The 102,911-nt window shown below is 27.2% G+C and overlaps 4 protein-coding genes across 4 annotated transcripts in view; 1 reads left to right on the forward strand and 3 right to left on the reverse strand.

The window, feature by feature from the left end:
- LOC113388983 overlaps nt 1–2,330 on the forward strand; it is an 8,029-nt gene extending 5,699 nt beyond the window's left edge. The window contains exons 7-9 of the mRNA XM_026626016.1: nt 1–29; nt 1,751–1,900; nt 2,213–2,330. The exon at nt 1–29 is cut by the window's left edge and continues 1 nt beyond it. Of these exons, the coding sequence (XP_026481801.1) occupies nt 1–29; nt 1,751–1,900; nt 2,213–2,330 (297 nt within the window). The remainder of the gene's footprint in view (nt 30–1,750; nt 1,901–2,212) is intronic.
- Nucleotides 2,331–4,191: 1,861 nt separating this feature from the next.
- LOC113389233 (iron-sulfur cluster co-chaperone protein HscB, mitochondrial-like) lies at nt 4,192–5,033 on the reverse strand. Its single transcript, XM_026626291.1, has one exon. The coding sequence runs from the start codon at nt 4,819–4,821 to the stop codon at nt 4,264–4,266; it is 558 nt and encodes a 185-aa protein (XP_026482076.1). The 5' UTR covers nt 4,822–5,033; the 3' UTR covers nt 4,192–4,263.
- Nucleotides 5,034–6,094: 1,061 nt separating this feature from the next.
- LOC113389177 (acyl-CoA:lysophosphatidylglycerol acyltransferase 1-like) lies at nt 6,095–14,227 on the reverse strand. The gene is made up of 7 exons (XM_026626233.1): nt 13,846–14,227; nt 10,036–10,244; nt 9,551–9,765; nt 9,350–9,486; nt 9,147–9,280; nt 7,318–7,466; nt 6,095–6,625 (listed from the first exon to the last, which is right to left on the reverse strand). Exons 1-7 carry the CDS (start codon nt 13,872–13,874, stop codon nt 6,380–6,382), a joined length of 1,119 nt encoding a protein of 372 aa, XP_026482018.1. The 5' UTR covers nt 13,875–14,227; the 3' UTR covers nt 6,095–6,379.
- A 15,564-nt stretch (nt 14,228–29,791) lies between these two features.
- On the reverse strand, nt 29,792–90,765 carry LOC113389423 (putative inorganic phosphate cotransporter). Its single transcript, XM_026626455.1, has 12 exons — nt 90,593–90,765; nt 87,609–87,875; nt 38,197–38,333; nt 36,605–36,838; nt 36,393–36,480; nt 34,255–34,481; nt 34,035–34,187; nt 33,195–33,327; nt 32,428–32,552; nt 31,392–31,511; nt 30,310–30,442; nt 29,792–29,841 (listed from the first exon to the last, which is right to left on the reverse strand). Exons 2-12 carry the CDS (start codon nt 87,664–87,666, stop codon nt 29,792–29,794), a joined length of 1,458 nt encoding a protein of 485 aa, XP_026482240.1. The 5' UTR covers nt 87,667–87,875; nt 90,593–90,765.
- Between the last annotated feature and the right edge of the window lie 12,146 nt (nt 90,766–102,911).

A 102,911-nucleotide genomic window follows, 5' to 3' on the forward strand; every position in this document is an offset into this window, starting at 1 on the left:
CCTTATTTGTTGTACTACCAGGATGTCAGGTAATGGGAAAATGAAGTAGATGGGTAAAGGAAAATGAACTTCAGGCAATAGGCATGAACTTACGTATACATTCTCTTCAAAATTACTATTTGCTCGCCAAAGCATAGGGAAAAGTCCTCTAGTGGCGGACACGTAAGGTTAAATTATGATTTATGTTAGATAACAAAGTTAGAAATCAAACTAAATTAACAAAACCGCAATCTTTGCTAAAAATAATCTATACTATCAATCAAACTTTGCTATCAAAAAATATGATTTTGAACAGTGGCACCTAGTACCGAACATTTCAAAATAACCAGTATTGGACACATAGGTAGCCATATCCACACTCTGCAATGTCTTTGACGAATATTCTTATTGTTAGATATTGCAAGAAAAGTCACTATTTATCCACCCTTTTGGCTGGGTCACACCGATGCTCTCAGCTCGTGCATTCATAAGCTTTTCATTCTATGACTAAAAAATACGAAAAATGGGGGTATGTAGTGACCGTTAGCACTCATACAGAACAAAATTAAATAATTAGAATAAATAAATTACGTAAATTCTCACAAGGAATATTAATATGTTTACTGTCCGGCACTAAGGGACGACTTAGTATATGGTTCTAAGGGACAAACATTATCGTTCATTTGGTGGCACCTACTAAAATTGGTTAAGGGGCACAACTAGTGTAACCGCCTAAAAAAAGGTAATTTTTGGAAATTTATATTGAAAAAAACTACTTTATCAATTATTTCAAAATTTTAGAAATATATTTATACATGTTTTAAGAATAGATAGTAAAATTTTTGAAGAAAAAAATTAACTATTTTTTAAGTTATCGTCGATCTCCAACGGCGCGAGAGGCCCTTAACTGCTGCAGTGGTTCCGGCCTTCTACGTGAATGAAATAAAAAAAAAAAATCTCGTTAAACTAGATAATATTGTCTGTAAAATGAACTACGATAAAGAAAAAATTCAAAAAATGACAAAATAACGGCGTTTTTATAAAAAAAAAGTCAAATTCTACCCAAAAGTTTGGTCGTTTTTGGACTGTCAAAATTCGATTTTTGATCCGATCAAAAAACCGATAGTTCATTTTACGGAGAACTATATACAGAACATGTAAAAAAAATGATAGTGATCGGATCATTTGTTTTTGAGCAATCGATGCTGCAAATTCGGAAAATGCTGTTTCGAGAAAAACGCGTTTAAAGATAAAATGATTGTTATACTATATACTATATATATATATATATATATATATATATATATACTCTTTAAATGGCTGTGACTCAAAAACTATTTAGAATATCGATTTAAAATTTTGGTATGTTATTTTTAAAGGTTTAACCTCCTATCGAAATGTGGAAAAATTGAAAATTCGATTTTTTTGAAAATTTCACACTGGATGTGCCCCTTTATTAATCTGAATTCTTTGAATCAATTGTTTACCCGATTCAAAAAGTTGATAAAAATATAAGGAAATAATAATAATGAATAGTTTAAGATACTTTCACTAAATGGAGGTTTTAAAACCACGCTGTTGCAAAAACAATATTAATAGTATGATAAATATTGATAGTATACATGCAATTACATTAAAATAGTATTAAAATTTGTAACACTATTGATAATACTATCAATATAAATTGCATTATCTATTACCATAAGTTTATAAATACTATTGAATTTGTGCTTAAAACTCTTAAAAATTATCTTTTTCATTTTGATTTCAGGGAGCCTGAAAATGTTTATCCAGTCGTAGTAAGAGATCAAGTATGTCTAGCCAAAGGTCTGTTCAAAAAATCACCTTACATGGATCAATGGTGCCAAACAAACTGCCTTAGTTATCCACCGAATTGTCCACAAGTCATATGTCATTGTCCGTAAGTAGAAAAAATCAGCCAAAATAAGTATAAATAGAATTTAGTTGTTCGAATAGCATCATGATAACTCACAGAATATAACATTTTGATTGTTCTTCTAAAACAAAGAAAAATAATCTATAAAAAATGATACAGAATGCAACCTACATGAAATCATAGAACTTAGAACATTGCTGTTGCAGTGCCAAGTGCTTATCACAAGGCCAAGAGTAAGCCCCCAAAAAAAGAACAATAATTATTATTCCATCAAGCTTACTAAAGCCATTTACATTTCATTATTAATTATTAATGTATTTTTCGATTATTTCCCAGGCAAACTTGTGATGCAATAGGAGATCTAAAAGACCGTGAAGGGGCAGATGTGTATTGCCAAGACCTCTGTATCAAATATCCATCGAAATGTCCAGAACACAGATGTTCTTGTTATTAAACCTAGACTTTTATAAATCTCATAATTTAATTTTTAATACCTAACATATTTAAATCATGTAATTATTAGATAACAGATATTTGTTTATGTGTAATGTAACATAGAGAAATAAATTAATTTATGATCATAAGTGAAATTTTCATTTGTTAGAAGTTATCTCGAGGGTAAATTAATCATAATAAAGAATTTAATAAGGAACAAACATTTTATACAATCTCGATTATTATATATTGACAATAATATACATATATATATATATATATATATATATATATAATCATTTGTAAAAATAACTGATGTCATTTGTCTGTTAATTTCTGTTACATGTGTTATTTATATATTGGCATTAAGTAAAATATCTAACATCTTAAGTTAAGAATAATTTACTTAAATAATGTGTTATTATTCATTATCTGATATTATCCAAAATATAAATAACCATGGCATGAAATATTCTTCCTAAATATAAACAACGAAAACAGTACATACCATAATCATCAACAGCATTTTTCACAATATCACTCACAATTAAGAAACTAGTAATTATAACTAATAATTAATAAACATCTTCAAATAAAATATTTGAAAGTTATTTCAGACAAAATAACTGTTGAACAACTTTATTTAAAATGACAGCTATTGCGGCCATTTTAAAAAAACTTAAAAACTGATCTGAAGTTAGAACTACTGCTTACTTCATTCGATCAAACCGGTTACGAAATTCAAATTCAAATTTGAAGTTGTGTTTTATATTTCATTTAATCATTAAAGAGTTACAAACACTTTTGTAACACCAAAATAAATAATAACAATAATTTGAACTTTAAAGCATTAATTAAAACAGTTGTGCAAAATCATTCGTACTTACACTAGTAGCATTTATGGTGTTTTTGACAAATAAATATTTTAATAGTAATAACAAACCCTTATATACAGATTTTAGAAATGCTCTTAAATATATCTAAAACTAATTCGTTTTGAACATGTTATGTGCTATAAATTAATTTTTAGGTGTGTGCTTTAATAGTTATGTGAAAATATATGTGAACAAAGTTGAGCAAGAGATTTGGCGGCTAATAGAAAGGACTGTAGAATATTCTGTCTAAAGAAATCATTATGAACACACTAAGCATTAAATAAAAACTAAATTGTGTTGAATTCTTGTCACTAGAGCTAATTGTATTTGAACTACTGTTTCAAACTTTGTAAATATTTCATCAACTACAAAAATCTATATCTATGTTAATAGCCGCCAATTCTTTAGCTATGATAATTATTATCACACAACACAAATGCAAGTATTTCAAAATACATTTATCCATTTCAACTATTTTATATTTGCACACATCTATGTCTGCATATTATTTTCATAATAGCAAATTAAATCCAAAAATGAGACTTGAAAAGCCTGAATACTTTTCAAAAGTTCTGTGCACTTGTATTAATTAAAATTAAATCAAAATCTACTTATATGGTGGACTTCTACAATATTATAAACCTGAGAGCAATTTTGTATTTTAAAATATTATAATATTACTTTCATTTTTGTATTTTAAAATATTTTAATATTACTTTCATAATTTAAACAGGTATTAGATAAATAAATCGATGTCCTACAAGAATACTTGGCAAAGCACTTACTGTAAAATTGGTAGATGTAAATTGCACAGAAAAATGCTGTTTTCTTTCTTTTATTAAGTTTCTTTCTTTCATTTAAGTAGTATTTAACAAAGAATGATATCTGATAGTCATTTTCTACTGCAATAAACAAATACCAAAAAAATACAGACAAGATTATTTATTTAAACCTTGATTCAGTTGCATTATATTAATACTAAATCATTATAACCAAGTCAATAAAGACATGAACTTAAAAAGCCCTCAGAAATAGCTCCAATTTATTCCTTTTATTTCTAATTATCTTATTTTTTTATTATGATTCAATTGTCCCTGTTAAACTAGCAGCTTTAGTTCTTAAATTATTTTCCACACTATAAAAATATTTCATGCGAGCAAATATTTTTATAGCATTTTCATAATCTTTACTCTCAATGTATTTCCCTAATTCAAGCCCCAATTCTTGAACAGTTGCTTGAATCTTTTTTAAAGATTCTGCAGCCTGTTTAGCCGTAGATATTTCTGCTATCTCTTCATTGCGTTCCATCATTTCCATTAAGAACTCTGTGTCTTTAGATTCACTCTCTTCCGAAAGACTTACACCGACATCTTGAAGTAAATACTCTGCTCGATCTATAGGGTGATTCATTGTAGAATAAGCTTTGTTGACTCGAGAACTCCATTCCAGAGACAGTTCTTGTTCTTTTTCTGATCTATTTGTAAACTTATCGGGGTGTAATAATTTTTGTAAACTTTTAAACTTTTGGGACAGACTTTCTTTATCTATTGTGTACTTCTTTTCTAAATCTAAGATATTAAAATAATTATCACTTTTGTCAGGTTCTCTTAATGTTTTACAATGTTCACAAAACATTTGATTTGTGTAAGAACAACTTTTCTGACATTTCCAACAAATTTTGTTTGTGGAGGCCAAGGAACGTATAAAATTATTGGATATTGGATTTTTAATATATTACTTATTAGAGACGATTCTCTATTCTTAATTAATCCTAATAATTTCCACATTACAAAAATTATTCAATTACATAAAATATTTGACATCTATGAAACATAACCTCAAAGGATCCATTGACACAAGGGTGCTTCAAATATTGGAACTATTTTTTTTATTATTTAAACAATATGTATGTTATTTATGTAAGGAAATATGTTTTTAAGTAATTTGCCTTCAAAAAAAAAAAATTATTTGTGTTAAAAATATTAATTATAAATGTCATTTCAATTAATAATTAAATATTTACATCATAACAATTTTCTGTGCGGATGAACAAATGTATATATGCGCCATGTAACGTTTCTTTTTTAAATTAATCAAATGATTTTTATAAGTGCCAAAATTAAAATTAATCGTATTCCGTCTAGAATTAACTTTAATACAAAAAGTTTGTCTTATTCAAGCAGTTTGACTGTTTTAATTAGTCTAGAATATAAAAAGTTTGATATATTTTAGAGAATTAACTGCTTTAGGACACATATTTTGTTTAAAAAAATCAGAATTTCAAGAAAAGCAAGATATTCATAAAATTGTCGAAATTTTACAAAAACCACCTTGTTTTTATAATATCCCAAAAATTATATATAAAGATACATATAAAAGTATAATATTAAAAACAAATCCAAAAAAGACCTACATTTTTATTATACTTTTATATGCATTTTCATGATTTTATACTCATGCAACATATATATATATATATATATATATATATATATACATATATATATATATAGATATATATATATATATATATATATGTATATATACATATATATATATATATATATATATATAATACATTCATATATATATATATACATATATATTTATATATATATATATATATATATATATATGTATATATAGACAGGATCATTCTATGATGTATATAATTATTAATAACAACTGCACTTATAATAGCTATTCTTAACACAAAAATTAATACACAATTTTTTTTTTTCAAAGAAAACCACCCAAAAACTTATTTCCTTACATAAATAACGCACATATAGTTTAAACAAAAAAAAATTTCTTTGTTCTAAAATTTTTCTGATTTTGAATAATATTTTTGTAAAAAAAAGTACAAAATCGGAGCTGTTTCTAAGGACTTTCTACGAAAAAACCTTTATCGACTTGACACTTAAAATTATCACTAAATAAAATAATTATTAACAAATAAGTTGTGCATCCTTACATGTCTATATTAACAATTCCGATCAGCATAATATATATCACATACAAAAACATTTAATTGAATTAAATATGCGTTTTGTGGGTTTTAATCTATATACAATTTCCATAATCTAATTCTTATATTATTTATATTATTAAAAATACTCTCAAACAAAATATTTTCCAAAAAGAAATCGTTTACCAATAAATAAATTATTTCAAGCTACAAGATTCTAATTATTCAATATATATAATAACTGCAATACTCACATAAAGCGTATAACATCCTCATATGAAAATATGTGGATGTGATGAAAAATATGTGAATGATGATGAATCTTAGCATATCTTGTGTCACAACCTCTTTCCGATGTTTTGTGCTGCCGGCAGTAAAAGAACCTGTTTTGTAAAAGTTTTCAAGTAACTTTTCCTTTTCACAAAATCTGTCGTAAAGCCACTGGGTTTGTTGCTCGGGGTTATCAGGAACCTAGTAATAAGATAATTAGATTAGGTGAAATATATTAGGCATGATAGAATTAAATGCATTATATGATATAAACTAATGGCATATGGCATCACGCCTTAAGGCAAATTGCTGGAACTTTCCGTACCATAACAAGATGTTTGAGGACTATTAAATGTTTTCAAATAGATTATATACTGTAACATTGTCTAATATTTATAAGAATTATATAAACTGAATGGCAAAGTTGAAATTATATATTTTAAAGTATATACAGCACTCTTATTGTTCAATAAATTTACATTTTTTATTACTCTGCCTTCAGGTGGTAAACCATTAATTGAACTGATTAATTTATCATTAGAATTGATCTAATATTGCTCATATATTATTGTATTAGATGCGGTATTTTATTAAAACTACTATTATTTTAATTCTATCTATTTATTTTCTTTATCTCCTTTTATTCTATTTTTTTTCTTCTTGATTTTGATTTTCAATACCATAACTTTTAACTTATAGATTGTATTGTAATCTGATTGTTAAAATTAGCAGAAATAAATAAAAAAGATGCAGTAATTCCACAAAATGGATATTTTCACTTGAAACATGTTTTAGATCTATATTTCCTAATAAAAGTTGATATTTAAAATGTATTTAACCAAATTTTGGTGTAGTTACTAAATTACTTAAGATTTTAATAAAAATTCAATTACCTCATGACTAGGATAAAGTCTGTAATATAATACTGTTTTACATGGCTTTCGGAGCCCATGCAATATAGTAGTTAAATCTAAGGGATCACCTCCAGGGTAGGCAATGGTTATATCTAGTATCCATCGTAATTCCGGTACAGATTTTTTTTCTGAAAAAAAGTAAGTTATAACGATTAGAAAAAAGTAATTTTTCTCTATAGTAATCTAAGAACTAAAGTGAGAAATGTTTTTTAATGGCCTCGCTTACTTAGAGCATTTATTTACCTCCAACATTTTCATTTTTATACTCTACACACTAGCCCTGTATATATTCTATACTATTCCCACTCTAATCTTGTTTTTCTTCTCTCTTCTAATTTTATTTCATTTCAAATAAACCATTTTTAAATTCTACTTCTTACTTCTATTTCTATTCAATCTCAAATCAACAATTTAAATTCTATTTAATTTCAAATTAACTATTGAAAATCGATGAGCCAAAAATCGATCAGAGGATCGCTGTCGTGTAAGTCGGACACGTTACTGACTGAGCTATTCCCATCACAATATTCCTACTATATTGCTATCGGTACTTGCATTTCTGCATATATATTTATTTTCTATTTTATCAATTACAATGATTTATAAAATGCCTAAAGAAATTTCATATAAAAGTATTTATTATAATCTATTTTGAGATTTTTTTTTAAATATTAATTAAATTTAGTTATAATCATGAAGGTTGCCAAACATTTTTTAGACTCTTAAACAAATCTATTGATCTAGCTTTATTTTTATTATTAAGTATAAGTTTATAATATCGCCAGAAAACACGATTTATTTCGCATATAAATTGTTTTTTGTTTATTAAATTTTATTCTGCAATCTGTATATATTATTGCACCCAGTGGAATATCTAATAGAACAAATTAAAATATGATAAAACAAAAACTAAAAAAAAAATTATGATTTGCTCTTATCTGTAATTCTAAAAATCCAAATCAGTTTAAGACAATGTTTTCTGAACATGTCATTAATTTAAATCACACTTTCAATACCAAAAATCTTATCATTTTACATAAGGAAAAGAATGGTGACCTCAAAAAATTTGCTGAATCTGTATTTATCTTTTTGAATCCCCTTTGCGTTAATAAACAAAATTCTCCTCTTTTAGTGCATGACTCTTATCACATTATTATCAATTTATTTAAAAATATTGCTTCAAATCCTTGACCCTATTTTACTTGCTTAATTTATTTTAATCTATTGTGGGAGTAGTAATGTATATTAAAGTATAAACTCCCATCATATAAAAAAAAAATATAAATTTTATTCATTATAAAATATTACTAATATGAAAAATATAAAATGACAAGTCCAATTGTTTTTTCACAATCATGACCAGCCTGTTTGATCCCCACACTATAATATATTTTTGATTTAATCTTTATAAACTTTGTAAAAATTCTTTTAGATACTGTTATAAATATTAAAAAAAAATGCTGAGTGATAACACACATACTATGTCTATATATATTTTTTTTTTAGTTTTTTATTTTGTATTATTTTTGGATTCTTGTTCGAAACTCTACAAAATATACACAAATCCAAGACTCTACCATTCAATATATATATATATATATATATGGACGATTGGGCTGTAAAATACTTCAAATGTATGTTCAATGTATATCGATGACTGGCTGAAAATCATTATTCAAGATATGTCTCAACATCAAACAAAAAAATCTAATTATATATATATATATATATATATACACACACACACACATATATATATATATATATATATATATATATATATAATAAAAATAATAAAATCTTATTACCTGGCTCTATATTATTCGATTTATTATTATTCGACTGTTTCTTTGGTCCAATTTCATCCATAATTGCTTTCAGAGCTCCCACTCTTGGTAATGAAACATTATTTAACACCGGCAGATTGTTTTTTAAAGCAAATCTAAAACAAATCATACATTAATATCATTACTTTATCATTTTATAATTAACAAATACAAAAATTAATTACTTTTGACTCGTTTCTTTTCGTTTTCTCAAAAAGCCACCTTCCGGAAACAAAACCATCCACAATCTTTTCCTTGGAATGTAACTTTCATGAAGATGTTTTCGAAGAGCAATAATAGATTCATCACGGTTGTTCTTGCCCTTGGTAAAGGAAATATTTAAAATGTAAATAGGATTTTTATTAATTATTACAATTTCTACTTACAGAAACAATAAAGAAATCCTCGTGCAATACACTAACAATACCGAAATTAGTGTATTTAAATAACCTATCCATAATCCACATTAAATTAGGTAATATATTTGGTTTAGCATTGAAAGTTGCCATTAATAATGGTACATCCGCAGTACTTTGGTGATTCGCTATAACTAATGTTCTTTCGTTTAAACATGGTGTTATATCATCCCCATCTTCTACAACTAAAATAATGGAAAAGGAATTGTCTAAGTAGTAATAATACATACTTTCAAAATATATTTACTTATGAATAAACAAATAGAAGCTCTATTTCAAATTTACACTAGAAGTGAGGTTAGAATATTCAAATATTAAAATACAGCATTTATAATTAAAAGTGCATATAAGTGGCTTAAAAATTTCAAAGCTAATATTCAAAGCAACTATTAATATAATTTACATACTAATATAAGTATATCAAGAAGTTCTAGAGTATCAATTACTATATTTACTTTCATAACCAGCCGTGTAAGACCACATAGCTACCATCGAGAGCAGCCAATGAAAAAATAATCCTTCTATCCTCCAATAAATGTCTGGATATAATATTTTTATTGGCCATAATGTAAACATCCATATTGCATATGTGGGTATGCAATATATATTATTTACTATAATGAAAATGACTCGGATCAATGCTCGTGGAATTAAGTAAAGGTCCCTGCAAAAAAAAAAAAAAATCTTATTAATAGATAGAATAGAAATAGACAAATGGGTAAAATACATTGCAATTGTAGTCTTATAACAATCATAAAAATACTAATCGTTTTATTAACATATAAAAGAATAACTTAATATTGTAATTTGAAATAAAAAGAATAACTTGATAATATTGTAAATCATTAATAGATAGATCTATTAATGATTTCTTGGTAAATTGAAATATCACTAAAGAATATTTTTAGACTAAAGAATAAAATATAGATTGATATATACTATTTTTTCCTCGATTAATAAAATATTTCTTTATTTGTAAATCAAAAGATTTACAATAAATAAGAAATTATTTCTATTAGTTTCAATTACAAAATATTTCTCTAACAAAAAGAGTTTTAGACTTCAAATTATCAATGTATTATATTTTCTCTTATTAATTGTATCTAAGTACTAATTGTATCTAAATATGTATCTATCAATAAGTATATCAAAGTACTAATTACTTTCATTGACAAATTATTTCTTCGAATTACTTGAATATATTAATTAATTACCAGAATAATTTTGACTTGAATGAATAAAATAAATCTATACTCCTCGTAATTGAATTTTCATTACATGTTGACATTTTGATCTATGAATAATGATGTGTATGTTTAATCGAACAAGTAAAAATATATGTATAATAGAATTAAAAAATACATCAATAAACTTGATTGAATAAGAATCAGATTTCTCAATTAACTTGATTTTATAAATGAAGATATATGTTATGAATCAAAGTAGTATAAGAGATCTAGATTATAAATTAATAATTTAAAAATCTTTCAATTTATTTCAATTAATACATTTTAAGTATTTTGTTAATTGAATGAAACAAATTGTGCCAAATTTCTTAAGAATACAAGGAGAGCAGAATTCTCAAAAATTATTATTATTCTACTTTTTTGATCAACAAATAAAAAAATTTATTATTGTTAAACAAAGCTGAAATTGTATATAATATTAATCAATTAATAATAATAATTGTATATATACAAATCTATATATGAATTCATAATACTCAAATTTTCTCATATTATTTTTAGTTTATAATTTGTACACTTTAAAATGTAATTATATTGTATTATTGCCTTGGGCATTAAATGAATAAATAAATAAATAAGAGAATAACATAGATATTGATAATTTTAGGTCAAAACATATTTTTTACAAAAAAGAAATACGTTAAATAATAAATTGTAAATTTAAAATCTTTTGTTTATCAAACCAATCTAGTAAAATTAAATTCTGGATCAAAAATATTTACAAATTTATTGCAAGTGTGTAAGGACACAATTTCTCGATTATTGTAACATTTATCTACAAAAAATAGAAAATATCTTGTTAATCAAATAATGGTAAAAAAATTAAATAACTTAGAAATCGATAAATCTAAGTAAAAAATTGCCTTTGATATTTATATAAATAATTATTTTTAAATCGAATGCCAAATTTTTGGAAAGCATGTAGAGACCAAATTTCTCAATTATAAATCTTTTGATCTACAAAACTTAGGATCGTTACAACCAAAATTATTAATTATCATATCTTTTTTGATCTACAAATAAAGAAATATGAAGTTAATCAAAGCAGTAACAATATATAATAGAAATAGACAATTTTGAGTAAAACATCTCTCTTGATCTAAATGTAAAGAAAAACTTTGTTAATCAAAGAAATCTTTATAATAAAATTTTCATTCTGAAACCTTCTGGAAAGGGATCAGATTTTTCAATTATTATATCTACAAATAAAGAAATATGTTGTCAATCAATGTAGGAATAGTATATACAAGCTTGATCAAATAAATGATCATTTAGCACCAATAAAATAGAGTATTTATCAATGCTTAAAACATTGATCCATATATTATAAGAGCGTTAAAATCAGATTTTCGAATTATTATAACTCCTTTTATCTACAAAAAACAAATATTTTGTTAATCAAAGTAGTAACTATAAGTAATATAAATTAATTAGACAAATCTTTAACATAGGGTTATGAATTTTTATAAATTGACAATTTCAAGTCAAACAACTCTTATTCCATTTATAAAGAAAACATTTTGTTAATCGAACAAATCTTAAAAATTCAATTATGTCATATTCAATACAAATAAAGAAATATTGTATTAATCAAAGAAATCTTTACAAATAAATTACATTAAGTTATTTAGACCAGTTTTATTAATTTTTATAATAACAATGATTAGAAACTGATAATTTTAAGTCAACAATCTCTTTTGATATAGAAAAAAAGATGTATAAACAAGATTTTAAAATAGAATTGTGCCAAATTTTTTTAGTGTCCATCAAAAGGTATTATTGTCATTGATAAAAACTTGATTGATCATATAACATAAAAGCGTTGCAATCTGATTATTATCTTAATTATTATTATATCGCTTTTGATCTACAAATAAACAAAATTGTTATTAATTATAGTTGTAATAGTATATTGAAGAATAACTTAGAAATTGATAATTTTGAATCAAACATATCTTGTAATTCATTTATAAAGAAAAACTTTGTCAATCAAACCAATCTTTATAAAGGAATCATGCTAAACTTTCTGAAAGGATGTCAGATTTTTCAATTATTATTTGTACAATTAGAGAAAAATTATAAGTAATGATTTTTAAATCAAATCTCAAAATACACTTGTACTCCTTTTATAAGAACTTCTTTGTTGATTGTATGAATCTTTTAAAAACAAGTTACGCTAACTTTTAATTTTCAATTGTTATAATTTTTTGGATCTACAAATAAAGAAATACATATATTATTAAATGTAGTAACAGATTGAGCATAAATTTATGCCAAAAATCCATTTATGATGTATAGAAAAAAATATCTTGTTAATCGAACAAATAAAATAAAATTGTATCATGATTCTTTAAAGTGTCCATGAAATAGGATTATTGCCATTGATAAAAAAAATGATCTACATGATCCTCATATGTTCAATCAGATTGCGAAGACTCTTTTCTCAATTATTTATAATTCTCTTGATCTAAAATTTTTACAAATAATTTGGGCCAAAATTTCTTGAAAATATAGTGACCAGGTTTCATAGTGTTATTTGAAGAAATCTTCAACAATAAATTATGCAAAAAATCTCTGTGTCACTTATTATACTCTTTCGATCTACAAATAAAGAATTATATTATTAATCAAAACTGTAACAGGATATAATAGATATCGTATTGATAATTTAGAGTCAAAAATTTCTTTCAGATTAGATATGGGAAATACATTGTTAATCGAACAAATCTGTAAAAATAAATTATGGCAAAGGGAACCCTTATATACAGATTTTTCAGTTATTGTAGTAGAAAGAAATTAGTCTGATAAATTAATAATTAGAGTAACTTTGAAATAGATAATTTTGAGCCTAAATCTCTTCAGATATAAAATCTATACAAATAAATTAAGCTAAATTTCTGAAAGTATACAAAGACAACATTTCTCAACTATTATAACTGAAGAAGGCTTCAATATATTTTTTATATAAATAAGTTGTACAAATATCTTAACCTTAATATATGTTATTTTACTACTTACTGATATAAAACCATGTTCTCGGCAATCATTACTAAAAAAAAAATACTCTCACTTAAAAAATATCCTCAATCACAGGTTTCATCCTAATTAATAGTTCCATTATAATCCTGCATCTTGCATTTTTGCAAAGAAATCTCTGTGCATCCGACATTAAAATCCAACTTGTCATAATTCACAAGAATCACCTCATTTTTCGAAATTCGGAGTTAACTTTTAATACGCATATTTATGATAATTTCATTTATGAATCGATATAGAATGGACTATCACTTTCGTTGACTATTGCATCATAACACTTGACACTTTAATGAATGAACTGGAATTAATGAATGAATTATAATAAATTAATTAATTGTATAATAGTTTTGTTTTATTATCATTTATAAACAGTCATTATCACGAATTTTATTTATATTTCCATTATTTCTTTTATCACTTCGTCGTGTGACATGCACTCGGAGTAAAGCATAGATACTGAATGTTTCTATGACATAGATATGAAGGTTGTTGCAATTGAGTTTTGTAGAAAGTGGGGCTCCAAAAGGCTTAAAGGGCACATGTTGAGCAATTTTGAATGAGATTGTTAATTCTGATTTCTGAATGAATGAATTAATCATTAGTGCTAATTCGGAAATTTGTTAATGTAATCGTTTTTTTTCTTGTAGCTTGCATGAACAGTGCTTGTCAACGTCGGCGGAAATTTTGCGGGAAAACTAACGCGAAGATAGCTACGAATAATAACATTCTATTTTTTTTTAATTTTAATTTATTTTTAATAAGATATTAGTATCTTATTATTCTAATCGAAAAATTTATTAATATTATCCGTTTTGTAGTTTACCTTCTTGGACAGTGGCTCTCAACATTGTCAAAATTTTCCTAACAGAACTAACATGAACATAGTTACGAACTAACATGAAGATAGTTACGAACTAACATACCAAAAACGCTTTTTAAATATATATTGGTTTATTATATGTTATTTTAATTATTAATAATTAGACAAACCATATTTTATGTTTTATTACTACAAACTTTCATCTATTGTATTTAAAATTTTCTACTTGCTATTTAGCCCATTAAAACCTTAATTTTTTATAAGGTTATTAAATAAATAAGTTTAAAAAAATGTATTTTGTTGTACAATAATATTTATTGTATTCGATATTCTAATATTCTGGTAATTTAATATTTTAATAATAAAATTCTAGTTTTTTTTAATTTATTTTTAATGTTTATCAAAAAATATTTTTTGTGTCTAATATCTTATCTAATCAAAAATTTCATTAATATTATCTTTTCTGCAGTTTACATTGTTAAACAATGGTTCTCTACTTAGTCAAAAATTTCCTAACAAAACTAACATGAATATAGTTACGAACTAACATGAAGATAGTTACGAACTAACATAAAGATAGTTACAAAAAACAGTTTTAACTAGTAGCGTGAATGGCACCGTGCCTTAAGGCAAATTGCTGAAACTTCCCATACCGTAATTAAAAATCTTGGTACGTAACCCAAAAAAAATCACACACAATGTTTACACATTATTAAAATCTCTATAAAATATCTGATAAAATTTGAGATTCCATAACCGCTGGACCTGCTTTCCCAAAAATTCAATCAGTTCTTCCTCTTATCAATACAAGTGAAATGATATTTGAATTATTAAAATCGGACGTTCCGTTCTCTTAAAAACTGAGTTACCGTTTTTGGTACTTTTTGCCCCGTATCTTTGGAACGGCTAGACCTGCCTTCGCCAAAAACTAATCAGCACGTCTCCTTATCAATATGAATCGTAGGTTTTTTGAATTATTCAAATCGGTTGATCGGTGTTCCCGAAATCGTCGTCGAAAATTTGTATCCGCACACACACACACATATTTTTAATGTTTGTTCAAAAAAATTGTGTTTAATATACTAATATCTTATTATGCTAATTGAAAAAATTATTCATATTATCCTTTTAGTAGTTTGCATTCTTGAACAGTGGTTCTCAACATTTTAAAAAATTTCTTAACAAGACTAACATAAAATTGGTTACAGTTTCAAATATATATTGGTTTATTATATGATACTGTTATTATTATGATAATGAGATAAACCATATTTTTGATTATATCACTTAAAAATTTTCTCCCATTGTATTTAAAATTTTCTTTTTATTAGTCAAAGAAAACCATATTTTTTGAGAATTCAAAAATGTAATTTTTTTTTATAATAATTAAGATTATAAATTTAGTTAGATGTTAATATTATAACTCAAAAAAAAAAATTCTAACTAAAAAGCTAACACAAAGCTAATTATGAATCAGTTTAAGACCATTTATATTTATTAATTGTTAAATTATTATTAATAATTATTGAAATTAACTTTCAATGTTTTTATTTTCAATTTATTCTGTTGTATAATAATATTTATTGTATTCAATATTCTAATATTCTGCTAATTTAATATTTCTAAGTTTATTGTAATTTGTATTCTAGGCAGTGGTTCTCAACATAGGCCTCATTCTATATCTATGATTCCATATTATTCTAAAAAATGAGTCATGAAGATAGATACAAATAACCCCAAGATTTTTTTTATTCTAAATAATAATATTATTCTGAAAAATTAAACATGAAGATAGATACAAATAACTCCAAGATTTAAAAAAAAAAATTAATTTATTTTCAATGCCTTTTTTGGTTCATTTTGTTGTATTCTAATTTAAATAAATATTGTTAAGCAAATTTGAAAACTTATTAATATAATACTTTTTTTAATAATATAATTTCATGATCAGTGGTTCTCAACATTGGTCTAATTATTCTGACAAACTAACATGAAGATAGTCACAAATAAAACTAAGAATTTATAAGTTTTTAAAACTTATCTTTCAATTCTTTTCATTCGGTTCTACTATATATTAATGAAACATCTTAGGTATTTTCAAAATTCAACAGATTTTATATTTTTTATTAATAAAATAAAGTTTTATTATTAGAATAAAGTTTTAAAAAATAATGCTTGTGAAAATTTATTTTTAATTTAAATAGTGCGGAAAATATTAAGTGTATAAATTATTCTAAAACCATGAATACAAATTCAAATAAACAAACATAACAAAAATTTTAATTATCTACTATTTGTTTTCCATTATTATCGCTAATTTCTGACCATGGCACTTTTGCTAATAATAAATTAAAAGACGCATTTAGATAACACTTTTAATTTTACATATTATTTACTTTTCGCTATATTATTGTTTTTGATAAATAATATGACGAAAATTATAGAAAATAACAACAATAATAATAACAAAAAAAATATGTGAAGAATATAAGAGATTTTATTTACCTTGAATTATTAAATCTATATAGAAATCCAAAAAATTGGACCTAAGTGATAAAAAACAAATAAAAAATCCATATAATTTTGTTTGCAAAATAATATTTATTTATTTATTTATTTATTCTGTCGTAAAATTTGGTAAAATTGTGGATTTAAGTGTTTTATTAATGTTGTCTACGCCTTGGACATTTGCTTTAAAATTTCTAGAAATCTTAATTAAAATATTTCCATAAACTAATTCAAAATTTTCCAACTCCAAATTGGTGGTAATATCACATATTTCATATAAAAATAAAAATAATACTATTTATATAATTAAATCTAATTTTTCTATATCAAATTTCTAATCCTTAAGTAGAAATTTTTACTTAAGCTTTGGCAACTCCATCATTGACCTTGGACAGCCTTATATCAAGCAGTAGTGATACCCTTTCTTATTTAAATCTAAATATGATTCCAAGCAAAAATAGCATTTCTCCTAGTAATATCATATATTTTATAAAAATATAAAAAATACTATTTATATAAATAAATCTAATTTTTCTATATTACATTTTCAATTCTTAAGTAATTTTTTTTTTGCTTTGGCAACTTCAACACTGACCTCGGACAGCCTGATATCAAGCAGTAGTAATACCCTTTCTTACTTAAATCTAAATATGTTTCCAAGTAAAAATACCATCCCCGACATTGCTGCATCAAATTAAAAATATACCATCTGTATCAGGCCAACCTTTTGGGTTGCCTTCTCAAAAAGATAGTTATGTATATTATAAATTTTTTAAATTTAAACACCTTCAGTACGATATATGAATCTCCATCAACAATTTTCTTTATATATCATTTTTTATTTTCTGAATAACTATGTATATTATTCATTCAATTTCTATTAAAATTGTTCATACTTTGGCACATCACATGATGGCAAAAAAAATTACTATTGCCTTGTATAATAAATATCTAATGACGCAATTCTTACCATTGACTCATACATACTTCCATAAAAAATACGATAAGAATTTTTATTTTTAAATCGTTTGTTTGCGGTCAATCAGATCAGATCTAAAATTGTAGAAAATACCACGAATTAATCTGTAAAATTAATAAAATACATATTATAATAATAGATATAATACGTATTATATATAAATATTTACAAAAAGTTTTATGTGTTTTTCTAATTAAATGGAAATTAATTCTGCACTAATTTTTAATTAATTTTTAAGAAGCGTTTAGAATAGAGCTCTACAAATTGGAATAAATCAAAGTTTGAGGCAATGGTGGCCAATCTCTTTTAAAGAGAATTAATACAATATATATATATATATATATATATATATATATATGTATATATATATATATATAAATTTTTTTGAATTAATATATAATGTACTTTCAGAAAATATCCAAATAGTTGATGGATTCTCTTCCTTATGCTAGTATAAGTTTTTTATAATTAGGTATTATCTATTCAACTCCACATTTGGAAGTTTGGAGTTGCCCAACTAATTTCAATAAAAATAAGAGACTTCTCATAGGCCTATAATATTTTAAACGACTATCAACCCTATCGCCATGCAAAGTTTCATCAAAATTCGAGATGAATAAACCTGAGGTTCTTCTTGTAAGTTATTTTTAGGCTAAGTCGAGATCCTGATGATAAATTGGGAGTTTAGACCTAAAACTAATGGATTTTAGTAAAAAATTTACTGCAAAAAAGAAGACACATACATTGGTATATTTTCTAAGTTTGGAACAAGAAAAAAATCCAGGTCGCTGTATCCTGATAAGAGAACGATATTCAAGGTATCCCAGAACTCAACGTCAAGCCAAGCCAAGCAACGTTTTGATCAAACTGAAACCATTTTGGGTTGTGGTTAATTTTCATTATATTTGGTCATTTGATCTTTAAAACTGTGGCTCTAAATAATACTTATGGAAACACAGTGAAAGTTAATATCTAAATTGCCCCTAGTTTTCTAGAATTAAAACTATTTGCTAAATCATGAACTTGTCGTCTTAAAAAAAATTCTCATGCTCCATGACTAGTGAATGTCTATAATAAAATACCACAAAAATCAAATATAAGCGCAAAGAGAAAAATATGTTTTATTATTCAGAAATAAAACAGAATACTTGTATTTTAAAAAGTTTGAAGATATCCGAATCGATTATTAAAAAATTTTTTAAAGATTATATTTGATTAATGTTATGGAAAGGCCATATTAGGTGCCAACTTTCATACATTATGCTACTGAATCATATTGAATACTGCCAAAATGTCATGTATTTGTCGTGCATTCAGGCGTTTTGCACTTAAACTGCAACGTCACTCGTATGATATAAAGCTGGGTCAGAAAGACCCTGTTTGTTTGTTTTATCCTAATTATTACTTTACTAAGGCAATTAACAAAAATTATGAAAACAAACGAAGAAGTACTAATTTTTTCAAATTAATTATGAAGAAAATCGAATAAAATTTTATTCAAGGCTCGAAAACGAAAACAACACATAGATTGAAAAATATAAGATAGAGTATAAAATCATAGATAACTAGTGGGGTGTATGGCATCGTGCCTTAAGACAAATTGCTGGACTTTAGACAGAATTAAAATTAAAAAAAAAAATTTGGAAAAAAAAATATTTCAAAATTTTTCAATTTTTTTTTCAATTTTGTCCTAACAAGCAGAAAGTTTTTTGAATCATTCAAATCGGATGCTTAATTCTCTCAAAAACACCCATTTTTTGCACATTTAGCTTGGTATCTCCTAAACGGCTGGACCTGCCTTTGCCAAAAACTAATCACTAGTTTTCCCTATCAATAGAAATCAAATGGTTTTTGAATCATTCAAATCGGATGCTCCGTTCTCTCAAAAACTCGATTTCTATTTTCTGCACTTTTTGCTCCGTATCTCCAAAACGTCTGGACCTGCCTTCGCTAAAAACTAATCGGCACATCTCTCTATCAATAGAAATCGAATGTTTTTTAAACCGTTCAAATCGGTTGATCCGTGCGCCGAAAACGTGACTGGAAAATTGTATCCATACATACACACACATACACATTTTTCCTGAGGTATGCCAACATGTTCAGAAACATTCAAAACGTCGAGAAATGCAAAATTTTTCAATTTCGATTTTTGGACGATTACTATTACTTACCTTACGGTAAGTTAACAAATCTTCTACAATTTTGGCCCTTTACCTTGACCACACTTGGTTCTCGTCAAAATTAGCCAGAGACTCGAATAAGTTATGCAAATGCGAACGACGACGACAACATAAATTATTTATTATGCACGAAGTGAAGCCGGTAACAGCTCGTTTCTGTTTCGAAGAAAACAGAAGGTCACCTACGTATACTAGACCCACAATCCCACAAACAACAAATTTAAAAAAAAAGTAAGACGTAAGACGTAAGACGTTAGATATACATAGTCATAAAAGAGAAGAGACATCTAATATAAACAAACATTCTGATTTGAAGACGATGATGGTGATTCATTGCGCAAATATCGAAATTATTTTGATAATAAAATCATCCGACATACATTTATAATTATTTATTCTTAAAAATTATCAGTTGGCCTCAATATCATAATAATACCGCCGAGCATTTTCAAGATTTATATAAATTGAGTTGGGATGTAGTGGTAAAAAACGTAGGCTAGCACAAACTAATTACGATTTCTATCTCAACCTCGGACAGCTCGATATCAAGCAGCATGATATGAAATTTTCACGTGAGGTTAGAGATCTGAAATAAAATTCTAAGTAAAAAATCGTCCAATCGTGAGCATTGCTGCAACACATATCATAAGTCAACACTTATATCTTATATACATATACAGAAAGGGCGGGTCGATTTAAGGGTCACTTAGGTACATATGATTTTTGGATTCTAGAATCAAAATAGGATAGGTACTTTTCTCAACAAAACCATACCTCTAAAATGAATTTTGATGCCCCGTGCATTGACCCAAAAATAGGGCTAATTTTGAAAAACTTCTCAGGTGGGGTTCAAAAAGTTGAACCACGGGCATGGATGGATTTGCCTTCCAAAGTTAGTGGGGGGTCGGTTATAAATTTGGACCTGATTGGGGCACTCTAAACGTGTCAAAATATGATTTTTCAAACTTCAATCCTTATTTTTAGGTCAATGCACACCAGAATTCATTTTAGAGGTGTGGTTTCTTCAACAAAGTATCTTATTTTGATCTTTAGTATCCGAAAATTATATGTGCCTAAGCAAATTTTTTTGACCCATAAAAATCGACCCGCTATAATATATAGGCTTCACATAAAAAATAACAGTGACCGACCATTGGGTTACCATATTTTTTATTTGCATTCGTTTACTTAAATTTTATTATTTATAATTAGTATTTAGACGTTTACGACATTTTTTTTACTTTATATCTTATTCTTATATTGTATTCTATCTATTTTTACTATTTCCAAGTATATTAATTTGTATCTTTCTACTCCATATTACAAATTCACATCTATTCAGTATCACTATTCAAGCAAGTATACTAATTTTTTATACATTACCACGACTCGATCTGAGTACCTCTGGCATGCGAATAAAATTTAACATAATTATCACAGTAAAACAAGTTAACGATAATTCTGAAGCACTTCACGTTTCAGAGGTTTCTGAACATTTTGGCATACCTCAGAAAAGATGGATGTGTGTGTGTGTGTTTTGTATGTCTGTATTTTTCGTCCACGTTTTCGGGCGCACGGATCAACCAATTTGAATGGTCGATCGATTCCTATTGATAGGAAGATGTGCTGATTAGTTTTTGGCAAAGGCAGGTCCAGTCGTTTCGGAGATACGGAGCAAATAATGCAGAAAATAGAAACCGATTAGAATAATTCAAAAAAACATTCGATTCGTATTGATAAGGAAATGTGCTGATTAGTTTTGGGCAAAGGCAGGTCCAGCCGTTTCAGAGATGCGGAGCAAAGAGTGCAGAAAATAGAAATCATGTTTTTGAGACAACAGAGCATCCGATTTGAATGATCCAAAAAACGTTCAATTTGTAATGATTGGGAGAATATGGGATTAGTTTTTGGCAAAGGCAGGTCCAGCCATTTCTAAGATACAGAGCTGAATGTACAAAAAAATGGTAGTTTTTGAGAGAACTAACGATCCGATTCAAAAGATTCTGCTTGTTTTGACAAAATAATTGCTTTTGAAAAAAAAGTTTTATTTCAAAATTTTGCCTCTGGGCACGATGCCATACACCACTAGTTTATTTTATTTTTATATATATTCAATAGCAATCAGAACTTAACGTTTATAGTAAAATTCATTAATTTAGTTTTTGAAATACACTGATGAATTTTTATTCTGTGCCTAGTAAGGGATATATTTATATAGAAATATATTGCTATTTTTATTTCCAAGTGAAAACAGGCGTTACCGCTGCTTGATACCAGGCTGGCCGAGTCGGGTGTCGAACCTGAAACCTTTGATTCAAAGTCTTTAACCACAATGCTACATGTGTTTCTTTTGATAATGACATAATTTTATGTTGAAACGTATGAGACTAGGTGCAAATGGCATTTTGTATTGAGTTAAATAATTGATTTAATGAATAAGACATCATTATATTCATTGTGTAGATTAATATAAAGTTAGAAACAATTGCTGTTTATACAAATTTGTACAAATTTTCTAAATATGTAGATCGGTTTAGGAGCTTTTCAGAAAACGTCGACGGAAGATCAATAATCGGCTTACATACACACATTCACAAACTTTCTCCAAATTTGGTCTCAACCGATTCAGAATGACATCAAATATCGAGAAAACATAAAATTAGAAGGCAGATTTTTTAAAGGCAAGTTAATAAAAAACTAGTGGTGTATGGCATCGTTGGTATTGAGTATGGTATTGAGGCAAATTGCTGGAACTTTCCGTACCGCAACGAAATGTTCGAGGAATAATAAATATTTTCAAATATATTATTATAAGTATTGAAACATCGTCAAATAAGAATTATATTAACTGAATAGAGAGGAAAAAATTATTTATTTCGCCAGAATTAAAATTAGAATCCAAATAGTTTTCGAAAATTAAAAAAAAATGGAAAAAAATAATTTTGTGAAAAAAGATGTTTGAATCATTCAAATCGGAAGCTTAGTTCTCTCAAAAACTGCCATTTTTGCACATTTAGCTCTGTATCTCCAAAACTGCTTGACCTGCTTTTGCCAAAAACTAATCACCACTTCTCCCCGTCATTACAAATTGGATGTTTTTAGATCATTCAAATCGCATGCTCCGGTCTCTCAAAAACACTGCACAATTTCAACACAAGAATAATGTTTTTTGAATCATTCAAATCGGATACTCCATTCTCTCAAAAACTTGATTTCTATTTTCTACACTCTTTGCTCTTTATATCCGTAACTGCTGGACCTGCCTTTGCGAAAAACTAATCAGTACATCTCCCTATCAATAGGAATCGAATGCTTTTGAACCATTCAAATCGGTTGATCCGTGCGCCCGAAAACGTGGTCCGAAATATTGTATCTATACATACATACACACACACACATCCAGTTTTTCTGAGGTATGCCAAAATGTTCAGAAACCTCTGAAACGTGAAGATATGCAAAAATTTTCATTTCCGATTTTTGGCTCATTATTTGCAAATGACCAAAAATGCAATGGGTGATTCTCAATATTTCTAATGTGATATACCTGGACCATATAAATATTTATACTTTACAAGTCCGACATATTTATTGTACAATATCTTATCGTGTGACGTGTGGTTTTATTTCACAACAAGTTATTTTTTATAATTTTCGCAATATTTGTATAATACATCTCCATACAAGAAATTGTGCAACAAGGTATATCTATGAGGCCATTCTCGTAGTACTTGTGCAAGTCAGCCGAATCATTCCATCAAAACACCATGACAAAGGTGAATGTTGTCGAAAATTCCTTAATAGTTTTTTTTTATTATTATTTCAGTAGAAAGCTACAAGGCGAAATTATTCAATATGTTTGATCGATGGAATTGGAAATACTTAAGACGAACCGTCGTGTCATCTTGGGTAATTGTGTCTTGTAATTATATTTATTGATTTAATAGTTAATTATATATATATTATATATATATATATATATATATATATATGATGAACTGTAAACAGATTTCTGTTTATTGTAGATCAGAGTTTCCTAAGCTTTAGACGATGTTTTACTCCAATATTTATAAAAATTTGATGAGCTTGTATTATTAACAAATAGCAATGACTTTTGTCATAGTTAGGGTTCTATTTAAGAAAATTGATTGATTTAAACAATTGTTTTTTAAATATTATTAATTCTGAACAACTATTAGTTCTTTTTTTTACTATATACATTTTGTTGGACAATCAATAAGATTGAATAGCCAAAAACGTCTTTTAATCACTCTAAATTATCTGTTAAAATTTTTTGTTTACCAAATACCAAACCTTAATTCTTATCAAGTAGGTATATTATTTCTACATTTCAGAGAGTTTATGCAACTTGCCCTAAGGTAAAATACCACTTACAACTACCTATTTTAGACAGTCGTAGCCTTAAAATATTCTAAAAAACTTGAAATTTCTGATTTTTTTTGACAAATATACTCGAGACGAGTGTGTTCGTCCAACTAACAATTAGCTGGATTTTTTATAGAGTAAACTAATTTCTACACATTATTTAATAAAGTAATCTAGTTTGTTATCAATGCACTAAATAAACTAAAGTTTACTACTAAATTTTTTAATCGATAAGAAGACAGATAATACTTTATAATAGGTACTTTACCATAATGAAATATGTTCAATCAGGTAATTTTGACGAATAAACTCGTCATGGCAAAAATGCAGAATGTTGTGCATTGACTATTATATTCGTTATACTAGCAACTTTCGTAAAAAAATCAAGTATATTCTGAAATATTAAATTACGTATGGCTCTATAAAATAAGTATTTGTAAGAGTGGCATTTTACCTTGAGGCAAGTTGCATGAACTTAAGTCAAAATGCCACCTACACCTAGTTTAATAAAACAAGTTTGTGATCAAACACTGAATGAATTAAAGTTTGGTACTAAATTTAAGATAAGAAAGCAGATAATAAATTATCATTTTTTATCATAAGGTGTGCTAATAGTTATATAAGCATTCGAAAAAAATATATTTGTCATAAAAATGTGCCAAAGTGTATTTTTTTAATAATGAGTGTTCCGGAGAGCTGTATGTTTGGACCCATTTTACAAGATTCTTTGAATTCTAAAAAGAAATTTGCTTAGTTTCTATTAGCATTGATTTGTTTGCTTATAAATAAATTTATAGTAAAATATTTCAATTTAGCAAATACTATTTTTAAAAATAATGGAATGAAAAATAATGTAATAGGTGCATATCTAAATCAATTTTTCATGTATTTGCATAGATAAATTTCATATATAACAAAATTTTAAAAGTTTAAATAATTAATTTTTTATAAAAGTCTCTTTGGCCATTTTATAAGTGATTTTTGATTTACTCTTTCTAGTTTTTGGTCTATTTTGATATTTGTCCTCTATATTTTTATAGTCTATTATTTTTATATATTAATATAACTTATATTACAGTTAATATATTAGTGATTTTATAATTCCAATCCTTAAGGCAAGTAGCATAAACTTATGGCAAAATGCCATCAACACCTAGTTAATAAAGCAAGTTTGTGTCTACTGTTTTTTTTAAGATAAGAAAGCAGATAATGATAAATTATCATATTTTATCATAAGGTGTGGTAACTGTTATATAAGCACTTGAAAAAATTGAATTAGTCATAAAAACATGCGAAAGTTTTTTTTTAGTCTTTTTTTAATAATAGGTGTTCCGCAGAGCTGTATGCTTGGACCCACTTTTATAAGATTAAATATTTGGTTCTATAATTTATTAAATTTTGCTTAGTTTCTAAATTTTTGAAAATACTAAAATAAAAAAAATATAATAAGTGTATAACTAAATCTATTTTTTGTGGCTTTGCATAGATAAATTTCCTAAGCAATGTAGGGCAAAATAACAAATTTTATTTTTAAATTTAAAAGTTTTTCCTTAAATTTTTACCCTTAGTAGTTTATGGTCTATATATTGATATTCGTCCTCTATATTTTTATGGTCTATTATTTTTAATTATTGATATAACTTATATTACAATTAATATTTAAGTATTTTTATAATTTCAAAACTAGTTAGTGGTATTTGTAGAGCTATTTAAATAATGTTCTTTACAAAAAAATTATAATAAATAAATTTATTTTTTATTAATAAATAGTTTATAAACCGCGTAGGTGTTAAAAAAAATAAACTATATGGATTTAACATTTTAAATAAATATTTATAGTTTAAAATTAGAACATTTCTGATGACCTACACAATTTAGTTTTGTAGTGACGTAGTTAAAAATACCACAACGTAAAATGTTCTTGATCTATTGACACTTAGTGCAGTAAACGGAGAGGAAAAAAGGGTATAACCTCTGAATTTTTTTACGGTGCTCCGAATTGAATGAAACTTTGGAATTAGGTTCATCTTACCCCCAAATTCAAAAGTGAAAACAATTCGGGCTGCGCCATTACCCCCCGGGGGGATGACACCCCCTCTCAATTGTGTAATTACATTTTCTCAAAATAACGTCGGAAATCGATAGAAGAACTAATTATAAGAAAAAAATGCCTTCTATAATTTTTCAAAAAAACTAATACTTTTCAAGTTACTGGCCACTAAAGATTCATATATTTTTGGCGTTTACCTTCGTTTTTTTGCAAATATCTCCTAAAATATACATTTTAACGAAAATCATGTAATGAACAAAATAATGTCAATAAAAATCTTAATGAATCGGTATTACATAAAGTGTTCTAGGAAAAATATTAAGAAGGATTTGATAGAGCAAAGTTGTTTTTTATTTCGTTCAAGATTTAATTGTTGTATTTAAAGCCTTCTAGTGTCGAGGTTTTACATTTTATGCATTTCGGTGAAATTGGGTTTTATAGTGCTCAGCATAAGCTTTAAAATGAGTGCTGTTACAAGTTTTTTGCGTGTAAAATGAGTGAGCTATCAAGCAAATAAGAAGCATGTACGAAGTTTTTTTCTTTTAAATCACATAGTTTAATGAGCGCCATTTCCACCAGAATCAAAGTAATTCATATTCCATATAGAATTCACTTCATTATAGACATCTTGATGAATTATAGCAGATTCACTACTTTAGTACAAACTATTTTCAGAAAACTCACGATTTTATAAAAACTTGTTTTTACAATTTGCGCGGCTGTGCAGTCCTTAAACATTCATATCTCTGTCAATTTTTGTGTGAAAGAAATATAATAAATAACAATAATAAGCCAGAAAGATCCCTTTGATTTTTATCTATATGCTTTTATACGTATCTTTTATTCTTTTGAGATATATTGGAAATAATTTCGATTTTTTGAAAAATTGGCAAAAAAAATTTTTATAAAATCGTGAGTTTTCTGAAAATAGTTTGTACTAAAGTAGTGAATCTGCTATAATTCATCAAGATGTCTATAATGAAGTGAATTCTATATGGAATATGAATTACTTTGATTCTGGTGGAAATGGCGCTCATTAAACTATGTGATTTAAAAGAAAAAAACTTCGTACATGCTTCTTATTTGCTTGATAGCTCACTCATTTTACACGCAAAAAACTTGTAACAGCACTCATTTTAAAGCTTATGTTGAGCACTATAAAACCCAATTTCACCGAAATGCATAAAATGTAAAACCTTGACACTAGATGGCTTTAAATACAACAATTAAATCTTGAACGAAATAAAAAACAACTTTGCTCTATCAAATCATTCTTAATATTTTTCCTAGAACTTTTTATGTAATACCGATTTATTAAGATTTTTATTGACATTATTTTGTTCATTACATGATTTTCGTTAAAATGTATATTTTAGGAGATATTTGCAAAAAAACGAAGGTAAACGCCAAAAATATATGAATCTTTAGTGGCCAGTAACTTGAAAAGTATTAGTTTTTTTGAAAAATTATAGAAGGCATTTTTTTCTTATAATTAGTTCTTCTATCGATTTCCGACGTTATTTTGAGAAAATGTAATTACACAATTGAGAGGGGGTGTCATCCCCCCGGGGGGTGATGGCGCAGCCCGAATTGTTTTCACTTTTGAACTTGGGGGTAAGATGAACCTAATTCCAAAATTTCATTCAATTCGGAGCACCGTAAAAAAATTCAGACCTAAAACGCTCCGTTTACTGCACTAACTGTCGTAAAATAAATATAAAAATAGTACAAAAAACTTTGAAAAATACATATTTATGTTAATACTTTTCTTATTTTAATTTTCGATTTAAATAATAGTAAGACGAATATTTATGATTCTGTCGCGAATTAATTTCAGGTAACCTGGAGCAAGGCCAAGACTTTGGATTAAATTGAATATAAACATGAAATCTATTTCTGGAATTGAGAGACATAATATTTATATTTAGGAATATATATATATATATATATATATATATATATATATATATATATCAATTTAGGAATTTTTCCTTACTAGCTGGCCCGGCAAACATTTTTTGTTTAGCCATAAGAGACATTTTTAGAAAATATTTAGTATAAACAATAAGTAACTGATTATGAATGTGGAAGTGTGTGGTGAAAGAGGCAACCAACACAAATCAAATGGATGGTTTATCCACTGCAACCCATGCCACATTCAAATAAATTTAATTACACAGAATTTGCCAAAAACGTTTGACATTTGACGTATTAGCCACTGTCCATTGTTTTATTTAAATTACGCTTCTACAAAAATGTTCAAATTAAAAATGTAAAGTTCCGACGCGATTTTGAAATAATATCTCACCTTTTTTGACAACCTACTGATTAGCACGATTTTTTCAAGACTAACACTGGCCAAATCGGTTTAGCCGTTTTCGAGTTTTAGAGGATCATTTTATCTAGAGCTCCATTTTTATATATAAGAAGATATATATAAAACATATAAATTAAAAAAAAATTCTTACAATTATATTAAATTAAATGCTTGGTCAAAACTTTTAGTGCAAAGACGTAATTTTTCTGGTTTTTCATATCTTTTAAAAATATCTTTTTTAGTTCAAACCGGTAAAAATTTCGATTGATTATATCACCAACAAAATATTAAAAAAAGTCTTATCACTACTGTAGACACAACTATAAACGTAATGAATTTATTTGTTAATTCCGTTATCTAGAAAATTGTATGATAAAACACATCACATATGCTTATCAATAATTTTTTCGAGTTTGACCCAAATACATAGGATTTAGTAAAAAGGTAAAAAAATATAAAATTTTTATATAGGAAAATATCAATACTATTTGAATTATATCATAATACATAAGTCATTTCTGAATTTTTATTTAAAAATATATATAATAATATTATAAAATTATATTAAAAAATATATCATCTTACCTTAAAGCTTACATACTATTAAAATAAATAATATTGTTTTTTTTTTCAATTATTTAACTATTTACATAAAACCTAAAACCTAGATTTAATTTAATTGACTAGCTCAATACCTCAGAGAAGGCGCGGTGTGATTTTCACTTGTCTTTGAGATTTCTGAGAAAAATAATAACTAAATTTAGTTTTGGGTGAAAATCTCATGATAATGAATATGAAAAATGAATGAAAACTTTAGACTAGAAAAATATGAAATCAATTAATAGACAATTTAGCTCCAAACATATGATGACTTTGTGACCGACTTATACACAAAACCGGTAGATGAAATTAATGATTAATAGATTAATTATTTAAAATGATCAAAGAATTAAGAAGTCAAATAAATACATGAACAAAATAAATTAAATATATTTGGGTATTTACTTACAAACACGTTTATGGAATTATGTATTCGAATTTAGTTCTTCAGGATTGTATGAAAGGTTTTCTGATGTTTTAACTATCTTTTATGTAACTAAACTTTTTGATTATTTTTGATGAGGATTGTTAGTTATTATGACGAGAGATTATGTAAATGTTTTATATATATAAATATATATATATATATATATATATATAATTCACCTGAGTCTCTTTTTTGTTCCGGTTCATTCCACGGTTGCAATTCTGCAGAACCGAAAAGTAAAAAGAACAAATTTCCAACAAAATAAATGCCGGAAGATATGAAAAACACCGTACGCCACTGCTCAATGGAATGCTAAAAAGATAAAAAAATATATTAATATTTTATGAATAATGAACTAACTAAAAAAATTAAATATTAACCCTTTCCACTTATTATTTTTGCAGTTTGCAAGTAGAAATGGTTAATAATTTATATATCAGAAGCAAATGTGCTTAGGATTTATTAACATTTGTATTTATTATTTAATTAATAAAATGTAAAAAAATTCTCAGATTATTAGTAATTTATATTGTTAGTTTCCGGAATATATGAAAATATACACGAATTAATTACTAAATCTAAAATCTAAATAAATTACTAAATCTATTACTAAATTTTTATAATAATTACTCCTGGATAACATGCTGCACATTTTACATCAATGGTTTAGTTTATAAAACAAGTTATTCTGTATGATAAAATTTTCTGTATTTTAAGAACTGATAGAAATTTGATATTCATGCTATTCATATTTTTTAATTTATATTTTTATTTTTTACCTCATTTTATTATTTTCCTTTAGTTTTTTAATTTTTGTTACTTATTATGTATATTGTATACTTTATTTAATTGTTCTTTTTATTACCTATGCTAACAGTTTTGTATTATTTGACAAAATAATAAATAAAAATATAAAAAAAATCATTCCCAAAACCCCCGAAAATAGTTAATACTTTCATATTTTTTTTAAATTACTATTATTATTCATCTTATATATAAAATTCTTCTGTAATGATGTATCAAGTACAGATACTCCTCCTAAACGATTATTCGGATTTTGATAAATCTTTCTGAACTTTGTTAAGGGATTTTTTTTAGCATTTTTTGAATTATAGAAATATAGTTAGATTGTAGAAATAAATGGGAAAAATTACAAAAAATCGCTAGATGTTATATTATTTAGCAGTTTCAACAAATATTGTAGTTAAAAAAATAATAAAAATGTTTAAACTATAATAATTATAATTAAATTACTACTCACTCCGTCTGTGGCAATTTGGCCAACAATTAAGGGGGCAATAATGGAAATAATATTTGCAGCCCCATTTGTGATGCCCATCATCGTACCAGCGTGATTGGGCGACAAATCAATATGATTCACCTAAGAAAAAATAGAAATTTTACTGTTAATTTAAATATAAAATTATTTAATATCATACCATTATTTCATATAATAATAAGCTACACTTATATGATATTCAGAGCCAAAAATTTGAGAATAGCTAAATTTTGATGATATTTTTATAAGGATCAAACTTAATATTGTATATTTAATGTAAACACGGTTTATGTAGTTTCCAGAGTCAAATATACGTGAATTGTCAGAATATATTATAAAGTAGAAAAATAAATAATTTTTGAAGAATATTAAATGACCACTATTTGCTTAAACATATAGGTTTTGCACTTCAATTCAGAAACAAAATATTTTTTCACCTAACTGGATAAATAATAATTTTCACAATATTAAAGAATAATACTTAATTTAAATGTAGTAAAATATAATAATAATGAAATTAAAAAAAAACTGTCAATAAGCCAAAATGTTTCATCTTTTGGTCATTTTAAATAGTAATTGTAAGGAAATATTTCTTATTATCATCACATTTTAAGTTATCCATGAATTTATCTATTTCTTATTCTACTTCCTCATAAATTTTATTATTTTTGTTTCAATAAAGTTGCACAATAATATATAGAAATATGCAGTTTTTGAATTAGGACAATTCCGAATAAGTATCGCGGAACTTTTCTTAACCTTTTCAGATTATTTTGTTAGAATGCAAATATTTTATACATACACTGAGCTACAATCGACTTATAATCATAAAAATTCATCAAACATGGCGAAATGTTCTGGTGTTTATATCTTAAAAACAAACTATGTATTCGAAACTGTTAACTTTAGTTCGGAACATAACAAAAAAATCATATATCAAATGTTCGTTGTAACGACGTTTGCTCCTTAAATTTAGGTACAAATCTGGTTTATATGTGAAAGTAATTATAGATTTTACCTGGAATCCGGAATAAATTCCGGAGTTGATTCCGACTGCTGCAGTAAGAAGAGCAACAGCGACTCCGGACTGATCTTGAGGGACATAACCCACTCCAATTAACAATACAGCTGGTGTCCATAAACCTTAAAAAATTAAATAAAAATATAATATAAATTTAAAAATTATAACATATAACATTATATGAAGATAAAATATATAAATAAATTAAAAAGTAGTAGTTAGTAAAAAATGAATTAGGAAGTAGAACAAAAATTATGCATTTGATACTAGATTTCATTTCAACTCAACTCTAATAGATATACTAATTATGTTTATATTGATTTTATCAACAAATCTCATTCAGAATTGAAGTCAGTGACAATTCTGGTCTCTATATATTTAAACCTACTCACTAAGTGTCAAAATTAATGTTTGTTGTTACAGTCTTTGATGAATGTAATGTTTCAATTTTAAAGTAACATATTTAAAATTGTTTTAGTGGATGAATTTTTCACATGATTTTAAAAACATGTAAATTATACTATAAATATAAATTTTCTCAACAGTATTATAAGATATTATTCATACATGAAAATAAATTTCTCAATAAACTATATACAAATCTTATGGAATTTTCATAATTGTAATAAAATTGAATTCATGTTGTATTAATTTATATTAAAAACTGTGTCTTATTTTCTTTGTTGTTATTAATATATTACTGTTACTGCTGTAAATAAATAATCCATTATGTTAATTATTATAATAAACTATTATTTTCTTACCAATTGTATTAAATAATTTTCTGGCTGTTCCAATTTTTAATATTTGTCTCTTGATTACCAGATCAGAAATAGAACTGAAGACTAATCCTAAAATGAACATCATCAGATATGGAAGAGCTGACAGCAAGGAATTCTGTTGAAAAATACAATGTTTTTTTAATAAAATCGATAACGGAATAATTTAGTTTTATCACATGGTATAAAGTGTTTGACAAAACCAGAAACAGTCATCTGAATCAAAAGGAAAAAAAACTATGTCAATTAATGCATTACCTACATATATTTATAATATTAGAGTGAAATTAAAATTGATAACTTGTAAGAAAAAATCTTTTTTCAAACTGCATTATCTACAATAATTGCACAAATAATGTTTTTTTGCAACATGCTTTTTAACATAGTGCCCCAGAACTCAACGTAAATCCGAAACGGGTTAATAGTAACTATTTTGAAAAAATATCTGAAGTACTTTGAATATTATGGACTTTTTAAAATGCAATTGCAAAATTTAGTTTCGGCTTGACGTTGAGTACTGGGACACCCTGTATTCACAAAATAAACTTAGATTATCATTGACATTTTTCTTTCAGATTTAAATTTCTCTAAAAAAAATATTCAGAAATTCAAGACCAATTTAATATTAACTTGTTACTGTAATTTAATTTTTTTGGACTGTGTATATAATTATTATTGAAAGTTATTTTTGCTTGTAGAAGACTTTTAAATATATATTTATTTATACTTAACTTGTTAATTGCCACGATATAAGAAAAATTTGCATATGGACCATTAGATAATTTAGTTAAAAAATCGTGTTAAAATTAATATCATAAAAATTACCGATTTTAAGTCGAATAGTAAAATATCATTCATGTACGTGGGCATTTCTGTGAGCAAAGTCCAGAATCCCCAATTGTGTCCACAATGGGCAACCAGCAAAGACCACATGGGCAAACTTCCCCAGATCTTACCCCATGGAGTGGGCATCTTTTCCTAAAAAAATATAATATAGTACTACAAAACTAGTAAAAAATAACTGCTCAATATTAAAATTTATTACCTTATCATTGTCTCCCAGAGTTTGTCCAAGAGAACTTTGGATATAAGCCTTTTCTTCTTCGGAAATCTTCTTGCAGACTGCTGGAGCGTTGGCACCTAGGAAGAACCAGAGCACCGACCAAAGAATGCCCAATCCTCCAATTACGTAAAAGATTGAGGGCCATCCTAAAGAACTATTTGCCAAGAGACCTGAGAGAGGCATTGCTAATACCGTTCCAAACTGAGAACCTGGGGATAACAGAAAAATTGATATGTGTTCTAAGATCAAAAATATTGCTTAAGCAATAAAAAAATTAGTTGGTATTGGTATTTTGCCTTGAGGCAAGTTACATGAACTTCTCGATATGTGTAATTAATCGACTTAATCAACAAAAAATAAATTAATTTATGAGTTATTAACAGTTCTCCGAGTGGATTTATTACACATAATTGAAAATGAACGAACACGTTAATTAAAAATTTTTTAATTGAACCAGTTTTCGTAAGACTTCAATGATTTAGTATGTTTATTAAGACCAAGTACTCTAACTTTATACCAAGTGAAACGTCTAATTTTAATTTTAACAAACGTCAAAAAAACTACTAATTTTTAAAAACTTTGATGAAGTTTCAAAATTACTACTTGTCGTAAAGCCATAATATTAAGTAAGTTCTATAAGACCATGATATATATCGCCAAAACAAGTTCCATAAAAATCGGCTTAAATTTGTTTTTCAACAGTTAATTACAAGAAAACGGCTGGGTAGGTTTTCACCTAGAACTAATCACTATCATTTCCTACTAATATCTTTCGAACAGTTTTTGATTTTTTAAAATCGATTCGGTAGTATCAACTTAAATGTAGACGAAAAGTAGAACACTTTTTTCCAAACGACAAAGAAACGGCTCGGCCGATCGCTGAACAAAACTAAGAAAAGATAATCCACAACAAAATACAGCGATTGTCTTTTAAATTTTTGAAATCGGTTCAGGCTTTTCTGAACAAACATCGATGAAAGTTCTAATTTTGCCAAACGCCAAAAAAATTTAAAGCCGTAATATTTTAGTATGATCTAGAAAACTATGGTATCTAACATCACAAAAAAATCATGAAAATCGTCGAAAAAAAATTATTTAACACTTTATTACAAGAAAACAGCCTAGCCGAGCCCAGCCCAGATTTTTAGCAAATACTAATCAGATCGATTCCCATCCAATATCTTTCGAACAATTTTTGAATTTTCAAAATCGGTTCAGACTTGCGGGCTAGAACGTGGACGAATTTTTTTTCCTTCTCTGCGATTTTCAAAGAAACAGTTCGGCCGATCGTCGGACAAAACAGAGAAACGATAGTCCTCATCGAGATGCATCGAATGGCTTTCAAATTTTTGAAATCGGTCCAGCCATTTTTGAGAAAATGTTGATTTACGTCGATTTTGAAACGTCGAGAAAACATAAAATTAGCGAATCGGATTTTTTGATAAAAATATAAACTTCGTGAAGTTAACAAGTACATAATCAATTGTATTTGTACGATGCTATTTTAAAGTAGAAGGCAAATAATGAGTAACCAGACCAGACACGCTTTAAATTTGTTATCACGAGATAAAAATCATTGATGAAGACTTTAATTTTAAACATTTTGCCTAGGATTCCAGATGGACTACAGCCAAAGGTAAGATACTTCATGCAGGCATAGGGCAAAATAACCTCTACTTTATTCCAACTTGTAGTCCAACATATTGGCCTTCTGACCCTACTAAAGATCCAGACCTTTTAGATATTTTTATAGTGAGAGGCATTGATCATTAAAATCTTAATATTGAATCTAGTTACGATTATTCTTCTGATCATTATCCAATACTTATGACGTTTAGCACATTTTCTAAAGTGAATCCTATCTTATTTTAACACTCACTTTAGCTTATAGAAATATTGTAATTTTTCTGATTACTAAATAAATCTATTACAAAAAAAAAGTTTTGATTATAGGGTGAAAAGGACTAGTTGACAACCTATAGAAAATTAGCAAAAACAATAATATATTTCTTTCATAATAAATTAATTGGAAACTTTAAATATATATTCTATCCTATATTCTAAAGGCAAAATCGTTCAATAATTAATAAAAGAAATTTTTTATTTTTTTACCAACTTACCACCATAAGCATAGGTTGCCAATCGTCCACGTTCTGCAGGTGGTGCCCATTGAGCCAAAAGTGCATGACAAGACGGGAAGAAGAAACCCTGAAAACCAATACTCCTATTTACAAGTAGTCAACAAATAAATCATTTTGTCTTAAATTACAGTTTTAAGACAAATTATAACAACCTAATAAGTACATAAGTATGTAATCTATTTTTTTATTACCTGCGCCAGTCCTTGAATCACCCTCAGTGCACACACTGTTTCCCATCCTCCCAATCTGGCCCCAATAGGTGTCAATATGGTAAATAAACTACAAACGACCATTGATATTAGAATGAGAACACGTGGACCATATTTTCTACCGAGTTGACCAGCTGGTATTTGTGTGACCACGTAGCCCCAGAAGAAGGAAGACAGGATTAAGGAACGAGGGGTTTCTGTCCAATCTGGGAAATCCTAAAATAATGAAAAACTAAGTTGTTTCAGTTCTTTGTATAATGTACCTACTAGTAATAAAATTAGTAATGTTCGGTACTGTATGTTTAGAAATAAATTGAAGTAGATTATACGAAGATGGGTTGGTCAGTTTCCGACCTAATAGTGATACAAAATATTTTGTTCGTAATTTTTTTATATGCTCTTTGTAACTATACACAAGAGCGGGTCGATTTAAAAGTTGCTTAGGCACATATAATTTTTGGATACTAGGGATCAAAGTAAGATACTTTGCTGAAGAAACCGTACCTCTAAAATGAATTCTGATGTCTTGTGCATTGACCCCAAGATAGGGATTGAATTATGAAAAATTCCATTTTAATCCATTCAGAGTGCTCAAATCGCGTCCAAATGTATAACAAACCCCAACTAACTTTGGAAGGCCGATTCACCCATGCCTATGATTTACGCCCTGAGACTTCCGCTTAGAAGTCTCGCATACAAATATTGCAAAAAATAATCGTTTTTGGTATTTTACTCAGCAAAAAATATTTTTTTCAGGTATTAATTCATACACACACAAAAAACTTTTTTACAAAAAAAATTTATTAAAATTCTTCTTTGTTTCAATTTTACCAATGCATTTTGTCTCTGCGCTTCTATGCCAGCTAGAGGCTGTTACGGCGACGATACTATAAAGCCGTGCAAAATTTTCCAGAATTGAAACTAAAAAAGACTTCAAACAGTTTATGAGTTTCACATAGTTTTATTTACATATTTTATGATTAAATAAATTTTATAATAAAAATAAATCGCAGGTTTTGGTCATGTTGAAGTACCCAAAATGATGCAACTTTTGTATGGAGGGCCTCTAAAGGAAGGTCCCAAAAGGTGAACCATGGGCATGGGTAGATCGGCCTTCCAAAGTTACTGGGGGTCATACATTTGGACATTATTGAGGCGCTCTAAATGAGCCAAAACAGGATTTTTCTAAATTTGACCCAATCTTTGGGTGATTGCACGGGATCAGAATTCATTTTAGAAATATGGTTTCTTTGGCAAAGTATCTTATTTTGATCCCAAGTATACAAAAATCAAATGTGCCTATGTAACTTTTTCTTACCCACACAAATCGATCCGCCTTACTATACACACTTTCTTGACAGAAAATATGTTACAAGAGCTTGACAGACAATATGTTACAAGAAATACTGGCGTCATGTGCAAGGGTTTTATGGAAACTCACTCTGTTACAATATTGGAACCAATTGGTTCTTTACTAAATCATCAAGCCAATAACTCTAATAAATCTATTACCAATTACTAGTGATTTTTGCAAAATCGAACTTTACTGATAATGTATTGTTTTTTTCACTTACATCAAAATCGGGGTTGACCGCCGTCGCATTTTGCATGGCGACGACCGCCACGGACATATTGACCCTCATCATGTAGGCAACGGTCAGGAACAAAAAGAGCAGGAAGGCCTGCAGGTGCCGATAGCCGAAAATTGCACCTGAAAATAAAAAAAATATTTTAATAATCATCATAAAACAAATCAGATAATCATATTTTAAGTTGATTGGCAAGAAACTAATGAAATGAGAAATACTACCACTCTATAATTAGGAATCATATTGAAGAGTAAAGTAAGTGTAGATTCGCCCTAAACGAGTATCAATTTGCAACATTAAGAAGGTGATACATCTGTTTGAAAAAAATTAGTGTCTCGACGTGGGTAAAAAACTTGTACATATTGTATATTTACAATAAAGCTCGGTGCACATGGCGCCAGTATTTAATGTAACATATATGTATTATGATTAATCCATGTGATGATCTTATCTCAAATTTATAAGAATTTGTCGTATTTTACTCATATTACGATAAAAACTCGACAAAGTAAACGTTAATTTCTATAAAACTATTTAACTCCCGGAGCACACGACGCCAATATTTCTTGTAACATATTTTCTGTCAAGTTTTTATCGTTAGGTGAGCGTGTACAGAGAAACTATTTTATTGGAATCCAAGCATAAAACATATATGAATTAAGATATATCCATGTTATTATGTTATCTCATATTTATAATAATTAAATAAAATAATAATAATATAATGCTAGAGTCATATTTTAGTTTAAATACGCTCACCATACTATAAAAGCTTGACAGAAAATATGTTACAAAAAATACTGACGTCGTGTGTATAGGGGTTAAGTGTATATTTTTGTATAAATAATTGTTATAATAATCTTCATTAATTTATATTCTTGGCAAAGTAATAAATAGCTATCCCATGCAGTAAACACTTTTAGACTTCTTTAGTCATTTTTTTTAATAATGTAGCCTTAGTCATACTCTATTAACTTCTATATTTTGATCATTACTAAATTTTGAATTATTTATTTTATCGAAGAAAATAACTATATATAAATATGTTTAAGTATAACATTTTCCATAAATAAAAATAATAATTATCAGCAAAAATGTGTGCAATATAAATTGTGTCTAATGATTGACTAAACTTTACTATTCTTACAAAATTATTATTGCAACATTAATAATATTAATAGAGTTAAATGTAATTAGCATAAAAATAATATTGATTGTAATTAAATAATTGTTAAGTATGATAGTTTAACAATTATTACGTACGTTGTTTTTCGAAATCCTGCAAAGAATTTTCACTTTCAATCGAATTTTCACTTTCGATCGAATTTTCTTCATCTAATGTACTATAGCCTCGAGCTCGAGGGCTTCCATTTGACACCAAATACTGTTTTTCCATTTTTGTTCACAATTAATTTGTTCTTCTTGTATTTAAAATATTTATTTATGTTTTTATAATATTATCCGCATTTTATTATATTTTTATTTATTAAAAAACGACACCTATTGGGTATAAAAAACATATTATTCATTATTTTATTTGAAGGGAAATTATTTACATCGGAGCACATCTTTTTAAATTTTTTAATATAAATATTTTGGCTCTAATTGAAAATTATATAAATTTTTGATAATATAAATAATTAAATTTCTAGTTATAACAAAATCAAATCATAATTTTGACACTTCAAAAATCGATAAAAAATGTTCATTTAAATTAAAAAAGCTCAACAGGTATAAAAATTGTTTATATCATATCAATTTATATTAAAAATATATGGTAGTTTTAGTGGTATGTTAAAATGCAGACTTATTTAAAAGAATAAGTTTTTTTTTCTATGATTCAAGGATCATAAATATATATGTAAGTACTCACTTAAAACAAAAATTATTAACCAAATTTTCTCTTAAAAATTATCCTAAAATTTTTTTCTCAAAAGGATTATTTTAATTTTATTAACATATAATCAGAGTCAATTCTCGGATAAAATAGAAATGCTATGGTAAAGATATGTTACGGGTCTATATTCGTATGAGTGTCAAAAATCTATGTACTTTGCTGTTTTAATTTAATTCAAGTTTAATTTGCTGCAGGGGTTTCACTCATAAAACCTAACTTCACGTACGTGTTATCAATGAGACATCACAAAGTTGCACTTATGATTAAATTGTTAACGTTTGTGCGTTTTGTAGGTTAGGATTTATGTGTAAAACGCCGGATAGGCGGCAAATACATAGCTTTTTGACAGTGTTTGGTACTAATTTATACCAAAATAGACCTTAAAACAGCATTTTTGTAAAATTCTCCCAAAAAGTTTATTTTAACTATATATTACTATTTTGTAACAAATTCTCAAAAGTGAAGAAAAACGAGAAAAACATTTTATAACGCTTTTTTCAATTATTTGAGTTTAAAAAGCATTTAAATTCAAAAGTACTCTTTTTCTTTGAAAGGAAACGGTTCGTTTATAAATAATTGTTTTAAACTATTATAATTAAAAATTGTAACGGATAACACATAATGCTCATTTAGATTTCCATATTTTAGATTTTAAATTATAACACACTGATGATGAGACAAACCTAGTCTCGAAACGTTTGTGAAAATTATTATTTAATAAAATAGTGCAAAAATGAGTGTTGTTTGTTCATATTTCTAAATTAATATCTATTCACTCAGAATTCTTTTGTTATATATATATATATATATATATATATATATATATATATATATTGATTACTAGCTCTCTGTCTAACAATGACGCCATATACTACAAAAAATAAATAATTATCATCAATGTTTGGAAACGAGTAACCTTTATAAACCATGTTTTAAAATTTTCATATACAAAATTTAAATATATAAAAATAAAACATACGTTAATTCACTAACAAAATTTATAATTAATTTTATAGACTTCAATAATAATTTTATATTATAGTTTCTGAAATTCACTTCAAATTGTCTCTGAAAGAATTAATTAATTATTATTTTAAACTATTTTTTTAAATACCCTTTAGTATATTTAAAAACAAATAAAATCACAATGAAACTGTTTAAAAATTTCACTTATTTATGTCACAATAATAAAAAAATAAAATAAATTTTTATTTTAAAATACTTTTAATCACTACAACTATCTATAAGCCACTGCCCCACTTTAACCGTGTATTATGATATCTATTTTAATTGTTATGAATAATTTAAATAAATAAATACTTTTTAAAACATTATTACTAATTATTCTAATATTGGCATTTTATCACGTCACTAAAACATTCTATTCTATTTCAAATAAAAGACAAATTTGGTTTTGCAAATGACTAATACTGAATAGTCGACCTTGTATTCTATTGCCGAATGTTTTAAACTTTATAAAAAAAAATATATCTGCAAACATGATTGGATACATGGATAGATTTACAGTTTGGTGTAATAGACAGAGAGCTGGTAGGTAGATAATTAGAATTAGTTAATTAGTTAATGTGAATTTTAAATGGTGACTGCAAAACTGAATAACAGTATATATGATGTTAATAATATTTGTATAAATTGATTTGTATCCTTTCAGATTCTTAAATTGTTAATTTCAGATTAATTTTGTTCAAAATTCCAAGCATAACTGCATATGGCTTCATTTTCTATTTTACTACTTAATAATTTTTCTCCCAACATTGAATTTTTAACTTCCCGTAGGGTAGTTATATAGTAATGGACCGAAAATCAAAAATGAAATTTTTTACATTTCTCGACGTTTTGAAGGTTTCTGAACATTTTGGCATACTTCAGAAAAATGGATGTGTGTGTGTATGTATGTATGGATACAATTTTTTGTCCACGTTTGCGAATCAACCGATTTGAATGATTCAAAAAGCATTCAATTCTTATTGATAGAGAGATGTGCTGATTAGTTTTTGGCAAATGCAGGTCCAGCCATTTTGGAGATACGGAGCAAAGAGGGCAGAAAATACAAACCAAGTTTTTGAGAGAACGGAGTATCGGATTTGAATGATCTAAAAGACATTCAATTTGTAATGATTGCGAGAGGAGGTGATTAGTTTTTAGCAAAGACAGGTCCCGCCATTTCAAAGATACAGAGCTAACTGTGCAAAAAATTGCAGTTTTTGAAAGAACTAAGCATGCAATTTGAATAATTCAAACAACTTTCAGCTTGTGTTGAATCTTTTTTTTTAATTTCCAAGAAATATTTTTCCTTCTACCAAATACGCAGTTTTTGAAATCCTAAGCATCCGATTTGAATAATTCAAGAAACTTTCAGCATGTGTTGAATCATTTTGTTTAATTTCTAAAAAATATTTTAGCCATCAGAACTTTATATATTTTATCAGCTCTGCAACCCAGTGGTTGACCATTGTGTATTTTATGAAATTTTTGTATTATACTGATAAAATAAATTGCAGCAATGTTCCCCAAAAGATAATTCCACTTATTGTTCTATTTTAGAAATGTATTCGCAAGTACAAAACGGTAAAACTGCTGCTCGATATCAAGCTGGCCGAGAAGGGTATCAAACCCTGAACCATTGGTTGGTAATCCAAGTTTGTTTATTGTTTATTTTAATATTTTTAATTTATTTGAACAGACGTCAAAACTTATATATTTTATGATCTCTGCAACCCAGTGGTTGATCATTATCTATATCTGATGAAATTTTTGCATTATAGTGATGAGATATATTAATAAAGTACGCCAAAAGATATTTTCACTAATTGTTCTATTTTAGAAATATATTCGCAAATACAAAACTGTGAAACTGGTGCTTGATATCAAGCTGACCGAGAAGGGTATCGAACCTTGAACCAGTGGTTGGTTTTGTATTCTTTTCTGTTTTCTTTATTTTACGACTGAGCCATAGAATTGAATTGAATAAAAATAATCTTTACTAAATTTATCTGACTTTGATTTCAATTTTATTTTATTTTTTTTTTAATACTTTTTTTCAAGTTTTTATTTATTTATTTACTAAAATAGCAATCAAGATACAATTTAACACAAACGAAAGAAATCGAAAGGAAAATAATAATAATAATAATAATAATAATGATAATAATATAAATAACAATTAATAGAAGAAAGAGAGAAAAAAAAGAAATAATTATCTAAAGTTTACTCCAATAAGTGAAGCCTGGTGTTTCATTTAAGGAATTTTTATTTTATAATTATGGGAATATATTTTCTAAAGAAATAGGTATAAATATAAAAATAAGATAGAGCAACATGTCTTTAATATATGTTAACAGAATTTAAATCGGCTGTTTAAATAACTCATAATTTAATTAAAACTCGTTCAAACAAAAGCTTATAATGCAATTTATAAATACTAAAAAACATTACATATATAATTGTATAATGGTGTATACAATTATGTATATAGAACTTTCTCTAGTGAATCATTAGTTGGATAATCAAATTGTTATTACAGTAAATATTTATTTTTTAAGTTTAACGATTTTTATATTATTAACTTCCCGAAGGAGAAGTTTGTTTACATAAAAAAATCCGATTCGCTAATTTTATGTTTTCTCGACGTTTTAAGCCATTCTGAATCGAATGAGACCAAATTTGGAAAAAGTATGTGTGTGTGTGTGAACAGATTTTTTGTCATGAATCGATGTTTTCTCCGGCTGGACCGATTTCAAAAATTTAAGAGCCATTCGATGTATCGCGATGAGGACTAGCGTTTATCAATTTTGCACGACGATCAGCCAAGCCATTTTTTTGTAGATAGCAGAAAAGTGAAAAAATTTTAGTCCACGTTTCAGCCCACAGTTCTGAATCGATTTTTAAAATTCAAAAACTGTTCGATAGATATTGTTTGGGAATTTTGATGATATATATCATGGTCTTATAGAACTTACTGAAATATTACGGCTTTACGACATGTAGTTTAATTTTAAAAAATTATTAAAGTTTGAGAAAATGAGTAGTTTTTTTGACGTTTGCTAAAATTAAAATTAGACGATTTACTTGGTATAACAATATAGTACTTGGTCTTAATAATGAACATACTAAACCATTAAAGTCCTACGGAAACTGGTCCAATTATAAAAATTATTGATTATTAAAAATTTGCTTCTAGAAAGTACTCCGAATTAACATGGTCGTTTGTTTTCAATTATGTGTAGTAAATTCACTCGGAATACTTTTAACCACTCATAAATTAATTTTTATTTTATTGATTAAATCGAATATTTACACATATCGGGAAAAACTTGCCTCAAGGCAAAATACCAATACCAACTAGTTTAAAATATTATTTATTAAGTTACTAACACCACATACACAATTTTCAACATATGTTCACCCACAACTGTAAATGTAATAATCAATTCTCTTATTCAAACAACTCCAAACAAATTCAATGAGCCACCTCCAAAAATAAAAATGACTCCAAATTTAGCACACCGGATCTTTCTAAAAATTCTATTACTTGAATGAAATTTGCAAAGAAATTTGTTAATTAGCACTTGTGTGTATGCAGTTTTAATTAGTTTAATTAAAACTTAATGTGTTTTGTTTATCTTTAATTTTAAAGCAAAATTAAACAGACTATTTTGCAAGTAAACTGGCTGGTTGCATGTATTACGACCGTGATAATGTTATCAACACTGACAGATGGAATGTTTTATATCAATGATGAACATAAATATACGTATTATTTAAATTAGAAATATATTTATATATATATATATATATATATATATATCATTCTCCAGGAAAACTTTTTCCAAACATATAACATATATGTCACGATGAGAAGAGTTCTTTTTTTAAAACCTTTTTATTTATTTTATTTTAATTTAATATTTATTTTAATTTGATAGTTTTTTCAAATTCGTGCTTTCAAAATTGTATTGTAATTGGTGCATTACATTTTCCGTGTTTTTTTTTCTTCTTCAAATTATTTATATGCCCTGAAGATGGGTCAAATCAGGACCCGAAACGCTTGATAATAAAACATTTTACTTCAATAAAATAGTTTTAATTATTGGATGGACGCCCAAGAACAATTTTATTATAATATTTCACCATCTGAAAAAACTCCCAATTTATATACATATAAAACATAATATATACCGGCATACCCGGCCACGCGTTGCTGTGGCTATTATTTAAATACGCCTGTATGAATTTGATTAGTATTTAAATTCATATACGGTAATTTGAATCCGTTTGGTAATAAACCATTTCCTAATTTTAAAACTTTTTCTTTTATTTTTTTTTAAATCCAAAAATAAACTAGTGGTGCATGGCATCGCGCGTTAAGGCAAATTGCTGGAACTTCCCGTACAAAAATTAAATACCCGAGCAAAAAAATTAATAATCTATATAAACATTGGTCAATGATTAATTACAATTGCTTTAAATATTTTCAAAAAGATAATTATAATTACTATATATTTTATCGTCCATATAATATACAGTGGCGATGTTATCGCTCAAATACTTAAAAATGTTTACATTAACAAGAGATGCCGAATGAATCCATCTCAGGATATATTTCTTACGATTACAATAACGCATACGAAATATATAAATTTTTAAACTGAACTGTAAATTTAAAATTCATATTTAAAGTATAAAACTTTGTATATTATTCTTGAAAATTTTGAAAAAAAAAAATTTCTGAAAATTTTGAAATTTGTTTGAACCGTAAAAGTGAACTTTAAGACATTAAAAATCTTGGTAATGAAACCAAAAAAATTGTAACAAAATTAGTAGATTTTTAAAATATCTAATAATTGGATGTGCAATATGTCCAATGATCATTTTTGACCGCCAAATGGCATTTTTTGTTTACTTTTCACTCTGTATCTCCGAAACTGCTAGACCTGCTTTTCCAAAAATGTAATACAAGCAAAATGTTTTTTGAATCATTCAAATCGGGCGCTCCGTTCTCTCAAAAACTATATTACCGTTCTTGGCACTTTATGCCCCGTATCTTCAAAGCGGCTGGTCCTGCCTTTGCCAAAAACTAATCAGCACATTTCTCTATCAATAGAAATCGAATGTTTTTTGAATCATTCTAATCGGTTGATCCGTGCGCCCGAAATCCGTTCAGACGAAAAATTGTATCTAAACATACATACACACACATACATCCATTTTATCTAAGGTATGCAAAAATGTTCAGAAACCTCTCAAGCGTAAAAGTATGCAAAAAATTTCATTTTCGATTTTTTTGCTATTATTATAACTTACCCTAGAAGAAGTTAAAAAAGAAGGAATTTGTTGAAACAATATTTCGATAACAAAAACGCTGCTTCCAAATTCCAAAAAACAATTTCTAGGACTAATACAATTTTTTTAAGCTGAGATGATGTCGTGGACTCTCGTACTATAATAGAAAACTTGCAAAAAAGTCTAATAAAACTGATAACAATATAAAAAAAACTTAAATATAAATGTGTTATAAATCAAAAACTACTCGGTATATATTACTAAAATTTATATAGAAGCAAAACATTTTTGATTTGATATACTAAGCTCCATTGTGATAAAGTTACAATATATAATACTTTCATATCAGATCATTTAATTTGCATAACAGTTATTATGTGTTATATGAAATACAACTAAGGATTAATTTCATAATTTATTGTATGCATTAGATAACAAAAAATGAATAATTCATAAATCTTATTTATCAATTTTAGAAAGACTTTCACTAATCCTCTGCTTTGCAGTTTTAAGAAACTATTGTCGATGACTTAGAATTTGTTTTGTTAAAATTTTACAAAGAAAATTTCCTGGTCTTTGAACATCCAATTTTAATTCTAAGGCAAGGATTTACATAATTTATGTGCATAAATATTTAATTTAGTTGCTAACGCCTTTGAAGTGTTTTATTTTATATGTAGTATCTTTAGTAAGTAATTTCAAATTTTAAAACTCTATTTTATAAAATATGTTCAAATTTTATATATTTTATTGGTTAATACATACTATACTATAATAGAAAATAAAGCAATATAAAGCCAAAGACGTTATGAAAACTTGTGAGATACTAACAAATAAAACTTTCTTAAGTAGATTGTTTAAAAAATTGGTATTAAGACATTTAACTTTAAATTTTGAATTTGGATCAATTTGGATAACTTTTGAAAATAACAAATAATAAAAAAAAAATAATGAGTACAAAATTTATATTAAGATTTAAATAAATAGAAAACATATAAAAAATATAAAATTCTCGCGTCCAGATTGACCGATTTTTATGAAACTTTACAAACACATTTAGTAACGGACATATATTTTTCAAAAATGGTAAGAGTGGACAAATGCAAACTAGGCGCATATTTCATTTTTCGAAATACAACAAAAGAAGTTCTCCAACTCTTTCAAAAATTGCGTTATTCATGGATTGAATTATATATCCAGCACAATATCCTTTGTAAATGCAGTCATTTTGAACTAATAAAAAAAACTTTGATATGTCCCGCCTTCCTTGTCTTTGACCTCTTTGCTGCTATCCGAAAAGAAAACAAACAGAATGAGAACAACCTCATTTATTACTCCTTGAATAAAATATATTTTTAGTAAAACTTGACTAAAAGCTACATGAAACCCATATATCAAGTCCATTGAAGAAAAGCAATTCAATTGCTTCAATACCTTAGTAAAGATTAAAATTTCACTTTTTACTGTATATTTTATACTATTTATACAATCTATTACATACAAAAATAATTTATAAAAATGTTCTAAATGTTCTAAATAAATCTTTTAATAAGTATGATTATATTTCAATGATTTTCATCAAGCTTCCCACTATGAAGTTCCATGTGCCCGTCCAAATCGTTCGATTGAGTAAATCCCTCATTGCATTCATGGGGGCGCTCCAGTGGATCAGCATGTGTCTTTTCATGGGGAGGTACTGCATTGTGCAGCTGCACATGTCTTTTCATACTATTTATTCGTTTGAATGTCTTATTGCATACATTGCACGCATAGGGCCGTTCATCTTTGTGCACCAGAAAGTGAATTTTCAGAGTACATAATTGTACGAATGTCTTATTGCATATACTGCATTCATAAGGGCGTACTCCTTTGTGAGTGAGCATGTGATTTTTTAGACTACCTAGATGTGTGAATGTCTTATTGCATATATTACATTCATGGGCACGCACCCCTTCGTGAGCCAGCATGTGATTTTTCAGATAAGATAATCTTGTGAATGTCTTATTGCATATATTGCATGCATGAGGGTATACTCCAGAATGAACCATCATGTGACGTTTTAGAGTACTTGCGAGAGTGAATGTTTTATTGCATATGTTGCATTCATGGGGGCGTTCACCACTGTGAACGAGCATGTGATCTTTTAAAGTACCTAATGTGGCTAATGTCTTATCGCATATACTGCAAACATGGGGGCGCGCTCCAGTGTGTACCGACATGTGAGTTTTCAGAATACTTAATTGTTTGAAAGTCTTATGACATATATCGCATTTAAAGGGTCGTTCTTCAGAATGTGAAATCATGTGTTCTTTTAACCGTTTTGATAGTTTGAAAGTCTTATTACAGATTTCGCATTTGAAAGGGCGTTCTTGGCTATGACTAGGCTTGTGATCGACCATATGCTCTTTTAATTGATGTGATTCTGCAAAGGGTTGATTGCAAATGTTACATTCATAAGTGGATCTCTCGATTGACTCCTGTTTGACTTCTTCTTCTTCTATAGTCACTTCGGAATTCATAAAATTTTCTAAACACTTATCATCGTCCTTAGAACACGATTTAACAATAGCATCAGGATCATCTAATTCATCTTCGATTTCGCGTTTAATCTCTTCTACTACATATTCTAGTGGCTCGATTTTTATTGCCTGATCATTTACAGGCACAATTGTTTCTTCTGACATTTTTAAATAGTTTCACTGATTATACTCACTAAATATTTACAAAAATTTCCGTGTCCTTGATAATAATCTAGTTAAATCAACAATATGATACAATATGATAAAGATTTCAACTTAACTTTCATTTGTTATTTGACATTAGAACCATAGAGTATATTTTCAGAAAGATGAGAATTTGAAAAAGGGCGCCACTTGTTCAATATCAAAGCCATAGAGAAATAAAAATGATCAAAGCGATTTGATATCTTCATTTTAAATCCGATTGATCAAGTTTTATTTATTTATTTTTTATGTAAACAAATATAAACGTTATCGTACAATTTGCAAGCTTTTATATTTTGTCTATAAAATACAAATAATAAAAGTTACAGCATTTATTATACTCTTCTTTTACCTATGATTGGCGGGAAGGTTTGAAATATAACTTCCCGTAGGGTAGTTATAGTAATGGACCACAAATAGAAAATAACAATTTTTGCATATCTTCACGTTTTGAAGGCTTCTGAACATTTTGGCATAACACAGAAGAAATGGATGCGTGTGTGTAGTGTGTGTGTATTTGTGTATATTAATATTCATCCACGTTTTCGGGCGCACGGATCAACCGATTTGAATAGTTCAAAAAACATTCCATTCCTATTGACAGGAAGGTGTGCTGATTAGTTTTGGCAAAGGCAGGTCAAGCCGTTACGGGGATACGGAGCAAAGAGTGCAGAAAACAGAAATCAAGTTTCTGAGAGAACTAAGCATCCGATTTGAATGATTCAAAACATTTTCTGCTTGTTTTGACAAGATAATTGCTTTTGGAAAAAAATATTTTTTTGTTTATCGAAAATTATTTAGATTTTAATTTTAATTCTGACTAAAGTTCTAATATACTTTAAACAAATAATTTTAACTTTGCAATTCAGTTTATATAATTCTTATAAATATTAGACAATGTTACAATATTTATAATAATGTATTTGAAAACATTTAATATTCCTCGAACATTTCGTTACGGTATTTAGCAATTGGCCTTAAGGCTGCCATGCACTACTAGTTTAATTTTGCAATCCTGATTGGTCCTGAACAGTTCGTTTTCAAAATTGGAATAAATATGTCTATTAGTTAGATTAGTTTTGTACCACGATCCCTTGAGCCATTTCTTTAAAATTAGTTTTCAAACATCTAAGAAAGTTTTTACAATCAACGTTTTTTATATTATTTCATTTTATATTTTTGCTGTAATTTCGGTTTGACGTAAATCAAAGCTTATCTAATATGTAATTATGTCGATTATATTTTTTGGAATGATAATAACAAATGCTTTGTCTGTGATTTTGAATACCAGATATAAAACCGGCCATGTTACAATTAAAAATGATAAACGGATGATGTAGATTATGAAAAATAATATGTCATGGTACTTTTTTAAATTTGGAAAATTTGTTTATAAAATCCAAGAAGTCTTCGGAGTTATAAAATATTTATGGTAAACACTTTTTAAGCATTTATCCAATTAATAAAAATCAAAACTGAAATATTTAAATTCTTTTTTTTTATGTTACAAAATTATTTTGTTATACGTATTTATTATTATTTTTCACTTATTGTTTTTATTCTACTTTATTGTTTTTCTAGCATTACTTAAATATTCACAAATTTTATTGATCAATTTCATTATTATCATTATTTGTTTTTATTTTATATTAAATCATCATAATACGGATATCATTTTATTGAAAATACTATTGTTTATTTGTACTCTATTTTATTTATATTTATGTTACTATTCACTTCTGTTACTAGATGTTATATTATTTAACAGTTATAACAAATATTGAAATCAATAAAAAAATGTTTCAAAATTATATTATCATTGAGTAACAGATTAATGCAATATATAAGTGAACGGAAGAATTAGATGTCAGTAAGTAGTTCTTTGTGAATAATTTAATTGTTTTGAAAATTTATTACTACAAATGGACGAAACGATTTAACTGCATTTTCATGTTAATTTACGAATTTTAAAATTAATTTCACTTTTATTAAGAACTATGAAGGCAGACATAAGTAAAAATACTACAATATATATATATTTAAAATAGTTAGCATCCCATTCGTCGATTTAAAAAAGAGTTATGTGTGTCATCATTCAGCAAATCAACCAGGACAAAAACAAACACTTTAAAAAAACAAATTTAGTTTTAAATAAATTATTCTTAAAACTTTAATAAATAAAACATCACATTACTAAAAATTAAGGAATTATTAACTGAAGGAGAGGACATAGACATTTTAAAGATTTTTATCAATTCAGACAATGGTTGTCGACATTTTCCATTTTTGTAAAAAATATCAAAAACTTTAGGGGCATTTGTGTTTACTTATCTATGTTTAGGGGTTTTTGGGATAAAGTTTTCAAGTATTCATTCAATTTTTAAAATGCAAATAAAATTATTTGAAAGAACATTTACACATAATAAAATTAAAAATCTATAGAGTTATCTACATATAAAAAATATTAATTACTCAACACATTTTTTAAAGAGCAAGATTTTTACTCTATTGATGAGTATTTGAGTAATAACTTTTGAGTAAAAATTCTGTTTTTCATGTTTTTTCATGTAGCAAAACTTAGAACTTATTAAATTATATTTCATTTAATATAGTATGTATTATTATGTATTAATTTAAGTTGTGCCTCATTTGTCTATATTTGTATAATTGTGTTGTTTAAATATAAATAGAAGAAATGACTAACAAAATATTAAATTTGTTTTTAAAATTAATTACAAAAGGTGAAAATATATTTCATAATAATAATATTTGTTGAATGTTGGCATGTAATGAATTCGAAAAAGCGCGCCACTTGTTAAAGATCAAAGCGATTTGATGAATGTCTCATCTTTCTAGACGCGCACTCTATGCTTCAAATGTCAAATATCAAAGGCAAGTCAAGTTGTCAAATTTAAAAACATTGTTGATTAAACAAGATTATTATTTAACACACGAATATTTTTGTAAATATTTAGTGAGTACAAGCAGTAAAAATATTTAAAAATGTCAGAAGAAACAAATATGTCTATGACTCATGCAATTAAAATCGAACCACTAGAATATGTAGTAGAAGAGATTAAACGCGAAATCGAAGATGAATCTGACGATCCTGATGCTATTGTTAAATCTGAATCGAGTTCTGAGGACGATGAAACATGTTTAGAAAATTTCATGAATTCCGAAGTGACTATAGAAGAAGTAGTCAAACAGGAGTCAATCGAGACACCCACTTATAAATGCAACATTTGCAATTGTTCCTTTGCAGAGTCACATCAATTGAAAAAACATATGGTCGAACACAAGCCCAGCAACAGCAAAGAACGCCCCTTCAAATGCGAAATTTGTCATAAGACCTTCAAAGTATTGAAAGGTTTCAAATCACACATGTATACACATTCCGAAGAATGTCCCTTTAAATGCGAAATATGCAATAAGACATACACACAAATATGTAATCTGAAAAGACACATGCGGGTGCACAATGGAGTACAACCTCATGAATGCGGTATATGCAATAAGACATTCATACAATTAAGTAATCTGAAAAGTCACATGCTCATTCACAGTGGTGATCGGCCACACGAATGCAACGTATGCAATAAATCATTCACACAGTTGAGTAACTTGAAACGTCACATGCTCATTCACAATAGTGGACGTCCGCATGAATGCAACATATGCAATAAGACATTCAAACAATTAAGTAATCTGAAAAGTCACATGCTGTTACACGATGTAGTATTACCCCATGAATGCAATATATGCAATAAGACATTCACACAATTAGGTAGTCTGAAAAGGCATATGCTGACTAATCACAAAGAGTCTCTTTATAAATGTGAAACATGCAATAAGGAATTTACTCGATTGAACAAATTGGAGAGACACATGGCACTTCATAGTGAGACGCATGATGAAAAACATTGAGTTTAAATATTTGAAAAAATGTTATAAATATTTTTGCACATTGTACATAGTATAACATATACAGTAAGCATCATATAATACAAATTATATGTTTATAACTAAATATTTACAGTAATACATTAAAAAAATAATATAATAATATAGTAAATAATTTATTAGAGTTAACCTAAATATACCTAATTGACCCAAGACATACTATGGTCTTGAAATGTCTGTAATTATTAAGGGGGGCGATACATGTAAAAAACTAGCTGTAAGTGGAATTCTGTCTTAAGGCAATTAAGGCATCGTGTCTTGAGGCAAATTGCTGGAACTTCCCGTACCGTAACGAGATGATCGAGGAATATTAAATGTTTTAAAATAGATTATTATAAATATTGTAACATTGTCTAATATTTATAAGAATTAAATAAACTGAATTGCAAAGTTAAAATCACTTGTTTAAAGTATATTAGAACTTTAGTCAGTATTAAAAATAAAATCTGATTTATTTTCGATATACAAAAAATTAAAAAAAAAAAAAAAAAAAAATTGAAACAAAATTTTTTTTTCCAAAATCAATTATTTTGTTAAGACGAGCAGGAAGTTCTTTAAATCATTCAAATCGGACGCTTAGTTCTCTCACAAACTGCTATTTTTTTAACATTTAGCTCCGTATCTTCGAAATGGCTGGGCCTGCCTTTGCCAAAAACTAATAAACACTTCTCCCAATAATTACTAATTGAATGTTTTTTAGATTATTCAAATCGGATACTCCGTTCTCTTAAAAACTCGATTTCTATTTTCTGCACACTTTGCTCAGTATCCCCGAAATGGCTGGACCTGCCTTTGCCAAAAACTAATCAGCTCTTTTCCCTATCGATAGGAATCGAATGTTTTTTGAACCATTCAAATCGGTTGATCCCTGCGCCCGAAAACGTGACTGGAAATTTGTATCCATACATACATACATACACACACACACACATCCATTTTTTCTGAGGTATGCCAAAACGTTCAGAAACCTTCAAAACGTCGAGAAATGTAAAAATTTTCAATTTCGATTTTCGGCCCATTACAATAACTTACCCTACGGGAAGTTAATAATATAGTAAATAATTTATTAGAGTTAATCTAAATATACCTAATTGACCCAAGACATACTATGGTCTTGAAACGTCTGTAATTATTAAGGGGGGCGATACATGTAAAAAAAAAGAATCGATTTTTTTTTTTTCATAAATCGTTAGAATAACATTTCAAAAATATGCCTGTAAATATTCAAAACAAAATTATGGCGCAAAGCTGAATCTTTAGGAGAAAATCCCAAAGAAATTAAACATCCAACTCCATTACATCCTGATGTTCAAACTCATATTAAGCCAATTTTTGACGATTTATCTCGGGACGACTTGCTTGAAAGATGTTTAGGAGGTCACACTGAGAATGCAAATGAAAGTTATAATTCTACCGTTTGGCGCCTCCAAAACATCTCAACTCTGGACGGAAGATCGTAGAGATTAGTGCTTTTATATCTGCAGGGTTGTTCAATGATGGGTTAAATTTTATTTATGTAAATGTATTATAAAATATGTACATAGTTTTAGCCTCCATATAATGAAACAATTCTAAAAAATTAATATGTACTAAAATATGCAATAAACAAAAAAGTTAAAAGTTAATTAAGTTCTTTCCAATTGCTTTTTGTAAAATAAAATAATAAAGATGTTGTTTAAAATACTAAAAAATTTTTACTACCATTTATTCAAATTTATTACAATTTTAAAATTTATGTTTCCAAATATGCATTAATAATACATTACTGTGATTAATATAAAATTCTTCTTTAATGGTGTATGAAATGATAATCCTCCTGAACGATTATTCGGATTTTGATAAATCTTTCTGCAGTTTGTTAAGGGATTTTTTTTAGGATTTTTTGAATTATAGAAATTTAGTTAGATTGGAGAAACTAATGGAAAAAATTACAAAAAACACGTATCATTGTTTGACATTGAAAACATTTGCTAGAAATGTCAAATCACTTGAAATTTGAATTTTGCTGAAATTATGAGCCTTGATAATATTAGAATGTATATTATATACAAAGCAGCTGAGATGTGCCAGAAATTAAAATAATATAAGATACAGTCAACAGTACGTGTTTGGCAGATGCAATTATATAATTCAGTTTAAAAAATAACGCAACAAGTCCAAAATTGCATATACATTATTTTTTCAAACTTATGCATGTCGCATTTTGGTTTACTTTACTAAATTATTTAACACAAAAAAATATTTCTATTAATTAAAAAAATGATTTAGAATTTTGTTTCATGTGTCGAAAATTTATTTTTTTGTCAGTGAATATGGAATATTTAGCAAGTTGATCTTAGATTGAATAGTGCACATGTGAACTAGATTTTACAAATTGATTCACCTAATATTTGAACTTAAGCAATAATGTTTATTAAATTATTAGTAAGACGAATGTACTTTAGAAATTATAATTGCCAAAAAGCAACTGATATCGTGCGAGATTATTGAAAATTATAGACTAAATTGTTGAAGCAATTGTGTTGTGTGGTAAAATCAAGTGTGATTTTGTTGTTTTAGCGCAGATACTATATTATTTTTATCTGAATTTCTTATACTGATTATTCTAAGACCGTAAATAAATCACAAAAGCAGGACATCAAATAGGATATTAAAAAGTATAGGATAGGATATTAAAAAAATTGGAACTTTTGAATTGTATACGTGAGCACAGGACATATACATATATATATATATATATATATATATATATTATATAACAACCAAGTATCTTAATATTTTTATTTATATATGGTCTTTTTGGGTGGGCAAAGAATATAAGGTAAAATATGGTAAAAAGTTTTATGATAAAAAGTTTTAAGTTGTTTATTCAATTAATGAAATATTGCTAAATTTGTTGGAAGAATAAATATTTATGGTAAAATTCTATCAAAGTCTCATATATATTTAATATACATATTCTTTTATTTACGTTTCATTTTATATTGATATATGTATATAAAGAATCATTTATTATTCATCAATTAGTGAAACATTTCTTTAATTCCATTAAAATTTAAAAAAATTAATATTAGAGTAAGCAAAAATATTCTAGGAATAAAAAATAAAAAAAACGAGAAAATAAAAGTTCCTACAATTTGTTTTTTGTAATGTAAAAGATAATAAAAATGCAATTCAAAATATCACTATTTTTGCTCCTTTTTATATTCTATTTCATTACTATTTCAAAATTTATATTTCCAAATATGCTAGCCAATTTTTGCGGTAGATTTCACTATAATTTTCATTTTGAAATTTATATCAAATCTTAAATCTTTAGCAATGATAGAAAATAAATTTCGAGGTTGTTTTTCTTAGAAAACATTATATTAAAGTTGCTGACCGCAAGAACGTACGTGATTGATACTCGGTGAGGACATGTTCTAAAAAAAAGTTGTCGAGGACACTTTTTGAAAAAAATACCGGAAGAATTTGAATATTTTCCGGAAATCTTTAACCAACGGAATAATAATGTACTATTATGATAAAGAGTATTATTGCTCATGCGACAAGGATTTATTAATAAATCCTTGTCGCATGAGTAATAAAATACTCTTTATTATAAACTTACATTATTTATTTTTAATAAATTTATTGTGATAGAAGGATTTTGAGGAAGGATTGTAATTAATATTATTGGAAATGGCAATGTTTTTTTTACTTTTTATTTTTTTTATTATTTTATTTTATTTTTTTTATGTTTAGATTTAATTGAAAGCAAAAATTTGATATTCGAAATAAACAGTTGAAAATTTTATCTAAATACCAAAATATCAATTTTGGTTGATTAAGTCAATTACTACACATTTGGGAAAATTCATGCAAACTGCTCTGAAGAAAAATTCCACTTTCAACTAGTTTAAATATTTTCCCAGAAAAGAGAAGGTTTGAACGAGATTATATAATAAATGAAATATTTACTTAAAATAGATCATTTTTTTCAATTCTTTACTATAAATTTGATCTAACAATTTTCTAACTTGACTATTAGTATATTAATGCACATAATTATTTAATTAACTAATTATTAATGCATTATTTGTTTACGTGCCAGATTTATGTTCTATATTTTGGTTTGTATTTAAAAATTATGACGCGATTGCTGCATAAAAACAATTAAAATAAATATAATAATATTAATTAAACAATTGTTTGGAAGCAATACGATTTTAGCTTGTATTAATTTTATTTATCGATTAATTAATTTTTAATTACTTTTACAATTTGATGTTTGATGAAACAATGCAACAAACAAATAATATATTTTGATAAAAGAAAACGTTTAAATGAGATAACATAATAAATATGAATATAAAAGCCCAGTGCACACGACGCCAGAATTTTTTGTAACAGAATTTCTTTCAAGTTTTTAGCGTAAGGTGAGCGTGTACAAAGAAACTATTTTATTGCCATGTAAACATAAAGCGTAAATTATATGATTAGGATGAATTGAAGTGATGATATTATCTCATATTTATAAGAATTAAATAAAATAATAATAATGAAGGAAAATGCCATAGTCATATTTTATATACGCTAACCAAACAATAAAAGCTTGACAGAAAATATGTTACAAAAAATACTGGCGTCGTGTCCAACAGGCTTAAATCAAATTTTTGACAAACACAAAATGAAAATCAATCATTCAATACAAATGTGGGGAATAAAGCAGGCTATAGACATGGTGGGAAAAATAATATTACTTGTCATTTTATTTTTCATAAAATTTTGACATTAATAAATTGTTTATATTTTCATCCAATGGATTGTTATGTTTTATATTCATAACTATTTCCCACACTGGTGACCCACAACGTTTGAGATGAAGACAGAGAAGTAGCATTTTTAGGGATTTAAAAAATATAGATTTTGATGCAGCACCATAATCACTGGTCTTTCGTGACTACTTATAAGGTACGTCCAGTCCTCGGTTCATCGTAGTTAACGCATTTACTACCTGATACCGGACTTCTGTTGGTATCCCCTTTTTGTATACCCAGACCTCAGTGTTTATTACTGACATAAAAATTTATTCTGAGCCTAGACCGTGGGTCATGAATTGAATGCACTATCAAATGGTCATTGGAATCGCAATTGAACCTCTCCTTGTCCGTTAACTCACCAAATCGTCTTTTGATGCATAAGACTTAAGACTGCATCTTGTCAAGTTGTATGATCCAAAGGGCTACAGAAGTCAAAAAGATCGTTACCAAGACATCGAGGTTCAGGAAATTTACCACGTGATTTATATTCAGAACCATATGCAGAGTATGAAGATGATGGAAGGTCGAACAGAAAATATGTTACAAGAAATTGTGGCGTCGTGTCCAACGGGCTTGAATCAAATTTGAACAAACATAAAATGAAAATCAATCATTTAGTACAATTAATATGTTAATATCAAAAGTTTGTTAGATCAAAAACATTTAAATTATCTGTAATTATATTAATTACAGACACGTTCTTGTGTGTTCTAAAATTTAAGCATATTATTCCAAATTTTAATTACTATCCAATTCAACAAATTTTTGTAGTACTGTTTTGTGCATGAACGTTCATAACAATTAGCATTAAGTAAATGACTGCATTAAAAGTGCAATTGTAATGAGGAGATGCATATAAACTTGCGAAATGCATACAGACTCGTATTGTTCAAGAATATTTTTTAAGAGTTAACTGATTCAATATAGTTCTAAAAACAGAATAGACGTCCATCCTAACCAATTAGCAAGCTGAGTCTATCTGGTAGGCCAGCCAAACAGGCTTAAAGGAAAAATACCTGGAAACCTGATATAGTATAATTGACTATAATACTTTCATTTGTTTTTATTATTATTATTATATGGGTGTATCTATACTAATTTGCAATTAACTTTGTTTTACCGTAAATTTGTCAGCATTCTCTGCTTAATGTAATAATACAAAGTTTGCAGAATAAAATTGAATAAAAAAATCTAATTCTTGACCATGACAATAATTTCTTGTTAACAAAGTCTATGCGATTAAGTAATGTACTTACAATTAGAATTTTAATTACCATTCGTAAACACCATTTGTGATAACAAAGTTAACTACGAGTGCGTCGTTTCTTTATCTTTAATAATTTTATTGTTGCGTCGGAAAGTAACAACAAAACAATCTATACACATTTATCTTATAATGACTGATACGCAAATTTACACAATAAATGAAATAAATAAATAGATATGTGATTTAATCGAACAGAGAAAAATTATTGATTGATGGAAAGGAGGAAAATTAATCTTATATACAGGGTGGCCCAGAACTGGGGTGCTAGTATAGACTTTGTCATGAAGAATTTAGATGAAAAATTTATCTCAAGTTGTTTGGAAATTATGAGCTTTTAAGTGCAACCTAGAGCTTAGTGTAATTATAACCAAAACCACCGTTGGTCATAACTTCGTGGGGGGAGGATCTAGAATGTTATAATTCTCGCACTGAAATTATACTTGTCTCTTAAATGAGACAAGTCCCATTCTTTATATAGATCATAGGTAATGGTTAGACAAATAAGTTTCCAAGTATTTACTTGGACTATAATTCCGTTATTACAAAATCGAACAATTTTTTTAATGATTTTTAAAATATAAATTTGATTTTTCAAGTTTTTCAAATTTGGCAACTTGTATTTCATTATAAAGGGAGTTATACAATATATTGTAATACATCAGTTTTCTATCCTAGGGTAAACTAATGGTGCAATTATCACAATTTTTTGGTTATTTTGTTTAATTTTTATTAATTTTGTTCATTTAAACTTTGGAACCGTAATTGATAATAACATTTCTAGGACTACAGGAAATAATAATCAGATAATTACCTCAAGTTTTCAAGAATTAAGACTTTTTGTTGAACTATGAGTTTAAAATTTTTAAAAGCGACTTTGAGAGGCTTTCTTTTAAAATAAAATTTACTAAAGTGTGCTGGCAAGTTTCATCAAAACGAAAAGAATTACTGGACAAATTTTATGACGACAAAAGTATAACAAAACTAATTGCATGGAACTGCATAATCAGAAAAAAAAGAAATTATAAAATATTATGAATGAATTTATTATATATTCGAAAATATTTATATAATTTTAATTTAGTGATAAAATGTTATGTATTTATTTCTAATGTTACAAGTATATTCATTATGTTTGTATATGACCAAATGTGATATAACGAAGTCAAATAAATAAAAAAAAAAGTTTCATCAAAAGTTGGCGCATTTATTCAGGATTGGTAAAATGGTAAAATACTTGATAAATTTATTGTTGAAAAATTAAGAGTAAAAAAACCTAGTGCTTCTTGAAAAAAATTACTGAAAGTTTGTTGGCAAGTTTCATCAAAAGTTGGTGCATTCGATCAGAATTGTAAAATGGTAAAATGTAAATGGCTATTGTTGAAAAATTTTCGAGTAAAAATATAAAAACCTACTCCTTTTAGTTTATAAGTCTTACAATATATACACAAACATAAACGCACCTCTAACATAAAAAACTATCAGTTGCAATTTTCATTTAATTTATATTTTAATTTTTATTCTATTTTTGGGAGAATTAGGCTGAAAAGAAAAGCGGATCTCCCATATCTGAAAAATGTTGAGAAATATGAAAAACTTGAAAAAATGATTGTTTTTTTTTTGTTTCTAAAAAATAAAATGTCTACTAAATTTAGCTCTACAGATTTTTGAAAAAACTAACCAACTCCCAACTGAAATTGGAAAGTTTTTAAATTTAAAAAATTGGTCAGAATTTTATTTCTAAAAAATAAAATTTCCACTAAATTTAGCTCTACAAATTTTTGGAAAAACTAACCAGCTCCCAACTAAAATTGGAAAGTTTTTAAATTTAAAAAATTAGTCAGGATTTTATTTCTAAAAAATTAAATTCCCACTAAATATAGCTTTACAAATATTTTTTGGAAAAACTAACCAGCTCCCAATTAAAATTGGAAAGTTTTTAAATTTTAAAAATTGGTCAGGATGTTATTTCAAGTTTTTAAATTTTGAAAATTGGTTTAGAATTTTTTGTGAAATTGTGGATGAAAATGTATTTCCAAATTCACAAAAATAAAAAATCTAATAAAACAGAGTTTTTTGGTTTCTGAAAAAATAAAATCCAAACACAAAGGCAACTATGCAGTAAAATTCAAACTCAAAATTCTTAGAGGTTGAAACATATTCTTGAGATTTTGGAATTGTCAATTTTAATACAAAAATAGCAATGATCATTTTTAAATTGAAACAAGGTATTGAGGTAAGCAATAAAAAAATAAATGATACTACGTATGATAAACGAATGACTGATATGAAAACTGTTTAGTTAAAATGCTAAAATTATAAAAAACATGAATCATATTTGCCTGTGACCTGTGAGTCACTTTTCTCATTAAAATATTAATAATAATTTTTTGTGATAAATATTTAAAAATATTTTTAAATCACGAGCTAGTTTAAATATTTTGCTATTAGTCATTTTGTTTTTGTTATAAGAAAATTTATTATTGTTTTAGAGTAATAAATATTTTATCCTTGATGGAATACTAGCGCCAAAATAAGATTATTTTATATACTTCTTTATTAGTCATTATGATTTGTATTAAGAAAATTTATTGTTGTTATTAACTAATAAATATTTTATCCTTGATGGAAAACTTGAAGATGAAACATTTCTGGTTTCAAAATAAGGTTATTTGGAATACTTTGTTATTAGTCATTTTGTTTTTGTGTTAAGAAAATTTATTGTTGTTATTAAATAATGAAATATGAAAAATTTGAAAATGAAAAGTTCCTGGTTTTAAAATATTGTTATTTTACTTAAACTGATATTGGTCATTATTTTAATACCAATATCCTTGTTGAAAAATCAAAATATGAAACGTTTCTAGTTCCAAAATATGGTTATTGAATTTAAAATATATACTAATAATGAAAAAATGTATGTACAATAATGTAATTCATTAAAAGAATCAACCTTTAAATTTACTCGCTAAATACCACATCATTTATAATAAATTTCACATAATTTAAAATTCAAAACGGCATATAATTTTGCTTTATTTGCAATAATTGATGTTAATAAGATAACATATAAATGTTAAGTGTTAAAATACACAAATATTTTTAACATAATTGTGTTAATTTTATTGCAAAAATGTTCTCATATGCGACAATGATGGGCGCGATGTCTCTGTCGAAATTTTGGTAAAATATTAATTGATTTTATAAATATTAAGAAATTTCTCATCTATAATATGATATGAAAATGAATCGCAAAATGTGTTGGTAACTTATTGGCATAACTCAACAACGCCTGGACCAATTTGACCAATTCTTTTTTAAAATGTTTGTTCAAGTCCAAGAATGGTTCTTACGGCGAGAAAAAATCGAATAATTGCCGGAAAAACCCTAAAAACAGCCCTTTTCTTTTTCACATGCAAACGTTTTCCAACTAAAACGTAGAATAAAATTGAGCTTTACTGCTATAATATAAAGTAGAAAAAAATTCAAGGTTTTCTTCTGACTAATTACTGCTTTTTATTATTTTTCTGTTGCACAAATATTGATAGAGTTATGATTGTTTAAAGAGTACGCGGCTGCCCAACCAGAGTGTCTTTCGAGCCCTTTAACCCTTCACCGTTTTAAAATAAGAGAAGTTACGATTCATTATCATAGTTAAAATTTATATAAACTGAATTGCCAAGTTAAAATTATTCACTTAAAATAAATAAGTGGGCTGTAGAACTTTTGCCAGAATTTAAATTGAATTCTAAATTATTTTTGACAAAAAAATAATTGAAAAAAACTTAGCCCCCTAACATTTCTCGAATTTACGAAAAAATCGTATTTTTTTTTTTTAATATTTAAAATAAATACACGTGTTATCTAACTAGACCTCTCCTTAACCCACGTGATTTTTCGTAATTTTTTGTCGAATCCCCCCTTTCCTCTAAAAGCCTCATGTGATAAATGGACGCCCCCTATGTTTTAAACCTTTTAATTAGTAGAAGACTTTTTAACTTTCCAAAAGAGTTTGGGTTTGAATAAGAAAAACTTGCAGAATTGTAAAATTATTTTTAACTTCCCGTAGGGTAAGTTATTGTAATGGGCCGAAAATCGGAATTGAAAATTTTTACATTTCTCGACGTTTTGAAGGTTTCTGAACGTTTTGGCATACCTCAGAAAAAATGGATGTGTGTGTGTGTGTGTGTATGTATGTATGGATACAAATTTCCAGTCACGTTTTCGGGCGCACGGATCAACCGATTTGAATGGTTCAAAAAACATTCGATTCCTATTGATAGGGAAAAGAGCTGATTTGTTTTTGGCAAAGGCAGGTCCAGTAGTTACGGAGATAAGGAGCAAAGAGTGCAGAAAATAAAAATCGAGTTCTTGAGAGAACGGAGCATCCGATCTGAATGATCTAAAAAACATTCAATTAGTAATGATTGGGAGAAGGTGTTATTAATTTTTCGCAAAGGCAGGCCCAGCCATTTCGGAGATACAGAGCTAAATGTACAAAAAATGGCAGTTTTTGAAAGAACTAAGCGTCCGATTTAATTGATTCAAAGAACTTTCTGCTTGTCTTAACAAAATAATTGATTTTGGAAAAAAAAAATTGTTTTATTTTTTAATTTTTTGTATATCGAAAATAATTCAGATTTTATTTTTAATTTTGACTATAGTTCTAATATACTTTAAACAAATAATTTCAACTATGCAATTCAGTTTATATAATTCTTATAAATATTAGACAATGTTACAATATTTATAATAATCTGTTTGAAAACATTCAATATTCCCCGAACATTTTGTTACGGTACGGGAAGTTCCAGCAATTTGCCTTGAGGCACGATGCCACCCACCCACTATAGTGCAGTAAACGGAGCGTTTTAGGTCTGAATTTTTTTACTGTGCTCCGAATTGAATGAAACTTTGAAATTAGGTTCATCTTACCCTCAAGTTCAAAAGTGAAAACAATTCGGGTTGCGCCATCATCCCCCGGGGGGATGACGCCCCTTCTCAATTGCGTAATTACATTTTTTCAAAATAACGTCGGAAATCGATAGAAGAACTAATTATAGGAATAAAATGTCTTTTATAGTTTTTCAAAAAAACTAATACTTTTCAAGTAACATGCCACTAAAGATTCATATATTTTTGGCGCTTTTCTTCGTTTTTTTTGCAAATATCTCCTAAAATATACATTTTTACGAAAATCATGTAATGAACAAAATAATGTCTATAAAAATCTTAATAAATCGATATTACATAAAGTGTTCTAGGAAAAATATTAAGCAAGATTTGAAAGAGCAAAGTCGTTTTTTATTTCGTTCAAGATTTAATTGTTGTATTTAAAGCCATCTAGTGTCGAGGTTTTACATTTTATGCATTTCGGTGAAATTGGGTTTTATAGTGCTCAACAGAAGCTTTAAAATGAGTGCTGTTACAAGTTTTTTGCGTGTAAAATGAGTGAGCTATCATGCAAATAAGAAGCATATACGAAGTTTTTTTCTTTTAAATCATATGGTTTAATGAGCGCCATTTCCACCAGAATTAAAGTAATTCACATTCCATCTAAAATTCACTTCATTATAGATATCTTGATGGATTCTAGCAGATTCACTACTTTAGTACAAACTATTTTCAGAAAACTCACGATTTTATAAAAACTTTTTTTTTCAATTTGCGCGGCCGCGCAGTCTTAAACATTCATAACTCTGTCAATTTTTGTGTGAAAGAAAAATAATAAAAAACAATAATAACCCAGAAAGAACCCTTTAATTTTTATCTATATGCTTTTATACGTATCTTTTATTCTTTTTGAGATCTAATGAAAATAATTTCGATTTTTTTAAAAATTGGAGAAGAAAGTTTTTATAAAATCGTGAGTTTTCTGAAAATAGTTTGTACTAAAGTAGTGAATCTGCTAGAATCTATCAAGATTTCTATAATGAAGTGAATTCTAGATGGAATGTGAATTACTTTAATTCTGGTGGAAATGGCGCTCATTAAACCATATGATTTAAAAGAAAAAAACTTCGTATATGCTTCTTATTTGCATGATAGCTCACTCATTTTACACGCAAAAAACTTGTAACAGCACTCATTTTAAAGCTTCTGTTGAGCACTATAAAACCCAATTTTACCGAAATGCATAAAATGTAAAACCTCGACACTAGATGGCTTTAAATACAACAATTAAATCTTGAACGAAATAAAAAACGACTTTGCTCTTTCAAATCTTGCTTAATATTTTTCCTAGAACACTTTATGTAATATCGATTTATTAAGATTTTTATTAACATTATTTTGTTCATTACATGATTTTCGTAAAAATGTATATTTTAGGAGATATTTGCAAAAAAAACGAAGAAAAGCGCCAAAAATATATGAATCTTTAGTGGCATGTTACTTGAAAAGTATTAGTTTTTTTGAAAAACTATAAAAGACATTTTATTCTTATAATTAGTTCTTCTATCGATTTCCGACGTTATTTTGAAAAAATGTAATTACGCAATTGAGAAGGGGCGTCATCCCCCCGGGGGATGATGGCGCAACCCGAATTGTTTTCACTTTTGAACTTGAGGGTAAGATGAACCTAATTCCAAAGTTTCATTCAATTCGGAGCACAGTAAAAAAATTCAGAGGTTATACCCTTTTTTCCTCTCCGTTTACTGCACTACTAGTTTTTAAAACGTGCAGATTAAGGAGCCAATTCTCCGAAAAAATATAAATGTTATGGCAAATTGATAGTTACAAATTGTCAAAAAGCTTTGTGATCAGGTTTTACACATAAAACCAAACCTACAAAACGCATAAAGATTATATAACAGTTTTATCACAAGTGCATCTTTTTGATGTCTCCTTGATAACACATACTCGAAGTTAGGTTTTATGTGTAAAACGTCTCATCATTATGTACATTAAGTACATAGCCTTTTGGCAGTTTTTCTAATACCAATTCATACGAAGATATGTCCGTAACATAGCCTTGCCATAGCGTTTTTTTATAGAGAAAACACCTTTGTGCCAGTTCTGATTAGACTTTAATATTATACTTTAGATTACAATTTAATAATCATCAAAAACATAAAACTAGATAAGTGACATTTTAATATAGAAAACGTGCAGCGTTTTAATAAACACATGCAAAAAAAAAACGATTTATTTCTCGAGTAATGTGGAAATTTGAATGTCTTAGATGGCACGTGGTAAGATTAAATTCTCTAAAAACACGCTATTGCAATTTAGAATAATCGCAGAAAACAATAAGCATAAATTTATCGATAATTATGTATTATATCTTGGAGATATCGGAAGAATAATTATTTTGTCAACAATGTTTTCTGGAAACTTTTGACACGTCTTGACATGATACATGACCCATTGTTTGGGCTTGGAATTATTTGGGAAATGGAAGATTATTTCATCATTAGATTATAATCATATGATTTAATTTTTAAATTGATAAATTTAGTTTTTAATCTAGTGGAGTGGTAAATTACCCCAAATAGGGTAAAAATTATATTTTTGGGTAATGGATCGGGTTTTTAGTAATGGGCCAAAAATCTAAAATGGAATTTTTTGCATTTCTCGACGTTTTGAAGGTTTCTGGCATTAGAAAAAATGAATGTGTGTGTGTGTGTGTGTTTGAATGTCCGCATTATTTCATCCACGTTTTCGAGCGCACGGATCAACCGATTTGAATGGTTCAAAAAACATTCGATTCATATTGATAGGGAAATGTGCTGATTAGTTTTTGGCAAAGGCAGGTCTAGTGATTTCAGAGATACGAAGCAAAGAGTGCAGAAAATATAAATCGAGTTTTTGTATGTAAAATTATAATGAAAAAGTAAATTTGTATATTTTAAATGAGATTTATCATCTCAGGAAAGTCTTAGACAATTATCGGCTTGTTAAAATAATTCAGCTCTACATTGTAATTTTTTGTGATACAACAATGCCAATTAGATAATATTACAAATGTTAATTATAATTTTAATAAAACATAATCCATTTAATAATTTTACGGTCTAGACTCCATTTACAATCTGAATTTGAGCTAATTAAAATTATTCGCTTTTTATTTCTTTATTGGCGTAAGATTTTTTAATTTAAGAATCAAATTTAATCCGTAAAGACAGCGTTTATTTTTTCATTAGATAATATTGTGAGATGCATAATAAAAATTTTCTGTGATTTTTGTAGGTTTTATTTGAGATTTGATAAAAATATTATATAAAGATAAGAAAAAATAACACCTGGTTTAAATGAAATTTTGGTTAATTGGAAAAGTTAGAATGAAATAACTTGGTGACTCGTCATTTACAGAATTTAATTTCAGAATCAGATTTCAAAAATTAATTAAAAATAATTACGTAGAAACGAGCTTAAGGATATTTACTAAGATTCTTTCAATATATTTTTGAATTATCAAAATCGGTTCGGGATTTTTTGTGAAACGTTGACGAAAAACTTATCATTTACTTGATAATTATGAATAATAAGATACATTTCTTTGTTAGGACAGAATCTTATTTTATTCGAGAATTTCATATGCTATATTACAAAAAATTTAATGCAAGCTACTTGAAAAATATAAATTTTAAATGTAATATATATATGTATATCTTAAAAAATTAGATGATATACTTTCCCATAGAAACGTAATAATATAAATGAAAAATTTAGTTAATTTTGTAACACATAATTTCAAATAACTAATATTACTTATTACTTATGGAAACAAATAGCAGTCTTTCAAAACAAAATTTTGAATATCAGCTAAAACTTTTTCAAAAAAACGAGTTCTAAAAAATTGCTCTTGCGTTTTAAAGTTTCAGGAAACATAGTTCATTTACTTGCAACATGCAACAATTGCATTAAAATGCATATAAATACCAAATTTATTATAAATATATTATTTGTTAATTAAATCACTATTGACTAAGTATCGAATAGCGTGTTCAATACCTCATCAATATATTTATAACTTTAACAATGAATATAATGGAAACCAATTATTTGTGTTCGAATGCATTTGTTTAACAATTTATCTAGTGTATACAATGAAAAACCGTTTCATAGAAAATTGAAAATGTGTTCGTTTCATGTGATTTTAGCAAACAGCAAAATTGTTGTTTATATTTTTAGTTATGTAATGCAAAATATGAGAAATCTGTTCGAAACAGCACGTGCTAACGAGAGGAAATGTACCGTGACAATAATCATTTATAACAATCGATAAATTGTTGATAAAATTCCAATACTGACACCTAAATTTATTACCAAGTCGTCAAATTATTTATACCAATTATGATTATTATTTTTTATAATTTTTCATTTCTATTGACCAAACCTTGTATTAATTGGATTTTACAGCTGACAATGATTGCAATGCTAATAAAATGCAATGCAAATTTGTTGCAAAGAGATAAAATAAAAATTCTTGCATTTTTTATCTTTTGTCATAAATTCATAATTATTTAGCTGACTGCACGAGACACGAGATAGATTGCGTAACAGATGCATGTTTCTGATATATGATTTAATAAAAAAAGCATCTGAATGGATTCTATTTACTCAAAATAATAAGAAAAACTTGTATTAATTTAATAAGTGTAATCCCTGTCGGATTATATGATTCTTCTACAATTTTAAATGAAACACCATTAACTGATTCACCATATTCAAAATACTCTCTAAAACACTTTCATTATACATAACATAAATCCGCCATAAGCCTTCTCCAAATCTTCACATCCCCCAGCCAACTTCATACTCAACTTTTATGACCGTTATATTCAAACATATAATATAATCTTTTATAAGAAAATCCGATTTTCTAATTTTCTCTTATATGATGTTTTAAGTCATTTTATCAATTTGAGTTTTTTGAGTTCAGTTTTTTTACAAGAAAATGCTTGGCAAAACAAATTACAGATGCTTAAATATCTTGCAACATAACATCAATTTTATAAAACTTTTTTTATTTTTTTTATTTTTTTTAATATAATTTAAGACTTTAACTCAAGACTTTAATTCCTATTTACAAAATTGATAGGTGTAAAAAAAGAAATAATACATAAAAGTACAATAAATTAAATATAAGTTGAAAGAAAAAGTTAAATAAAAATAAAATAGAAACTTATATAAATTATGAGACAGATTTTGAATATTTTGAAAAAGTGTACCGAAATTTGATTTAGATAAAACGAAAGTTATGAGATGAGTTTGTTAAGGAAGGCTAATACTAGGGACTGTTTTACTGCTAGCATTTTGGCAGTTTTTAGTACCACTTCATTTGAAAAATGCTACGTAACATAGCCTTGCCATAACATTGGTCTATTTTACGTCAGAATCAGCCCATTAATGTTACCTATTATAAAATTCTGTTTTTTTACAAAATTTATGGGCCGATACTGCTGCATAGCAGACCTATGTTATGGCAAGGCCATGTTATGAAGAATTTTTCATACTAAAGCCATGTGGTTGCTGTGCAGTCAGGCGTTTTTCTAAGGTTGCCAGATAGAAAACCTAACCTAGAAGCCGCACAAATGTCAAAATAAAACGATGTTAGATAACGTGGTCTTTCTGACCCATCTTCATAACATACGAGTGACGTTTAGTTTATGTGTAAAACGACTGAATGCACAGCAAATACATGACATTTTGACAGTATTCAGTATGATTCAGTAGCTTAGTGTATGGAAGATGGAGCGTACCATGGCCTTGCCATAACATTTGTCTCTTATGCGGCAGAATCGGTCCTTTAATAATTGCTCCCAGCTCTCTGTCTATTATCGAAATGCCTTCGTGCGTGTATAGATGCCATTACAAGTTGTAAAATGCTAGATACCTAATTACGATAGGCAATTACCCGCATTAATTTATCTTTTACATTATAATATATTCCTGGGATGAACTCATCGGGTAATTTACAATATATTTACAACGTTATTATTTATACCAATACGAAAAAATACAAAAAGTTGGTCGTTATTATTTACAAGTTCTTTTAGAAAACCCATAAGCATTCAGGAGAATATAAAGTTCTTGGTTTACTAAGAAATGTTATTGTTAATCTACATTTAATTATGTTTTTATCTTGTGACATTTCTTTATTTAACATTTAAGTAATTAGATTATCGTCTCAATTTTATTCTCTGTAATACTAAAATGCAGTTGGAACAAATGTATGTAAAATGGTCAAAATTATAATTGAATGTCAAAATTTAACAACATATTGGATTAAAGACACAAAGATTTAATTTTGAACCCAACAAAAGTTAAAACATTATATATTTTTGAAAAAACAAACAGATCATGCAAAAAAGTACTACTACTAGTAAGGAAATATTATAGTAGACATTAAATAAAAAAATAATAAACTTTCCCATTTATAATAATTTAATAAATAAACTAAATACGACGATTTTGCTGCATATAAATATCAAATATGTTTCAAAAATATAAAACAAAATCATGAAAAAATATATATGCATTTCTAAAGTAATATGCAATAAATAGGTCACTTGCACATAAAAAAGTTTCAGATAGATGTACTCACGTCAATGATTTTAAAATAATATAAACAGATAACAATTAATATAAATATATTTGTAAGGAAATTAGAAAATTTTTTTTTCTCATAGTCATTACATCTAATAAAAACAAATTTAATTACTCCAATTGTTTATATAATTTTGATACCCAACAAAATGATATGATATTCTGACGCATTAAAAAAAATACAAAATATTGTACCAAATAATCCACCATTACATTTTTTTACAGATTTTTTCAAAACAATCAGAACTTAACAGTTTTATTAGCTTTGGTAATAAACCTCTTACTTGACAAAATCATTTTTTAGAATTCAAAATAACGTTTAGCCTTTCTATTTTTAATTTATAATTTTATAATTAAAATTTAGCTCTGGTAATGGACTTCATACTTTACAAAATCATTTTTAGAAGGCAAAATAACGTTTAGCCTCTCTATATTTAATATAATTTTATAATTAAAATTTAGCTCTGGGAATGGACCGCATACTTGACAAAATCATATTTTATAAGGCATTGTAATTATATCTTTCTTCTCTATATTTAGTAAAATTTTATTATCAAAACTTATCTAATATTGATGATATTCAAGATTTAATCCGATGAACCAATTATCGAGAAGGACTATTTTCACTTAGCATCTGCATTTTCAAGTAAAAACCAATATATTTACCACTTGATATCAGGCTGACCGAAGTGAGTATTAAATTAGTAGCTCATTTCCGATTATCGAGAAGGACTATTTCAACTTTGCATCTGCCTTTTCAAACCAAGTAGTAGACCAATATATTTACTACATGATATCAGGCTGACCAAAATAGGTATCAAACTTGTAACACTGTAGTTGCAAGCCAAAGTTCTTATCACCAATCCAAAGCAATCTCTCACATTAGACAAAATATATCAAAGTTTTTTGGAAAGGGAGCATACTAATTTTAATAGAGCAAAAAGACGAATTTTTCCTACAAATTCCACATAATTCCAGTTCAGCATCCACATAGGGGATCACTAGATCTTGGAGGTTATCTCGAAAATTGAAACGAACGCATTAGATATTAGTTTTATTTTCAGAAGTCAAACAAATCTGATGTCATTTCATTTGCAACTATCATTGTTTTATGTCAATATTGTTCTGACAATGAGATTTATTGACGTTGTGATTAATTGGGGAAATTAATCTAGATACAGTCAAGTCGGGATCAGATTAAGTCCAAGGTCTGATATATTGGAATCCTTGTTAGAAAATATATAAAATGTTTACTTTCTGAACTAAGAGACAACTAGCTGTAAGTGGAATTCTGTCTTAAGGCAATTAAGGCATCGTGCCTTAAGGCAAATTGCTGGAACTTCCCGTACCAAAAATTATTTTTTTTTTAAAAACGATTAACATTTTTGAAAAAAAAATACTTTGAAAAAATAAGATTTTTGAGAAACTATAAATTGGACAAAAAACTACTTTTTTATGAAAAAAAATTTAAAAAAAAAATTTTTTTTTTAAATTTTTTTTGTTTTTTTTTGAAAAAAATTTTTTTTCTTTATTTTGACATATTGTGGAAGATGTTTTTTTCAAAGCAATCGTACTGCTTTAACTGCACAGGGACAAAATATAAAGCGCGTAAGCGCCGCGTCGCTGTCTAACGCATAAGCATTGGTACGGAACCCATAGGAATGTTAACAAAATGTATACTTATTGTTAAAATCTCTATAAAATATCTGATAATTTGATGTGCATATGTCTAATGATCATTTTTGACCGCCAAATGGCTCATTTTTTTACTTTTTCCTCCATATCTCCGAAACCGCTAGACCTACCTTTATGAAAATTTCATCGATTCTTCATCTTGTCAATACAAGTGAAATGTTTTTTGAATTATTCAAATCGGACGCTCCGTTCTCTTAAAAACTGAGTTACCGTTTTCGGCACTTTTTGCCCCGTATCTTTGGTCCGGCTAGACCTGCCTTCGCCAAAAACGAATCAGCACGTCTCCTTATCAATACGAATCGAATGTTTTTTGAATTATTCAAATCGGTTGATCCGTGTTCCCGAAATCGTCGACGAAAATTTGTATCCGCACATACATACACACACGTACATACATACACACACACATACACACACACACACACACATACATCCATTTTTTCTAAGGTATGCCAAAATGTTCAGAAACCTTTGAAACGTAAAGATATATAAAAATTTTCATTTTCGATTTTTTTGCGATTACTATAACTTGCCCTACGGGAAGTTAAAAAATTACATATAGGGTAGAGATGGACTTAAAGGTCCGTGGGTAAAACAAGTGAAATTCAGGATTTTTTAACAATAATATTTGAAAGTAGAGGGCAAAAAATGTATAACCAACCATTACCTTGATTCTTATCATGTTGATATTAGGAGATAAACAGCAATGTTTGAAAATCCATAACAAAACTATTATCTTTCGTTGTTAGTTCTTTTGTTTATGAGCTCTATTGTTTAGTTCACGAGACCTTGATATAAATTTTGAGTATACGTTAATTAATTGTTTTATAAGATGTATTATTAATTTTAAGTTAGATTCAACAGTTTTTTATATAAACTATATAAAAGCTTGCACGTGGGTGGGGTAAAAAGAACCAACTGAACTTTTACCCTACCCTTTTTAGTAGTCGACAATAAAAAATGAATAATAAATAAGTCATTAAGTTAAAAAGCAATTTTACAAGGGATTAGTTCCAACTTTGCTGGTGTATATTTCTGACAACATACCAGATCAAAGTTATATAAAGTGTTATTTCTGTAAAAAATGTACATACGAAATTTATATTTTGCATTGGTTGATTAATATAGCTGATATTTCGTAAAATTCCGTCAAAATTAAAAATAAGACATTGGACCTATTTGACCCCTGGTCGACCGATTTTACTCCGGATATGGAATACAAAGGACCGAGTAAAAATTTTTTGAAAAACAGCAAAAAAAAAACATTTCTACAATTAGCTGGAAGTTTCACTGAACATAGTCAGATAGTGTGATTCGATGTGATATAATTGTCTTAATTCTTATAATATAATTGCTTAAAGTCTAATTGGAACTTTGTGCTTCCTACTCTAATTTAAATTTTAAAGTCAGGTACCAGCCAAAACTCGTAATATACCTTTTCGAAATCAGTATTTTTACTATTTCAATTTAATACAATATGTTTATTATAAAAAGTGAGTTTAGTGTGCATCTTCAAGAAAAATTATTATATTTTGCTACGCAAGTATAACATTTTTTTGAATCTTCAATTTCTTTCTTTTAATGCAATTTTAATTATCAATAAATCTCTTTATATCAAAAGTGTATTTTTTTATTTAAGAAAAAGTAATTTTTCTTCTCAAATTGTAATAAACACATTCTTTAAAATTAGAAATCAGACGGATAAATGAACTTCGACATAAAATTAATATTTTTCTTATAAATTAGAAATTTGAAGAATGTTTTTTGAGAACCTTTAGTATGAGCAAAAATATATTACCAATTGTATTAATTGCATTTTTCTTAAAGAATCGACGCCTCCTGGGATTAATTAAGGCACACACAATTTAATTAATAATTAATACAAAGCCTATGCATAATTAAAATGATAACTATCTAAAACAATATTTTTTGCAGTTAATAATGTAATATGTGTAATTATATATTGAATAATTAATTTATATATCTCACGCACATTCGGTGGGCAGAATAATATTTATGAAGTGTTACAAAATAAATTTTCTGTCATTCTTTCAATTTTTTTTAAGTGAAACTTCTAATGAAAGGGAACCTTTTGGGGATAAAAATAGAAAGAAACGAATAGAGAATTGTCTGAAAACATTGTAGATTGTGTGAAAACGTTGTAAATTGTTGCAAATTACCTGAAAACGTTGTAGATTGTCTGAAAAAGCTGCAAGTCGTCTGAAAAAGCTGCAAGTCGTATGAAAATGTTGTCACTTATCTGAAAATGTTGTCACTTATCTGAAAATATTATCACTTGTCTGAAAATGTTGTCACTTGTCTGAAAATGTTGTCACTTGTCTGAAAATATTGATAAAATGTTGTAAATTGTCTGAAAATATTGGAAATTGTCTGAAAATGTTGTCAGTTGTCTGAAAATGTTGTCAATTATGCGAGAATGTTGTCAATTGTCTGAAAACGTATTTAATTGTCTGAAAATGTTGCAAATTGTCTGAAAATATTGTAAATTGTCTGAAATGTTGTGAATTGCCTAAAAATATGGAAAACTGTTTGAAAATATTGTAAAATGTCTGAAAATGTTGTAGATTGTCTGAAAATATTGTAAGTATTCTGAAAATGTTGTAAATTGTTTGAAATTTTTGTAGTTTACCTGAAAATGTTGTAACTTGTCTGAAAATGTAGAATATTGTCTGAAAATATTGTGAAATGTCTGAAAATGTTGTAGCTTGTCTTAAAATATTATAAATTGTCTGAAAATGTTTTAAATTGTGTAAAAACGCAGGAAATTGCCTGAAAATTATGTCAATTGCTTGAAAAATATATCAATTATCTGAAAATGTTGTAAGTTGCCTGAAAATGCTGTAAGCTATTTGAAATAAATTGTGAAACTTAAAGAAACTAGCGACAAATATTTTTGTATCAATACTTTAGTTATTATAATCCCAATATAAATCATTTAAATTTATTTGTAATTAATTGCATTTTTAATTGAAATTTATGAAAGGATAAATATCTATAATTATTTATCCTTTCAAAATATTTGATTTAAAATGCGGTCAATTGCAAATTGTAGGTAATGTTAATGAAGTTTATCTGAAAGAAACAACATTGAGTTTAACAATAATCAATTTCTATTTTTTTTTTTTGATTGTAAATTACTGTTATAATTTGTTTTGTTATGTAAGGGTTTTTAAAATTAATAAAATACATTAAAATCAATTTAATCATTTAAAAAATGGCAAGAGAATGCCTCTGAATAAAATTAGAATATTAATGAATAATTAATGAATTAATATAAACACAATAATAATTTAATAAACAGTACATTGTTTTAAAGTTAAAAAAAGGAGCGTTTGCAAACATATCTAGATTTAAAAATTGTATTGTATAAATATTAAAAATTGTATAAAATTATACAAATATAAATCTATGGCAGTATTTTTTCCTAGTTAATAGAGTAATGCGAGTGCAATTGCATTTTAAATAACTACATTGTTTACTACATAACTACATTTTTCTCTGCTCGTACAAAAAACTGATTGATACCACAACAGACGCAAACATGCCATAAAATTGCCATAAAAAAAAACATTTCAATTTGCGTTTTACAATAGAGACAGAACAAATTATAACAATAACTGTGTTATATAATGCAGTTTTGTGAATTGAATAATTGTAACATGCGTTTTTTTATTTTTTTTACCACAACAGCAATCAAAACTTCAGGAGTTCTATGAGGTGTTGGGTTGATTTCTTGAACTACGAGGTTTTTCTATGAAAGACAACCCAAATGGTTTTCCTATATGTATGTGTTGAATTTATTTCAATTGCAATAATACTTTATTTTTTTATCTTTTTATATTTAGTTTTAGGAAAACAATGCTACTTGATATCAGGCTGGCAGGTTTACCTATAGTGTGCTATCCAAATGTTTATCCTATCTCAAGCGATATGAATGAAATCAACACGTGCGATTTTAAGGTTATGTCTAGCAATTTAAAAGTCTCATTACATTTTTTCCTGATTTCATATCAAAACCAAATCTTTTCGAAAAATCAGAACTATTCAATACAATCTATATATTTGCTTTTGAAATACCGCAAAATGCAATAATTATTGATAACAAATGATTTTATAATTGTTATCTCGCTTGATCGAATCTGTTACAAGGTCCTGATAAAGTTGATGAGATCGCTCTCGTAATGAGATCTTGCTCAAACTTTTTTATTTATTTATTGCAATTAATGCAATGACACATTTCTTTAATTTTATGGAATAGGTAAACACTTGAGAGAAAATGAAATAAAATATGTATTTGATTTTCATTTAAATAAACAGTGATAAGAACATATTATGGACAGAGACAATGACCTGGTTGCAAGGGTAAACTTAAACGTGACTCGGATAAAATTTTATTAAATATTTATATAAATAATTGTTTTTATTTTTTACTGCGATTTATAAATATTCTTATTATTCTGTGAGCTGTTGTGATGTGATTCTTTTGTAAGCTAGACTAATTATTAGGAGGTAACCCATTGGTTTTGTGATTTTTTTTTGACGATAGATACCATAGTCTTGTAGATCGTACTAAAATATTACGGCCCTACGACAAGTAGTTTAATTTTAAAAATTCTTCAAAGTTTGCAAAAATTAGTATCGTTTTTGGCATTTGTCAAAATTAGACCTTTCATCGACTATTGCTCAAAAACGCCTGAACCGATTTTAAAAATTTAAAAGCCTTTCGATGTATCTCAAGGAGAACTATCGTTTGTCAATTTTGTGCAACGATATGTCCAGCCGTTTCTTTGTAATTAAAAAAAAGTGTTAAACTTTTCGTCCACATTTAAGCTCATACTACCAAATCGATTTTAAAAAATCAAAAACTGTTCGAAAGATATTAGTTGGGAATGATGCTGATTAGTTTAAAGTGAAAATCCACCGAACCGTTTTCTGGTAATAAACTGTTAAAAAAAAATTAAGCCAATTTTTATGGAACTTTATTTGGCGATATATATCATGGTCTTATAGATCTTACTGAAATATTACGGCCTTACGACAAGTAGTTTAATTTTAAAAATTCATCAAAGTTTGATGTTTATTAAGATTTACTTCTTAATAAACATACTAAAAACCATTAAAGTCCTACCGAAACTAGTTCAATTGTAAAAATTATTGATTTGTGAAAATTTGCTTTTAGAAAATACTCAGTTAACGTGTTCGTTCGTTTTCAATCATGTGTAATAAATTCACTCGGAATACTTTTAATCGCTCTTAAATTAATTTTTTTTTTAATGATTAACTCGATTATTTAGACATATCGGGAAGTTCATGTAACTTGCCTCAAGGCAAAATACCAATACCAACTAGTTCAAAGTGTCTTTACCATAATATTGTTAAAAAATTGCAATATAAATAAAAATTTTATTAATACTTTTCAACTAAATTATTCTCAAAATTATATTCAAAATTTAATTCAAGAACATTACAATCATACCAAGAACAGAAATATTTTTCTGTTACCAAAATATTCGCAATGTGAAAATTACCCAAATCGATATTCGATTAGAAGATAATATAATTTTATCAAATTTGTTTGTTTATTACATGATCAATCACTTTTTATGATGATTATGATGAATATGGCACGTGCGCAAATGTAATGAGTAAAGTACCCAAAATTTCCACATTTTGTAAAGATTAATTAATATATGAAAGCGTTTCATTTTATACTAAATTTATTGTCTTTGATTTTAAGTTATCATTTTATCTTTCAAATAAATCTTGTAATGAGGTATTGAAGAAAAGTTTTAGAGAGGAATCAATTTTAAATTATCATGTTTTTGAAAAATAAAAAAATAAATGTACTAAAATGTAGTTTTACAAATTAAGCCCACAATCTGAACAGAGCTTTATTTACAAATCCCACTTCGGAAATAGAGTCGCATCTAGACAAAAACATTCGCAAACATTTTCTCTTTCCTCTCGCAGAATTCGCAAATTTTTTCTGTCTAATGTCGATGATTCACACATTTAGATTTAGATTTTTAAATAGGTCACTGGCACCATCGACACATATTCGACAATAAATTCTTTAATTCTTTAACGCTCAAATAATCATTATTATTAGGCGTCTGCCGCCTTTATTCAACAGGTTGACTGCCACGCGCCGGACGAAAATAGTCGCCAAAAATTATAGACACAACTTGAATGCTTTAATTTTATTTGCATATATTAAATTGATGATTAAATATTATTTTTAAAATTCTTTAATTCTTTAACGCTCAAATAATCATTATTATTAGGCGTCTGCCGCCTTATTCAACAGGTTGACCGCCACGCGCTGGACGAAAATAGTCGCCAAAAATTATAGACACAACTTGAATGCTTTAATTTTATTTGCATATATTAAATTGATGATTAAATATTATTTTTGCTATTTTTTTATTACTATTGACTTTGTAGACAAGTACATTAGCTATTTTCAATTAAATCATTATTCTGTACAATTAATATGCAATATTTATAATTTTATGTTACGAGATTTAATAAAATTATACAGAGCTCCATATGTTCTTACATCTGCCAACAGTAGTGTGAAATAAATATTACAAAAATGCTGACATATTTGCATACACATTTGATGAATATCATTTTTGCTATCAGTTTTGTTTGATTATTATTTTAACTTCCCTATGACCTAAACTGATAAATAATAATAGCCGATAAATAAGTAATAAAAAGCCAAATTTTGAAGTAAACTAGGGTGCAAATCTGTGAAAATGCAACGGAAGACCGTTACGCACGAGTCGAGTACCAATGATTCGTCATTCGCTCTCGATGAGATCATTTCTATACGGGTCGATCGTGATTGGTGGTCGTGTCGCGTAAGTATTATTGCTTTGTTTGTATGCCTACACGTAATATGTCCCCGCATATATTAAAAATAATGAAACAAATGAAAAATCTGTGCCGTGTAAGAAACGTTAGTTTATTGAAATTATTTGTATTATTCGTGGTTACTATATATTTTTAGAAATTATTCTTATAGACAAAAAACACATACTACAGCTGCTCAAAGAATGAGACTGTATCGCTAGCGAAATAGAGAAAAAAAACAAACAGTCAATAAATGTATGTTAATTTTAATTACATGACAAGTGAAACAACTTCTGTTACAATTTCATTTTGCTGATCCTGAACGTAAAGTATTACACAGTTGCATATTTTTATAAATAATGAAGAATGAATTGATATTCAGATTTATAACTCTAAACAAGAAATCAAGCACAATAATAGTTTGTGTAGCTGTGTATCATTTATATACAGATATACTTTATAATAGATATCGATGCAATTTATTTATTGCCAGTGTTTATGAAAATACTTAAGATTGTTATATTACAGCTGTCCACTGTGTGAACAAATATTATAGAAGTTATTAATTAACAATTGCTTCATTTCTCTAATGAAGGTTCATTTCTAAATGCTAATTGCAACAACAAACCGATCATGTTGTATTTAAAGTATCACTTTGGCATCGCTGCTGCACGATACCAGTTTGCCAGAACGAGAGTTTGTATGTTTGATAGTGGATAATAAACTCGGTTAAAAAATTTGACAAGAACGTGATCTTGATTAGAAAATGCAAAGAAAGCTAAAATCTTATGTAGGAAATGAAATTAATAAATTTTACCATGTGCTTGGTGTACTATCTATGAAGTAATCGTTGATTATTTTATTGTTTGCGTAATAATCAATCCAGTATTAATTATAAAAATATTTGTTGCCAGTTGAATTATGGAGAACCATGATGAATTTGAAAAATCGCGCCATTGTTGAACATCAAAGCGTTTGAATAAATGTCTCATCTTTCTGAAAATATACTCTATGCTTCAAATGTCAAATAATAAATGCACGTGAAGTGTAAATCTCTGAAATCTTTATCATATTTAAAAAGATTGTTGATTAAACTAAATTATTATTTAGCACATGAATATTTTTGTAAATATTTAGTGAGTATAAGCCGCGAATATATTTAAAAATGTCAGAAGAAACAATTATGTCTGTAAATGGTCAAGTTAAAACTGAGCCACCTGAATGTTTAGAAGAAGACATTAAACGCGAAATTAATAATGAATTTGATGATACTAATGTTATTGTTAAATCTGAATCATGTTCTGAGGATGATGAAACGAGTTTAGAAAGATTCATGAATTCAGAAGTAACTATAGAAGAAGTAAAAGAGGAGACAATGTATGAATGTGACATTTGCAATCAATCATTTGCAGAATCACATCAGTTAAAAGAGCACATGGTCGATCACAAGCCTAGTCAAAGCAAAGTAAGCCCTTTCGAGTGTGAAATCTGTCATAAGACTTACGAACGATTATGCCATCTAAAAAGACACATTCGCATTCACAGCGCTAAGCCCCATGAATGCAATATATGCAATAAGACATTCAAAGTATTAGGTACTCTAAAAAGGCACATGCACGTTCACAGTGGTGAGAGCCCCCATAAATGCAGTATATGCCATAGGACTTTCACAGAATCAAGTAGTTTAAAACGTCACATGTTGATTCACATAGGAGAACGCCCTCATGAATGCAGTACATGCAAAAAGTCATTCTCCGATCTAAGTAATCTGAAAAGTCATATGCTTATTCACAGCGGTCTGCGCCCCCATCAATGCAACATATGCAATAAAGCATTCACACAATTAAATCATTTGAAAAATCACATGCTTGTGCACAGTGGAGTCCGCTCCCATGAATGCAAGATATGCAATAAGAAATATGGACGATTAGAACATCTCAAGAGCCATATGCTCATTCATATTGGTGATCGACCCCACGAATGCAACATATGCAATAAGACATTCACACATTTAAGTAACCTCACTCGTCATATGGTCATTCACAGTAAGGAGCGCCCCTATGAATGCAGTATATGCAATAAGACATTTGCATTCTCAAGTAATCTAGCACGTCACACGGTCATTCACAGTAAGGAATAAGGCGCCCCCGTGAATGCAGTATATGCAATAAGAAATTTATTCAATCATCCGATTTGAAGAGACACATGGAACTTCATAGTCGGCAGGGTGATGGAAATCAATGAAATAAAAGCATATTTGGTACATTGAATTTAGGTATTTGGAAACATGTTATTAATTATTCTTGCATGTAATAGATTGTACAAATAGTATAAAATATAGTGAAAACTTTACATAATTTGTGTTTATTGATAATCAAGGCAACTGCTACATATTATCATTTTTAACTTCCCGAAGGAGAAGTTTATGTTTTCATCAAAAAATCCGATTCGCTAATTTTATGTTTTCTCGACGTTTCAAGCCATTCTGAATCGAATGAGAACAAATTTGGAAAAAGTATGTGTGTGTGTGTGTGTGTGTGCGTGTGCACCAACAGATTTTTTGCCGTAAATCGCCGTTTTCTCAAAAACGGCTAGACCGATTTCAAAAATTTAAAAGCTATTCGATGTATCTCGATGAGGACTATTGTTTGTCAGTTTTGTGCGACGATCGGCCAAGCCGTTTCTTCGTAAATAGCAGAGAAGTAAAAAGTCTTTCGTCCACGTTTTAGCCCGTAATTCTGAATCGATTTTGAAAATTCAAAAATCGTTCGAAAGATATTAATTGGGAATCGTGCTGATTAGTTTTTGGTAGAGATCGGCCGGGCCGTTTTCTTGTAATAAAGTTTTTAAAAAAAAATTTTGATGATTTTTATGATTATTTTTTTGATGGTAGAATCCATAGTCTTCTATATCATACTAAAATATTACGGCCCTACGACAACAGGTTCAGCTTTAAAAATTCGTCAAAGTTTGCAAAAATTGGTATCGTTTTTTTGGCATTTGTCAAAATTAGACCTATGATCGACGCTTTCTCCAAAACGCCTGAGCCGATTTTAGAAATTTAAAAGCTATTTGATGTATTTCGGTGAGGACTATCGTTTATCAGTTTTGTGTGACGATCTGCCAAGCCGTTTCTTTGCAATTTGAAAAAAAGTGTTAAACTTTTCGTCCACATTTAAGCTCATCCTACCGAACCGATTTAAAAAAATCAAAAACTGTTCGAAAGATATTAGTTGGGAATGGTACTGATTAATTTTAGGTGAAAATCTACCGAGCCGTTTTCTTGTAATTAACTGTTGAAAAAAAATTTAAGCCGATATTCAATGGAACTTTTTTTGGCAATATTCATCATGGTCTTATAGAACTTACTGTAATATTGCGGCCTTACGACAAGTAGTTTAATTTTAAAAATTTGTCAAACTTGCTAAAATTATTATCGTTTTTTTAAAGTAGAATTAATGAAGTATATTATTTACTCATTTTTTTATTAAGTCGATTATTTACACATATCGGGAAGTTCATGTAACTTGCCTCAAGGCTAAATACTAAACCAACTAGTTTTATATTTTGCTCAACTTCACAAAACATCAGTTTATAGAATGTTGAAAAAAGAACCACGAAAGGCATTATTTAATATCTTTGAACAACTGAGCTGAATTGGTGAGTCACAACTATTGACTTAATATATGAATTAATGATATAAGTATATGAATTAATGAATAAAAGTTAGAATGATGTTTACTCTGATTGCTATTGAAAATAAAATAATAAAAGTTTTCTATTTTATTAAATTAAGTATTATAACATAGATAAGCAATTACTGGTTCCGGATTCGATATACACCTTGATCAGCTTGATATCAAGCAGTACTAATATCAGATTTTTATTAACTTTCTGTATGGTAAGTTATAGTTCATATTCCGTAGATATATCTTTATCTTTAAGAGGTTTCTGAATATTTTGGCATACCTTAGAAAAAATTGATGTATGTGTGTGTATGTGTGTGTGTGTGCGGATACAAATTTTCGTCGACGATTTCGGGAACACCGATCAACCGATTTGAACAATTCAAAAAAACATTCGATTCGTATTGATTAGTTATACTGCGGCGCCCTCGCGCTTCTATATTTCATTTCTACGCGGCTAACGTATCGCGATTGCTTTGAAAAAAAGTTCAAAATTTCCAAAATATTTTAAAATATAAAAAAATCAAATTTTTGAAATGGGTAAATTTTTTCAAAAATTTTAAAAATCTCAAAAATCGATTTTATCATACTTCTAGAAGAAAATTGAATCTTTTTTTAAAAAAATTAATTTTTGGAACGGAAAGTTTCTTTAATTTGCTTTAAGGCGTGATGCCATGCACAACATACCGAAGAAGAAGTTTATGTTATCGCCAGAAATTCCGACTTGCTAAATTCGTTTGCTCGATATTTCAAGTAATTCTGGATCATTTGATACTAAAGTATGTGAACCGATTTTTGATTTTTCGTCCAAGTTTACTCAAAAACGGCTGAACCGATTTTAAAAATGTAAAAGCCATTTGAAAGATTTTAATAAGGAAAAGTTGGTTTAGGTGGTCCATTAATCACGTGATTGATTTTTTAAGAATTTTTGGACCTCTCTCCCCCTTGATATTCAAAATTACCCCCTCTCCACACCAAACATTACGTTTTTATTTATTGTTGGTTTTATTGTATTTGTATTTTTAGTTACGATAAAAAATTATATATTTTTTATTTTTTTGAAAATGTTTGGGTTTAAAAAAATCAGGTAAAAAATAAATACACGTGTATCTTACTATACCCCTCCCTTTTTCCCATCATATTTTGTGATTTTTTGTCAAACATCCCCCTCCCTGAAAATCTCACGTGATTAATGGACGCCCCCTTAGCAGAAAAATGTAACATTTGTCCCCACGTTTGTTTTAAAAAAAAAATCTGAACCAACCATGATTTATCATTATTATTATGATTATACGTGGCACTCAACCTGTTGAATAGGTTCAAAAATCCGATTTAAATTCGAGAGTTCGAGTTTACATTCTGCATGTAAACAGAAGAGTATTTTTAGAGTAAACAATATTTCTTGTGTATACATCATCTTCGAGAGCTAACAAGATTACAATTTTGTTATTTAATAATTTGTCTTGATAAAACACAGAAGTCGGGAAATTTGTTTTTCAAATTATAACACATTATCGTTAGTTATAAATACACATATATACATACTTACATATACAATTCTTCTGTACGGGTGTATGATTTGATACTTTTCCTAAACGGTTATTCGGATTTTGATAATTCTTTCTAGAGTTTGTCAAAGGAAATTTTTAAGATTTAATGAACGATGAAATTATAGTAATATTTTAGAAGTAAATGGCAAAAATTACAAAAAAACACTTACCATTGTTTGACATTGAAAACATTTGCTAGAAATGTCAATTCACTTGAAATTTGAATTTAGCTGAAATTAAGAGCCTAGATAATATTGGAATAAAATATTCAAGAAAAATGTAATGCCTACATTATTATTGCCGAAAAGCAGCTGAGATGTGCCAGAAATTAAAATATTATAAGATACAGCCAACAGAGTGTATGGTTTGGCAGATGAAATTATATAATTCAGTTTAATAAATAACGCACTAAGTCCAAAATTGCATATACATTATTTTTTTAATCTCATGCTTGTCGCATTTGTTTTTTTCTGCTAAAAACAAAATTGTTTATAACTAAATTGGTATTCAAAAATTTGGTGAGAACAGTATTTTAAGAGACTTTTAAAGGAATTAATTATTCAAAGAAAATTAAAAACAATTAGTTTTTAAGGATATGATTCCATTCCTTTAAGAGTTCTTTAATTAATATACCACTTTCACCAAAATATTCTCCAAAATGTTATAAAAAAGAAATGTTTTTTTTTTACACAATATCTAATGATGAAATGTTTTTAGTTCCGAAACGAGCTTAAATTAGAATATTCAGCAAAACATAAAAAAATTACTAAGTTTTCTTTATAAAATAATAGTGCATGCATTTCTTTGAATTTTTTAATTTATTTATATATTTTTCTCAAATTATTTATCAAAATTTCATTGTTCAGATAAAAACTGTTAAAAATTTATATTAAATCTAATAAATTTTGTAAGTAGGACAAAAAAATAGTATTTTATGTATAAACATTTCTTAACTAAAATAAAAATGTAATGTTTTATTAGAAATTTTGATAACCCAATAACATTTTATTAAATGAGAAAAGAACGTATACAAAATTGAAATAAAAAATAAATTTGCTACTAAATTATTTACTTATTTTTAACGCAAAAGAATCAGAAATCTAATCAGAATCTTAGTTACAAGTGATAGAATGAAAATGTAAAGTTTATTTTATTTTAATTTATAGTTTACAATTTAAACCCAATAAAATTTTATTAGACGAAAAAAACGTATTAAAAAATTAAAAAAATTAATGAATTTATTACTTAATAATTCAAAACTTAATTTTAACGCAAATGTATCAGCAATCTGATGAGAATCTTAGTTAAAAGTGATAAAATGAAAAATATAGAGTTTATTTTATTTTAATTTATTGTTTACAGAGTTAAATCCAATAAAATTTTATAATACGAGAAAACCGTATTAAAATTGTAATAAATTTACTACTTGATTATTCAAAACATAATTTTTACGCAAAAGAATCAGAAATCTAATGAGAATCTTAGTTAAAAATAATGTAATAAAAATATAGTTTATTTTTTTATTTTAATTTATAGTTTACAGAGTTAAATTCAAAAACATTTTATTATACGAAAACAAAACGTATTAAAAGTTGAAAAATTGAATAAATTTACTACTTCATTATTCAAAACTTAATTTTAACGCAAAAGTATCAGAAATCTAATGAGAATCTTAGTGAAAAGTGATAAAATGAAAATATAGAGTTTATTTTATTTTAATTTATAGTTTACAGAGTTAAACTCAAAAACATCTGATTGAATATTTTAATTTTTAATAAAATTTAATAATTCAATAAATTTTCCACATCATTATTTTATTATTCAAAACTTAATTTTAACGCAAAAGTATCAGAAATCTAATGAGAATCTTAGTTGAAAGTGATAAAATCAAAGTATAGAGTTTATTTTATTTTAATTTATAATTTACAGAGATAATTTTTTAATTTTTATTTTGAAGTAATTTCAAGAATTTTATACATAATTTGTCAAGAAATTTGGATGCCCATAAAAATTTGCAATTAATTTTTTTTTTATTTAATTTCTTATGAACAATAAGCAAAGACTGCTAACTGTAAATATCTTACAATATAAACTAAAAGGTTGATTTAAGTTGATAACAAATGCTGTAACAAATTTATTAGTCTTTAATATTTCAAGATATATGTTATTTTTATTTTATGTTCTATTATAAAGAAATGCAATGTGATATACTATTTGCAGTAGGTAATTTATGTATGCAAAATTTCTCTTTTAAACATTGCAAATGTTCGATAAAATAATGCATGTATGTTGCCAAGGAAAACCAATGGATGAATTTAATGGACATACTTTGAGAAAAAGCACGCATTGTAGTAATATATGATAAATTTTTATATTACAGCAAACATAATAATCTGTCAGGAATCAATTTCTTTACATTTTCGGTTATTTGGAACGTGAGATAAAAAAATTCGACTGCCCTGGTAAATACTTAAATAGCTCAAATTGCAAATAAAAAACAAAAAAACAAATATTTGTACGACTACTGTCTTAAAGTAGATTTTTAGTAAAATTCTAAATCTCACTAACTAGTAATGTTCGGAAGGCGGCAATCTTCATGGCATTGAGCTTTTACACCCTGTAGAAGGGGTAACTAATTTGGATTAGACTTAATTTTTTTCAAATTCAATAAATTAGTAATTAATACAGTCCACAGATACAAGAGTTAAATTATAACCCAACAACCCGAGTTATCGAAGGAGAGGTTTAATACATTCCATAACTGGAATTCGAGAATTATATTTTTCTTAACAAAATGTCACCGTTTTAGAAAATCGAAGACATTCAAATTGGTCAATTCAGTTATTTTTAGATATTTTATGCTGGTTTATTTAAATTTTTGTTTTTTGGATCCTGAAAACGAACGAATTGCCTTGATGTCAAAGATTGATAGAACATATATATGATACAAAAATGTTTTGTTTAAATATTTTGCTATAGTAGATTTTTAGCACGTGCGACCCATGGTGAAACCGAGATTTATAGTTCCACACATAATATTTTAAAATAAACTAATGAACTAATAAATAAATAACAAACTTACTTGGTTGCTTGACTGGTTCCTCTTCTTTCACCGGGCATTTTTCCAAGGTCGAATCCATTTTCTAAAAATTCAAAAATAACGGAGACACGAGTTCAAAATCCTTTCGCACTTTGAAAACTATAAAGTTTATTTTTTCTAAAATGTCTCTTCTATATTTTACATTTGTCACTAAATCATATCTATTTCAAAAAATTATTACGGTCGCGCGCATTTATCACTCATAATTCTGTTTCAAAATAAATGATGAGGAATGGTCGAGCAGACGAACTGAAATAGAAAAAAAGAAATTAAAAATTTAGGTAATAAAAAATTGGCAAAAATACATTTTATAGTAAAAAGGTAATAATCATAATATAAATATATGAATATGTTATTAAAAAAATTAAGAAGTCTAACATAAAATAAAAAAAGTAATTTAAAAATTGCCAAAAATTCATTTTATAGTAAAATTGTAATAATATTAATACAAATTTATAAGTATTTTTGTATTACAATTTAAGAGGTTTAACATAAAATAAAAAAGTCAAAAATTTTTTTTAACAATCTTCATTTTTAATAATATAATATTGTGTCAACAAGAGTGAATCTACAATTTAATTTTAAATGATAAAATTGAATTTTAAATCTATACATTCCTTTTTTATAATTGTACCGATAATCGAGCAAAATTATAAGTTACTGAAATAATTAAAGAAAATTTTTAGGGTCAATAATTATCAAGAAAACGAAATAAACTTATTTGCGATCATAAAACTAAAATCGTCAAAAAATATATTTAGCAACCATTAATGGATTTACATCGTATTTTTAATACAAGTCATTTTATTATTTTATATTAAGATACCGTCATTTATCAAAATTTTGCTGTCTTTACAAACGTAACTTTACATTTTTGGTACTCAAAAATGATCAAAATATTATTAATGATTTTAAAGATACTTTTTGAACTTTGTACTTTGTTTTGATAAATAAAAAATAAATATAAATTTATGAAACAAATTTTGTTTTATAATTTTTAATTTTAGTCATTATGTTTTGTATTCACTTTCAATAATCTTGAAATGTTTTAAAATATTTTTTGTAAAATTTAAATAATTTATTCCCAGTTTATTATTTTGTAAATATTTTGTAGAACTATCTGAATTATACATATTAAACATTATACACATATATTTAATTGGATTTTTTTTATATTTATTGCATTTTAATTTCATAAAATAATTATCGTTACAGTGTTAGATATATCAAAAAATTAAATTTAAAAAAATAATTTATATTATATTTAATTTGCCGTAGGGTAAGTTATAGTAATAGCAAAAAAATCGAAAATGAAAATTTTTACATATCTTCACGTTTCTGACATTGTGGCATACTTCAGCAAAAATGGATGTTTGTGTGTGCGTATGTTTGGATACCATTTTTCACGGTTTCGTGAACACGGATCAACCGATTTGAGTAATTCAAAAAACATTCGACTCGTATTGATTGGGAGACTGTGCTGATTAGTTTTTGACAAAGGCAGGCCAGTCCTTTTCAAAGATACGGGGCAAAAGATGCAAAAAATTGTAATAGAGCGTCCAATTTGACTGAATCAGAAACATTTTTTTGTATAGACAAAAGGAAGAACTTATTAAATTTTTTGGAAAGCAGGTCCAGCGATTTCGGAGGTCCAATGAAAGAAGTAATAAAAGCTATATAAAATGATCTGTAGATATATGCACATCAAATTTTATCAGATATTTTATAGAGATTTTAATAATGAGTACAAATTTTATACTTGCACTTCGGTGGGTTCCGTACCAAGATTTATAATGTTTAAACGTTTGACTGCTAAAAATGTGAAATTTGTAATCAAAATAGAAAAAAATATGGATTTTCAAAAAAAAATTGAAATACAAAAAAATCTAAGATTTAAAAAAAATTAAAAATCTAATTTGCAGTACACAAGCTTCCAGCAATTTGCCTTAAAGCACGATGCCATGCACTACTATTTCTTCTATATTATTATATAAAGATTTGTATATTACTAGTTGACCTGGTAAACGTTGTTTTACTATATAATATATTGTTAAAAAATTCTAGAGAAACCAAAAACTTACTAATTTATTGTGAAGGAATTCCTTCAAAATTGTAGGATATTTGTCAAGCCTTCAAAATATAAACATAATTTTATTGCGACTTGCAACTCGTTTAATAATGTTTTTGAGTATAAGCAAAACTACTTACTACAATTAAATATTATCCATTTAAAACATCCTATTAAATTAATTGAACACAATCTGTCAAAAACATTTGACATTTGACGTATGAGCCGCAGTTTCATTTAAATAACGCTTTTATAAAAAAAAAATTCAAATTAAAAATGTAAAGTTTCTACGCGGTTTTGAAATAATTTCTCATCTTTCCAACAATCTCTGGATATATATATTTGCACGAATAAATGTGGCCAAATCGGTGCAGCCGTTTTAGAGCCTTAGCATACCTAACATAATATCGAGCTCCATTTTTATATATAAGGAGAAGATAAGAAGATTTTGTGTCTCATTTTGTGAAGATTTAACACACCGTTTGAATAACTTATTAAAAACAATTTAAAATTGTTTTTATTTTTAGTAAATGTATAGATGTCTGTGAATAAACTTTTTATACTATTTTTATATACCGCTAGGTTACCTTGATGAAAATTTGATCAATTTTTCATCTTGTCAATACAAGTAAAATGTTTTTTGTCTATATATCAGGAATAATCTTTGTCTATATATCAGGAATCGAATGTTGTTTGAATTATTGAAATCGGTTGATCTCAAAATCGTCGACGAAAAATTGTATCCGCACACACACACACATACATAATTTTTTTTTAAGGTATGCCAAAATGTTTAGAAACCTTTGAAACGTAAAAATATATAAAAAAAAATATTTTCGATTTTTTGCGATACATACTCTACGGGAAGTTAATAATCTTATTAAAAATATGTACTCACACGTTTGTATGTAAAATCACTGAAAATCCAGAACTTTATTAGAACTGTATTAATACTGTATCAACTGTACTTTATTTCAATCACTCGTTAAATAAATAAATAAATAGATTTCCCATTGGTATCAATTGAAATTCAAACGGGCAACGTCTCCGTAACGGCGCAGCGCAACTCCCGCCGTCAATATATTATAAATACTGATACGAGCAACAGTTTCGCTTTCCGTTTTATAATCGTGATAACGACATCGGCACGTACTTACTGTATTGTATTATAGTATAGTATAGTACGGGGATTATTATTTGTATATATGATATATACAGGGCCGCTCCTGGGGTACTTAGCGCCCGCATGCCATATTATTTCTACCAATTTCCTGAAGTGTATGTATTCAAATATACTTTTCCACCGGGTATCAGATTGATGTTTTAAAGTTAAATTTAAACTAGTGGGGCGCATGGCATCGTGCCTTAAGACAAATTGCTGGAACTTCCCGTACCGCAATTAAACATTCGACGAATAAAAATAATCAGTCAACAAAAATGTTTATGAATAAATATTATAAAAATTAGAATTTTCATTATTTGTTCCCTGTGGACAAAATGTAAAAACTTAATAGATTAGACGACGTCGTTTATATATGTTTGAATAAAATATATATATACTAGCTGTAAGTGGAATTCTGTTTTAAGGCAATTAAGGCATCGTGCCTTAGGGCAAATTGCTGGAACTTCCCGTACCGTAACGAAATGTTCGAGGAATACTGAATGTTTTCAAATAGATTATTATAAATATTGTAATATTGACTAATATTCATAAGAATTATCTAAACTGAATTGCAAATTTAAAATTATTTGTTTAAGTTTTATTAGAATAGCCAGAATAGAAATAAAATCTGAATTATTTTCGATATACAAAAAAAAAAACTAAAAAAAAAGAAAATTATACAATTTTTTTTTTTCAAAATCAATTATTTTCTTAAGACAAGCAGAAAGTTCTTTGAATCATTTAAATCCGACGCTTAGTTCTCCCAAAAACTGCCATTTTTTACATATTTAGCTCCGTATCTTCGAAATGGCTGGTCCTGCCTTTGCCAAAAACTAATGAACACTTCTCCCAATCATTACTAATTGAATGTTTTTTAGATCATTCAAATCGGATACTCCGTTCTCTCAAAAAGTCGATTTCTATTTTCTGCACTCTTTGCTCCGTAACTCCGAAACGGCTAAACCTGCCTTCGCCAAAAACTAATCAGCTCTTTTCCCTATCAATAGGAATCGAATGTTTTTTGAACCATTCAAATCGGTTGATCCGTGCGCCCGAAAACGTGACTGGAAATTTGTATCCATACACATACACATACACATACACACACACACATCCATTTTTTCTGAGGTATGCCAAAACGTTCAGAAACCTTCAAAACGTCGAGAAATGTAAAAATTTTGAATTTCGATTTTCGGCCCATTACAATAACTTACCCTACGGGAAGTTAACAATATCTAATTAAGCAGACCTATTGTTAGAATGAACATATTTTATTTCAAATGCATCAATTTTTCGTTCGAGAAATATATGCACTGAGTTAACAATTTTAAATAGTTCATGTAGTATCAACTATACAAACACAAAAAGTATTACAAAAATATTATAGACATGGGATTTCAACCCGATCAGTTTTGACTTTCTTATCTACTAACGCAAACGAAAATTGCGGTGATGCGGCAACCAATTCAGCTACAACGACATGCTCACGCACAACGCTATGAGCGGACGTCTAAGATCTAATCGAAATTTCTGCATTTTTTGCTCTGTACCTTCAACACGGCTGGACCTGCTTATACTAAAAACTAATCAGTACGCCTACTCATCAATACGAATCGAATGTTTTTTGAATTATTCAAATCGGCCGATTTGTTCTCTAAGAACCTGTCATTTTTTGCACTTTTTGCTCCATATCTTTAGAACGACTAGATCTGCCTTTGCCAAAATTTAATCAGCACGTCTCTTTATCAATACAAATCGAATGTTTTTTGAATTATTCAAATCGGCTAATCGGTCTTCCCGAAATCGTCGACGAAATTTGTATCCGCACACACACACATACACACATACATCCATTTTTTCTAAGGTATCCCAAAATATTCAGAAACCTTTAAAACGTAAAGATATATATAAATTTTCATTTTTGATTTTTTGCGATTACTATAACTTAATAAAAAAAGTTATAAGAAAATTAAGTTATTAAGTTATAAAAACTTAAATACACACAATACAATACACTTACAATAAATTATAAATTTTTTGGATTTTCTGGAAATTGTTTACAAATACCTTATATAGTAAAACAACGTTTGCCGGGTCAGCTAGTATATTACACAATAAATAATATAATTTAACTTTTCTTTTTGATTTTTTGCGATTACTATAACAAAAGAAATTATGTATTTCTTGAATGATATTGAATTTTTTTTATTATAAATTCGGATCTTTCTATTGGCGCCCCCTAAGGAGTGCGCCTGCATTTTTCGCATACATCGCATTCAAGGTAGGACCGGCCCTGGATATATATTATATATATATATATATATATATATATATATATATATATATATTATCCTCTATCAAAAAGATTATCGAAAAAAGTAAAGACAAAATAATCAGTGCCAAAGCGATACGCGAGACGAGATAGAATCATTTATAATGAGATCGATATAAATTAGACGTAAAGTGTCTACGAATTTTTTGACGGTGATAATAAATTTTGGGTTATTTTAGATCAGCGGTTCTCAAAGCAGGGTTTGCGAGATAGATAGTTTTAGAATTTGATAGAAATATTTAGAAGGTCGTAAGGATACTATAGTGATGGACCTCGAGTTCTAGCAAGGTTTCATTGAAATATACTAGAAAGTTTTGTTTTAGGAGTTGGAAATTTACTTAAGGCAATGAAGGTGGCAATCTTCATGGCATTGAGCTTTTACACTAGATGGTTACTACCCTGTAGAGGGGGTGGCGGATTTGGATCAGACTTATTTTTCTCACTTCTAAAACTAAAGTCCAGGTAACAACATGTGTAATAAATCATCAATAAATATACTTTCTTCAATTAGAACTTTGTGACAAATCATTAGTGTAATAAGAACTTGCAAGAAATACATAAATTATACTAACAAATCAGTGTTTCATACAAGGGTTGAATTATAACCTAACAACCTGAGGTATTGAAGGAACGACTTAATACGCACATACAGCTATAATAAAATTATTGCTAAAATTATTTCCAGAGTCCTCAGAACCATTAAAGTTATATTAACCAACTTTCTCAATATGATAAATATCTATATTTAATTATATTATGTTATTTATTTCCAAATTCTGTTAGGGTCAGTTTATCATAGTAGTAGATTTTGTCTTTTATGTACTAGGAATAAAATTATGTACTAGAAACAAAGTTTTGACAGAGGTCATAGATTTTGGTTTTGTCTTTCATGTTCTAGGAATAAAATTGTCCACAAAGTTTTGACTGAGGTCATATATTTTGGTTTATTTTAGACCAACTGCTATAAAAGTTGTAATGAACTAGAAGGTCACTAAGATACTTATAATGAACCAGAAGTTACAGTTACGGTTTCATTATTGTTAAGATTATTTTTTGGACTTTCTCAGGACTTAAAGAATCCTAAATGAAATATTCATAGGCAATTTTATTGTATCCTCGATTTACATCACTTGAAAGCTGTAAATCAGTTTTCCAGCGATTTTTGGGCTTGTTTCACATTAAAATTGTCATGTTTTTTTCTAATGTCGACATCATTTTTAATTTGACCTCCGTTAATTACCAAATAGTCCCTTAACATAGAAAACACTGCTTGCTTAAGCCTTATTATATACATAGGTTCTATTTGTATAATATTTTTCCGAAACAATCTGCAATATACGGATTTCGGAATATTTAAATTGTATTTTGAGTACATATAAATTTTGTAAAAGATATTGATTGCATGTAGCTATTCGTTTAAAAAAAAGTCAATCCAAAATTCCAAAAATTCCACATGATGAATGACAAAATACTAGATAAATTTTACTATTAATATTATACTTCTGGAAGATTGTTTTTGTAAATAACACACGTTTACATAAATATTTTTTATAGTTTTTCAAAAGTTTCCGAATTCGTTGTTATTTCTATTTTCTAACAGCTTATAGTCAATAAAGTAATAGGTATTTATTTATTAGTTTATTAAATTGAAAAAATACTTTTGTTATTGTTAGTTTATAAAAAGTGAAGGAAAATAATATTTCACGAAAAAATAAACAAATTGACGCATTATTTTTTATTGGAACTTTTCAGAAAATAATAGCCAAAGCATTTTAATTTTATAGTCATAAACAAATATTCAACACCTAATGAATGGTTTTGAATAATTGTAAATCATAATAATATTGATGATTAATTGCGCGTAAATGACTACATAAGTAATAATAATATTATTATTAAAAAATACTTTTATTCATGTTGATATGAGTGGCAGATGTGCTACATTTGCAGAAGTACTTTTAGTACATTTAAAGATCAATTTTTTGTCATTATTCGAGGCATACTATAAAAAACCATATAAATAGACTTTCTAAATTTTGGAATATGGGAATAACAGAAAAATATATTGAATGCATAATAAAAATAATATAAATAAATTGTAGAAATTTTTTTTTTGAGGAAACAAGTAAGATGTTTGATGGAGCAATCTCTGGAATACAACATTGAAACACAAAGCAATTTTTGGAGGATTTTCAAAGAAAATTTGGAAATAATTTAATTACTTTTTTGTACTCATATTCTGAAATAAATTAATTAATATGTATAATTTTACAGCCTTTTTGTATATTAATATATTTTGTAAATTATGTAGAAATAATGTAATAAATGCGCCTGATAATATGCTATTCACAAAAAAAAATTTGCTTTTGATTCTAGAATCAAATTTTATTTCTAGACAAAATTTTTATACGGTTTCAATAAATCCTAAGAAATATGAAAATAATATGAAATAACTCGTTTCAACACGAATTTTCCACACTATTTAAAATATACTGTTTGGAAAACAAATCAATATAACATTTCTAAGAAAATGTTTATTTACTTTATGAAATCAATCTGTAAGATCTAACCCGTAAACAATTTAGCATGACATCAATGATATTAAAAGAAACTTTTACTTTGGACTGTTATTTTCATAATTTTCATAAATTTTGGTTCATTTAATCAACGGTTCTCAAAGCAAGGTGTGCGAGAGAAATAATTTCAGACATTGATAAAAAAAAAGTAAAGGTCTAAACAATAATTTTCTACAATAGTTAAAAATAATTGAATTGAATAAATTGATACACAAATTGTAATAACATTTCTAGGGAAATGTTTATTTATTTTTTGATAAAATCAATCTCTTATGAACTCAATCAAATGAAATCAAATTGACCATAAGATGACCCAGAATGACATCAATGATATAAAAAGAATATTTTACTTCAAACTGTTATTTTCCCAGATTTTGTACTTTCACCATTACTTAATTAAGTATATATAATATTTCCTATCTTTGTTATTAATTTTTATATAAATTACTTTTAATTTAATATATATTCACTGTAATATTTTTTAAGTTGAATAAATTCATTATTTGTACATATCCTTACACATATTAATTAAACTTGATTTCTATTTGTATAATTGGTGTTTCATGATGGCAAATTTTTCTCCAAAACTAATAAATTATTACTAGTTATATTATTTATCTGAATGTTTCTTTGATTTGTTTTTATTTTTATTTATCTTCATTACTATTCTGCTAAATTTTTTAGAACTTTCGATTTAATAGATACAAGCATAGAGACCAGAAAAGAAGAAATTTGTTTCTTTATTAATTTTTTATTTAAATTAATTTAAATAGTTATAATATAGCTTAATATAGATTGATGAGTCCAATCGTCACATTGTATTCCACTCATTTATATAAGCAAGTATTAAACTATAAGCAAGTATGGATTCAACACTCACTTAAAATCATTATTACATTATTAATTATTTCTTACATTAAATATTTTTTTATTAAATCCATTATTGTTTATATATGTTTCAAATAAATCGGTATATAAATTCAACTTTAATTCCACATTTATTTCAATTATGAAATAAATTAATTAATTAAATTTTTTTATGCACTTTTCTGCATTTTTTTGCAAAATGTTGCAGCACAAAGTGCGTTTCACACTCAACTAAAATGATTTATTACGATTTTGTCATGAAAATATTTAAATATTCAAATAATATTTACAAAACTTATTATAGTATTGCTAATATATTCTGAACGTGGCTCAGTGAAAAATTTAAGTAATGATTTAAATAATCACATACTGGAAATATCGACAGGTGTGTTCTTTTCTCAATCAAATTCAGATTGGAAGAATTGATCACTTCAATTTTTATATTGTCTAAATTGTTAGCACAACTAAAACAATAATGCAAGATTGGTATCTAAATTAAAACAAATTATGAAAATTAATGTTAATGTTTTTTAGTATAAGTATTATGATCACCTATTCAAACTATCAAACTTGAGTCATCATAGATGATGAAAGCCCTGGATTTCAATTCAAAAAAGTTCTAGATTCGATATCGACCTCAGACAGCTTTTTATCAAGCAGTAGTGCTATCCGCTTTCACTTAAAAAAAAGTCTAAATATGCTCCTATGTAAAAAGAACCCCGTTACCTTACCAGTAATAAAAAACTTTAAAATATATGAAATTTAGCTAGATCATCTGTTGTATTGCCTTATAAAGTCTGTTAATTTCTGCATTCGGACGTATTTTCATTTGATAATATTGGCCACGAAGGCGGCAACCTTCATGACATTGAGCTTTTACACCCTGTAGAAGGGGTGGCGGATTTGTATCGGATTTATTTTTCTCATTTCCAAAACTAAAGTCCGCGTAACAACATATGTAATAAATCTTGTATATAAAAATGGAGCTCTCGATAAAATGATCCGCTAAAACTCGAAAACGGCTAAACCGATTTGGCCAGTCTTAGTCTTGAAAAATTCGTGCTAATCAGTAGGTTGTCGGAAAGGTGAGATATTATTTCAAAATCGCATAGAAACTTTACATTTTTAATTTGAACATTTTTGTAGAAGCGTAATATGAATAAAACAATGGACGGTGGCTAATACGTCAAATGTCAAACGTTTTTGACAGATGATGTTCAATTACGTTTAATAGGATGTTTTACGCAAATATTATTTAATTATGAATAAATTGTAGTAAGTAGTATTGTTTGTAGTTTTATTCATACACAAAAACGTTACTAAACGCGGGCCGCAAGTGTTACTAGAAAGTCAATATATCAACTTTTTTGAAATGTTAATTTGAAAACACACTTTTTGGCATATTTTTCTCAAATACGGTGCTCTGAAAGATCTCATTTGTATAATTATATACTCATTGGTATTTATAAAACACTTTCTAGGTTTTATTATTTTTTATTTACGCTATTTAAATTCAGAACCTAAATTTGGTATCGATCAAAGAGACATTTTGTCGAATAATATTTTCCCTGTTATAATTTCCCAGAATTTATCGAAAAATAGATACTAATATATGAAGGTCCGGGGTTAAAACGGTTCTCTTTGAAAATCCATAATAAAAGTATTTTCTTTCGTTGGTAGTTTTTTAGCATTTGTTAAAAGTGTAATTATTTTGTAAAATACCTTTAAAATTAAAATAAGACATTAAACCTGTTTGCCACCTGGCGGTTCCAAGTTATCCCGTCTATGGGGTAAAAATATCTAGATAACAAATTTTTGAAAGACATAAAAAACTACAATGATGAAGTTGGCAGTTTTACTGAACGTAGTCAGATAATTGTACGTTTGAAATGTGTTATTTGTTGTGATATAATTGGTTTGGTTTTCATAATATAGTTTATATTTGCTCAAAGTCAAATTGGACCTTAGTGTCTCACCCTGCTCTACATATATACTTTTTATTAAATTTTTACTTTAATTTATCGAATATTACTCGAAACTTTTCAAAAAGCAAGTCAAAGAAGAAATACTTAATTCATTTTCTCTCTCTCCTCGCAGAAATTTGAAAATTTTGTATAAGCTCAGTAGTATTATTTACAATTATACACAATATTCAAAATCCAAAAAGAATCTGAAAAACTTGAAACGTAATCAATAAGTCGAAAGACCCAAAAAGACTTGGATTATACCATGTTATCTATATAAAGTGTATAAAACTTCCAGTTTGATTGTAGTGACAAAATATAGACAAACTAATGGGGTTTATAATACCTCATTGTATATAGCAATAGCAATCAAACAACGCATCCTTATACACTTAAAGTGTTAATATTTTTGATTCTCTAGAAATTGTTTAGAATAAACCTTACTTAGCAAAACACGTTTGCCGGGTCAGTTAGTAATCAATAAATATATCTTATTCAATTAGAACTTTGTGACAAATTATTAGTGTAATAAGAACTTGCAACAGATACATAAATTATACCAACAAATCAGACTTTCATATAGTCTATAGTTACAAAGGTTAAATTATAACCTAACAGCCTGAGTTAATTGAAGGAGAGATTTACATTTTGAATCAACTATCCGAACCCAGCGTTTTAGCCTCCAAATCCAGAAGGTTCTCTAAGCTTATCAAATCAGCAAATAATTCCGAAAAATATAATCATTTCCGCAAAATATCACTTCCCAATTTTTTTCATCAATCCATTTTTTAATTTCTGCATCCAGTCTCCACAGTCCATTGACTTTGCTCATAAAAATCGTTTTAGATTTAAATCCGTTTCAAATATGAATGACAAATGTACGTCAATCGCCTACGAAGCGTGTCTTGTTTAACAATTATTTGTCATTCGCAAATTCAATGCCGACCAAATGATATAATTAAATTAATATGAAACAATTCCTTTCACGTACAAAAATAAACATTAATTGTTGACGTTTGGTATAGCGAAAAATATTAATTACGACACATGACAATGAAGTACTTTATAAGAAGTTTGCATTCGGAGTACGTGCCGAAACCTGATTTTTTTGCGTCATTGGGAAGAGGATTTTCATTGATGAAATGTGGCCCGCATATTGGATAAACAGAAGTCTAAGGGGCTACGTGATTAAGGAAAAAAATATAAGTAAGGTAAATGTACCACGGTAAGGTAAGGTTGATTAAGGCGCACCCTTTAAGGGGCCGCCTATTAATCACGTGATCGATTTATAAAGATTTTTGGACACCCACTTACTAATATTTAAAATTAGCCTCCTACCCATTAAAGCCACAGGTGATTAATCAACACTCCCTAAAAAATTATGCTCTTTTTTAATGTGCATTTAAAAGAAAATCTTTGGTATGTATTCATTCTGCAATTAGCGAGTGGAAAGGATAAGATAAAAGAGTAAAATAGAAGGACTGAAAGGATTGGGAACAAGAAGAATGCAGATGACGACATATGCAAGAAGAGGAAATACAGGAAATTGAAAGCCGAAGCACCAGGACAATCTACAACATTTTCATGCAATTTACGATATTTTGGGACAAAATGCAACATTTTCAGACATTTCAGTCAATTTGCAACATTCTCTGACAATTTGCAACATTTTGAGACAATATGCAACATTCTCAGACAATTTGCAACATTTTGAGACAATCTGCAACATTTTCTGGCAGTTTGCAACACTTTCATGCAATTTGCAACATTTTGAGACAACCTACAATATTTTCTGGCGATTTGCAACATTTTTAAGCAATTTGCAACATTTTAGAACGATCTACTACATTTTCTGGCTATTTGCAACATTTTTAGGCAATTTACAACATTTACTTGCAATATTTTCAGACAATTTGCAACATTTTCTGATGATTTGCACCATTTTCTGATAATTTGCAACCGGTTTTCAGACCAATTAGAATATTTTCAAGGTTTGTAGAACATCTTCAGACTGTACAGATTGTTTTTAAACTAACTAGAATATTTTCAGGCTGTGTAGAACGTTTTCAAACTATCAAACTTCATACAATGCAGAATATTTCAACATTAAGCAGAACACTTTCCTACTTCCAAGTTATCCAGAATATTTTCTGAATATACAGTACATTTTCAGACTATCTTGAACAATTTCAGATTATCTGCAAAGTTTCTCATACAAACTAGAACACAGCTGTGTTCTAATCTAGATTATTTAAAATATTTGCAGACAATCTAGAACAATTTCAAATTATCTGCAGTAGACATCCAGATTATCCACAATATTCCCAAAATCTCTATAACAATTTCAGATCATCTGCAACATTTTCAGACTATCTGGAAAGTTTCAACAACATTTTCATAGAGTCTAAAATATATTAGGAATATTTATACAATTTTCAGAATATCTAAAAGACAAAGACTCTTCAAGAACATTTTCACATCATATGCAATGTTTTGAGACTATCTGCAAATTATTCAAAGTATCAAAAACATTAGATTTCAGACTATCTGCAACATATTCAGAGTATCTATAACATTTTCGGAATATTAAGAAATGTTTTAAAATATCTTGTACGTTTTTAGAATATCAAGAACATTTTTAGACTAACTAGAAATTATTTGCAGACTATCCAGAATATTTCCAGACTCTTTTGTACCTTTTTCAGATTATACAGGACATTTTCAAGCTATTCAGAATATTTGCAAATTATGTAGGTTATACTATCCAGAATATTTCCAGACACTCCAGAACATTTTCAGATTATCTGCCACATTTTGAGACTATCTGCAAAGTTTACAGGCAATCTAGATAATTTCCAGAATATGTAGAACATTTTCAAAAAATATTTGGAACGTTTTCAGAAAATGTTTGCTTGTTCAGTTTCATACACCAACCTTGATTGAAGTTGCATAAGAAGTTTCACTTCAATAAATTAGCATCCATTTAGATAACCAATTTAAATGAAAAAAAAAACGCAAAATATATCAGATATTTAAATCAACCTATTACCATTCGAATTAAAATTATATTTTTAATAAAAGACAAAACATTTCAAGTCAACTTTTCGTTAATTACGATCACAGCCTCAAATTTGTGAACATAATTACGACAAACATGAAATTGTCAGTTTTTAGAAAAATATATTTGATAAAAACTGAGTTTTGCGATGAATTGTTTTTGCTTATTATTACTAATCAATAATATCACAAATATAAATTGAATAAACTTACCGGTATCATATGAAATCCTGTAACTGTCATCTTAGGTTAGTCAACAGCAAGCTCACAAACCGTGCTATTTTTATTGTAATAAAACCACATTGTTGGTATAATATTGTATAATATAAAATCATGATTTACTTACCTTTTATCTTTATCTTTCGGCGAAAATAAAAATACCATGGCACAACGTACAAACCCGCCATTTTCTATGCTCCTTGTTTTACAAACCACTTGTTGCTAATTAATGGCTTATAATTTAAAATATAATTGTCTAATTTTATTCCATTTACCACAATTCACTTTTATTTTTTTAAAACAAGCACCTTTATATATTAATTATCATATTGTGCAAACGTATACTTTTATAAAAGTTTTTAACTATAAAAATAGCTGTTTTAGCAATGTGTTACAATGACAGCTTCAAAGAAGTGAAGTTAGCTGCAAACCGACAACCACAAATCAGAACAATGTCGCGAAAAAACAAAATGTCAAAATAAATTAAGAAAAGTACTTTAATTTGTGCAAAATCAGTAATTAAAATTAAAATAAAAAAGTTAAAGTGATTAAAATTAATATATTGGTGTGTTTTATTACAAACATTTATGGAATTTATGGAAATACTCCAGGTACATTAGGTATAAGATTTTAGCAATAATACTATAACCAAATATGATACGATTGATATGGGGTTAAGTATTGGAAATTATACTTTTTAATAATCTAATATTAAATGCTTCAAATTAAGTTTAAACTTTTTACACTATACTTTTATATCTTTGCACTATAGTATTCTCTAATATTATTATTCTTCAAAAAAAACTTCAATCAATACTTGAACTTTGACATTGATTTTGGCATTCATTGCTCTACTAAAATAATGTTATTGATTAAAATGATTAAACCTTAAATCGTATATTACAATTTGTTACACATTCATATAATTCTTTAATTCATTATGATTATATTATTATAACTGTTCAATTTTATCACTATATACAGTGTACTTTTCAATGCTTTTAATAATATTATTGACTAATTGTCTCTAATTTTGCTCA

This window comes from Ctenocephalides felis, unplaced genomic scaffold (genome assembly GCF_003426905.1).
Source record: "Ctenocephalides felis isolate EL2017-DRISC unplaced genomic scaffold, ASM342690v1 CF-g0.4_SCAFFOLD_03573, whole genome shotgun sequence".
NCBI classification, from domain to species: domain Eukaryota; kingdom Metazoa; phylum Arthropoda; class Insecta; order Siphonaptera; family Pulicidae; genus Ctenocephalides; species Ctenocephalides felis.

What these genes read in the sequence shown, in the direction of transcription:
- LOC113389423 (XM_026626455.1), bottom strand. Translation starts at nt 87,666, where the DNA reads ATGGATTCGACCTTGGAAAAATGCCCGGTGAAAGAAGAGGAACCAGTC. An exon ending in GGAACCAGTCAAGCAACCAA is followed by an intron (nt 38,334 to 87,608) that starts GTAAGTTTGTTA and finishes TTTTATTTTCAG; the next exon opens with GTGCAATTTTCGGCTATCGG. An exon ending in GAATTTATTCCGGATTCCAG is followed by an intron (nt 31,512 to 32,427) that starts GTAAAATCTATA and finishes ATTTTTTCTTAG; the next exon opens with GTGAATCATATTGATTTGTC.
- LOC113389177 (XM_026626233.1), bottom strand. Translation starts at nt 13,874, where the DNA reads ATGATTGCCGAGAACATGGTTTTATATCA. An exon ending in GAGAACATGGTTTTATATCA is followed by an intron (nt 10,245 to 13,845) that starts GTAAGTAGTAAA and finishes TTTTTTTTGCAG; the next exon opens with GGACCTTTACTTAATTCCAC. An exon ending in AGGATTTCTTTATTGTTTCT is followed by an intron (nt 9,487 to 9,550) that starts GTAAGTAGAAAT and finishes TCCTTTACCAAG; the next exon opens with GGCAAGAACAACCGTGATGA.
- LOC113389233 (XM_026626291.1), bottom strand. Translation starts at nt 4,821, where the DNA reads ATGTTTTGTGAACATTGTAAAACATTAAGAGAACCTGACAAAAGTGAT.